Here is a 143,812-nt window from a genome sequence, read left to right as displayed (position 1 = left end):
TGGCTCTGGCCTGTGACATCCGCGTGGCAGGTAAGGGGGCTCAGGTGCGCCTGTGTGTGTGTGCGTGTGTGCGCCTGTGTGTGCGCGTGTGTGTGCACCTGTGTGCGTGCGTGCATGTGTGTGTGTTTGTGTGAGAGAGAAATTAATTACAATATTGGTTGTGTGTGTTTGTGTGTGAGTGACAAAGAGAGAGAATAATTAAATTAATTGGTTTTGTAAGTATCAGGGATGGGGTCAATTCTTTTTCAATCCACCCACTTTGGAAAATTAATTAATTCAATGAATTAATTGAAATGATGGGGATTTTTCAGAGAATTAAGTCTCAGTAAGGATATAGACCAGGGTTCTTCAACTACTTCTTCCTGGGTGGTACGATTCCATTTTTCAGAAATTGGGGGAAAAAACTGCATTCCAAATCAAACGTTTTATTATTACTTTTAATTATTGATAAAACCATGTATGACAGATGTATTTTACATCTTCAGGGCAAATGGCTTCTTAAGAACTCAGTGGCTTTTGTTACACCCTTCCTCCATATCAGGGTTCACTTGGCTTAAAAGGTTTGGAAAGGGACTGAGACGTATGATGTGATAATGGGGTTTTGCTAAATTAAAATGCAAAAACGTGACACTGCCTGTGGAGGTGTGCCTAGCACCCCAGAACACCCCATCACACCTGAGACCAAAAGCTGAACTGATCTCTTGGTGGCTGGTGAGTCAGCCAAGAAGCAGCCAGGTGATCGTTCTGGTGTGCTATTTCTTTTTTCTTTCTTTTTTTAAATTTATAGCACACAAAACAAAACATAAAGGGGGGGGGGTTAAGTGTTTTCTTCTATAATGGACAAGAATATGAAAAAAAAACATGGGGGGGGGAATTGGTAGAGTGAGATTTCAATAGAAGAGAACAGGAGATATGATAAGCGTCTAAGAAACAAAACTGCAGTTGATTCGAATTACTGAAAAATTCTCCACAAAATAAAAACTCTGGGTAATTTTTCTTGCAGTGTGTTCTGCTCTGGGGACCCTCCTCTATGTTCTAGAGCTTTCTTCTTTGAACTGTTTCCCATGAGTATAGTTTCTTGACCTCTGAACCTTGCCCCCAGCCCCCCCCCCCCCCCAATCATCAATGAAGAAAGGGAACACTGATACTTGTTATATTGGGCTATAGTTGCCCACCCCCCCCCCCCCCCCCCCCCCCACCCATCCCCCTGCCTGTTAGTAGCTAAATAATTTGGGGAAAGCTCATTGATACAGGTGTACTGCAACTCATTCATTCAGGAAAAAAATACTTTTAGCCTGCATCTTCTGAGTAAGGGGCTGTGTTTGTGCTCTGGATTGACGTGAGTGTGTGTGTGTGTGTGTGTGTGTGTGTGTGTGTGTGTGTGTGTGTGTGTTGGACGCGGCCGTGTTGGCCCTGGCTCACAGGTGAAAGTGGTATAATTAAATTGAGCCCCGTATCCAAATCCGTCCGCGAAACATTGTGTACCCGATGAATGCACCGCGTCTTATCCCTCAGTGAAATGACTCACCCGTTTGCCTGCATTATGTTTTTTTGGTGGCGAGTCAAACAGTCCTTCTGTGTTTGTGAATGAACAGATGTCTTTGTTGCTGCTCATTTCTCACCCCTCGCTGACAAGTTTCAATTCGGGAATCTGTTCGCAGTCTCTGAGCATATTCCTCGCGCCTGGTAACAGAAGTGACGCTCTCTCTCGCGCGCGCTCTCACGTGTCACCCGATGCTATTAAAAACGCGCTCCGAGGCAGCGCGCGAGCAGGCGAGCTATTTTCGCAACCTGCCACAGCTTCTGTTGCGGCGAACACGGGGAAAAACAAATCCCCTTTTTCGTCATCGATTTACGGCAGCGTTTTCGCGCTGGTGCCAGTTCAGTACTAGGACGTGCGACATTTATGATTGCGTCTGAAGAACCGGTATTATAAAAATGACTCTTTAAAAAAAAAAAAAAAAAAAAAAAAAAGCTTGTTAGTTTTACTTTACCGAAGCAAGCTGAAGAGGTTTATTCCATCATGGCAGTGTAGTATACCTTTGTTACATTTTTTTTAAAAATGCCCTCCCCCCTTGAAATGTCTCCAATCCTGAATTATCATGCTCATTGACACTTACTGTGAAGAGCAGAGGGGTTCCTCTGTGTCCTGGCTAAATTCCCAACCCAACGCTCTACTGCTGCCTAATCACTCCCCCTTTTAATGGGCTAAAATTAATTCTCTTCCTCTCCACCTCAGTTGAGGTGTGGCGAGCGTTCAGGTGCAAAATGGTTGCCAGGTGGGTGCTACACATTGTTGATGGTTGAGGAGAGTTTCCCCCCTTTCACTGTAAGGCGCTTTGAGTGTGAGAAAAGTGCGACATAAATGCAAGGCACTATCATTATTATTATTATCCATCCATCCATTGTCTATACCCGCTTATCCTGGGCAGGGTCGTGGGGGGTGCTGGAGCCTATCGCAGCATGCATTGGGCGAAAGGCAGGATTACACCCTGGACAGGCCGCCAGTCTGTCGCTGGGCACACACACAACATTAACTTCCATAACTGGAAGATTTGCAAGCGACTGACCAAATAAAAAAATAACCAACCCCGCTGCAGCAATATTTCAGAACGCCTGAAATAAATGCGTAAGATTAGTTAAAGCAATACGACTGCAGTCCAAAGATAACCTATTACATGTGCTAATTGGCTCTATTTCAGCGCGTATCATTAAGAAGTTGCTAATGATTAAAACACCGTTGCTTGTTAAGTGCAGAAAACTGTTTTGACATCAGCTTAAATTAAATGATTTTTTTTTGAATATCGAAGATTTACATTAAGCAGCCTGAACCGTGACCAAGATGGTTTGGCTGTCGACTTCTAATGGGTGTTGCCATGGTTTCCAAAGCAGTAATTGCAACAGAGGAGTTTGCTTTATTCAGGTGCGTGTAGTAATGTTAGGTCTCACTTCAGCAGTTAATGACTCATGGGAGGAGGGGGGGGGGGGCTGTTGCATTTAAAAGATGTGGATCAATAAGTGTGTTAAATTAACTCCCTGTTAGTTTTGAATAATCATCAATGACATTTGGGTTGAAAGGTAGTTGAAGTCCTATTTTGCTCCTAACCAAAAACAAATTCTGGTGGTTTTACCTTATGTTTTATTTGGCGGACACTTTTATCGAAAGTGAAGCATGATGTGTAATTCAAGTGAAAAGTTGTGTCCACCTCATGAATTCCTTTTTATTTGTTTGGCCCTGATTTTTGTAAGTAAGGTGAATGGTTAGCCTGGCAAATATGAGGGTATGTACTCGTACGATTTGGGCCTGTGCTGCTTTACTTTCATGCTCTGTGTGCAGCCTTAATGTGAAGTAAACACTCATGAATGTGACATCTGTTGAGAATTGTAAAGTTAACGTTGTTCAACATTTTAATGTTTAATGTTAAGTTTGTCTGGTATGCTTTGCATTCAGCATATTGTTGTATATTGTACGGAGTGTAGCACAGTGGGTAAGGAACTGGGCTTGTAACCGGAAGGTCGCAGGTTCGATTCCCGGGTAAGGACACTGCCGTTGTACCCTTGAGCAAGGTACTTAACCGGAATTGCTTCAGTATATATCCAGCTGTATAAATGGATACAATGTAAAATGCTATGTGAAAGTTGTGTAAGTCGCTCTGGATAAGAGCGTCTGCTAAATGCCTGTAATGTAATGTAATGTAATATTTCCAGTGTCCTAATTGATGCCTCTTCCTTCAGCTACCACTGCCAGAATGGGACTGGTTGAGACAAAACTAGCCATCATTCCTGGTGCAGGTAAGACTCAATATTTATGTCATTTTAAGAAAACGTGCTGCACTACACCAACAACACCTTCATGGGGAAAAATTGCACTCCTTAATAAAATAAAACTTAAATCGCAACTTTTGTGTGAAGTGTAATGCTAATGCTATCTATGAGTGATCACAGATGTGTTTTGGTGCCCTAAAAATGCTTGAAGGAAAACAAATGCGTCAGTATTTGCATTTAGCGCGTTAACTAGCTCACGGTGGGGCGTCGCAGCTTGGCGGCTTTGTGTCGGCGCACATGGCATCAACCGCAGCGTAATCCTTCCCAGAATTCACCTGTGTGTTTTGAATTCATTTTGTGGAATGTGTTGTTTACCAGCTTTTAAAAAAAATAAATAAATAGTGCATACATGCCCCTCAACCTGTGAGGTTTACGCGTATAAAATATGATTTCTTGCTTCTCTTTTGAGGTATATAGTGTATATCGATGGTATATGGGAAAATTATCAAGTAAAAAGGAAATAAGCCATAAAAAGTTAAGATAATAGTTCATAAATGTATTGGTTATTTATTTTGTGGCATTCTTTTTGCATTAAAAATATATATCCTGTGTTCCTAATTATCCATGGTCTGTGTATGCCATTTTATGTAACGTGCCTTTTTTAAAAAAATTTTTTTTTTTTTTTTAAACATGACTTTGCTTTGTGTTATTTTGATTTCAACATTTTCCTTATCAATATGTTCTGGCCTTTCTGTTTACCTAAATCACTCACTCTACAATGTTCCGCTCTCAAATTATCATATTCAGTTATGTTTTCATTTTTATTATCCAATTTATTAACGGACTAGCAGACATGTTCTAATGCATTCTCGGTAATAGTAGTAGTACACCGTGCAACCAACATCTGAATCATGTAATGATTTGTAAACAAACGTAACCAAAGCAGAAGTGCGGCCAGCGCATTTAAATTATTTAATTCTGATTCACAATGGACTCAGATTGTAGCTGAGTGGCTTGTCAGCAAGGTCCTCTCCAGAGCTCCAATGAGCTAACTGCTATCAACAATCAAATCAGTGCTTTGCAAAATAAGACTAAACGGACATTTAGAAGAGAGCTGTGGTCCAGGTACCGGACCATAGTTAGCGCACGCATGCACTAGAACGGTGCCTTAACAGGATGAGCCACCCAGTAGCCTCCGAGTATTTATTTTACCTGTTTAACAAAAACATGCTTTGAAGTTTGGCTGGTTACCCGTGGGTGCTTTGGTGGTCACAGTAAGGTCTGCTTCTGTTACCCAATTAGTAAATGGTAAATGGTAAATGGACTGCATTTATATAGCGCTTTTATCCAAAGCGCTTTACAATTGATGCCTCTCATTCGCCAGAGCAGTTAGGGATTAAGGGTTAGGTGTCTTGCTCAAGGACACTTCGACATGCCCAGGGCGGGGTTTGAACCGGCAACCCTCCGACTGCCGGACAATCGGTCTTACCTCCTGAGCTATGTCGCCTGGCCAATGGGAGTCAATTAGTAAATTAGTATTTTCTGGGAGTTGGTTTTAACTAGTATATTTAGTACTAGTACTTTATTATTAGTATGTGGAGTTCTGTGTTTGTTCTCTGTTTTGTGTTGAATTGATGGGTGAAGCTGTGGAGTCCACCTGAGTCTGTACTGTGAAGAGCTGACCTCAGGCCTGCTGGGTGGCGCGTTCCGTTAAGGCACCACGCTGTGGCACACGGATGAGCCCAAAAATCTCAAATCGAATCCGGGCAGTGCCCCTGCCGACTGTGGTCAGTAGCTCCATAGGGCCATGCGTGATATATAGGAATATGTGATATATAGCTCCACAGGGTGATATATAAAATAAAAAGAAGGAAAAATGTGATTTTGTCATACTACAGTGGAGTTGGGCCTTTCTCCCTCTAGGGTGTTTGGTCTCTCAGCTATTGGGGGGGGGGTTGGTAAGTAGGTCAGTACATGTCTGTCTGAGCTTTGCTGATGTGATTGTTGAGCTGCTTCCAAGTAATTATTTAATGAAATAAGATTAATGCACTGTTTACTTCGTTCTAAAAATAAAGGCATCACTTGTGCTGCCAGCGGAGGACTGTTTTTCAGGCATGGTCTTCAAGAGAGGGTGAGAGAGGGAGGGAGAGAGAGAGGGGGAGAGGGTGAGGTAGGGAGGGGGGAGAGGGAGAGAGGGAGGGTGCGGGAGGGAGCGGGAGGGAGGGAGAGTGGGAGGGGGAGAGAGGGAGAGAGAGAAAGAAAAAAGCAATGGTCAGAAAAAAACAGATTTATTAAGCTGTGCGAGACCTCCTGTTTGAGCGGGTTCACCCACCTGTGCGCAGGTATCTGCCGCACGTGGAGCGCTTTGTTTTGTATGTGCATGTTTGTGTGCACTGTGGTCCATGGCCTCGGTGATGTCATGTCAGACTTGATGACTCCCATTGGCCGGTGAGTGCAAACTTAGGTGAATGAGTCTTCAGTTTTTGTTTGAGCAAGGCCTTGAAATGCAATTCTGTTGAAAATAGGGCAAATAAAAATGGCTAACTTTCTGTTATTGACAACAGATCCTGCGTCAGTACTGGGTAGTTGTCATTATTTATCCATTCAATGGAGTATGCATCTGTCACGGTTTCGTGATTTTTTCGATGTTTTCGAGCCTTCTCAGAATTCCTGTCTTGGTCCACTGGTTCTCTTGGCTGGTCCTGTGGACCCCTCTGTATTCTGGGTTTTCCAACAGTCAGTCTCTTGCTCCATTAATATCACTGCACCCATGTTTAAATTCCCATTTCTTTTTCTTTCGGCCTTTTAAAAAAGAATGCGGTTTTGGCTCGTTATCATTTCTTTACCAAATGGTTGATTTTTAGCGTCTTTAGTGTTCTTAGTTTCTCCAATTAGGAGCCTGTTGATTCACCTCAGTCTGTAATTTGATCAGTTAAACTTTTTTTAACCCTCCATAAAAGGAGCAATATAGCACAATAAACAGAGTTTTGAATATGGGACTTCATGTTCTTCATGGCGTGCGCAGCTATTTCTGACAGACATGATATGGCTTAAGAGGGTAAATAATCCCCCCCCCCCCCCCTCAAAAAAAAAACTTGAAAAGTTTATAATTAAGAAAAATGATCGGCTTGTTAAAATTCTGAGATCGCGACCGTGGTTGACGCGCCGTGGTGCCCCAGGGGTCGAGTTCGAGACCCGCGTTTCCCGTAGATTGCACGGACGGTGACTCCTCCCTCTGACATCATTCTGTGGACGGTGACTCACTGCTCTGACATCATTCTGTCGGTTGTTCTGCTGCTCGCGCTGATTCAGGCGAAGCTCCGTTTCTCCTCCCTCTCTCTCTCTCTCTCTCTCTCTCTCTCGCGTGTAGCTCCAGAGAGCTCCCTCCTGGCGTTCCACACCGTGGTCTTCCTCACTGAAACCCTCTGAGCTCGGTGATCGCTCCCTTTTGCCTTTATCCGTCTCGGCAGGACGAACGCAGTACGCTGCAGCACACGCAGGCTGTTATGTCAGTCAGCGTACTCATAAATCATATTGGAGGCATGCGGTAAAGTATTAGGCAATCCATATATATTATTTAACTGTACAAGCATTGCATCGGGAGATGGGGAGGGGGGGAATGCGGGGGTGGAGGGGGGGGTGAGTTACGCCTTAAACTCACGACGTCTTTCCCTCGGCGCCCCTGTTCGTGACCGTTGGAGTCTGCTGGCTGATTGTGCATTCGTGTGCTGACGTTTTCAAAGCCCCTTTGGGTCTCCGTCTGACAGGGAGAGGCTGCGTGGAGCGGGGTGAAATGGAGACTTAGCGCAGCCTGTTTTTTATTTTTGTTTCTTTCTTGGCTGAATGTGGGCCAGCAGGGCCCGGGCTGCTGCCCCAGCCCTCTTAGATGCGTGCGAAAGGGCGTCCAGTGCCCACCCCACCCACCCCCCTCCCCCCAGGGCGAGACGTTATTCCTGTGCCTGCCTGGTGCGCCTGGTTGCTACGCTGGAAGGATTTCGGTTGGCAGCCCGTGACTGATGCGCACCACCAGTGTGAGGGCAGGGCGGTGGGATCTGTGAACATCCGTGCGTTCGATGGTGTGCGCTCTCCTTGTCCCCCTTGTGGCAGCTTTGATGTTGCAATCGCCCGGGCTCTTTAACCCACTGAAGAGTGTAGGTTTATTTAAAGAATGCTTTTTTTCAATGTTCTAAGTCAGTGTTCTAGAGCTCCACTGCTTTCGGTTGCCAGTAGTGATTGTGACATCATTAGCATTAGAATGTTCAGTTAAGAACATTCTCATCAAGTGTTTGTGACCTCACTGTTGTCAGACTCGTCGTTTTCAGTCATAACATCTCTCTCTCTCTCTCTCTCTCTATATATATATATATATATGTATATATATATATATATATAGGCTCGTCTCTTTCTTTTCATACCTTGGGGATCCAGTCATTCCTCTGAGCCGTGCTGCTTGAGACTGGATGATTGTATGTGCAGTTTAATGGAACCAGGCCCGGACCCGGTCCTGATGGGGGTTGTTGGGAGGTATCGGATATTATGTGGCGACATCCTTGAGTTAGGCGGGGTTGGGTTGTAGGGGGTGGGGGGGTGCTTGAGTCAAACGATTGCAGAAGATGGGTTTTGTTGGAATTTAGTTCCACATTAAAGGGCGAGCGGTCATAGAAATAAATGGATACATTTTGGGAACGAGGCCTGTTTTACACCTGCATGGGACGTTCGGGTGATGGAATCGGCCCCCATACTCCTCAAAGGTACACTAATTTTGTCTCCTCTTTATTTTTCCTGTCCACTTTGGGAGGGGCGGGAGTTAGAAAACATCCTGACACTGTATGTTTTCTTTTTTCCATAACACATCTTACCTTCTTTCCAATCTGGTATGTGAGCTCTGTGGACTTGCATTTGTAAGAAGGTAAAACACCTTAACCAATCAGTGTGTGGCGTTTACTGTATGTGTAACACGTAGATGATTTTGAAGAAAAATGAAGGTGTACACGTCATGGACCCACAACCCAACACCGTACTCATCCATTAAAGTATGTGTTTTTTTTTTTTTTTTTTTCAGAAATGCCATCGCGGCAAGGGAATTGATTTGACATTTCCAGATTAGCCGATAAATTCATGTGGTGGTATAAATAGCAGTTCCATTTCAGGATGGGGGTGAAAACAAAATGACTGCACCTCTCCCTCTCCAAAATCTCTTTTTGCCATCCCCCATCAGAAACAAATCCATGGTAACACAGTTCTTAAGGTGCTAGTACTACTCAGACTGTTCCATTCAGTTCAGTTTAATTTGTGTAGTGCTTTTTGCAGAGAACTGTCACTTTACAGAGTAGAAAAAAGAAGAAGAGTAAGAAACAGCATACAGCAAATGTCTGGCCTGAACCCCAAAAAACAGCCAGTACATGAGGTAAAAAAAAAAACTCCCTGTGGGGAGAACCCTGAGACGGTGGAAAGAAAACACTATACTATACCCTGTACTACTCAGGCCTGGTCCGGGCCTCTCTGTAATCTCGTCATCAGCTACAGCAGCGGGCCCCTGTTCTGTGGGAAGGCACTTTAACCTCAGGCTGGGTCCCAGCCCTCGCCGATCTGCTCGCTGATCCCCTTGCTGATCCGCTCACTGATCCCCTCACTGATCCCCTCACTGATCCCCTCGCTGATCCCCTTGCTGATCCGCTCACTGATCCCCTCGCTGATCCCCTCGCTGATCCCCTCGCTGATCCCCTCCCTGATCCGCTCACTGATCCCCTCGCCCTGTGATTGGTCCCCGCCACACTCTTGCAGCCTTCTGCTGACGCACCTGCCAAACATGGCGCTCTTCCTCGCTCCTGTGACTCATCCTTGGCAGGAGGGCCGGAGCGTGTGTGGACCGTGGCTGCAACCCCCCCCCCACTCCCGAGCGGGAGAGCGGGGAGCGGGGCGTTCGTTTATTCTGTGGAATTCAGTTTTTTTTTTTTTCCACAGCACGTCCCGTCTCAGCCCTAAAAGACATCTGAAACTTTCTTTAAAAAAAAATCTTTTACACAATACACAAGTCTTGCAGTTGCTGACGTTTCAAAGGGGGGAAAACAATTACAACAGTTTCCACCGGTTACCTGGGCTGAATGAGCTGTACGCCCCAATGCTGGTTCACTCATGAGATTAGATCGCAGTGAAACGTTTCACAAGAAGGGGAAACGAGAGCAGTCTTCGGCTGTCGTTCCTCCGCTTATCGAGGCACGTAGCCGAAATGTCTGACGACGTAAACGCCGGCTGGTTAAGTCATCGCGGCCAAAACGAGGTTGGCGTGAAAACCAGAAACGGATGCGGCCCTCGTCGCCCACCTCTGGTCTGGCACCTGTGCGGGAATAAATAAGAGCCTGTAATGGGGGTACCTGCGCTTCTGTTTGCGTTCAGGGTAATTTAGCGTGTGTTATGTCCTGGCTAATCGTGTGTTTTTTTTCCTCCCTCATTAAAATAGCCGATGAGCACTTTCAAGATTTCTGCTATTGTTTTAACTTAGGCTCTAAAATACTGTTAATATTACCTGGAAGTACAGATGCTTCTAGCTGTGTTCGGGCTGATCGTAATCTGCGTGGAATTTAAAAAACGTGTTTTATTGGTTTTTGTCACAAGGATACGGTGATGGTTCTGATACAGTCTCTGATAACCGAGACTCCTGTTTTCTCAGCCCCAAGAATTTGGGCCAGAGTCCCAGGAAATGGAGGGGGGGGGGGGGGGGGGGGGGAAACCCTGAAACTTGGTTTCCATTTCTCTGAACTCCAGATCAGTCGGCAAGGCTGGCATCCTCGGAGAGCACTGATACTGCAGTCTGCCTTTCGCATGAAAGATGCTCAGGTCCACTAATCCTCCCTCTGAACGAGCGATAAAAAAAGAGGTTTAACTAGAGAAACGTCCAGTGCGTCCATTTAGACTGAAGGCATTTGCCAGCTTCTGGGAAATTTTTTCTCTCTCTATTTAGTCTGTTTACACATCTGTGTGGGGGGGGTGGGGGGGGCTTTGGTGGTGGTGGTGGCTTATATGAAAATTTGGGAGGATTATGAATGTTGTAAAAGGAGAAGGCCGTGTTACTGTAACACAGGCTTGGATTTGATTGGATGAGAGTGCGGTGTCACTGTAACACAGGCTGGCTTTGATTGGATGAGAGTGCGGTGACACTGTTAAACAGGCTTGGATTTGATTGGATGAGAGTGCGGTGACACTGTTAAACAGCACAAAGGGCTCTTCTCACCTCTATCAGACCTCTCTTCAGCTTGGACTGGAACATGCAGCTCTGCCCCCCAGTATTATAATAATAATAATAATAATAGCAGTAGTAGTAGTGCTAGTACATTACATTACATTACATTACAGGCATTTGGCAGACGCTCTTATCCAGAGCGACGTACAACAAAGTGTATAACCATAACCAGGAACAAGTATGACGAAACCCCTAGAGAGAAGTACCGGTCCAAGTACAGGGAACAACCGCATAGTTCAACTTGGACCCTGGTGGTTAAACTGATTAACACTAACAACGAGAACGGCAACAACGCAATCTATGGAAAAATAAGAATAAATAAAAATACAAGTAGTCGTTAAGACTGGCGCATCAACTAAGTCACCTATTAAACAGCTGCCTAGTTACACCCCTAAGTTTAGTCATTTACAGGGGGGGAAGGGAGGGATGGGGAGAGGTGCAGCCTGAAGAGGTGGGTCTTCAGTCGTCGTTTGAAATGAGTCACAGTCTCAGCTGTTCTGACCTCCACAGGGAGGTCATTCCACCATCGTGGGGCCAGAACAGACAGGAGACGTGTTCTGGAAGTGCAGGTGCGAAGAGGGGGAGGTGCTAGGCGTCCTGAGGTAGCAGAACGGAGGGATCTGGCTGGCATGTAGGGTTTGAAAATCTTGTGAAGGTATGCTGGGGCTGATCCCTTGACTGCCTGGTATGCTAGAACCAATGTTTTGAATTTGATGCGAGCTATAACAGGCAGCCAGTGGAGGGTAGTGAGCAGGGGAGTTACGTGGGAGTGTCTGGGGAGGTTGAAGACCAGACGAGCCGCAGCATTCTGGATGAGCTGCAGGGGTCTGGTGGCAGATGCCGGTAGTCCAGCCAGAAGAGAGTTGCAGTAGTCCAGGCGGGATAGAACCATTGCTTGGACCAGGAGCTGGGTTGAGTAGGTGGTGAGAAAGGGGCGGATTCTGCGGATGTTGTATAGGAAAAATCTGCATGCCCGGGTTACTGCTGCAATGTTGTTGGAGAGGGACAGCCTGTTGTCCATCATCACTCCGAGATTCTTGGCGCAGGGTGATGATGTCACTACGGTGTCCCCTAAGGAAATGGAAAAGTCGAGGAGGGGAGAGGATAGAGCAGGAATAAAGATTAGCTCCGTCTTTCCCGGGTTGAGCTTCAGGTGGTGATTGTCCATCCAGCTCTGTATGTCCCTCAGGCAAGCGGAGATGCGGGCGGGGACCTGTGTGTCCGATGGGGAGAAGGAGAGAAAGAGTTGCGTGTCGTCGGCATAGGAATGATAGGACAAGCCATGGGCAGATATTACAGGGCCAAGGGATCTGGTGTACATGGAGAAGAGAAGGGGACCAAGGACTGAGCCCTGGGGAACTCCGGTGGTGAGGGGACGGGGTGGTGATACCTTACCCGCCCAGGCAACCTGGAAGGAGCGGTCAGAGAGGTAGGACTCAATCCAGTCAAGGACTGTGCCGCGGATCCCTGATGCTGCCAGGGAGGACAGGAGGGTAGAGTGGTCCACAGTGTCAAATGCAGCAGAGAGGTCTAGAAGAATCAGGACAGAGGAGAGGGAGGCTGCTCGTGCGGCATGGAGTGACTCACTGACCGAGAGGAGTGCAGTCTCAGTCGAGTGGCCAGGCCTGAAGCCAGACTGGTGGGGATCAAGCAGGTTGTTCTCAGAGAGGAAAGCAGAGAGCTGGTTAGATGCAGCACGTTCGAGTGTTTTGGATAGGAAAGGGAGGAGAGATACCGGGCGGTAGTTCTGAATGACTGAAGGATCTAGTGTGGGTTTCTTCAGCAGCGGGGTGATGTGGGCCTTCTTGAAGGATGAGGGGAAACATCCAGAAGATAGGGATGAGTTCACGAGGGAGGTGACAAAAGGGAGGATGTCTGGTGTGATTGTTTGAAGGAGAGATGAGGGGATAGGGTCGAGGGTGCAGGTGGTAGGGCGGTGGGTGAGCAGAAGCTGGGAGACTTCAGTGTCTGAGAGGAGAGAAAATGTGGAGAAACAGGGGGCGGAGGACGCCGAGGGGGCGGAGAACGCAGAGGACGCAGAGGGGGCGGAGGACGCAGAGGGGGCGGAGGACGCAGAGGGGGCGGAGGACGCAGAGGGGGCAAAGGAGCTGCGGATGTCTGCAATCTTTTCGTCAAAGAATGCTGCAAAGTCATCTGCAGTGAAGGAAGACTGGGGTGGAGGAGGTGGCACGCTGAGGAGAGAAGAGAAAATAGAGAAAAGTTGACGAGGGTTAGAAATGGAGTTATGAATTTTGGTTTGGTAGAATTTTGCCTTAGCGGCAGTGACAGAAGACGAGAACTCTTTCAGGAGAGACTGATAGGCTGAGAGGTCAGATGGGTCCCTGGATTTGGCCCACTTCCTCTCAGCAGCGCGGAGGGTGGCCCTGGAGGTGCGCAGGATGTCAGACATCCATGGACTGGGAGGGGATGAACGTGCTGGCCTAGGGACGAAGGGGCATAGGGAGTCGAGTGCTGAGGAGAGAGATGACGTCAGGGTGGAGGATGCAGAGTTAGTGGGGAGCTTGGAAAATGATTGAAGAGTGGGGAGGGAAGCAGTCACTCTGTGAGCAAGAGAAGAGGGTGATAGGGAGCGGAGGTTACGGCGGACAGTGACAGTGGGGATGGGAGGGGGAGAGGGAGGGTGTGGAGAGAGGGGGAGGGAGAAGGAGATGAAATGATGGTCAGACGTATGCAGGGGGGTAACCGTAAGATTGGAGCTGGAGCAGGTCCTCAGGAAGATCAGGTCTAGGAGGTTGCCTGCCTTGTGAGTTGGAGGAGAGTGTTGTAGGGAGAGGTCAAAGGAGTGAAGTAGTGGTAGGAAGGCAGCAGATTGGGAGGCTTCTAGGTGGATGTTGAAATCTCCAAGGAGGATCAGCGGGGTGCCGTCCTCAGGGAAGCAGCTGAGCAGGGTGTCTAGCTCATCCAGGAAGCTTCCCAGGGGCCCCGGGGGGCGATAAATAACAACAATATAAAGGTTAGCAGGGTAGGTGATAGAGACAGGATGGAATTCAAAAGTGGATATGGACAGGTCAGGGAGGGGGAGAACAGAGAATTTCCAGGTGGGGGAGATCAGTAGACCAGTACCACCACCACGGCCAGATCGCCGGGGGGTGTGGGAGAAGGAGTAGGAGGATGAGAGGGCAGCAGGAGTGGCAGAGTTTTCTGGTGTGATCCAGGTCTCTGTGAGGGCAAGGAACTGCAGGGATTGGAGGGAGGCATAGGCGGAAATGAAGTCTGCCTTGCGCGTAGCAGACTGGCAGTTCCATAGTCCCCCTGTGACCGTGAAGTTCTCACAGGGGGTCAGCGGGGGGTAGCAGAGGTTAGAGGGGTTCCGTTGTCGAGGGGGGCCACGTCGCTGGAAGCGACTAGTAGTAGTTGGAACAGCAACATTAGTAGTAGTAGCAGCAGCAGTAGCAGTAGTAGAAGCAGCAACATTAGTAGTAGTAGCAGTAGTAGTAGTAGCAGCAGTACCGGAGTAGCAGTCGTTGTAGTAGTAGTTGTAGCAGCATTAGTAGTAGTAGTGGTAGTAGTAGCAGCAGCAGCAGCAGCAATAGCAGTAGTAGCAGCAACAGCAGCAGTAGCAGTAGCAGCAGCATTAACAGTAGCAGTAGCAGCAGCATTAACAGTAGCAGCAGCAGCAGTAGCAGTAGTAGTAGCAGCAGCATTAGCAGCAGTAGTAGCAGTAGCAGCAGCATTAACAGTAGCAGTAGCAGCAGCAGTAGCAGCAGCATTAACAGTAGCAGTAGCAGCAGCAGCAGCATTAGTAGCAGTAGCAGCAGCAGCAGCATTAGCAGCAGTAGCAGTAGCAGCAGCATTAGCAGTAGCAGTAGCAGCAGCATTAGCAGCAGCAGCATTAGCAGCAGTAGCAGCAGCAGCAGCAGCAGCAGTAGTAGTAGTAGCAGCAGCATTAGCAGCAGTAGCAGTAGCAGTAGTAGTAGCAGCAGCATTAGCAGTAGTAGTAGTAGCAGCAGCATTAGCAGTAGCAGTAGCAGCAGCATTAGCAGCAGCAGCATTAGCAGCAGTAGCAGCAGCAGCAGCAGCAGCAGTAGCAGTAGTAGCAGCAGCATTAGCAGCAGCAGCAGCAGTAGCAGTAGTAGTAGCAGCAGCATTAGCAGTAGTAGTAGTAGCAGCAGCAGTAGCAGCATTAACAGTAGCAGCAGCAGCAGTAATGCATTCCATGTCTGTGGTGCTTTTCATGGTCTCAGAATGCTTTACATTGAAGGTGGGGTGGGGGGGGGGCTCTCATATCCAGCACTTGAAGTGTAGCATTCATCTTTGTGATGGACTGCGGCCATTTTGCAGAAGTGCATTTACCCCATGTGAGCTGCGGGGAACGTGGCACTTAAACTGGTGGATGATTAGGTGGCAGGTTGAGGGTGTGTGTGTGTTTGTAGGGGTGTGTGTGTGTGTGTGTGTGTGTGTGTGTGTGTGTGAGAGAGATTTTCTGACCGGGCACCAGGGGGTCCCTGTCCCACTGACAGAAATGGGTGGGGCGGCTCGAATGGCAGTGAGTCAGGATGCCGTGTGCTGTGGGCACCTGCTGAGTAATGGCACTGAGCAGCAGAGCTGTGTGGCTGTTCAGCACCTCTGAGTTTCAGCCGTGGGAGAAACGGCTGTCTATCAGCACATGCTCACACACACACGCCCCTGCATGGATATACACACACCCATATAAATACACATGTACATACACACACACACACGCCCCTGCATGGATATATACACACCCATATAAATACACATGTACATACACACACACGCCCCAGCATGGATATATACACACCCATATAAATACACATGTACATATACACACACACACGCCCCTGCATGGATATATACACACCCATATAAATACACATGTACATACACACACACACACACGCCCCAGCATGAACATGAACACACACTCACACATATATGCCCTAGCATGAACACACACACGCACACACAAACACGCCCACCCTCCACATAAACACACCCGTACATACACGCTCGCGCACACCTCCTGAACACACACACGTTCTCATTGCATTTGAGGCGGTTGACGTAAGGACAAGCAGGGCCAGTTCCAAGAAAAGGATGTGGTAACTCTGATTGTTTTGCGGTCGGTGGGGACGCCACTGCAGAACAGGATCGGCAGAAATCCGCTCCATTGTGACATCACACAGGGCTGCCTGGGTTTCCGCCACAGGCTGCTCTCTTTTCTGGAGAAAAGAGGATGCATGTGTAAATGGAGGGAAGTAAGGTTATGAAGGCCCATAGTACTGCAATGTTATGAATGCTCATAGCACTGTAAGGTTATGACATATCATAGTATAGTAAGGCTATGATGGCTCAATGCAGGAAGGTTATGAAGGCTCATAGTACAGTAAGGCTATGACACGTCATTCTGCTGTAAGGTTATGATGGCTCAGTGCAGTAAGGTTATGATGGTTCATTGTATAGTAAGGTTATGAAGGTTCATGGTATGGTTAGGTTATGAAGGTGCATAACGCAGTAAGGTTATGTAGGCTCATAGTACAGTAATGTTATGAAGGTGCATAGTGCAGTTAGCTTATGAATTAAGTGGGGAGGTTTGGTTAAGGATAAGCTACAGCTTTACAGCGTTGTTCAGTGTAAATGTACTTTTAGGCGGGTAAAAAAAATACCGACATGGCAGATTCTGACGGAATTAAAATCACTGCAGTAATAGGTAATAATTCCAATTATAGGACATCCTTGGGCAAAACTAATCCCATCAGAATAGGGCTGATGTCACTACACAGAGCGTAGAAAACGGATTGAAATGGGGTAAAGAGATTTAAAACAAATCCAGGCAAACAGCAGAAGATCAGAGAGAAAGGGCAAAAATGAAATCACAAGCCGCTGGGGATATTTTGGGTGAGTCAGTGTGGCTGGCGGGATTCAGTTCCTGGCCCTGGTTCTGTCTGTACTGTCAGTCCATCTCTGTCTGTACTGTCAGTCCATCTCCGTCTGTTTCCTATAAAACAGCACCTGGGTTATTTAGGTCGGGTCTGTTCTGGACCCAGTTATCCCCAATAAATAACAACGAAACGGCGAGGATTTAACCCATAAACGCTACACACAATAGCCGGAGAGAAAAAAAAAGGTCTGTAGGCATATCAATAGAACGGCAAATGACAGCGAGTGAGAGTCAGTTTCACAAACGGTGTCAATGTACACTGCCCGGCCGAAAAAAAAAGTCGCGCGCACTAATATTTCATTTTACCGCCTTGAGCTTTGATTGCGGTGCGCATTCGTCGTGGCATTGTTTTGACAACCTTCTGCGACGTCACACCGTTTATTTCCGTCCAGAATTGCATTATCTTGCATTGACAACGGGAGAGTGGAACCACTCCATAGAAGGGTAGTAGTGCGGAGTGTAAAACTGAGATCGGCCGTGTTCGTTGTCGGGTCGGCCTCTTGCCCCCCGGGGCAGGGCTCATTTGTTTAGAAATCGGATCGCGCCTCCGCCGCGCCGCGGGGAACACCCCATGCCATGCGAATGAAGCGAGGCGCTCTCTCTCACTCTCTCGCTCTCTCTCTCTCTCTCTCTCTCTCGCCCTCTCTCTCTCTCTCTCTCTCGCCCTCTCTCTCTCTCTCTCTCTCTCTCTCTCTCTCTCTCTCTCGCTCCCCCTCTATCTATCTCTCTCTCTCTCGCCCTCTCTCGCTCTCTCGCTCTCTCTCTCTCTCTCTCTCTCTCTCTCTCTCTCGCCCTCTCTCGCTCTCTCGCCCTCTCTCGCTCTCTCGCTCTCTCTCGCTCTCGCCCTCTCTCGCTCTCTCGCTCTCTCGCTCTCGCCCTCTCTCGCCCTCTCTCGCCCTCTCTCGCCCTCTCTCGCTCTCTCGCGCTCTCGCCCTCTCTCGCCCTCTCTCGCCCTCTCTCGCCCTCTCTCGCTCTCTCTCTCTCTCTCTCTCTCTCTCTCTCCCTCTCTCGCTCTCTCGCGTCAGCGCGCGGTGATCGCGGTAATTGTGTGGAGAGCGGCTCCTCATTAATTCATGCCCGAACACAAGTAGCATCAATAAGTCATTCTGCTAATGACAGGGGCCCTTTTAAAACTGAATGAGCGCTCGACTGCTGTTCCAGGGCTCTTGTTTCAATCACACACACACACACATATATATATATATATATATATATATATATATATATATACCCACTCACCGGCCACTTCATTAGGTACGCCTGTTCAACTGCTCGTTAACGCACATATCTAATCAGCCAATCACGTGGCAGCAACTCAATGCATTTAGGCATGTAGACATGGTCAAGACGATCTGCTGAAGTTCAAACCAAGCAACAGAATGGGGAAGAAAGGTGATTTAAGTGACTTTGAACGTGGCATGGTTGTTGGTGCCAGACGGGCTGGTTTGAGTATTTCAGAAACTGCTGGGATTTTCACGCACAACCATCTCTAGGGTTTACAGAGAATGGTCCGAAAAAGAGAAAATATCCAGTGAGCGGCAGTTCTCTGGGCGAAAATGCCTTGTTGATGGCAGAGGTCAGAGGAGAATGGCCAGACTGGCTCGAGCTGATAGGAAGGCAACAGTGACTCAAATAGGCACTCGTTACAACCAAGGTATGCAGAGGAGCATCTCTGAACGCACACCACGTCAAACCTTGAAGCAGATGGGCTACAGCAGCAGAAGACCACATCCTGTACTGGCAATTACCTAAAGAAGTGGCCGGTGAGTGTGTATATATATATATATATATATATATCAATCATGACTAAAAATGATCTGAAAAAAATTGATCCTGAAGATTTATAAGTGTGGTCGTTTATTTTCACGGCTTTCAACCTTTTCTGATCCAGGGGACCCCCACCCAGGGCCAAAGGCATCCAGGGGACCCCCCATCACATGTTAAAGGGGGTTGTATTTTATATATATATATATATATATATATATATATATATATATATATATATATATTCATATTTATTTTTATAGTTTTATATGTTTAAATATATTCTTCCATAAATACATGCGCTAGTCATTGCATAGTCTGGTCAGGGACCCCCTGTTGAAATCTCAGGGTTTAATTGGCCTCAGATTGTAACTGTACATATAATGACATGGGACCTTAAATCCGACTCTGTTATGTAATAAATATGGCTGCCCTTTGACCTCCCCCCCCCCCCCAGTAATCCAATAAAAATTGAGTAATCTTGACAGCAGCATGTGACATAAAGCTAAAGTGCCCATCTTAATATTGCAGCCATACATGTAGGCCTGGGGGGGGTGGGGGGAACATGAGGACACGTTACCCCCAAATTGCTTGTGAGACACGGTGGTCCAGCAGTGCGTCTCCCCCTAAGCTGAAATGTAACCTTCGCCTGTGATGGCAGCCCACTGTTGATTCCGACAGCTGTCTGCATAGTGCCTCTATATATACGGCATATATATATATATATATATATATATATAGTAACTATAGTAACCGGATATTCCGGTGGAAATATCGGAGCTGCTGAATGCCTAGCAACATTCCCCATGGCACAAGGTGTGACATTCCATCGGCCGTCTTAATGAGTAATGGTCAGGAATGGTGAAATATTTTAAATGGGTTTACCAGTAAACAACCCAGATTAACCGAATCACAGACAGACGCACTGCCTGACTGGCTCACTGGACAGTTCAGGCACTTGCCTTCCGTAATGTGCTGTGGGTTTTTTTTTTTACCCCCACTTTCTTAAGTTTTATAAATTAAGAGACTGGGGTCGAGCCTGGGAACGAAACGCAATGGACTTGGGCGGGAATGTTACTGTGTACAGTGGTTTGCGCACCGCTCTTGTTAAGTGAGGTTGCGAGTTCAAATCCCAGAATGGGGCACAGCCGCTGTACCCTTGAGTGCTGGGCGCTGTAAACATCCGGCTGTGTTCTCGCATTGTGGGTAAAAGTATACGCTGCTTAATGCATTCTGGCTGAGGGTTTGTGCTAGAGAAAATAAGTAAAGATAATTTAGACTGGTGAGATGGTCCAAGCTTCTGCTCCATTTTCCCTTTCTGCTGGAGGGACAAATGGCCTTGGAGATGTTACATTACATTACAGGCATTTGGCAGACGCTCTTATCCAGAGCGACGTACAACAAGGTGTATAACCATGACCAGGAACAAGTGTGTCGAAAAAGTAGCGTTACAAGTGCAGGGAACAACCGCATAGTTTAACTTGGACCCTGTAGGTTAATCTGATTGACACTAAGACGAACAAGAACAGCAACAACGCAGTCTATGCAAAAAATACAAGCAGTGGTTAAGACGTGAATGTAGAGGTTTGTGGGCCTACACAAACAAGCGTGAATGCAGACTGGAACGTGACCTCCTCACAGCCTGCTGCAGAGAGAGCCGTACAGACTTACTGTACGAGATACGCTGATCGCCAGTTTGCTGATTGATCTGCCGGCATATGACGTAAGCTTCTCTTTCCTGTTTTTTGTCACCTTGTGTCAAACGGGTGACACGATCTCTGGAACGGACCAAAAACGGACCACGCTTTTGCTCTTGTGATGGGTATGATGTCTGTCTGTCTGTCTGTCTGTCTGTCTCACGAGTCATTTTGGTTTCCTGTCGCTGCTTTCGCTGTAACTTGTCTTGCTACTCTGTAAAGCGTCTTTGTGACAGTTCTCTCTGAAAACCGCTATACAAATAAAATAGAATTGCATTTAATTGTAACTGCGTTTCTAAGGGAACGGCGGCTTTTTGCAGCCCTGTGCGTAGTCACTGCGTGTAGTTTTTTTGTGTGTGTCGATCTTGCGTTAGCTTTTTTTTTTTTACGCAACGCTGAGGGTCTGCAGTGTGAATGGTACTTCAGGGTTCTCGAGAAGAGCGTGTGCTTTACAGCTGAGTGTTAGTCACACGTCCCAGTCTCATTTCCAGATGTCAAACTCCTGAATATTCCCCCAGAATGCACTGTGTACCGGTGAATTAGCTCTAATGCTGTTTTTGTGAAGGTGTAAAGAGTACGTTTGGCATTAAAAATCATGTTGCATTCATAATTCTGTTTGTTTGCAGTTTAAACATAAAGAAAAGACGCAGGGGAAGTACTAGATCGTACACAGTTCAGGGAGAGGCAGAAAAACATTATTCATGACCTCGAGCTAAATAGAAAAAAAAAAAACATTCACAGTATTGCATCAAGAGGGTAAAAAAATAAATTCTGTTTGTTCACTTTCTTCTATTGGCTCTTCTTAGCAGAGATGCTTACCTGCGGTAGCTGGCGTAGCCTCAGTTACAGTAGCCTGCACAGACTCAAAGGGGGGGAATCCTTAAAAGGGCTGTGGAGCTTTTTGTGCCTCATAAACCGATGATGCAAATAGCAGGGGGGAAAAAAAAGATGTGCGGTTTTTGCAAAAAGCACCTGGGAGGAGCGGGGTGCGACTGCCGCAGCGGGGAGCCGGAGACCCCGCACGCCGCCGGAATATTTAACTGCCGTCATCTGCAGGAATTCCAGTGCCAAAAAAGGGAAGGTTTATTTATTTGAATGGGGGGTCAATACAAGGCGATGTCTGATTCGTAAAAGTTGATCGCAAAATTGCAACTTGCAATAAACGTGGATTTATTTTTTTTAAAAAGACAAACTGAAATCTGGCAGTAGTGCAGCCCTGTAATGATGCACAGTAATGCAGCCCAGTAATGCTGTACAGTCTATTTAAAAGCCATGCAGTCAGTGACCATGGTAGCTATCATAGCTACAGTACTAGTGGAAGACGCCACATGTTAGGCTTGCAAGCGAGCTGATCTTATGTGAACTGTTCGCCATTACAGTCGATAGCGAGCTGATCTTATGTGAACTCTTCACCATTACAGTCGATAGTGAGCTGATCTTATGTGAACTGTTCGCCATTACAGTCGATAGCGAGCTGATCTTATGTGAACTGTTCGCCATTACAGTCGATAGCGAGCTGATCTTATGTGAACTCTTTGCCATTACAGTCGATAGCGAGTTGATCTTATGTGAACTGTTCGCCATTACAGTCGATAGCGAGCTGATCTTATGTGAACTCTTTGCCATTACAGTCAATAGCGAGTTGATCTTATGTGAACTGTTCGCCATTACAGTCGATAGCGAGCTGATCTTATGTGAACTGTTCGCCATTACAGTCAATACTAGCATTTCTTAATGACAATGACATTGGCCTTGCTCCCTGTCATTTGCTTTCTGTTATAATTCAAGCAGGCTGTTTCATTGTTTGGAGACAAATATATTTAAAGACTCCAATAACTGTGTGTTACTTTAATGAGTAATAATTGATAACAGTAAAATTCTGTGAATTGAGCTCGTAAGTTTTTCCCAGAAACGTTAAAAATTTCCATTTGCCGGTTACTCAGCCGATCTCATCTGTGTCAGAGTGGTTCATTTTTATTATTAGTCATCATTATTCCCGCACCATTGCTTGTGCGCCAAATTGAAATGAATCTCTTGTATAATCACAAACAGGTTTCCAATTAATGTTATTGAATTTGGGCTTACCGACTTCAAATATAGAGTGGGAGTAAAATTGGTATTTTACTTTGACAACTTTTTTTTGTCTAACCCTTCAAGGAACAGGTTTTTTTGGAATGTTTTAGAAAAATTTTTATTCTAAATTGGTGTTCTAGAACTTCACAGCTTTCAATTACCAGTCATGATTGCGCAATTCAAACTGTCCAGGGTGTAGTCCTGCCTCTCGACCAGTGCATGCTGGGACAGGTTCCAGCACCTTCCATGACCCTGACCAGGGGTGTTTCTTAATACCAAGAATGCAAAGAACGGACTTGTGTTCTTGGGGAGAACGTTCTTGCTAGTCGTTCTTGGAAGACTGAACTCGCAAGCTCACAAGGACAGAGAACGCTGTTATATGTATTTGAGATCCCATGCGTACTTGACAGTCGCTGTCCTCGGTGTAGCCTATTCCAGTTTCTTTCAAAGGCTGCTTTACATTGGTTTGGGGTATAGTTTTATTTAAATTGTAAACTAGCGTCAATTGTAGGCTACTTAAAATATCAAAGTGAACAAAACGTCTCTTTTATGCTCTGTTCTCTAGCTCGTTAATACGTGTCAGTCGCTTAATTCACAGTTGCTTTCTATACCGACAAAAATCTACCTGGCACTTTCAGCAACAAGGGCAGGCTTGGATAAACCGAAGCAGCCAACCAAGCGTCAACAAGTTAGCCGAGCCATTCCGATCATTTAAAATTGCTCTGGATATCAGCTAACAACTTCAAGTCAGCGTTTGCTACAGCACACAACTCCGCTTGCCTCTGTTGATGCACCCCCTCTACAACAGAGGCTAGTACTACTGGCTACAAGCCGATACTTATTCACAGAAGCTGTATTTAAAATGAGCTAAAATGCAGCTATTTTAAGTAATATTTCGTAATTTCGTAATATTTATTAGTGAGATGAGAAAAAAAAATTGTGACCGTTCAGTTGTCTTGTCTGCCATCGCGCAATGAATGCTGGGATATTTGTGTTGTAAAGTTCATACAAGTTACCAACCGATGCATCCTCGGTAAAATGTGAGTGTCAAGAACACTTCCGGGAATTTTAACCGTTCTTGGCGAAATGCGAACTTGAGTATTGGGACAGTACTTGGGCCCGCAAAAGACGATGTTTCACAAGGACACAAGAACACAAGTACAGACAAGAACGCGTACCGAGAAACAGCCCGGGAATAAGCGGGTGTTGATAATGGATGGATGGATGGATTGTGACATCAGCATTGGAATGTTCTGTTAAGAATACATTCCAATCATGTATTAGTGATCTCACACTTTAAAGGGTTAAAGCTTGTGCTCATCTGAGACCCTGGTGTAAACTAATTCAGGACAGAAGATGGAAACTTGATGCGACCCTCACTCATAAATTATCACAGGAAGGCTGACGTGATAGCCAAAGCGCAATTTTTTGCGACTAAAAATGTTGCATATCATTAGCGGTTGTTTGTACGGTCCCAAGTGTGTACACTGCTGTTGCGTGATAAGCGGCAAGAACTGCACTTGATATTTTGTCTTGGTGGATCAGCCACAGTGCCTTCATCCTGTCTAGGCTGCGTATTTTACTGTATGGATCAACTGAGCCTATACACAGTACCAATAATCTGTGGACACTGCCAAGTCCTGATTGTTTTCATTATTTATGAAGGCATAATATAATTATAATACTCCTGCAGTTACCCCTCTTATTCAAGTGGACATTATTGTGAATAAGGGGAGCTTATTTAGGATGCCATTCTCACCGCGGTCTTTGGACCGGAAACCCAGTCACCTCTGTGGGGGAGCAGCTGAAGAGGGAAAAGGTCAAACGTCAGGTAACGTCAGCAGTCGATCCGCAGGAAGTGTTGAGAGAGCGCAGGGATGAAACGGAAGGTGAGGCGTTGTGTAAGCTGGCGGAATCGATGCCAAGCGGAGTGACAGTGCTAATGAAGGAGAAAGGCAGGCGCGCCAAGTACGAACAACTTTTGACCTTCAGTGAATGCCTACAATAGACTGCAGAAAAATGTGGACAAGGTCACTGTGACGTCACCCATTGACTCTCCATGGGCTTTGTGAAAAGCGTTTTGAAGCCCGGGAAGTGTAGTTCGTGGGCGCTGGCAATTTACTGATACCTGTAAGAAGTTTTTAAACCTCTTATTAAATCCCTCCTAAATCTACACTTTTTTTTGGCTGAATAATTTGAATTCCTCATAACTAATTGAATTTCATGCCGGTAGCCAGTTTAGTTGCCCTTCTTTGTACTTTGCTCCAGAGCCTCTGTATCTTTCTTATAAATGTGCAGTGCAGTTTATAAATTAAAGTAAAACAATAAAAGAAAATGGTAAAATAAAATTTAAATAAATTTAAGGCAAGTCTTAAATAAGAGTGAGTCGCTCTGTTCAGCTCTCAACTCTGACGGCCAGTAAATGCAAGTGAAACATGGCTTGTTTTCTTCCTCTCAGCAAAAAAAAAAAAAAGGAACATGAGTTCCCATGAGTTCACCTCCCATCATTCTGGTTGAGATGCACAAACAGGAAGTCCTGCTGATTTCACGAATTAACACACCTTCAAGCAGAGAGACGGGAACTAATTGGTGAAATGGGCAGGTAAAGTGATTGGCTGGAATAAAAAACCTACAGACACTCAGCCATCCATGGCACATGATTGGACACCACTTCATGGTTTGAAGGTTTGTGTGACTTCACTCGACACAACAGTCAGACTATATCCAATAACCCCCCCCCCCCCCCCCCCCCCCAAAAAAAAGGAGGTGGCGGGTTTCGCAGGCTTGTTTTGTTTTGCCCATTGAATCGGGCAGCAGCACAGGAAGAAGAAGTCGATGTTTTCTGTGGGGCTGAACTTGAGTCATTGTTTGAGCTGGAACAGAAGGGGCCGCACAAGCCGGAGTGTTGAGTAAGCGAACGGCGGCGGCTGAGGTCACCCGTCTGTCTTAAGCGGGGTAAAGTACAGCCGCGGTGGGGGGGGGGGGGGGGTGCACGGAGCCCAGAGCCCAGCCGCGCGCGCTGTTTGCATACTGGGGGGGGCAGCTGGGCAGTGTGGAGTGGGTGTGGGGCGTGGAGCCCAGCCGTTAAATCTGCTGGTTTAAAAAACAATAGCGGGGGACCGCTTCACCCTTCACGAAGCTACTTCACCTTCAGTTGCTTCAGAATTTCTCACTGATTTCTCTCACTGGTTCGCTTTGTAAAAAAAAAAAAAAAATTAAAAAAAAAGTCTCTCTGGTTTCTTTTTTTAACAAAGTGCCCAGACTGTCCAAGAACCGAAAAAGAAAGCATTTATGTTCCCACCACGGAAAATGTTGTGTGTCACCCGGCATTTTACCGAGCGCTCCTAAAATAAACCTGGTCCCTGAGGGACGCGGGCGTGTTCCGCTGACCCAGTTCTGGGGTCCTCACGTGTCCCGGGGAACGCATGGACCTGGCCTTGGGGGGGGGGGGGGGGGGGCAAGGCAACGGCCAAATTCTGGCCATTGTTACCTTTTTTTTTTTCTTCATCTTCCACCGGTGTATTTTTAAAGTGCTGTGTGTTTATGAGGCCAGTGGAAAATAGTGCTCTTTGTGCTGGTGGCCTCAGGAAGGTCACAAATGCTGGGAGCAGGAAGCTTTAACACAAAATTATTATTTTTTTAAATTTCGTTGTTATTGTGGAAGAGAGCTCTCGCCTTACTTCGTTAAATTTTATTTCAAAACTTTTTTTCTTCTTGACATTTTAAAAAGCGGTACTTTGTAATGGTGCTGGGTAGGAGTGTGTGGGTTCTCTGGTCCTTATATTGCCAGGTTTGGGCTGTGGGGGCGAGCGTGGAAACCCCAGAGTAATTACCCATCCCTGGTAATTAAATGGCAGTCGTTCTGTGCTGCTTAATTTTCGGCTTACTCGACCCAGGCTCAGGTTGCTTTGTGTTCCTGGAATACCCGCAAGACGCTACAGGAAAACCGCTGGAGAAGCTGTCTCAGCGAATCGCGCGTGCGAGCGTCTTCTCAGCGATCGGATTGGCTGAGGGACGAGACGATTCGGCTTCCCGGTCCCGGGACTCATTTTCATGTTTCCCGTTTTTACCGCGCACCGGGAGGGACCTGCTCGAATCTCAAACCCGCGAAAAAAAAAGACTGTTGATTTATTAATAACGCGACACCGCGAAACAACGTTTATTTGACAATGAGTTACTCAGTAGCTTTAAAAAGTCAAAGGATGTTCAGTACTAATCCAAGTTGTTCAAAGCAATAAACATCTGCGATGGTGTTACCCTTCGTTAGAGATTAATGTGAACTTGCAAGATAAGTACATGCAATAGAGTGCAGGGAATAGAGTTCAGTTGTGTTGAGAAATTAACACGTTTCATCATTTTTTGGTTAAAGCATGAAGAGAGACCAGCTGACCAACTGTCATCTTGGTCGAGCCTTTCTCAAGGGTGTGATTACTCGTTGGACGACCAGAAAACGTTAGGAAATGTAGTTCCTCCTTTTATTAAGTCATTTGACTTAACCCTTTGCAAAGTAGTTTTTAAATGTATTTTTATTTTTCCGTCAGTGTTCTAGAACTCCATTGTTTTCAGTTACCATTAGTGATTGTGACATCAGCATTAGAATGTTCTGCTAAGAACATTCTAATTGCATGTTTGTGACCTCACACCTTAAAGGGTATGTGAGCCAAGTGGCCGTTGCCCCCTGCCCCCCCCCCCCCCCCCCAATCACTCAGCCGATCATTCGGGGGGGGCGGGGGGGTTGTGGATTTAGCATCGCTAGAACCTTCAAACCACGTGATTCCATGTCACATGCACGGGCTGTTTCTGCCTGTGTTCATTCCGTAGTTCTAGTTGTCAGTATTGAACCTGCTGCCCCCTTTAAAGAACCTTGAAGGGGTTATTTTTAAATTCTGTTTCAATACTTGAATGAAGTGGTGCATCTCTTTGCTCTGATGACACGCTGTGTGGAGAGCGTAGAGAGGGTGCCGTGGCTGATGGCGGGAGCCTTTCTCTGTGCCGGAGAGCCAAACGTGTCCTCATCGCCGGAAAAAAATGAGCGGAATGCAAAAATCAGCTCGTGGCTGAAAGCGAAGTTTCATTTTTAGGCTGGGGGAAGTGCTACAGCACCCTGAGGTGTGAGTGGGGACCTGCCATCGCTGTAAAGGAATCCTTTCTTTTTTTAAAACTCCCAACAAAAAAAAAAAAGCCTGTCGACTCCTGTTTGTTCAGCACTGCACAGTTTCTTAGGGTGAGGTTTGCCTGAATTTTATTAAGGTCTTGTTCTTGGGTGGTTTTTTTTGTGGTTTTTTTTTTTTTTTTTGGTTTTGTCTCGTCCTGTTCAGTAAGAAATGGTGGTGAGGGAGGGGTGAGGGCAAAACCGAAATACTGAAAAAAAGATTGGGCTGTTTGGGAGAGGGGGGTGGGGGGTGGGGGTTTGGTGGGAAGGAGGGGGCAGACATCTCTAGGTGCTAGAGCCCATGCTGAGAACTGAGAATAACCCAGCGCCACGAAAATCTCCGGCACGTGTCCCCCTCTCCGTCTACACAGTTACCCTCGACCCGCGGGACGAGGCGATTTCACAGACCGCAGGAAGGCGAGGGGAAAAAAACAAAACGAAACGGCGATTTAATTACTCCACTATTAAATTGTGATAACCGCAGACGTCGTCGACGGCAACGGCGGCGTCAACAGAAGTGGGTCAAAGAAAAAGAGGTCAAGAGTGTAAACAAATCCAGACCCAGAGTGTGACCCAGAAATAGCCCCGGCGCTGTAGGGCCCCGTTGCCTAGCGATAGTCGGCGGTAACACAAGCTCTTAAAACACAACCTTTGGAAAAGTGGGCCAAACCTGAGCAGCATAAAGGCTATTCAAGAAGCGGGTCTCTGTCTGTAACCGTATATATATCCCCGTTCCTCGTTATAAATAGAGAGAACTGGAACAGCATTGTTGCCTGGTTCCATGCTGGGATGTTTTTTTTTTTTTCAAAAAAGCTTATTTTTAAAAGAGTTTTGTTATTGTGTTTATGTGAACCCAGTCGTCCGAGTTTGTGTTTCGACCCGTTATTTTTACATTTGCACCACTGCCATCCTGTTTCAACAGCTCATTTCTTTTAAACGAAGGTCCTGAATAAATTCCATCAGGTGTCATTTTTCTGTCTTGCTGCCTGCTGTCTCGTAGTCTATCACTTCATCCTGTCTATTCTTCTTTCTGTTCTTTCCTATTCTTCTTTCTATTATTTCTGTTTTTTTACATTACATTACATTACATTACATTACAGGCATTTAGCAGACGCTCTTATCCAGAGCGACTTACACAACTTTTTACATAGCATTTACGTAGGTTCCTGGTTTTCTGTGTTTCTCACGTTCGCGTTTACAGTTCAGTGAAACTGGAGATGATCTTGCAGATGTTGATAAACTAACTTGTGGGTTTGGTAACTCAGGCGCTGCAGTTCCTCACGGGCGACATCCTTCTCGTAAACTTATCGTGCACGCCCCCCCCCCCGCCCACCCACCCCCCCCACCCCTCCACGCTTATGGACCCGGGCAACCAGCGTTACCGTGGTGACTGACAGACTGACACATGACTGGCTGACTGATGTTTGGCCGGTGCCGACACAGACGCGGAAATGCGTCTGAAAAAAGTCTTTAAGCCTCGATCCGGCATCCAGGGACCGACGGTGCTGAAATGTGACCTGTGGTGGTGAGGCCCCTTAGCGTACAGTACGAAAACCGGTCCAGGCGCTAACGCTACCTAGCGCGCCGCGCGTGTAAACAGCACTTTCTGAGAAAGCCGGTTTAAAAATATGTCTGGGAATGGCAGGACATTCCAAGAACAGTTTTTCCAAATAGCTTGCAGCCTCCTTCTCGGGTTATGTGGTGCATGACCGAGCCCGTTTTCAGCCCCCCCCACCACCCCCCCCCCCCCCCCCGCACTTGAAGCCTGCTTTTCTGAACTTTGACATTTCTGAAATGAGGGCAATTCTGGGAATGCAACACATTCCATCGCTTCCCCTGCCGACGCCCGCTGCGCTAGTGTTGCACGTGCCTCGAGGCTGCGCTACAGCGGGCGATCATGTGGACGTGCGTTGAGCCCCGACCCCCCCCCCCCCCCCCCCCAACCTCCCACCACACCCGCGTGTCTGAGCGCGCACATGCAAAGCTTTTTACGTTGTGCAATCTGACACTGCGCCGTTTGCCAATGCATAAATAAGCTCGGTAAGCCAGACACTTTTTTTTTTTTTTTTTCTTCCCCCTTACATTTTTGATGATGCAACAATTTCTTAGAATTGATTGCAAAACCACAGCTGTATAAAGAGCCTTAACACAGTGTGTTACACAATGTTATGCAGTGGTTACTCAACGCTCTGGCACCATCACCGCTCTCAGGACTTACCGAAAGGCTTGTTTTTTTTTTTTTGTGTGGAAGGACTGTTTCGCGCCTGATTTACCATAAGAATTAGTCCCATGATGCAAAATGGGAATCGTAGCTATATATAGAGGTGTTTATTTCCCTTGCGTTTCAAATTAAGTCTTGAAATATGCCCGCAGAGGATATTGCCTGAGAGAGATTACAAATCAACTTCTTTATTTGACGTGAGCGCTGGTTCCTCCTTGGTCCCTGACTTGGAATTGCCAGGAAGGCAAAAATAGAGCAAAAGCTGACAATCCCAATCTGGCAATTTTACCTGTTTTTGTTTTGGTTGTGGGAGAAAATACTGTATTAATGCATTTAATTGTTTGAGGGAAGATTGTTAAGGGGCGACATAGCTCAGGAGGTGAGAGCGGTTGTCTGGCAGTCGGAGGGTTGCCGGTTCGATCCCCCGCCCTGGGGCGTGTCGAAGTGTCCCTGAGCAAGACACCTAACCCCTAATTGCTCCCAACGAGCTGATTGGTACCTTACATGGCAGCCTTTCACCGTTGGTGTGAGTGTGAGTGTGTGTGTGAATGGGTGAATGAGAGGCATCAGTTGTAAAGCGCTTTGGATAAAAGCGCTGTGAAAATGCAGTCCATTTACCATTTTGTCGGCGAAGTGTTGAGATCGGACGAGTTCCTCTCGCGTCTGTCCTCCCGTGACCCGTGCCGTTGCCCCATCGCGACCGCTGGGGCGGCCGCCGCTCGTCTGGGTCCGTCCGCGTGCGAACGAACGCTCCCCTGTCGCGGCCGCTTGCGTAACGGCTTGTGCAAGAGCGCAAAAAAAAAAAAAAAAAAGCGCGGTCATCCCTGCCGAAATTCATCCGAAACACCGAAAATGGCGGCTCGCTCTTATTGTCTGTTTGCGGCGAGGGTCATCCCCCCCCCCGTCCCCCAGCAGGTCAGATTATGGAACGTCCTGGTCCACGTTCTAGAACTGGCGGAGTTTTACTGCGCGGTATGCACAGCGCTGTATTAGGTCAGCACATTGGACTTTTGGGCTGTTTAAAAAATAAAATAAAAATTATTATGGGCACGGTGCTCATACGTTCCTTTTTTTTAATAAAAAACCAAGACCCACTTGATCTGGACTCTCCAAACAAATATAAATCAATAAACATGCCAAAAGAAGAAGAAGAAGAAGAAGAAAAAAAAGGCTACCAGTTATTTTCTTTGTTGAAGCGCCACCAGTGGTGGTCATGGTCGTACCCTGGCCTTTGGCTGGAGTTGAGGTAGCACACGCACACACACACACACACACTCGCACGCACGCACGCACGCACGCACGCACACGCACACACGGACACACACACACACACACACACACACACACACACACACTCACACACACACTCACACACACACACACACACACACACACACACACACGGACACACACACACTCACACACACACACACACTCACACACACACACACACACACACACACACACACACACACACAGAGATACAAACTCACACAAACACACCTGCGCATTCACATACATGCATGCACACACATACACACATATACACATGCACGTGCACGCACAGAACACCCAAATGCACACAAACTGTCACGCGCACACGTACACACACATATGGACCTGGATACACAGGCGCACACACACACAGTCACACACACACACTCTCACATACACACTCTCTCTCTCTCTCTCTCTCTCTCTCTCTCTCTCATTATTTGCAGTTTTTGCGATCATCTGTTCAGTATTTCTGGACTTCCTGATTTAATTTCAGAAAGGCAGCAGTTTTATTTTGGCGCTTTTTAGCCGGAGGAAAGTCAGCACACTCGAAACACTCAAAGGCCGTAGTTACTGCCCCGCTACCTCCCGGCCTCCAAACCTGCGCCTGATTGTTCTAAACTATTAAACATTCACGAGGGCGCGAGAGAGAAAAGCGCGTCCGCTGCTGAACTAAATGAGAATCCGTTTCAGGAAAAGCTTCGTTAAACTGCCGAAAGTGGCCCCTGACCAAGGCCCTGAAAGTGAACCGTCTTGCCCTGAATTTTCCCAGCAGATTTGCGGGACGGTCGGTTTGCTCAGCTGTGAGACGTGTCTGTAATTATGTTTCCTCACGCGTTCCTCGTCTGTCGCCCTGTCTGTGTTAACCCTGCATTTCTGGTCAACAACAGTGTCCAGCATTAGATAAGCTTCTTCTGCATCCCTGGCTATCGTCATTTTTGGTGGTAATTTTTTTTTTCAAAAAAATTCAGATGAACCCCATTTCAAAGAGGTGCTGTGAAAATGACTAGTCCTCTTTCTGTGTTGCACGTCAGGAAAAATATGTTTTTAACTTTTTTTATTTGAAAAAGAAAAAAGAGAGCGGCAATTTGAGTGAAGTTTGATTTTAAAGCGTAGCCGACTTCATCGGTCTCCACGACACTTCCCACAGACGCAAGCGGGTCGTTTGTTAGAGCCGACGGGACCTGACAGCGTTTTGGGTGTCGGGGGGGGGGGGGGGTGAAGTGTTAGGAGAAGGAGGGGGATTCGTTATGATGCATAAATAGACGCACGCGTTACCAGACGCGTGGGGGGGGGGGGGGAGATGAGATTTTCGACGGGGGGGGGGGGGGGGGGGGGCGAACGGCTCCTCCGTCGTGCCTCCGCGCCAGCGTCCCGCGCACCGCCGCCGCTGCCAGACGCTAATTCGGTCCACAGCGTCGAGGTGTTTGATGACGCTGGAGCCCACAGCGGGCAGCGAAATACGTCCGGCCGTCGCCCCGGAGTGGTCTCCACACGTCGCCGATGTAAATCTCCGCTCTGGAACGGGGGGTTTATTCACCGAATTAAACGGGACCGAGCGCTCTTTCCAGGATCACAGTGAGGGGCGATGTGAAAATCATTTTCTCTCCCCACCAGGGTCTCCGATAGGTCTTCTTTTTTTTCTTTCTCTCTCTCTCTCCGCTGGGACACGATCTTGTTTTCCGTGCGCCTACGTTTATTTCGTACATGTGATTGATGTTTGTGAGAAAAATGCAGCCTGTAAAAATAAGGAACGTAGCGAGTAAGCTGCAGGGAATTTGGGGGGGGGGGGGGGGGGGGACAAACATGTTTTCAATGTACCAAAATGCATATAAGTTAAGCATACGAAGCATTTAAGCCTTTAAATAAAACTTTCTAAATCTAGGCCTGCCATTAAGAGTATTGATGTCAAAATGAGGCCAAGGAAAGTCCCCTAAATTTGGGGCTTTATTGTGTGGACCTGTGAAGTGAATTCTGTCTGCTTACATGAGGTCAGGAGGTACGGAAGTTAATGTTCTTGAAGGGTTGAGAGTCTGTGGTCATTGTGGTTATTTCTGTGGGGGAACCCTGAAAAGTGCCAAACCCTCGGTGCTGTATAAGTATGGGGCATGCCGCCCCACCAAGCATACCTGCCATCTCAACCCAATTAGGCCAAATATTACATTTTCTGTTTTTCAGCCTTTTTTTTTTTTGTTTATCACAATCAGTTTCGTAGCGTCTTGTAATGTCGGTAGCCTAAGCAAGCGGCTAATAACGCTCTCTGTGACGTCATTGCATATTTTTTCATTTTCATATCGGTCTGCGTGAGTCATGCGCGTGATTCTGAGCGCCGGCTGCCCGCGCGGGCGTGCCGAATCAGCGCGGCTGTATTCATTCCGCATTGAATGGCGTTCAAAAACCCCGGCCGGAACCTGTGTGTGTGTGAGAGAGATAAAAGCCCATTGAGTCCCGTCTTTTTAGCTGCTTTTGGATCAGCCGTGTGTTTCCCTCTGTTGGCCATTTTTACCCTTAGATTGCATCTACCCCCCCCCCTCCTCCCTTTCAGCCCCTAGAGATTGTTTTTTAAAAAATGTTTTTTTTTTGTTTGGACGGTTGGACCGGATGTGCTATAAAACATGGGATCAGCGTGCCGGGCCGCTCCTGCACTGTTGCATTGTGGGAGATGTTTTTTAACGGTGTTCTGATGGCTCCTCTTCCTGTCTCCCCCGCCTCTCCCCTCAGGGGGTACCCAGCGTCTGCCCCGGGCCGTCGGCGTGTCCCTGGCCAAGGAGCTGATTTTCGCCGCCCGGGTGCTGGACGGGGCGGAGGCTCAGACCCTGGGCCTGGTCAGCCACGCCGTGGAGCAGAACAAGAGCGGGGACGGGGCGTACAGGCGAGCCCTGGACCTCGCCCGCGAATTCCTCCCTCAGGTGACGCCGGGGATCGGGGCGGGGGGAGCCGGGGGGGGAGGTGAACCGTTTGGCGACTCTGTGTGTGTCCGCCATTTGTCCTGAGCCTCAAACGGCCTTTATTCTCTTCACTCCTGAACAGTTCTGTTGTCCTTTGTGCTGGAGTTCGTCGTGAATTTGGCAAGCGTGTATACTGAATGAAGAGATAAAGATAAGAGTCAGCGTTAAGGACAGACTCCTATACGAGTACTGTTGGTTGAATAGCACCTCTGAGTCTGGCTTCATGTTAAGGGCTCAGAGTAAAGTTAGGGGTGTATGTGTGTGTGCTCTTTGAACCAATATGTGTGACAGCAAGTGGCATCCCATTAGGATACAGCTCATCTGTGTGGATGCAACTTACGGCCTATTAGTTATTGAACCCTGACTATGCCAAAGGTGACTGTGGCTGGCAGCCCTCAGGACAGCGCGTGATTGGCCGGCAGCCCTGCACGGCAGTACGTGATTGGCTGCATTACATTACATGAGATTTATTTGGCAGACCCTTTTGTCCAAAGCAACGTACAATGAGTGCATACTGAAGGTCATTGGAACCACTACAAAACACTGGTCCAATAAAGTACAATACTCATTATGTAACAGTTATTCATAGCCAAGAACATCCAGTCCAGTTCACACAGTAAGCATAGGCTAGGTCAGAAAGTTATGGTAAGTCAAACTAGAATGAGGCATGATGACGAGCTACAACATTAAGATAAAGATACAAGGGCAATATAAGTGCTGGATTGAGATACAAGTGTAACATGATAGTGCTAGAGGAGCAAGATAGACGGATACAGGTGATAAGAGTGATCTTAGATTGGGAGTGCCCTGCAGAGTAGTGATAGAGTTCGTCCAGGTACAGTCTGAAGAGATGCGTCTTCAGACCATGGTGGGAAATGGGCAGGGCTCGAGTGTTTCGTAAAAGAATTGCAGCCCTGCAGGGTGGCACGTGATTGGCTGCAGCCATACCGTCCGACACGTGATTGGCTGCAGCCGTACCGTCCGACACGTGATTGGCTGCAGTCCTACTGTGCGACGCGTGATTGGCTGCAGTGTTTCCCTGGGAGGGAGGGATACCGCCGCTGGGTTGGTCCTCGTCCCAGCGCACGACGGCGCCCTCGTCTGGTTGACTTGTGGCCGGGGCTTCTGGGATAGCGGGGGTGCGGTGGCTGAGGGTGCACCACCAGGGATTTTTGGGCCCAGTGAAGAGACCTCACGACGGTTGGGCTTCCTGTACAATTACAGTACAGCACAATTCTTTGAAGGTCACTGTCAGTCAGGGCCCCTTTGAATCATCCTAACCCCCCCCCCCCCCCCCCCCCCCCCCCCCCCCCCCGCCTGCCCCCCCCCCCCCCCCACTCCACCCATATGCCAGTCCTGTGCATGTCTGGCTGCTCTTTCTCAAAATAGCCACGGTCACCACAGCGAGGCTGACCTAGAAAAACAACTTGACTAAAAGAAGTCCGAAAAAAAATTTATCTGAGTTTGTTTCACGTTACTGGGTGACATCAGTGTTTTTCCCCCTATCTTTTTTGACGGTGGGGAAAAGCTTTTAGTCACACTGAAAATGGGAACAGTTGCGTGGGAAAGATTATGGAAATAAACAATAGCAGTGTGGGCTGCTGGGTACCTCAGTTGGTTAAGGCACCACACAGTGCCCCATAGCCCTTGGTCTCGGATTGAGTCCAGACTGCGCCACTGCCAACTGTGGACGGTTGCTCCCTAGGGTGGCCCAGGGTATGGGGTGGGTTCATTCGGCTCGGGGGGTCTGTGTTTCATCGCTGTCTAGCGACCCCTGCTGGTCGAAACGAGCGCTTGTGGGCTGCATGTAAAAGCAGCACATGAAAGGTCTTCCTCTGACTCCGCTCTGCGAGAGCTTGGCTGTAGTCTGCGGTGTGAAAAGAAGCAGCTGGTGACACCGTGCTTATCGGAGGGGACCCGTGAACGTCTACGCTCCCCCAAATCGGCAGAGGGGCTCGCGCACCAACCTGGCTTCAGTCGCAGATTATAAGGGGGCCGGGAAATTGACATGTTTAGTAACCCTGCATTGGGGGCCAAATTTATATACTTTTTTTTTTGTTTTGTTTTTGTTGTATTGCCATGTCTACTTTTCCACTTCCTTTATGGTTCGGCCTCTTCTAAAGACAAGGCAAAGTGCCGTACCTGTATTGCACAACTGAAGCCAGTCATCGTTTGGCGTTTCGTTCTGATACCGTATCAGTGTGTGTGATAAGTGCGTGTGAAGCCCTAAAGGATCTCAAGGCACAGCTTACACCTCTATTTGGGGTATGATAAATGCGTGTGAAGTCATGAGGATCTTAAGGCATAGCTTACACTCTTCTGTTTGGATTTGGCCTGTTGTTGCTTCATTGCATTCCTAATGCGCCTTCACTCTTTCTGCAGTACTCTTGCGTGATGCAGGCCATTGCTGAAGATTACCGGATTAGTGCGAATTGCTGGGAAACAGGGTTGTTACGGTGTATTTCCTGGTGTGTGTGTGTGTGTGTGAATAAACATCTCCTGCACTTCGGACGATGACGTGTTAACGTTTAAAAATATATATTAATTATGTCTGTTCATTTTTAAATTTTTATTTATTTTTTGCATCAGAGGTACATTGCTGTTTAAAAAGCTAGTCTTTGTCTGTGCAAAAAAAAAAAAAAGGCTACTGATTAGTGAAATACTGGAGCAGTTGTGAATTGTTAAATATTCAGAAATGATGCACCTTGAAAGAGCATCCAAAACTCTGTTATGTGCATACCTGTCAGAGTTACGCTCTGTTATGTGCGTACCTGTCGGAGTTACCTGTCAGGATGACCTGTAACGCGGTGTTCTGAGGGACTCCTGGTCGCGGTCGCCGTTGGCGTGTTCAGGTTCGGGGCACATCGTCAAAATTAATCTCGGTGTGAGGGAATCCCTGCCTCACTTCCTGTGGTGTGACCGAGCACACGGAGGTTTGTTTTAGCCCTGGGGGGGGGCTCTTGGAAGGGTTTATTTTAGCTCTGGGGGGGCCTCTCTGGAAGGGTTTGTTTTAGTCCTTGGGGGGGGCTCTTGGAAGGGTTTGTTTTAGTCCTTGGGGGGGGCTCTTGGAAGGGTTTATTTTAGCCCTGGGGGGGCCTCTCTGGAAGGGTTTGTTTTAGTCCTTGGGGGGGGGCTCTTGGAAGGGTTTGTTTTAGCCCTGGGGGGGAGACTCTCTGGAAGGGTTTGTTTTAGCCCTGGGGGGGGGGGGGGTAGGGGGCTCTCTGGAAATGTTTGTTTTAGGCCTGGGGGGGGGTAGGGGGCTTTCTGGAAGGTCCGGGTCTCTTCTCATAAACATGCATGACGTGCGCGTACAAACACCTCTCAGGTTTACTCACGCTGTTTGTTTCTTTTTTCTTTTCTTTTCTTTTTTTAAACTGACTGCAGGGGCCCATTGCAATCCGAATGGCCAAGCTCGCCATCAACCAGGGGATTGAGGTAAGTCCTTCACGTCCTCAGCAGATATCAGTACTCACTCGCCGCACATCGCTCTGGAACAGAATCCCACCGTGCACGTGTGCTTTCTGAGCCTGGGCTATTAATGGGGGCCTTACCACCATGCTGAGTTTTGATTGGAGTCGCCCCCGGCAATCAACCTTTCCGATTCAGCCAATCATCTCAGCCGGAGTGCTGAGCTTTCCCTCCCCCAGTCGAGCGATATGCTAGCGGGTTAGCGGGAGCCCGTTGGATTTTATTCACCCCCCCCCCCCCCCCCCCCCCCCCCGGAGTTGTGTGTGATGTGTGGGTCTGTGAACTAAGAACGGCTCAGTCCGGGGAACCGAAACTCCACCCCCAAAACCTCTGTCCTCCTGCGCAGTTAATTAAGGATTATTAAGAAAGACGGGGGGAGTGGATGGGGGGGGGACGGGGTGGGGGGGGGGGGCGGCTGCCAAGTGCCTCGTGTTTTTGAGGCACGGTTCCAGCATCGAGACCCGCTCTGCAGTCTGGCTATTAAATCCCGTCCTGGTCGGGCTGCTGCCAGGTGCTGCTGCCAGTAGTATTAGGAGCAAGCAGTTCGTCATTTTTAAGAAAGAGGTCCCCCCGGTAATGGGTGTTGGTGTCGTATAGTGTCTGAACAGTGCAGTGTTTCGTGGGTTTCCCCTGAGCTGGGACTTCTAGAACGTAGCCCCTGTGTGAGTCGTGTGGATTTCCTAAGTTTTTATAAACAGTTAATTTTAACACAAATTGTGTTAATAAACACAAATTATGTACTGCAATGGATTATTTTTGTATTGTATTTAAACGGTAAGATTTGATCCAGGTGCCTTTCAAAGTGAAGTACCTGACCACAAGGTAAATCTGGGGAACTTTAGCGACAATGCAGTTCGCTTCTCCCTCTTCTGATGATTATGGCTGCCGACCAGGTGAACGCAGAGTAATGGCTGTGTGTTCAGCTCACGGACTTTCACATCCCACACAAGGCTGTAACTTTCAGTGGCTTTCTCACTGTACGGACGGATCGAAACGAAAGTAAGGTAACTGATGGTAGGGCCTGTTTGAGAGCCTGTTTAACCTCACTGTTTAACTGTTTGAAGAGCCAACGGTGTCTGGGCTGAGGTGAACAGTAGTAACAACAGTGTATGTAGAAATTCCTTGCTGGGGCTTTCTGCCAGTTAAGTAAATACATAAATAATAACAATATTTAAATTATAGTTTTTTTTGAGGTAATAACACTGTTATTAACGTGTTTGTGGGGTTTTTTTTTAGTGAGCCTTTGGGTCCTTTAATTTTTTTTTTAAACTCAAACTCAAAGCCTCAAAGCTTCAAAACAAGGTTGTTTTCTTCCCCCCCCCCCCACCCCCCCCCCCCCCCCCCCCAACACACGAGTTTCAGCGTCACTGGATATTTCTAGATCTGTTAAATGCCAGGGTAACTCGCTTACTCGGGTGCGTTGCTGGCCCTTCTTCGTTGTCATGGATATGAGACTCGCCGCTCGTCGCGGTGAGAGATGTGGATTTTTAATTTTTTTATTTATTTTTCCCAGAGCCGAAGCTAGAGCTCAAACCTTCGGTTCGCAGAGCAAAGATCCAGTCCAGGACGTATCAGCGCACAGATCTTTAAAATTCTGGACGCCGCGCCCGGTTTCGTACTGGTCTCTGAACACAGTGCCAATCTCTCATTCTGGTTACCTGAAGAACAACGCTGTAGTGTGTCCCTTCAACAGCAGTTAACAGATGCTTTTAAACATAGTAAAATGACAATTGTTCCTATTTAACTGTCTATTCTTTTGTGTTTCAGGTGGATTTAGCTACAGGTTTAGCCATTGAAGAGGCCTGTTATGCCCAGGTACATCCCAGTATGTAAACAAGTGTGCACCCCATCGCTGTACATAATGTCTTGTTGTATTGGTCAAAAGTAATGGATAAGGCTCGGTTTGGCCATCCTTTACGACATAAATTATTTTATTTCATTTTTTTAAACTATTGAAAAATGTTTTTACAAAGTACAGCATTCAGGTATTATGTGTGTATTGCTTTTCTCGTCCTGTTATTCAGTCCTGTGTGTTTATGCTCATGATGCTAAGACGATGGGTGTTTTTCCAATTACTCTTAGCCCCCTTAACCCCCCCAACCCCCCAACCCCCCCTTAAAACTCATGAATCAAAGGCCATGAGCTGTTCTTGTTCCTGGATGTCAAATTAGCTCATTTTTTAAAGATTAGAATACCTGGAATCTGATGCTTTCTGTGAAATGCATTGTGTGTTCAATGAGCAACATTTCAAGCTGAGACTGGTAATGTAGTTAGCGGGGGGGTGTTAAAAAGAGAAAAAAGCTCTGCATCTTTTTCTTTTTTTTTTGATTGACGCATTACCGTTGTCTCCTAGGTGATACCAACAAAAGACAGAATCGAGGGTCTCACAGCGTTCAAGGAGAAGAGGCCTCCGCGATTCAAGGGAGAGTAGATTCATTGGCCGATCAGAAACAGCTGCTGCCTTCAAGTTTTTAATTTCACAGCTTCTCTCTGATTTCGTAACACGAAAGTAAAAAATGATTTAAACTGAATTAGGGCCCGTCACCAGGGGCAGGTTGGACTGCCGGTGAGCTGAAAAAGCCCCAGGTGGGGCAGTTGTGTGTGTGTGTGTGTTTTTGTTTGTAAAAGAAGCTGTTCGGGTCAAAATGGCGGTCGCATCCGCCATCTTTCCATGAGCGGTCCCTGGCGGGTTTTTTGGGTGGCGTGAGAACGGACAGTAAAAGCGTTCCGGGCCCAGAGAGGGTCGGATTTGGGAATGTTTAAACCCAGCTTGTCCTCGGCGTACCGTATCCGAAGAGCCCCGTTGCATGGTTTGAAAAGTTTTATTGTCTCATAAGTTTGCCGCCTTCTCCGTCTGTGATGATGCAGTTCGTTTTTTTGTCTTTGTCTGTGTAGCAGTTAATTTCCTCTTTTGTCTGCGAAGCATAAGTTGGTTTCACTTCCGGTTAATTTCTTCTTTGTGATGCATACTTATCCAGCAGTACTGTATACACTGTATGTTAGCACCACGGACCGAGCCTTTTGTTTATCGTGTCGGACCATGTCGATGTAATCGAGTATGCTTGTGTTAATCCAGGTAAAACCGGAATGAATATCCCCTCTTTAATTAGAACAGGATATTAACACTGGCACGGGGATATACTACTTCGTAGGCTTCACCATAACTGTACGTTATGACACGAAAAAAATATTTTGCTTACTAATTTCCAAAGAGAGGCACTTGGACTTTAACTGTATTTTTAGAAGATGATGTTGATTTCCAATGGGGAAAAAAATGATTATAGATCTGTAACAATAAAGTATTGTCCCATCCACCTCAGCATGTCGTGATTCAGATTCAGTGTCGTGTAGTTGCACTACAAGTGTTTGTACACACGAAAACACGAACCAAGATCAAACAACGGCTACTGTGCGCGCGAGAGAGAATGTGTTTTCAGAGGTCGACTCCCGCTCTTGTTTAGGTGTCTAATAGGAGATATCTGCTTCCAAAATCAGATCACTAGAGCAGTGTTTCTTAAAACTGTAGGCCAGGACTCAAAGTGGGACGCGGGAGTGTATGAGGTAGGTCCCGGAATGAGTCTGTAGTCCACCAAGCTTTGCTAGTACGTGCATTTGACAGTTGTACCCTGAGTGGTACTAAATTTATAATTTCAGTCTCGATATTTAGAAAGTTTGAGAACCAGTGGAGTAGAGGTCTTGAGCTTAGTAATGGGGAGTGAATGGTCACACAGTCTGCACAGTTTAAACTACGATGTTTAGGACAAACTGTCTGAAATGTGACTGCTGCCACTTCCTGTCCTACTCATTCCAGTGTTTGTGCGTACAGACTTAAAGATAAGCGACGGCGACATAAACTCTTTGTCGGCTGGGTGCCGCAAATTCTATGGGTTTTACTCAACTTAACCTGTGAGTCACGGCGGCCAAAACGGCACAAAAAAGATTAGAAACTAAATTCTGTTTAAAATTTAGCATTAGCAACCATTTACAAACACGGCTGTCGCACTGCACTCCACACAGTAGGTATTTTCCGGAGGGAATTACCAGCGCTGGACTGTTCCATCAATGAGATTGTTGTTGTGTATAATTTGTCACAGTGGCATTCATTAAGGGTGGAAAACGGTCTCGACTGAATAAGTGTGCTAAACTTCGAATACCGCGTTTTTATGCTACTCTTCCGTTTTTTTTAATTGTTTTTTTTTAAAAATACTTAATGCGATGCGTTCTGCGGGTTACCGAAACGAGGTATCCCAGATCCGTGTAGGAAAGCGAAACCACATAACGCCTGCATGCGTTTTGTTTAACGTTGATGAGACCTAACCCACTTAGCTCAGTGATTGGGGTTCCTCCGTAAGAGCGAACGAGTACCTTTGCAGTGCAGCGCTTGGCTTCCTCCTGAAGCCTCTGTTCATTAGTCTCGCTGAGTTTAATGTGAATCGCTTCATTTCAAAGTGGTTTTTGGCGCTGTGTAGCAACACTCAAAGCTCCCTTCGGTTAAACCCAGTTTATGTCAATGAGTGAAGAAGACTAATAAAAAATAAATAAAAAAACTGTCTCTGCTGATCAGCATTCTTATAATCCGGTTTCTGGTGTAAATTCTAGCGTTTCTTTTGAAGGCCTTGTGTATTATTTTGAACATTCACATTTGTTTTGAGTCTGGATTAATATGCCAATATTATTTCTTTAATATATAATCCATGCGGCTGGGATGGAAGCAGACCTGGTATACGTGCTTCTTGTGTGTGACTTTTCTTTGAGAATGACATTTATCTTGCGCATTGATGCAGTGCATTGCAGTGCTTGGCAGCCAGCGAAGAGCTGGAAATGTACAAACCTGGAAACATTGACATTCAAGCCAAATGTACTGTATTCACTTTCAGACGTTGGTCATAATGGTCTGTGGAATCACTGATGAATTAAAATGATCGGTGATTTCTCCTGGGTCTCTCTGTTTATTCCAAAAGCATTTCTCCTTTGGTTTATAATTTTTTAAAAATGTGAGATGCAATTAGCATAATGAGGGCAGTCTATTACTGTGACTGTGGTGTAGGAGATTATAACATTTCCCACGTTATCTTTCCGGATTGCACTTGATCCACGCGGAGGCGATTATTTTGGATTGCTATCCTGCAATAAAAACACCTTTTAAGTGCACTCAGTTCCGTACGTTTATTTGCATACAAATCGAGCCTGTGTCACAGCAGCAACAGAGGAATGTCACAAACTGAGTGAGTCTCGGATTGGGCTGGGGGGTTGGGAGTGTGCGTGGGGATTTCATTTTTTTTTAGCTGAGTCACACTAAGCATTGTGGGTGGGCTTAGGGAATCGGCTCGATTAAAGTTCTCGAAAAGTCGAGGAACTTTGATTTCGGATGGGTCCCGAAAAAGTTGAAACAAAGAAAACAGACCAATAGAAAGTTTTATTTATTTATTTATTTTTTTAACAGTGAACGCCTTGAGGCACTTGACCTGTGCTCTCTGTGTTTCCACATGCTAGATTCCACATGATAAACACAGCTTTTCACCACGCTGCTGCTCCAGAGGGCTCGAAAGGAAGCGGTTAAGCCATTACACATTAAAGGAACATGCCAGAGGACTTTTTTTCTTGTTTGTTTGTTTATGTTGTATTCTCAATCTTGTGTGCAGTTGGGTTAAGATGGCCCCTTGTTTTAAAATTTAAAATTTTTTAAAAAATGGGACGTTATTTTGTGTGGCTCAAGGTTGCCTATGATACAGTGTGTTTGGGGAAGTGTGTTTCTTTGGGGGGGGGGGGGTGCGGCTAGCCTAGGACTGTGCTACACATAATTAGCCAGGAAAAGCACTGCCCTGGGGCCTGGGGGTGGGGGAGAGGGGTGCCCAATGCCGTGGAATTATGGGAATGATTAACTAAGTGATGTAATACTTATCCTGTTATCTTGTAAACACAGGAAGCAGGAAATAGCTCTCCTTTTATTCACGTTCCTCTCAGGAACTTCTCAGCTCTGTTTTATTGCCTGCTGGTGTGAGTCATTAACCATTAACCATTCGCTGTGCTGCAAATCCAGCTTTCCCCAGACAGGGTGCCGCACAGCCAGCGTACCCAGGATCCAAGACAGGGTGCCCCGAATCCTGGTTACCCAAGACAGGGTGCCCCAAATTCACCTTACCCCAGACAGGATGACCCAAAGCCAGTGCTGATATGTTGCACTGCAGTGCAATTCAGTTGTATTAAGCTGTGAATTTTCCAATTTGCAATTATTATGTTATATGCTGTTTGTCTGTCTGTGTGTGGATGTGTGTGTGTTTGTGTCTGTGTGTCTGTCTTGTGCATGTCTGTCTGTCTGTCTGTCTGTGTGTGTGTGTGTGTACACTAATAAAACACTCATTTATGGGGGTTTATGTAGGTAACTGTGAGCTCTTCCTGTTGAATTGGCACATGCCCTCAGCCCACTTGGTCTCCTGATCGCTGAATTGCAGATGTTTGATGTTTGATGTTGGAGGGCATTTTCCTTTACTAGCAGCATCTCCTGCAGTTAGTCTTGTGAATTGAAACAGAAACGCAGGATTTTATGCTATTATAATGTTCATTCCGGTGTTCATCTTTTTTCTGTTGGCAGAAGGTAAACATCTGGATCCAATGTATTATTATTGAAGTTTGAGGTGTTTTTTTTCTTTCTGTTCTTCTTTGATCTGAGCCTGCTTGATCTGCATCATCTCTGACCATTGTTCTTTTCAAGTTTTCTTGTTTTCTCCACTTATGGGAGCACAGGAGCTTAATTCACCGAGAAAGAAGAAAGAATAAATGCATTTGATAAAAAGATGATGACACTGTTCAAAACCGCGGGCACAGAACTGCTGCAGCGAGCAGTCTGAGGAGCACTGACTGGCCAGTTTGTTTCCTTGTGGCTTCGAAGCCGCCTGCGAATTCTGCTCCAAAAAACTGGAAAACTGCTTACAGTGCATCGGTGCAGTAATCAATCTCTAGTTTATTACCTGAATGCTATTCTGCAGTGGCGCAGTGCAGTGGTTAAAGGACCTGTGATAGGAACCCAAAAATCACAGGCTTTCGGTTCCCGGTGGGGCCAATGTGCCCGCTGCACCCGTTCAGGAAGTGGCCTAACTTAGAAAGGACTCTTTTTAAGTTAGGCCACTACTTCCACTTGTGTAAGTAGATGCCAGATCCAACACTTTTCAGTCTGCCTGCATCTGGATAAGTGTCAGCTAGTATAATATACGGCGTACTTTTACTAATGATGATAACACATTTGAGGGTCATCTGTCGTTTTAATAACACGTTTCTGTGTCCTGTGTGGTTTCACCAGTTCAGCGCATGCTGTCTCTATTCCTTACGATTCTTAATCTTCTCATGTCTGTAAAGGTGAAGTGTGCAATTGCACTGAGAAACTTATCGATTTTTAGATGATTAAATCTGAATGCACAGTTTGCCTATAGAATAAAAAATAGCTGGTTTCCTCTGCCTGGTCAAAACTGTTTGTTCAGATTTTGGTTCTGACTCAGAGGCTTGGTGGGTGGTGAAGCATGCTAGTTTGCTTCACTAGTGAATGTCTTTCTTTTATTCTGGGGGGTGGGGGGGGGGGGGTGGTGTTCATATTTACAGTTGAAAATTCCTGCAGTTCACCCACTTTGGAGATGCAAATGTCAAAACTCCCATATCCAGTACAGGAGTCAGTACAAGTCATTTGCTCATTGATTATAAGGTTACTGACAAGGAGCCCACAGAAAAAAATTTGGGAACTCACTTTTTTTTTTTTTTTTTTGCCGTTTTCTGACATCTGTGTGTGTGTATATGTATGTGTGTGTTTGTGTGTGTATGTGTGTGTATGTGTATGCGCGCATGTGTGTGAGTGTGTGTATGCGTGTGTGTTTGTGTATATATCCTCAGTCCTAAGCCTGGCCTGTTGGCTCCTAGCCCGTAGGTACAGTAAGCCTGGCCCGTTGGCTCCTAGCCCGTATGTACAGTAAGCCTGACCTGCAGCTGCTGTTCCCGCTGTTTTCGGTGAGAACAGAGGGTCTCCTTCACCCCGGGACCGTCATTCCTGGCCCGCCAGGGTCACGTTACTGTCGCAAAGCTCACCGCTCTGGCAGTCATGTTTTTATGAACGGCCATGATCGGCAGCTCTGTCGAAACATGCACATAACCACAAACTTACAGAGAAACCTGGAATTTCACAGCAATTGAAAAGCTCAGTTCAGTAGTTCAGTGGAACCAGAGATTCATTTGGCCTGTGTTGGCTTTTTTTTGGGGGGGGGGGGGGGGGGTCATTTATTATTATTTAATTATTTTTGTAAAAATATTTTTATCATCCCAGAAATGATATCACTGGCTTATTTATTTATTTCTTTATTTATTGATTCATGGTAGAAGAATTAGATGCATAGCATAAAACAAGCGATTTGTCAAATAATTAAAATTGAAACAATTATTGTGGGGAGAGAATACTGAATTTAGAATTGTTTGAATTGTAGAACTTATTTGCAATTGGTACTGAGTTTAGACAATTGGTTCGGGGGAAACGTAAATTAATTGACAGACAAGGCACTGAACTGGACGTGGAATTATAAATCAAACTGGAACTAATCGGTCGACTTTGGACTGTCTGAACTGGAGAGTGATTATCAGAGCTATGCACAGCCATATTATTAGATATAACGACCCTTAAAAGCGGGCTTGACCCCCAGCATGCACTAGGCAACCTTGCATTGTGTACAGATTTGCTGCTGAAATTCCTTGGTGGCCTTAATTTTAAAATAGTGCAGAAGAGCATGTGGGAGAAGGGAGAGAGAGGGAGCTGGGTGTTATTTTTGGCACGAGGCAAACTCAAGTGCTAATTGCCTTGCGGGGAATGAACAATGTCATATTTCAACCAATGTTCAGCTCTTTAAGTCCTCCCCCCCCCCCCCCCCCTTCCCCCGTACAGTATGTCTCTAGTCAGATTTCATTTTTGTATTATTGAAAATGGTCTGGAAAAAAAAAAAAGGTTTAATGAGTTGAATATCACTGATTTTCACCTCATGTCAAACATTTAATTAAATTGTTAAGATTGAATGTTAACCATTTCTCATGTTAATGTTAGAACTTTTTCAAGCACTCAGTGTATATCCTGAACAAATTAGAGGATTTTACTCACAGACAGACACACACACACACACACACACACACAAACTAAAAGCATAAATTTTGCCCTGGCTGTAATAACCATTGTAATCTTGAAGTTGTACCTCAATGCAGCCACAATCAAAAACTAGAATAGCTTTGTGATTGATACCTAAAAATGCCTGTGTGCATGTGCCAATGACAACAACTACTAGACTGCTGGATTTTTGCTGCAGGTAAATCTGTCCATCATCTGGGTATGCATTTATGTATTCAGTTTTGATTACAGAGAATGGGGCAAATGATATGGGCCCGTCTTAAAAACTTTAAAACGTCACCAAACCGGTTAATTCCCTAACTACCGTAGACACTGTTTGATACATCTGGAGCCATTAAGAACAGGAAAACATTGTGTGTATGTGTCCCCCCCCCATTCCCAGCACCATCGCAGGCTAAGAAGGACACAGACTCCGATGGTGGGGATTTGCATCGCCATGACAACAAATACCCAATGACAGAGCTAAACCCCAATTACAGTACATGATTGAGAATGCCGTTGAGAGACTGAGGAAGACGAGATGAAGAGATCAGAAGAGAGTTGAGTTTTTTTATGAAAAAAGAAACAAAAAACGAATCAAATCCAACCTTTACCTTCCCAACTGTTTCCACGGCGAAACTTTGCAGTGAGAATGTCTTGACGCAGCAAAGCAATTAACAGAGTGCAGCTTTCTGCAGATGCAGATTACTTTTTTAGCACCAGACAAATGTATAAGTATTGTATCTTACTGAACCTGTGTTTAGTAGTTGTCTATGACCACGAAATGCACTTTTTGTACGTCGCTTTGGATAAAAGTGTCTGCCAAACAAATGTAATGTAATGTAAAGGACAACACAAAGCAGGGTTCACATACATGGACCTTTGATGAAGGTACATTTCTGCTGATGAGGTTTGCCAGCAGTGTGTCACAGTGCTAACACACTGACCCTTTGGGTACAATGTGACCAAGGCTAACACACTCACCCTTTGGGTACAATGGGACCAATGCTAACACACTGACCCTTTGGGTACAATGTGACCAATGCTAACACACTGACCCTTTGGGTATAATGTGACCAATGCTAACACGCTGACCCAGTCGGTACAATGGGACCAAGGCTAACAGATGCAGGATAAATGTTCTGGCCATATCTATTACCAATGTGTGCACAATAGGCAGGAGTGTAAAAGAACCGAGAACTGAGTGTGGGAACCATATACAAATGTGTTGCCCAACAGGATGAATTGGGTTAAAAAAAAGGGGAATTTGCATCTGTGTGCACGGTGTATTTACAACATAAACCTTTTCTCAGTAAAAGAGCAGCTTAGATTTTCATTAGAATTAAAATGATTCTTGCAACAACAACAAAAAAAAACATTTTTATAGAAGCCTGTGCCAAATTTGGCTTGCTTTCCTCCTTGGCCAAACACAATGGTTATAACTGGGCTAAGAACTTGAAAGAAATACTTGAGAAGACAATCATTTGTAACCACAATTTGAGTCCAGTTTCCTGGACCTTTAAAGGAGTCGTCGGCTTTTTTCAGGCTGTTTGCCCCTAACACATCGCGGCATCATGGCGCTCCCCTCTCCAGCGTCTCTGGCGGGGGCGGGGGCGGGGGCGGGGGGGGGAGAGGGGGTACGTTCGACATACGGCCCCCCGACTGTACAGACGCGGCGGGGCAGCGCAGCGCAGAGCAGAGCAGGCGCAGCTGCCCCCCGGTTCCCTCTCGTCATTTTCTCCTTTTTTTTTTTTCTTTCGTGCCTTCTCTCAGAAGATCCAGGTTGCTGACGTCAGTGAGTGTAAACAATGAGTCACCCATTACAGGCTGCAGTTCCATAGTCTCAGAGCAGCTCCAGGTACACACTTATAGCCCACAACATGTACCGGAGGGTTCTTCTGTGTTACCGCACCCTTTTTGCGTGCACACGTGTACACGAACACGTGCATGTACACATGTGCGCTTTCATATACAAGCACATACGTAGGCTACACATGTCCATACACATAGACATACACACACACACACACACACAAACATGCACAGAAGACTAGCGAGGTACATGTGTGCTTTCATATGCACGCTCCAAGGCTACACATGTCCATACACATAGACGAACACACACACATATGCCTAGAGTGGTACTTTAGTTAGGCCTATCATTGTTTTATTTAGCCTAATTCACAGACCGGTAGGCCTACTACGTACTGTAGCAATTCGCGCACACAAAAAGTGAATTAAAATTAAGCGCCCCCTGCCTGAAACAAGTAAAAATCTGGAGCCTAACTTGTTAGCCGCGGCTAAGAGCTGACCTAATTATAGCCGCTTAACAAACGGTGGTGTGGCTAGCGTGGCACTGATCCCCCGCATATTAGGTGACTATTGTGCCGAAAGTATCGGTAATTTAACGATGATCCCTTGGACGGCCTCCAGGCGACCGCCCGTAATCCACACTGGCGCGGGTCGTACATGAATGCGACCGTTCACGTGGAGCCGGACGGACACACGGGTGCGTTCCCCCCCCCCCCCCCCCCACCACCCCCACTGAACGGATCTGCGGGTTTTTTCTCCATTCTTACACAAAGACAGCAGGCTCTTTCCCACTCCGAGCGGCTCACCCGACACCGGCCACTCAAGTCTAGCTGACCTAAATTCAAAGGGTACGCGGTTCATGCCGCTGGCCTGTTTTGGTCCTTGAGCGCAGGTATCTAGGTTTTATGCCGTGTTTGTGTGTGTGTTTGTGTGTGCGCATGTCTGCGTGTGCGTGTGTCTTCCCAGTGCTGATTTTTTTTGTTTTTTAGTTCACCTGTATAAAAACTAAAAATTCCTGGGCTGGGGGAGGATGTGGATGAATGTCATGTGTTCATTAATCAGTATTAGGACGTCACCATTAGCAAGCATTGGACCATTTTTTTAGCCAAACCACTAAATTACAATTTCAATATACCTAATTCTGAGTTCTGCAATTATGTACTTCAGATTCAGATGTCCTCTAAATTCACATTAAGTCGCCCAGTCTGCCGGCCCAATGATTTATTGTACGCAAAAAATACATCACTTCAGGTAACCATGCAACCATGATCTTATGACGATGAATTTTCTTTTTCAAGTCTTAAATAATGTTTCATTTAGCTGGTGGGCGACAGTGTTGGATAATGTTTAGGGAACCCAGAATTGCAACAGAGATCACAGGCTTCACCCCCCAGGTGCTGTGGTTGTACCCTAGATTGATTCAGTGTGTGCTTATACTCGACATGATTCCATAACAGTCATAGTCGAGTTGTTTAATTCATCAGAGAGTATCTCATTATCCAGGTATTGACCCGGCCATGTTATGGCTTGGTGGGGTGGCATACCCCATACCTATAGCCTACAGCACAGAGAGTTTGACACTTCAGAGTTTCCTACAGAAATAACCACAATGATCACAGACTCTCGACCCTTAAGAACATTAACTTACTGTAGCCTACTGTACTTTCTGACCTCATGTAAACAGACAGAAACCACAAATAACTTCATATGCCCACACAGGTATCCCCCCCCCAACCGATTACATCATGACAAATACTTCAGTTCCACAATCAATAATTCTCCCCATTGGACATTTAGCTACAACAGCCAATAGCAACATCTGATCTTGGAATTAGCCAATTGCAGGACAGTTGATACCAGGTCGTTGTAAAAAGTTTGTGGTGGGCAGCTTGGTTTTGTGCGGAGGTTCACTTGCTTGCTAAGGAATAATTGCCAACAAAAATTAATAAAACAACAATAAATTATATGGTGCTTTTACAGTTGTATAATCTTTGTGGGAAACTCATTTGTATTTCATTTAGACTAAATGTATTCTCTCATTTCACATGTAAACCCCACATAAAATCGTTTCATGATTCAGACAGCGACATGACTTCAAAGTAGGCCATAAAACTACTACTAAACTAGGCTACACAGGTTCATTCAACCAGCTACATGGCCAGCTAACGTTAGCTTGCTAACTTCAGCTCGGTTCATTCAAAATGAAACTAACGTTATTGACGTAGCCTCTCGTTTTGATATCAATACTTTTAACGGTAAGTCTAGATTTAGCAAGTTTTAATTAATGGGTTATAGATAGTGCTTTGTATGCGTTTGTGTGCTTGTTGAAATGCTTTCATACAGACGAAAAGAACCAAGAAAGTTTTGGACATACCGGAAGTGAAGGTAACGAGACCAATTTGGAGTGTACGTGACGTTTACGTCAGGGCAGTTATACGTCTATGGTTGAGCTTGCAATGTGGTGTCAGAAAACAAGATAAACATAAGGAGATGAGACAAAACAGGTAAGGAGTTTGGCGAAGTTCTTGAAACACCTACAAAATGTTTTATTCTGCGTTGGCTATCGAAATATCAAAATGAGGGCCTTTGTTTTTTTTTGTAGAATTCAATCTTCGAGGAACCCATTTAAAGCTGAACGCAGACAAGTGTTCAACTACGGTTCAAATGTGCCCTGTCCTAATTTAAAACAACAGGCTGCACTCATGATATCATTCGTAAGGTAGTGCTCGTATCTGCAGTGCCCATTTCATATCAGGTTAGGTTTTCTTCAGTGCTGGACACACACAAGCTTTGTACAACAATGCTTCCTAACCCTAGCCCAGGAGACTCACTGCATGTTGGTTTTTGTTCCCGCCATAGTAGGCAGTGTTGCCAGATTTGAAAACGGTGAACCCACTCAAAGCCATTTCTCCGCACAATAACATTAAAAAAGTAGCCCAATTGGCGACACCGATATTAGGCTGAACGACCGCGGTATTGTAATACGCTGCCAGACAGTTGCTCTTAATTAGACACTAATCCTTCTTTGATAATTAGACTTTATACCCTCCGTTTGAATAGATTCAAATACAAACTGAAAGGGGAAATCGCTTGCGTCCCATTTTCTAAGAGTGTGGAAACCTGAAACCATCTGTGTAAAATGAATGGAGACAACCATACAATTATGAGCAGTAGGCCTTTGACAAAATAAAAGCATACACCGTGGGTCTCTAAGGTCGAGGTTGAGGTCACTGGTTTAGGAGACGGGTAGATGATTTGAAAGAAGAAACTATTGTCACTAGTTCACTCTGAGGTGGGGGACTAAAGAATTCAAGTCATTCTGTGTGTCTTGGAGGCAGTCCTGTGATGTCAATAGCCTAAATAAAGCTGTCACTGACTGGTGTGGAGGCAAATATCTTTTCTCCGATTCCTATTATTTTACCGCTGAAGAAAGTCAAGAAATCGTTACTGCTGCAAGAAGCTGGAATTTAAGGATTAGTCCCCCCCCCCCCCCCCCCCCCCCACTGAATATATTCCTTGGGTGACGCAAAGCCAATTGCTCGCCACCCCTACGGTGCCCGCAGTCCCACAGTCAGGACTGGCACGGGCTGGATACGCCAGTGAGCTGCTACCCAGCAGCCCGAGCCTGATAGCGTGTTCATAGAAATTCCAAGAATCTCCCCTCTCGGTTTACTAATCCGTTCTTGTTTTGTCCCTGAAAAAAACAGTGTGATGAAGATCAAAAGAACATACTGTGATACTTTCAGAAAGCTGATGCCGTGTGTGGGATGTGTTTTTTATTTCACTGGCTCGTTGGCACCCGCCAAGCAGAATCATTTTCATTTTTATTGGAGCACTGTCTCCCTCTAGTGTTGGGCAAGTTTATAGGTTGGGGAAATGTGTAAATAGAAGTCCTTCGCGGGAAAATGGGTTTTAACTTTATATTTGCTCCACGGGCGCATGCATAGTAGGTTGAATGATTATTTTTAAATGTATTTTCTTGTGGAAATACAGTTTGACCATGAACATTCAAAAGTAATGCCTTATCTGACAGTAATTGTCCTTACATAAGGATTCAGCATAGGCAATGTCAGTCCAGCATTTAGTTGATCAGAGCCAAACAAACTCTTTATGCCATTGTGAATCAATGGATATAAATAGAAGGACAAATGACTGTCAGTGAAAGGAAGCTTATGAAATCAAAATTTCCAATGGAAATCCAATACAGCATGCTATGCAATAATCATGATTCTGTCTGAACATTTATCCAAAAGTAAGTGCTGTCCCACATAGGATTCTAGCTTCCTTGTTACTGTCTTTTTTTGTACGTAGATATATAGGTATGAAAGTGCAGTGAGGGAAAGGCTTCATGTATTACATTACATTACATTCATTTGGCAGACGCTTTTATCCAAAGCGACGTACAAAAGTGCATTTTCATGATCGTAGACAACTGCTGAACACGGGTTCAGTAAGGTACAATTACTTTTTTTGTACAGCTATTTCTAGCCGAGAACAATGAACACTATCCTGGTCTAACATCTGCAAAGCCAACTAGGCAGAAGAATAAGCTAATAAGAGATGAGTCTTCAGGCCACGGCGGAAGATGGATAGTGAGGGGGAGGTTCGGAGAGGGACGGGGAGTTCGTTCCACCACTGGGGAGCTAGGCTGGAGAAGCTCTGTGATCCCTTTGGGCGGGTGGGAGGGGTTACAAGACGCCCTGCTGCCGCAGAGCGGAGTGGTCGAGCAGGCACATAGAATTGAGTCATGTCCTGCAAGTAGATGGGGGCTGTCCTGTTGGCGGCAGTGTAGGCAAGGGTCAGGGCTTTGAATCGGATCCTGGCAGCGACCGGTAGCCAGTGAAGTGATCGCAGTAGAGGAGTGACGTGGGAGAATTTGGGGAGGTTGTAGATGAATGTACCACACTAGTGCTTGACATGCAGGAGTGTTAACCTTCGTCCCCTGTGCAGTTGTTAACGGGATCAGTTTTGTCACTGGAGAGCTAGCCGCGCGGCTGCTTTATTGGGCCCCATGGCTGGTCTTGCAAAGCCCTGCGTGCGGACGCTCGCTCAGCCCCAGAGCTGGTCTCACTGAGCACTATGTTTGGAGGCCTTGCTGAGCCCCAGAGCTGGTCTCACTGAGCAGCTGGTCTCACTGAGCACTACGCTTGGACGCCTCGCTCAGCTCCAAAGCTGGTCTCACTGAGCACTACGCTTGGACGCCTCGCTCAGCCCCAGAGCTGGTCTCACTGAGCAGATGGTCTCACTGAGCTCTACGCTTGGACGGCTCGCTCAGCTCCAAAGCTGGTCTCACTGAGCACTACGCTTGGACGCCTCGCTCAGCCCCAGAGCTGGTCTCACTGAACCTCGCTCAGCCCCAGAGCTGGTCTCACTGAGCAGCTGGTCTCACTGAGCACTACGCTTGGAGGCCTCGCTCAGCCCCAGAGCTGGTCTCCCTGAGCAGCTGGTCTCAGTGAGCACTACGCTTGGATGCCTTGCTGAGCCCCAGAGCTGGTCTCACTGAGCAGCTGGTCTCACTGAGCTCTACGCTTGGAGGCCTCGCTCAGCCCCAGAGCTGGTCTCACTGAGCAGCTGGTCTCAGTGAGCACTACGCTTGGATGCCTTGCTGAGCCCCAGAGCTGGTCTCACTGAGCAGCTGGTCTCACTGAGCTCTACGCTTGGAGGCCTCGCTGAGCCCCAGAGCTGGTCTCACTGAGCAGCTGGTCTCACTGAGCACTACGCTTGGACGGCTCGCTCAGCTCCAGAGCTGGTCTCACTGAGCAGCTGGTCTCACTGAGCACTACGCTTGGACGGCTCGCTCAGCCCCAGAGCTGGTCTCACTGAGCCTCGCTCAGCCCCAGAGCTGGTCTCACTGAGCAGCTGGTCTCACTGAGCACTACTCTTGGAGGCCTCGCTCAGCCCCAGAGCTGGTCTCACTGAGCACTACGCTTGGAGGCCTCGCTCAGCCCCAGAGCTGGTCTCACTGAGCAGCTGGTCTCACTGAGCACTACGCTTGGAGGCCTCGCTCAGCCCCAGAGCTGGTCTCACTGAGCAGCTGGTCTCACTGAGCACTACGCTTGGACGGCTCGCTCAGCTCCAGAGCTGGTCTCACTGAGCAGCTGGTCTCACTGAGCTCTACTCTTGGAGGCCTCGCTGAGCCCCAGAGCTGGTCTCACTGAGCAGCTGGTCTCACTGAGCACTACGCTTGGAGGCCTTGCTCAGCTCCAGAGCTGGTCTCACTGAGCAGCTGGTCTCACTGAGCTCTACTCTTGGAGGCCTCGCTGAGCCCCAGAGCTGGTCTCACTGAGCAGCTGGTCTCACTGAGCACTACGCTTGGACGCCTCGCTCAGCCCCAGGCGCGGGCGGGAGACCGTGGCGCAGACTTCGCTCGCTCGCTCGCTCGCTCGCTCGCTATGGTCGGACCGCAGCGCAGCCACACGAGGCCGGGGGACGGGGGATAGACTGTGTACACACTTCCGATGGCTTTCCGGTGGTTTCCGCCTGGCAGCTGCTCTGCTGCGCCATAAATTAGAGCGCGGGCTAGCCGCATCGCCCCCGCCGCCGCCGCTCGGGTTTGGTTACCGCCTCGTAACCGTGCCGCTCTGGAGCGCAGAGCTCTGCTGGGGGGGGGCTGGGCCGCACCCCCACATTATTACCTGACACTCAGACAGCCTGCGGGCCGCCTCTGTTATTTAAGAGCGACAGAAGTGCGTGCAGAAGTGCGTTCGCTGCCTTCAGCCGACTCAGCAGTACACCTCTCTGGGTCTGGGTGGCTTTGAGAAACCCTGTTTTAAAAAAACGTCTGAACTTTGTGAAACCCCGTTTGCCTCTGAGATCTCTACGCTGTTCAGACCTGGTTTCAGTGTGACGGCTGAGGAAGCGATGGCGACACGCCTCTCCGTTCTCCAACTTTTCTGAAGGACTGAAAAACCGGATTGTTTTACCGGTCTCTCGGTCATATATCGTGTCTGCCACACGTTTCAGCAAATGAATGGCTACGGAAAGGAACATCAGCCTGTTTTATTAACATTTAAAGTTATCTTGTTATATTTTCTGCCGGATTAATTGAGCGAATGTGAGCTGGCCGGGAAGGCGGCGGTTGATGTTGTTCTGCGTTGATAAGCGCTGGGCCCGTCCCTGACCGAAGCGAGAAGCCGCACGCAGTGACAGTTGCAGGTTTCTTACGTTCGGAGAGAGAGGGGAAAAAAAAAACCGGTTGTGTGCAGTGTGACAGACAGCCGAAACGTCGCAGGGCCCGAAGCGGCAGGTGTTTGTGGCTCTGTAGGCCCTGGCGGGCGGCCGGGTCCTCCCAGGCTTACAGAAATAGGCTCTGGTTTAACTGGCTGGGCCCTGCTCGCACGATGTGGGGTTGGGGGGGGGGGGGGGGCGTCTGCGGTGGGGGGGGGGGGGGGGGGGGGACGAGAGGGCCGTAATCGCTCAGCTCAAGCTGCCCGCGCCCCCCCCCTGGCCGAGAGGCTCCCAGCGTCGGGTCTGCGGTGTGGCTTGCCCCCCCCCCCCCATGTCGCCCCCCCCCCCCCCCCTCCCCTCCCCTGGGAGCTGAGGCTCTTTGCACGGCTGCAGGGCTCGCTGTGGGCGTCTTGCTTCCGGCAGATGTCCCAGATAGCAGTAGGGCTGGGCTGAGGTCGATCCCACCACAAGCACTGGGGAGGTTGCGTAAAAGACGGGGGGCTCCTCTCCTCTCCTCTCCCCTCCCCTCCTGCCAGGTCTTCCGTTGGCCAGGCTGTTGGGGGTCACCTCCGGCAAACTGTGGTTCCAACATCCAGCAGTGCAGATGTTGCTGAGAACCGAGAGGTGTGTGGGGGCGAGTGGGGGGTGGGGGGGTGGGGGGTGGTTGTTAACGCCACCGCAGTTTAACCAGTGTAACGGTTAACCGGTAACGGTTCACTTGATGACAGTGACCACAAAAAATGGAGTATTCCAGAACGGCCATCTCAAGACTCAGAAAGGACTCTTGGTAACCTCATGATATTATGGGTCTTCAGAGGTGTAAAATTTAATATATTGTATATAATGTGTGTGCTTATTATGTTGTGTGCTATATGCTCACTGAGAAATTACTGAAATTAACCCCCTTTCCCCTGGCAGTCACCCTCCTCCTCCTCCTCCTCCATCTCCCTCTTCCTCTCCCTCTCCATCTCTCCTTCCTTGCTGTCCTCTTGCCTCCTCTGGCAACAGCAGGTCTGGAAGACTGTAGAAAAAATAACTACATTAACTATTTAGTTTACATTGATTGCTGTCATTTGATTTAAATTTTAGCCAAATACCCCACCCCCTTCAACATATCAAATAGGCTACATCCCACAATTACACGTGCCACATGTGTTATTCAAGTGTACTGAATAATAATAGAAATATTTTGAAGATGTATTTAGATTCTCACTGGTATGAAATGGTATCTTTCATTGAACATACCCTCTGGTGTGGAATCAAAGCTCTTTTACACTGTCCTCAGAAATATTCACTCAGGTGAGTGATTTCTTCCTCCAAGGCCTCCAAATGCCAAATCTTCCGAAGTCTCAAAGACTTTTTTTGCCATAATGTTCTCAGCACACGTACTGAAAAAGTTATGTTCTGTTCAGCCTATACACCCTTGAAATGTAATTTCATTGGCTAAAGTGCTTCTCAGTCATCATTACATGGACAAAAGTATGTGGACCCCTGAGATCTCAACATCTCATCCAAAATTACGGGCGTTAATATGGAGTTGGTCCACCCTTTGCTGCTATAACAACCCCCACTCTTCTGGGAAGGCTTCGTACTAGATGTTGGAAGCACTGCTGCAGGGATTTGCTTCCATTCAGCCAGAAGAGCATTAGTGAGGTCGGGCACTGATTGGGCGATTAGGCCTGGCTCGCAGTTGGCTTTCCAGTTGATCCCAAAGGTGTTGGATGGGGTTGACTTGCCCAAGACGCTGTGCAGATCACGAGGCAGACCTGACTGAAGTAATTATTTAAGTACTTCAACTCTTCAACTCTTCAGACGCCTGTTAAAATCCTGCAGGTCAGTGATAGTTTTAAAAAAGAAGCATCAGTTTTCACCAGTGATCAGAGCAAGGCTGTCCTTTCCCCTTTGCTTCGTAACATTTGTGAAAATTCTCAGGTATTAGTGGAAGTGTTTTAAAATTTTGCCTGTAGCTAAAGAGTTAAAGAAACCTAATGCATATTTCACCTGGGCCTGGTGCCAGGTGCACAAAGGTGAGCACAGTCATCTCTACTACAGAAACATCCTAAACTCTTAAACAGAAACGACACAAAATGAAGCCCAAAACATTAAGCCGAAGGCAGTAACTGCAGTGGGCCCTCCAATTAAAAATCCTGAGTAAAACAAGCGGGCTTCCTTAGAATCTTTAATTTAAAAACATTTTCAGTGCAGCTCAAAGCTAGCCCCCGTTGGTTTAACGCCTGGGAAAGTTGCATTCCAGAGCTGATGTAATGATTGGGTTAATGATTGGATGAATCCATTGAGTATTACGTGTCCTTTTATATGCATTTCAATGAGCCTGTTTGTACTCAGTAAACTGTTCAGTGGTGAACCTGCTCAGGACTCACATAATCTCTGGATTAACACTGAATATTTCACTGCTGAAATGTTTGGAAAATCAAACATGCAAAGAATGTTTTGTATTTAAAGCACAAATGCAGGTTTAAAAAAGTTCCTCGTTAGATTTATGTGATCAACACTAATTTAAAGTTTTAGGTTTTTTTTTCGTAATGTTTAAAACCTGAATAAAAATTCTGCCTTTATTTCAATTTGGGTTCAGTCTATGCCCCATGGCGCTTTTTTCAAACAATTGAGTAAGATATTTAAACTGTTTTTTTCTTATTTTTATGTAATTTTTCCAGTAATTTGAATCGCTGCTCTACTGGAAATTAAAAGCATCTTGAGTGATTAGGGAAAAATTAATCAAAATTAAAGGCAAAGCTTCTTCGTGGTCAGGTTGATGAAATGAAACTCTAAATATTTAAAAATAAAATAAAAAACACAACTAAAGTTAAGCCTGATTTATACTTCTGTGTTGAATCTACGTAGAGCCTACGCCGTAGCCTACGCCGTTGTGAGCATTTATACTTGTGCGCTGGTCTGTCTGCGTCGCCCTGCTATACACCGCCGAAACGCTAGCTGGAAATGCGTAGGAGGAAATGCGATGCTGCCAAGCGGACCAATCACAGTTGTCGTGGTTTGAGTCGCCGCAACGTGTAGTTACATTTCTGGGGAGGCGCACGTCAGGCTACGGTGTCGGGAACGGGCTACACTGTGCCTACGCCGCAGATTCAGCGCAGAAGTGTCAATCAGGCTTTAGATTTGATTGGAGTTCATTTTCCAAATATTCATTTAACTGTTCTGTGTGACCTTTGACAGCGCACCAGGTCTTTCTGTTTGCCTTTAAGTGGTAATGCATATTTCTGTAAGGAACTGTGCCATATCTTTGTGTATGGCACAGTTACGCCGGGCACCCACCGCACGCGTCGCGTATGCGTCGCGTAAACAGCAGGGCGAAGCAGCACGGCGCGACGCGTAGGGTGTCTCCACTGGTTCCGTTTGTGTCGCGCAAAGGCTTGCGTAAAAGCTATATATTCCTAGTAGCTCTCGCAGTCTGCAGTGGGCTTTTACATCGTGTATTTCACGTTTGTTCACGACTGTTGATTATGGGTTAAGTGAATAAAAATTTGGTGAGAGACCTTTTTCAGTTTGTTAATTTGGTAATATTTCGTTAACTCGTAAATAGCCTACGTGAGAAAGTAAACGCTTTCAAGAAGTACCATAAACTTAAATCGCAACGTAGCCTGCATAACAATCAATCTCAAACTGTATTAATTTATTTGCTTGGTTAACAAGCGTGCCAATTTCATGAAGAATACGTAATGATCATAATAATAATAAATAATCCGTAATCAACCATTGGGAATTCCCGTGTTGTCTTGCCATTCACGTCAAAACATTTATAGGATCAGATTGAGTAAAATCAGCTAATCATGAAAAAGTCAGTAACAGTTTTAATCTTGAAGGGATATGAACACCCCAACGCCATGAACACCGGAAGCTTTGAAGTACAAGTGCAATAAAGGCTTGCTTACAACTTCATTTATAAAATAGGTGCATTTTCATCGGCAAGACCACTAAATAATCTGATTTTTTTAAAGCTCTGTGGATTATCTGATTTTTATTAACAAGCCCTTTTTGAAAGCACGGCGAACGAAGACATCGGAGAAGTCAAATAGGCTGAGCAATGGTTGGTTAAAAACTATCTTCCAATACTCGAGCTAACAAACCGCTGCTCGGTGCATTCCCTTCTACGTCACTCAATAGCCTACGTCTTTCTGTGGTGTATTTTCAAATTTACCCCACCCCCTCCGCAAAATAAGACAGCGAAACTAAGTTTGCCTTTCCCCCAGGTTCCAGTTATTTATTTATTTTTACAAAACGAAAAGGCTTGTATTTTTTTTAGCTGCTTAAAAAAATATCTGGGAGGTAACTAGGGACACACCCCCAGTAATATAAGAATGAAATATAAATCAGAGCATGTATACCTAGCATTTTAGAGCATATTTCTGTGTATAAACAGGCCAACGTGACGCGCGACAAGCCGAAAAAATAGAACAGAAGCGAAAAACTACGCTTCAGTTCGCTTGTGTCGCGCGAGCTTCGCAGCCGGTACGCGACGCGTTCGCATCTGGTGGAGACGACGTCGCCCGCTGCCGTTGTAATAACAGTACTTCAACTACGCTTCAGTTACGCGCGTAATACGCGCGTAGTGCGCTCGCGGTCGATACGCGTGCGGTGGGTGCCCGGCTTTAGGCTACATGGGGAACGGTGGTAGATTTTAAGCCAATTTAATGAAATATTTTTACTCATTGCTAGCCATAGAGATGGATAGTTTTATGTGGATGTAAGACCATAAGGAAACGTGAATCATATTTAAGATTCAGGTCTGTAATTATTTTCTTGGCTCATTGCTGTCTTTGCAGTCAGTGAGCAGAACCAGCACCTTAAAAGCAGTTTCACGTTTTAGTCAGTTTTCATGAGATGTACATCATGTCAGTAATTTGAATTGTTCGTGATGCCATTATAATATTATTTAATATGCTGTGTGCGAACTTTCTTTGCAAATGTCAAATCGTGGTTTAATAGCGCCCTCTAGGGAAGAAATAAGTTCATTTACATCATTGAGCTTTGAGCATTGATTTTCACACTAGAACTAGAACTAGACTGTAGCTACTTGTAAACCACAGTAAGTGGCCTACTTTTAGCACTTTTAAATTGCAACTTGTATTTTTTTAAACAACTTGCAAAATACTACTTGTAAACTTTTGCTTTCTCCAGTCATGCATATATGATTTAAACAGGCTGGTGATTACATCACAGTTTACAGGGACGCCCCAGGGAATTATGGGCCCCCGTGAACAGATCTCACATTGGGCCCCACCACCCCAGGCCACCAGGTGGTCTTGTAACCTAAAGGTTGCAGGTTCGATTCCCGGGTAGGACACCGCCATTGTACACTTGAGCAAGGTACTTAACCTGCATTGCTTCAGTATGTATCCAGCTGTATAGATGGATGCAGTGTAACAGTTGTGCAAGTCGCTCTGGATAAGAGCGTCTGCGAAATGCTTGTAATGTAATGGAATGTACCTCATCTTGTCCTAGCAGTAGATGCATCAAACCGCATGTCACTCAAAACATACACACACACACACACACTCACACACACACACAGTTTTTACTTTGTCCTTATTTATTCAACAGAAATAAGCCAACATGCAGGAGCCTTGTGTGGAAGTAATGGATTTGACTCCAGTCCACGCCGAATAGCTTTTCACCCGGTTCATATTTACATGTTTAAATTTGCCTTTTACCTCAATAAAGGGGACTGTTTAAAACTCGGAATAAAAGCTGCAAGTTTCTTCGATGGACTAATTTCCACATATACCAAGAAGGGCGGATAAACCTCTAAACAGAGATATGGGAAAATAGAACATAAATACCAATTAACATTGTCTGTGGCGTGAATAATGATTATTCTAAAACCTGGAGGGGCTGCACTTACTGGACCACTGTAAATGTATCCAATGCTGACATAAAATAAAAGAGCCAGAGTGCATGTACCTGTGGAAGAAGGTAGAGGGCGCTACTCCACTGACTTAACCTCTACAATCAGCCACACTGGGACAGCCCATTGATCCAGCTCAGCTGGGCGTGAACTGATCTTTTCACACTGTGGTTGTAAAAGAATGAGTCGATAAAACAGGAGACAAAAAAAACCAAAACAAAACAAACACAAAAAAAACAAAAGAAGCTATATTTCCTCAACCTTAAAAGAAAAAACAAGAAACAAAATTATCTCAGCCTGTACAAGGAATACAAGTCTCGCCAGCACGGAAACCATTATCATCAGTTGTGTTTATTTTTAGTTTTGGAAGTACATCTATGAACAGGTATACATATGAAAAAGTTAACGATTATAACACACAGTAAAATGTCTACTGTGGTTATGCATTTTTGTAAACAAATGTTTTCCCCCAAGTAAAAGTACACAGAGTATTTCATGAGAGGGTAGTTAATCCATGCAGTAAGTGTACATAGAATCCAAACAGCAGGTTTTTATACGATACTGATGTAGGGAAATATGCGGATCCAGTCAGGTCTAAACAGACCTGGCATTGTCCTGCTTGCTGTATGTTCAACTTCGCATACATGAAATTTATCGAGATTAAAATACATATTCACTACATTAATCCCAGTAATCCTTTCAGCTATCTCTGTGTTTGTTATCCTATAACACTAATCTATACACAGCGCATTCCTTATAACCGACCCTAAAATGGTTTATGGCCAGTCATGTGCTGAGGCCTAGCGAGAGCATTATGCAAACCTCTGAAATGTCATCATATCAATTTACTGTTAACAATTTAACACAGCGACAAGCAAGTCCTAATTAAAACAGCCACCCCTCAGAGGAACATCAACAGGAAAGGAGACAGACTGCTCGCTAAAAGGACTATATTACATTACATTATAGGCATTTAGCGGGCGTTCTTATCCAGAGCGGCTTGTGCAACTTTTTTACATGGCAATGTAAGACGTATATGTTCCTGGCACATATTTAACTGATGCAATACTAATACACACTAGCTGTGCCTCTGGAAGGAATCACTGTAATGTGTATTATTATTATTATTATTATTATTATTATTGTTAGCATGAGTCCAAAATGAAGAGTAATATAATATGACCTTACATATGGCAACAAAGGTTAAATATTTCCCTGGAGATGTGGGACACTTATTTGTTTATTTTATCACATTTGTAAAGCACTGTTTTCCTGCTTGAGAGATTAACCACAGGTTTTTGGTTGGATGTTCCAGGTACTGCTAAATCGCCATTTTTTTTAAATGCACTTGGCGAAGTTGGTGTGTGTGTTTGGCATATATACCAAAACCTTCTCTGGCAGTAGTTTTCAAATGTATTTTAAATATTTCAGGAATCCTGAAACTTCTGATCCCCATTAATGGAGTGTTTATTGTTTATTGTGGAGAACGACCTGTGTTGCCTTTGTAATCACTGACCAATCAAGCTACTTTAGAAATCTGTTCAAGTTCAAAGGTACCCTGACTGTTGAAGACACAGTATTATCGCCATGTTCTGCTTCCAGTGGTGTCTGTACACAGTTCAGAAGTACACGTGTGAGCAGATGTTGGGTTGGATCTCTCCTGTTGCAGATTTACACATGTACAGGTGAACACAATGCCTTTGAAGTCCTACGGACAGGAAATAGCGATTCTGTGCCAGACCTGGGTCAAAACTGCATGTTTGAAATGATTTTAACTCTTTAGATGCCGCAAACATTTTGAAACCCTCCCAGCAGATTCCCGAGACTTCTCAACTAAGCCTGTAACTAAGCAACTAATGCATAAAAATATGAAATAAGAACTTCGTGTTAAATAGTGATGAAAACCGATGTCTTTTTTAAAAAAATTGTCAAAAATGTGCAGCAAGTTTTTTTTCTGATATCTGAAATATTAAAATATTATGCACTGATCCAGCCCTCCCCGCACCTCATCGCTAGGTGACACAGAGGAACCGGGTGCGGGGTAAAGCTCGCTAGCTAGTGTTCATTTTACTCTGTAGCAGGGAAGCTCCTCGACCTCAGTGAGGCGAGCGTGGAGGAGGTTGTGCACAAGTCCGGCGAAATAAAAAAAACCGCTTTCCCGGTGCTTTCCTCTCGTTTGTGTGAACCTCTGCGGGTAGGCCGCTTTAGTACAACGTTTTTTTTTCTTTCTGAATGTAGTGAACTCTGGCGGCTTTCTCTACAGTCTGACTTTGCCCGAGACAATGTCGTCGTAGAGGCACTCGGTCAGGGGAACGTAGGTTCTCTCAGACGCGTGCAGGAAGTAGAGAGGCTCCCGGACGCGCTGGGGGCAGAAGCCATCTTCGACCAGCTTCCTTTTCCGCTGTTTGAACGTCTCAGTCATGTCCAGGGCCGGCTGAGGGAGGGAGGGGGGGGAAGATGCACAAGACAAAAACGTTTCACGTGTCAGTGTTCTCTGTAAAAACCCAAGCTCGGGTTGTCTTTTCAGTCCTTTACGGCAGGGCACACTCAGACCTGGCCCTCAAGGTCAGCAGTACTGCTGGAGCGGCTTTCTCTTCTGCCTCAATAGTCCACACTTCAGTAATGGCTGGAGATCAACACTTGGTGCGACAGGTTTAAATCAGTCCCTGATTAGAGGGGAGGACTGAAAACCAGCAGTACTGCTAGATTTGAGTGTCCCTGCTTCACAGTAATCAGAGAGACAGAATGATTATTTCCCCAGCTTTGCAATTCCCACTTTACATTACATTTCAGCTATTTAGCAGACACTCCAATCAAGAGCGACTTACACAATTTATTTTTATTTTTTCCATAGCACTTACATTGCATCTGTTTATACAGCTAGATATATACTATTCAAGGCAGGTTAAGTAATGCCGGTTAAGAACAACAAGGGTACAACAGCAGTGTCCTACCTGGGAATCGAACCTGTGACCTTTAGGTTGCAAGACCAACTCCTTACCCATGGTACGACTCATAGTACACTTAAACTGCAGGCCTGGCAGAAACACACTGAGGTGTGTACGGTACAGAGGCCCGTACACCCAGCCTGTGTTGATTTTAAATTTTGCTGAGCTGTGCAGTTACTGCACTGGAAGCCTGTGTAATTGATGCAGGTATCTGTTTGGCCACAGAGGGCGCTGTTGGGCAGCAATACATGCAATTCCCTGCCTTCTCTTCCTGTACTGTTTCAGAGTCATGTGGGGTGATGGTATGCCCAGTTAAGCACCCTCATTTCACAGTCCCAGCCATAGTTAACAGATAAATGTCTCAAATATGATCTAGTAAGTTTTGGATTTTAATTTTTTTTTTTAATGAATCAGTAAAAAAAAAAACATGTCTTGTAATTCACCAATTAATTTAACTTTGCTAGTGCTGCATGAATAGCCTTGCATGTAAAATGGGTTGTCTCAAAGTTACCTGAACTCTTAGGAACCAAGGCCAGGAATAAGCTGGAAGGTTCTCCCGCAGATGGCTGTAGAGCTTCTCGCCGTCCAGCGTCTGGTCTGGCTTCAGAACGACGGCTGCCATGCCTGCCCGGCCTTCGTACCCTGGTTTAAAAAACACAAGCTGTCAATCACAAAAGTCATATTTTGCTGAACCTATGAAGAAAATGGAAAATGAAGTGTCGTGTTTCTTAATCGATGCCTAACTTCGGAGTACGAGACGCACTAAAGCGAGATACAGGAAGTGATGTAACATGCCTGGAGTTGCTGTTTCCAAATTGTTCTTGGGGACTCAGTGTGTAAACTGGCTTTTGTCTCAGCCGATCTCTTGATTAATTAAGGTTGTTGAAAACATGTTAAAAGTTCTTGCATTATTTTCTTTATCATTGATACTTTTAATATTTAATTACTATTTGATAACTAGTTTAGATTCAGGGCCCACATGTCCACGTTTCAGAAATTAGGACCTCATTGATTGTCTGTCTATAATTTAATCAACAAAAATGTTCAATCTTTCTAAAGGAATAAATTGTCATACTGCACATTACAGAAAATTAAATATTGGGAGGATCCGACTGATTACAAGTCCCTGGAGTGTGAATATGGAAAATTTATTCTCCATAGTGTCTGTTGTTTTTTGACATAATGTCACTTTAAGAGGGTATATCATCCTTCAGTAGACATAAAGTGTCTAAATAAGAATGAATAGCATGCTGAATTACAGTTCGGAGGTGGTGATTATGGTAGGAAAGTGCACCAGTGTGTAGTCTGAGGTCTTAAACGTCGTGCCAAACTGTGTCTGCGCGGATTTGCGGTTTCCCTTCAATTTAGCCGCCTTAGGCCTGGGAAACAAGGCGCTTGTTTGCTCTAAACAACCAATTACTGAAGTCAGTCCCCTAAGTGTTGCAGCACGCCCAGAAAGCAGCCCAGCAGGACTGGAGTTTGAGATGCCAAAACGCGCGACTGGTCGGCGGAGACTGAGGTGCAGGGGTGTTTGGTCACCTGGTACGCTCACTCCGTACACGTTGGCGTCCTGCAGGAAGTCCACGCCGCCCAGGATCTCCGCCACCTCGGTGGTGGCCACGTTCTCCCCCTTCCACCTGAAAACACAGAGTTTGGGCCGTTAGTGTGTCCCTTTCTGAAAAACCTCAGGCTCTTCCCTCCGTTAGGATCAGCAGTGTGTCCTTTCTGAAAAACCTCAGGCTCTTCCCTCTGTTAGGATCAGCAGTGTGTCCTTTCTGAAAAAACTCAGGCCCTTCCTTCTGATAGGATCAGCAGTGTGTCCTTTCTGAAAAACCTCAGGCTCTTCCCTCTTAGGATCAGCAGTGGGTCCTTTCTGAAAAACCTCAGGCTCTTCCCTCTGATAGGATCAGCAGTGTACCCTGGTAGGATCAGCAGTGTGTCCTTTCTGAAAAACCTCAGGCTCTTCCCTCTGATAGGATCAGCAGTGCACCCTGGTAGGATCAGCAGTGTGTCCTTTCTGAAAAATGTCAGGCTCTTCCCTCTGATAGGATCAGCAGTGTACCCTGTTAGGATCAGCACGGTGTCCTTTCTGAAAAACCTCAGGCCCTTCCTTCTGATAGGATCAGCAGTGTGTCCTTTCTGAAAAAACTCAGGCCCTTCCTTCTGATAGGATCAGCAGTGTGTCCTTTCTGAAAAACCTCAGGCTCTTCCCTCTTAGGATCAGCAGTGTACCCTGTTAGGATCAGCAGAGTGTCCTTTCTGAAAAACCTCAGGCTCTTCCCTCTGATAGGATCAGCAGTGTACCCTGTTAGGATCAGCACTGTGTCCTTTCTGAAAAATGTCAGACTCTTCCCTCTCAGGATCAGCAGTGGGTTCTTTCTGAAAAACCTCAGGCTCTTCCCTCTGATAGGATCAGCAGTGTACCCTGTTAGGATCAGCACGGTGTCCTTTCTGAAAAGCCTCAGGCTCTTCCCTCTGTTAGGATCAGCAGTGTGTCCTTTCTGAAAAACCTCAGGCTCTTCCCTCTGTTAGGATCAGCAGTGTGGCCTTTATGAAAAACCTCTGGCTCTTCCCTCTGTTTGTAAGCTAATATGACTTATCGTTTGAACCTGATGCCTAAAAGTCTTCGGCTTGCCTTTACTTTTATGAACCTTCTGCCGACTGATAGAGAGAGAGAACTTCTGATACAGATGGAGAAATTAAATCTGCGAATGATTACATTCTCCCATGGTTTGATTAGCTAATTAATTTATTACGCGTTCACTGCTGTGTGCTGTATTACTGTAAATGAGTAACCGAATGGATCGTAATAAAATAATTAAGTTGCAGAACCGGGCCCGCAGCTGTGGCAAATGAACACAGCTCAGGTAGTATAATTGGCCAATTATATACCGCATTTTACGAGATACATTAGTCACTAAAACATTTTACGATTCGAATCAGTGGGCCCTTCTGAATCTTCCCACTATGTGCTGGCCTTTAACTTTGAGTTAAAACACTTTTTCTTTTCTGGAATACAATAAAGGAGTTTTTCTTGTCACCAATGCTCGATTAAATTCATTAATCGAAGTAAGGACAGAGTAATTGGGGCAGGATCCAAAACAAACTGAATTATACTGAACAGGCTCTTTTTTTTACTGCAGCTTAATTCTTTTATTACGATCCATTTGGTTACTTACTTACAGTAATACAGCACACAGTACTGAATGTGTTATAAATTAATTTGCTAATTAAACCGTGGGAGAATGTAATAGTGAGCAGTCGCAGATTTAATTCCCCATCTGTCTCTCTCACTTGGTGAGGCAGGAGGTTCATCAAAGTACTGGCACGTGGAGGAAAACTACACAAACGGGTTCAGGCGATAAATCACATTTGTTTACAAACGCATGGAAATGGCCGCAGGTGCAGGGCAGATTGAATGGCAAGCCCATTTTAACAGGGCATCACCATTCTAGCTGTTATTTCACGTGACATGTTTAAAAACTAAAATCCTTCCAACGAAATGCGAATAGTTTTACAGCCTTTGGATTCATAGTAATGAAGCCTGTCTCACATTAACCCTGTCTCACAGGAAGCCTGTCTCACAGGAAACCTGTCTCACATGAACCCTGTCTCACATGAACCCTGTCTCACAGGAAGCCTGTCTCACATGAACCCTGTCTCACAGGAAGCCTGTCTCACAGGAAGCCTGTCTCACATGAACATTACATTTACATTACAGGCATTTAGCAGACGCTCTTATCCAGAGCGACTTACACAACTTTTTACATAGCATTTTACATTGTATCCATTTGTACAGCTGGATATATACTGAAGCAATTTCGGTTAAGTACCTTGCTCAAGGGTACAACGGCAGTGCCCTACCCGGGAATCGAACCTGCGACCTTTCGGTTACAAGCCCAGTTCCTTACCCACTGTGCTACACTCCGTCATGTGAACCCTGTCTCACAGGAAGCCTGTCTCACAGGAACCCTGTCTCACAGGAAGCCTGTCTCACATGAACCCTGTCTCACAGGAAGCCTGTCTCACATGATGCCTGTCTCACAGGAAGCCTGTCTCGCATGAACCCTGTCTCACAGGAAGCCTGTCTCACATGATGCCTGTCTCACAGGAAGCCTGTCTCACATGATGCCTGTATCATACTCATGTGTATCCACGCGTCAGGATTCTGGGACGCATCTTGTATTTCACGGCATGAAAAAACCTTTCATCGTTTTGAAAATGGAACTATATAATTGAATGAAATCAAAAATAAGCAAAATAACAGTCGTTTTTATTGGGCAACTTTTAGATATTGCACACATTCAGCATTCACCCTCTAAAAAACAAAAAAAGAAAAAAGTCTGCTTTTGTTGGTGGAGCCCTGAGAAACTCTGGGCATCTCTGCTGATTAGTCGTAAGGAAGTGACAGCCCTGCAGGAGACAATGGGAGCCATTGTGGCTCTGCGGCTCATTGTACGGCCCAGTGGCCCCTGCCAAAGACATGGAGGAAAAGGAAACCGTGTGACCCCGAGTGTTCCCAGCCGCTTGCTTTTGACCCGCTGACGCAGCCTCGCATTAAACGCTTGTCTCCTGATCTTAGTCACGGAAACCCCCCCCCCCCACCCCCTCCAGCACCAAAGCGTTATCCAGGTTCCCCTCCACGAACGGCTCTGTTCTAACTGAAGTTTGGGGGAGGGGGAGGGGGAAGGGGGAAGGGGGGAGGGGAGAGGGGAGAGGAAGGGGGGGGCTATGCACTTCGCTTGAAAGTGGAGGTCCTGCGTCACACGCCAATTTTCGTGAATGAAGCGGCGTCCCGTTGCTGGCAGAGCCTCACTCAGACCTGCTAGCCGGGATTAGTCCCGGTCGAGTCCGGGATTAGTCTTGGCTGAGTCTCTCGTCGGAGAGAGAGAGAGAGAGAGAGGAGAAAGAGCGCGGCCTTTTCAGATGCGCCGTCGCCGGGACGACGGCCAAGCGAGCTGGCGTTCCAGCCAGCGGCTCCTGCCCGCAGGGGATTCTGGGTACAGGCGAGACAGGGCATGCCAGTGCAGCGCTGTGTGTTGTCATGTGACGCCCGCCTTCTGCACACCCAGAGATGACTCGACGGTTTCTCACCGTATCTTATAGAGACGGCAGGCTGGTGGGGGAAGGTGGGGTGGGGGGGGTGGGGCTGCTCGGGGGGGGGGGCGCTGACGTACCTGAACGTGTCCCCGACCCGGTCCCGAAAGTACACAAAGTCACGGTGGTCCCGGAGCATCAGGTCCCCGCTGTTGAAGTACACGTCGCCCTCCCTGAAGACGTCCCGAAGGAGCTTCTTTTCCGAGAGCGCCCTGTTTCCGGCGTACCCCAGGAAGGGGTTCATGGCCGTCACCGGGGCAACCAGAATACCCGTCTCTCCTTCAGAAAAGTCAGAAATGCATCGTCAGGAACGCCCATGCGCAGTGATCTCGTGTGACTGCTCAAGAGCGCTGTAGACCAGCAAAGCCCTGTGACAGACTGACCCCTCCTCTCCAGGAAGCGTAGAGAAGTGTCTGACTTCTTCACGCCCCAGAAAAGCGCCAGTATGCCTCTTGTCTTACCTCTGTTAGCTTTCACGCAGCGTCCTGCGTCGTTTCGGACCGGCTCGTAAGTTACCGGGTCATACTTCAAGAATTCAAAAGGCAAACTGAGCTATAAACCAAAAAACGAAAAGAAAGAGAAATACATTTTTTAATTGTTCATGCAATCGCACAGGTGATACTCTTTCACGTTTAATGAATATACATTATTTTCATGCTCACACTTAATCTTTAAGGGCATAAATAAATTATGCATGCATGCGATTTAAGATGAGGATAATTACATACCGTGCCCTTAAAAATAATTCACATCCTTTGCTAAAGATGAACAAAGAATGAAGAGTCAATAAAAGTTTGATTTTGGTGTCCTGCGATAGAACACTCAGGGTCAGTTGAAGGACCAGTGTTGAGTTTTTTGGCCACGGCCACCACTGGAGGGTTTGGAGTCAGAAGAACGGTGATTATGTTGAAAAGGACGTCATGCCTTATGCTGAAATATGGTGCCTGTGTCTGTGAAATTATGGGTTGTTCTGCAGTCTGCTGTCTCTGGGCTCTGGCTGAGGTCTAAGGAATCCTGAACTCTCGCAGCTACCGAAGACATTTTTGGCCCAAAACCTGATTTGGCCTCTGCCAGAAAGCTCAGACCTGGCCACAGATGGATCTCTTAGCAGGACGACGATCCCAGAGCAAACCTCAAAATCTGGCCCCGTAATTACTGCTTTGCTCAAAGGCCCTCTCAGTCTCCAGACTGAACCTGATCGGAAAGTCTGTGGCTGGAACAGACGAGGGCAGTCCACACGAAGCAGAACAAAGCATCTGGTGAATCCTGGAGGATTCTGTGTGGAGGAATGGGCAAACTGTCCCCACACCAATCTGACTAAGCACTATAGAAGACCGTTGTATCAAAGTAATGGTGCATAACACAGGTGTAAAATTAATTGTAAACTGTAAATCTAAATCTAAAATCTGAAATATTTGTTCTCTGAGCAGTTGCATTATCCTATGAGAACATAACCCTCCTGTTTTTGCACATACAGTTTAGCTCATTATCTGTATTGTTTATTTCATGCAGTCTCCTTTGCTCATCTTCATCAAAGGCGGGAACATCGTTGGAAGGCACTGCATGGCATTGCTGACAGCACACACACACGCACAGCTGTTACCCTCTATGGGGCAGGACTGTGGGGTGGTTGTTAAGGGACTGGGGGCCATAACTATGTGGTGTGTGACCCCCCCCCTGTCGACAAGCTGTGCCCGCCGGCAGTGCACTTAACTGTGCATTACTGCAGGCCCCTGCCTAGCTTCATAGAGAGACGGCAGGACAGGTGTGTGAGCTGTGTGTGTGTGTGTGTGTGTGTGTGTGTGAGAGCCTAGAGACCTGCAGAGGAAACTCACATTAACCCTGTGAGGTGTGAGGTCACAAGTGTGTGATTAGAACGTCCTTAACTGTGCATTCTAATGCTGATGTCACAATCACTGCTGGTAATGGAAAGCAGCGGAGTTCTAGAACGCTGCCTCAGAAAAAACAACATTCCAAAATAACTACTCTTCAAAGGGGTTAAACCATCACAAAGCATTCCAGTGGCTTTTACACAAAACCACGTCTGAACAGGCTTTAATTAGCTTCTGCTTCTTCTGCCAACTTTTTAACTACTGAGGCTGTGATCAATTGAACTCCCATTGACTCCACTTCTGCTTCGTTACATTGTTTGTCACTGGCATTTATTTTTTCATTGCGATTTTGTTATTTTGTTAAGCTGTCTTGCCATTGTGTAATCCTCTTATATTTTACCTGACAGGCTAAACTAGTTTACCAGCTGATCCAAGATTTTCTCATCTGTGGTCTGGTAGTCCCCCCCCCCCCACCTCTAGGATTACTGTTGCTCTAAACCCCGATTTACTCATTTTCCTCCTTTTCTCATTTTAAGTCACTCTGGATAAAAGCATATCTACCAAATGCCTGCAATGTAATGTAATAGAATTTTACCAGATATCTTATTATATCAAAAAACAATGCCTTGTTCTCAGTGCCTTTCTCTAGTTTTGTATCCATGAAGGCACACACAGTACTTGCTGTACTGTATGTTGTCATCACTCCAAGGTCCTAAAACTGTATCTGTACTCTTATTCCATCCATCCATCCATCCATCTATACCCGCTTATCCTGAGCAGGGTGGGGGGGGGGGGGGGGGTGCTGGAGCGTATCCCAGCGTGCCATGGGGCGAGAGGCAGGAATACACCCTGGACAGGCCGCCAATCTATTGCACGGCACTGTGCTCTTATTGTACGCTGTGAATGCACACGCGGGCTGAGACCCAATCAAAACACAGTTCTGCCAAACGCACAGTGGTGGTGAAATGGCAGGACTCCAGCCTTATTTAGACTGGATCTGGACCATGGCTTCCATTTATAAGTATAATTTTGCAGGCATGTTTTGTCTACAGCAGCGAGTGTGGGGGGGGGGCAGGGGGGGTTTGGGGTCATGTCTGACCTTATTGAAATAACCGGCTCGTGGAGGGGGGGGCAGGGGTTTCTGACCTTGTTGAATTAACTGGCTTGGGGGGGGGGAGGGGGGGCAAGGGTAAATTTCTCACCTTGTTGAAATAACCTGCTCAGTTATTGGTGATTGGCCCTGGCTCGGCGGGTGGGGGCCGGTGGGGTGGGGTGGGGGTGGGGGTGTCTGACCTTGTTGAAGTAACCGCCGGTGCCCGATTGGCCCAGGCTCGGTGGGGGGTGGGGGGTTGGGGTGTCTGACCTTGTTGAAGTACCCGGCGCGCCCGATTGGCCCAGGCTCGGCGGGGGGGTGGGGGGGGGTGTCTGACCTTGTTGAAGTACCCGGCGCGCCCGATTGGCCCAGGCTCGGTGGGGGGTGGGGGGTGGGGGGGGGGGGGTGTCTGACCTTGTTGAAGTACCCGGCGCGCCCGATTGGCCCAGGCTCGGCGGGGGGTGTGGGGGGGGGGGGGGGGGTGTCTGACCTTGTTGAAGTACCCGGCGCGCCCGATTGGCCCAGGCTCGGTGGGGGGTGGGGGGTGGGGGGGTGTCTGACCTTGTTGAAGTACCCGGCGCGCCCGATTGGCCCCGGCTCGGCGGGGGGGTGGGGGGTTGGGGGGTGGGGGGGGGGGGTGTCTGACCTTGTTGAAGTACCCGGCGCGCCCGATTGGCCCCGGCTCGGCGGTGTAGTTGACGAATCCGACGCTGGCCTCCGTCAGGCCGTAGGACTCGCGGATCCGCACGTTCCCGAAGCGACGGCGGAACTCCCGCCACACGTCCGGCCGCAGGCCGCTGCCCGCGGCAACGCGCACGCGGTGGGCCGTCTCCTCGGCAACCTGACGGAGAGGCGGGAAAAGGGAGGCGGTGGCAACACGTGCGACTCTGTGGCGGGTTTTTAAATCAGGTTTGTCTGATTAAAAGGGGTTTCACACCCAGCCGGGACTGCAGTTAGTTAGTTAGTTTGGTAATTAGGCAGTTAGTTAGTTAGTTAGTTAGTTAGTTAGTTAGTTTGGTAATTAGGCAGTTAGTTAGGTAGTCAGTTAGTTAGTTTGGTAATTAGGCAGTTAGTTAGTTAGTTTGGTAATTAGGCAGTTAGTTAGTTAGGTAGTTAGTTCGTTAGTTAGGGTCTTTATTATCCCAATGGGTGAATTTGGTCTGCAGCATAGTGGCAACCACTTCACAACAAATATACCCACGACAACAGATAAACATTAAAATAGTCAAAATATGAAGAGCGCAAAACATTTACCCTTCCCTTTTAAATAAATAAATAACCACTGAAAAGCATAAGTTATGTTTCATATATGTTAAGAAAGCCAGAGTTCTGCAGTTTTACCCTTCAGTAGGGTATCTAACCTGCACGACTTCAGTCGATATCCAGCTGTATAACTGGACTGTATACTGAACTGGAACTCGAGCTGTGCAGGTTGCTCTGGATAATAGCACCTGATATTAAATGCATTCATTATCTTAAATGGAGTGTAGAACAATGGTTAGAGGACTCTGTGGAAGCGACTGGCCTGGGAGCTTTATCATTATTAAGTCATCGCATTGATTTTTAGTTTAGCTTCACAATGAGGCATGCCTCACCAAGGTTTAATTTCGCAGATACGGTATCTGCCTTCCTAATAACATTGTTTAATCAAAGGAACCTTTGTTGTTTGAAGAAATTCTTGCAAAGCACAAAGACACCCAGCCCAGTTAACCCCACAAACTCTAAAATACAACACACGACTCAAAGGCAGGTCTTACCTTGGGCTGGTTAACCAGATACCGGCAGAGTTCTCCGATGTATTGAAACACCGTGACGTCGTACTTCTGGCAGTCCTTCCAAAACTGGCTCGCGGAAAACTTCCTTTTCAAAACACACGTGGCTCCTGAGGTCAGAAAATACAGACGGACAGAGTTCCGTACGTGAACACTCAGGGATATGGCCGTGTAGAGTATCTGTGGGGATATATATCATGGCCATACGGATCAGGGTTTGTGGGATTTTAGAAACCTCCACTGGAGGACCTGCAGACACTAGGTGGGTCACATGGGATTAAAGACGAGGAAGGACTGGCAGTGCTGTGATGCTGACTTATTAAACTCGCTCCGTTGCCACCCCAGATGTTGTGTGGTGAGTGTTCTAATGTAGACGGGTGCTACACACTGGCAGCAGCTGAGGTGAAGAAATTAACGGCGCTATTTAAATGCAACAAATGATTCGTCCATCATCTATACCCGCTTATTCCTGGTCAGGGTCACGGGACGTGCTGGAGCCTATCCCAGCATGCAACGGGCAAGAGGGCAACATATTATCATTATAAGTAGTAGCAGCAGCAGTATCCGCATTAGCAGCAGCAGCATTAGCAGCAGTAGTATCAGCAGCAGTAGTAGCAGTAGCAGTAGTAGTATCAGTAATAGCAGCAGTAGCAGCAGCATTAGCAGTAGCATTAGCAGTAGTAGCAGCAGTATCAGCATTAGCATTAGTAGTATCAGTAATAGCAGCAGCAGCAGCATTAGCAGTAGCATTAGCAGTAGTAGCAGCAGCAGCAGTAGTAGCAGCAGTATCAGCATTAGCAATAGTAGTATCAGTAATAGCAGCAGCAGCAGCATTAGCAGTAGCAGTAGTAGCAGCAGCAGCAGTAGTAGCAGCAGTATCAGCATTAGCAGTAGTAGTATCAGTAATAGCAGCAGCATTAGCAGTAGCATTAGCAGTAGTAGCAGCAGTATCAGCATTAGCAATAGTAGTATCAGTAATAGCAGCAGCAGCATTAGCAGTAACATTAGTAGCAGTAGTAGCAGCAGTATCAGCATTAGCAGTAGTAGTATCAGTAATAGCAGCAGCAGCATTAGCAGTAACATTAGTAGCAGCAGCAGCAGTAGTAGCAGCAGTATCAGCATTAGCAGTAGTAGTATCAGTAATAGCAGCAGCAGCAGTAGCAGTAACATTAGTAGCAGTAGTAGCAGCAGCAGCAGTAGTAGCAGCAGTATCAGCATTAGCAGTAGTAGTATCAGTAATAGCAGCAGTAGTAGCAGCAGTATCAGCATTAGCAGTAGCATTAGCAGCAGCAGCAGTAGCATTAGCAGTAGTAGCAGTAGTAGCATGAGGACACCGGGGCGAAGTCGGTACCGAGGTCGATGCACCCCCCGAGGCCGAGGAGGGTGGCGGACATGTGGTAGAGCGGCATGGAGACGTAGACGCGGTCCCCGGGCGTGGCTCCGCACAGGCGCAGGAAGCACATGCACATCACCGCCTTCAGGTGGCTGATGTGCGCCGCCTTGGGGAGTCCTGCGAGGGAGGAAGCAGACAGCACGGAGCGCCTGATTCGCCGGGACCTTTCAGCACACAATAACACGGCCCGTGATTGGTCACGGTGTTTGTTTTGCGCCAATCGTTGGTCGTGTTGTTGGTTTTGCGTGTGCGGTTAAAGGTCTTGGCAAATCAGGCCCGGAGAGAACAGTTTTTAAATGTGTGGCTTCATGTTCTAATTAGTCTGAGTTGTGGATAAAGCTCAAAGTCCTCCCACTCTGCTTATTGTTTTCCTGGTTAGTCAGCATTGAAGTTCAGAATTTATTTTGGTATTCAAGCCTGACTGATTATTTCCATTTGTGCTTCTTGATCTAGTGATTCATCAGAATAAGTAACTGATGAATAGATTTATTATCAAGGCGCCACCCCTTAAGTAGGTCAAACTTAACTCACGTCCGAGTTTTAACGTGATCAGACCTCGCAGTACTGAGGTTGCCCAACGGAGTCGAGTCCTCCGTCAGTTATATTGAATCTCACCAGGGTGGACGTTTCGCAACGCATATAGCCTGTCTGCATACACTGTGAAAGATTAGCGTTTTGGAAATGATCCGCTGAAAGCAAGCCTTCTCCTTCACCGTCTGCCAGATGAATCGCGTAACATGTTCCTCATGAGATGCTTTTTAACAACAAGTCCCGATTCAAGTCTGCGGAGACGTGAAATGTGTTTTCGCTTTGGAAGTGGTCGTTCCCACGTGAACGCACCAGGAATCTGTATTGTTCTCAGAGAGGATGGAGAAACGTTTTTATTCCAGGAAGACTAACTGTCTAAACCTTTGTCCCAGATCTTCATGAGCTGGAGGCGCTAGGGGCTTCAGTCTTGTGTTTTTTTTAACCCGATGGTAGCAGGAACGCCCTGGTTTCCACCAGTACCAGTCTCTGCAGCACTGATACCAGTGCTAATACCAGTCTCTGCAGTGCCGATACCAGTCTCTGGAGCACTGATACCAGTCTCTGCAACACTGATACCAGCCCTGATACCAGTCTCTGCATCACTGATACAAGTCTCTGTGGTGCTGATACCAGCACTGATATCAGTCTCTGCAGCGCTGATACCAGCACTGATACCAGCATTGATACTGATCTCTGCAGTGCCGATACCAGCCTGTGCACCACTGATACCAGGACACACTTAACAGCGTTCAATTCAGCTTGTATTTCCATAGCTGGGGGGATTTTCCTGGCCAGGGTCCATAAGCACATAAAGGTAATGGAAAGGCCCCCGAGGGGGGGGGGGGGAGGGGGGCAGTGTTTTGACGGGGCACGGAGGCGCACTCTCTGCTACCGTGCGGTAAGACAGACCCGCTCAGACTCGCTCCCCGAGAGCGCTGATCTGAAACACATTCCATTCACACGCGCAAAAAGGAAGTGGAGCGTTATGCAGATTTAGCTCCCGAATGACCCAAACTCTGGCATCGCCGGCTGGACGGCTGGAACAGGAGCACCCTGCGAGCCACGTGGAATGACCCTTATCCGTTATGTCCGTGCCAATATTAAAATATGTTTAAGAGAAAGCTGGGCTGGCCTGTGCAGGGAACACCAGAGTTTCTGCTGCTATCCTCATGAAAATGAATGAGAGAGACGCTATGGCTGTCAATGGAGAAGCTGGTATAATTAACTGAGGTTTCTGAACCTTAAAAAAATGCAATGCATTTTTACATTATATATTCCTCTGTTAATGTCATCTTGAACATTTAAAGGGGTTTGTTTTGTATTCCCAAAACTTTCACCTGGGTGGAATACCCTACACAGATTTTGGAAAATGTTTTACTTGAGGTCTCAGATTTTCCTAAATTTTATATATATTTTTTATTATTTAACAAAAAAATTTGTATAATTTTTGGTTGATTTTGCCTCTCTTCTCCCAGTTTGGACTGCCAGTCATATATCAGCGCTCGTATAACTGACAGCACAGACAAGCGCAGGATATCAAATTGCACATCCTTTCCACGTTTGTTCGGGTGCGCACAGATATGAGTTGGAGGAAGACTCTTCATGTGTAGCTTAACAGGTGAGCTTGCAGGCACCCGCTCGACCAACAGGGTGGCGCTAGAGAACAATGAGATGTGTATCCTTACCCGGGCTACCACTTGCAGGGCTACTGGCCACGGTCTGCGCAGGCACGGTCAGGATTCGATCCCGGACCGCCGGGGGTTCATCCACGCGGTTTAAGAGCGGAGCCTTATCCGGCTGAGCCACCGACAGCCCTCTGCAAACCATTCTCTCAAAACCCGCGTTTTTGTGAGCAAAGACGGCGTACCTGTCGTGCCTGATGTGAATATAAGCAGGAAGGTGGACATGATGTCCGTTTGCGGCGGCCCCTCTGCTGGCGGGGGCGCATCGGATGCCGTCTCCATCTTGTCCAGCAGCGTGCTCACCCCCTTGTGAGGGGTGCTCGTGTCCACCACCCACAGATCGATTCCGTTGTCCTGCAGGGTGCTCAGTACCTCATCGAGGGAACTCACTAAATCTGCGGAGGGGAAAAAAACATTTTCGGCATGAGTGAGTGAGTGAGTGACTGAGTGAGTGATGAAGTCACACCATTGGTCGGCCGAGGTATGAAGTCACACCATTGGTCGGCCGGTCCAGCCATATACTAGGTTTTGACCTAGCCTTGTTTCTGATTGTAATATAATGTTCTCTCGTTTTTCGTTGAGAAAGTCAGAGATATAAAGTCTAATAGTTTCCCTACATGCACACCTGTTATCAGCAGTCCATCACAGCCAGTAGTTTTGGACTCCTTTTTACCTATTTATTTACAAGCCCTCACTGCTTCAGATTAAAGCCAAGTCCCAAGTCAAGTCCCTTAGACATCTTACCCACTTCCCTGTTAAAAAAATATACTGGGGTTTATTGGACCTTGCTTGTTACTCATTATCAATCACTCCCTTGAATCAGTTTGTGTTCCTGTCTTCTTCAAACAGTTCAGCCTCTCCTTAAAAAAAATCTTATCTCGACTCATCCTTGCCCAAGAACTATAGGCGGCGGCCTATTTCTGAATTTCCCCTTATTTCTAAGATCCTTGAAAAAGCAGTGTCTGAACAGCTTATGAATATCTTGGAGGCATGTAACATCTTTGATAAATTCCAGTCTGCTTTCCGTCAGAAGCATTGCAGTGAAACAGCAGAGTTGCTAAAGACATCTTGGTAAACGGACTGCATTTATATAGCGCTTTTATCCAAAGCGCTTTACAATTGATGCCTCTCATTCGCCAGAGCAGTTAGGGGTTAGGTGTCTTGCTCAAGGACACTTCGACACTCCCAGGGCGGGGTTTGAACCGGCAACCCTCCGACTGCCAGACAATCGGTCTTACCTCCCGAGCTATGTCGCCCCATCTTGATGCATGCTGATGCTGGTGAACGCTCTGTTGTGATGCTACTGGATCTTAGCGCTGCCTTCGACACCTTTGCCCACAACATCCTGCTTGTGAGGCTTAGGCAGCGGGTCGGTATTGCTGGGGCTGCCCGGGACTGGTTGTCCTCATACTTTTCAGATTTCAATTTTTCGGTATCTGTTTCAGTAACTAGTGTGTCATCGTTGTGCGGTGTGTCCCAAAGGCTATTCTGTTCACCTCGTATATGCTTCCCCTAGGACAATTTACAGGCATTTCTTAACACTGCTACGCAGATGATACGCAGTGGTACTTTTTCCAAACCAGAGCAGTTGAATAAATTGCATGTTTCAATGGATTGTTTGACCGCTATTAAGGACTGATTGGCTAACAATTTCTTGCAGCTCAATGCAGATAAACCCGAAGTTCTGGTTATTGGTTCTGGAAGAACAAGGCTAAGCTAAGCCTTGGTTCCCTGTCTACAGCTGTCAGGTCCAACTTCAGAAATTTAGGCATTTTTTTCGACCAGTCAATGAATTTTGGTCGGCACATTAAGATGCTGACTCGTTCTTGTTTTTTTTCCAACAGAGGAACATTGTTATATTTAGGTCGTTAGTGTCTAAGTCAGCATTGGGGGGGATAGTCCGTGCTTTTGTTTCCTCATGTCTGGACTACTGTGATGGCCCTCTTGTCTCAGTAAATCCTCTCTCAACCATCTTGAAGTGGTTAAGACTGCTGCTGCCAGGCAGTTAACGAGATCCAGTAGATGGTCCCACATCACTCCTACTTTAGCCTTGCTTCACGGGCTTCCCATCAAATTAAGGATTAATTTCGAAATTCTTGTTGTTACATATAGGGCACTGCATGGTCAGGCACCGGCCTATATTAGCGAGCTCCTTAGCCCTTATGACACCAATAGGACCCTTAGGTCTTCAGACCAGGGGTTGCTGCCAGTCCCCAGATCCAGATTAAAGACAAAGGGAGACGGGGCTTTTGCCACAGTGGCTCCCAAACTGTGGAACAGCCTCCCCACAGATTTAAGATCTGTGGGCTCTGTGGACTCCTTTACCTGGCAGCTAAAATCTCACCTGTGCAGACTGGCTTTCAGTTTCTGGTCCTGCTTGGTCTTTGTTGTGTGGTTCCTTTTTTTAATGTCCGTTTTATAATTTTTTATCTCGATCTAAAATTGATCTGTTTTACTTATACTTACATGCGAGTCTGAGAAGCACTTTGTGAGCTCGTTCTTTAAGGTAGCAACATACAATAAACCTTCACTTGTTAGCTAGCTACAGAATTGCGAAAAATATTTTTGGTCCTTTAGTCTCATCGGCTAACAATATCGGTCAGTGTTGCCAGGATACCGCATTCCACAATGATGTCACTCGCTCATTAGCGTGCTGTGGGTAAGGTAAGCGTGGGTAGTCCATACACGCATGGAAACATGTCAACCAGCGTGCGCGGACTAGCCTACGCCAAACTCGATTGCCGATAATGCGAGAATATGATTGAGACTCTGTAGCAACAAAGATACATTTCTTTACAAGTTTTGTGCAAATATCACCTTTCGTTCAGTATACCTGAGCCTACGATGAGTACTTTGGCCCCACAGCTGTCGATGCAGTGAAGAAGTGACTTGGATTTGACGTTAAAGTTGAGAAACGCGACCTGGCAGCCCAGTTTGCTGAGTCCAAACCAAACACAAATAAAATCCGGCTCGTTGCTCATCAGTAGCGCGGCGGTGTCTCCCTTTTTCGCACGACCCACCGTCCTGAATACCTGTGCCACTTTGTTGCTCCGTCTGTCCACGTATCGGTAGGTAAGAACTTGGTCCTCGAAAACAATGAACGGTTTTTCTGGGATTCTCCTCGCCTGCTCAACAAAGCAGTCGAGGTACGTGATAACCCCATTCTTCATCCTGCGTCTCGTCACCCGTCCGACTTTTCGAAGTTTGAGGTAATAAATCAAGTCATCCCAAAAGTAAGGATAAACAATCTTTTGGAAGACCGCGAGCGCAAGCAGTCCGGCAGCCACCGTTGTAAGCACCCAGGCTATCATCGTAACGCAAACGGCATGGGAGCTTCCAGCAAAGAACGAAAACTTTATTCAAAGCTGGAAGATCTTCTTTGCCCCCTACTTTTAAATGCCTGTGCGTGATAGTGCGCATGCTCGCAGACTAATGGGTTCCCTTTGCAAGCATCGCACTCACTGAGCTCGTGGGACAGTCAGCTAAAACAAACCAATAATGGAAAGTTGTGGGGCCTCCCCTTCCGAAACCTTACCGCATCGCTGTAATTAACAGGTTTCCTATTTCAATCCGTAGATCTTTCGCAATTATTTTGCAAAAGATCACACGAGTAGAAAATAACAGCAACCAAACATGCTTTGACAACAAAAACGAATGTGAATAGACGCTGCAACAGCGTCCACTATTTTCAAAACAACTGCTGGGTTCCTAAAATATGACCATTTTAAATTCACCAAAAATCGGAAATAATAATTGACTTAATAATTTTACTCTGCATTTAATTAAAACGATTGGGTCGTAAACCCGATGTTTTACGCACGTTGGAAAGAACCCATATAGTAAACCGTAATTATATTCCTTTAATGGGATATGTATGTATTGCTCTGCGGGGGCAAAAGTCATTCTAAGAGTCCTTGCATTTGTTTCACAGTCACCCGGACGTTGACTGTGTGAAAGAGATAACTTTTCTTTGAACTCTTAAGGCCGGTTCAGATTATGAAAGGTCGTCAGCCCAGGAGACAGCTTTGGAAGACATATTGTTCAGTGTGAACTACAAGAACGCACATTGCAAAGCTCGCGCCATATCCCCATTGTTTCCTTAGCCATGCGCAACAAAGCTGGCTATCACCAGAGACATACCACCTGTGATTGTTTCAAAGGCAGCAGTTGAACATTCCGTTCGTGGAGAATAAGTCCCGAATAGTGAACTAATAAAGCTAATTTTTGCTATCAACTAAAACATGTCATTGCCACCACTGCTATCCATATGCGCAAGAAATTCAACTGCAATGCCATCGTATTCGTTCATAGTGTGGTGTAATGAGGTTTATGCAAATGGCGTATACACTGAACCAAACAGATAATGAGTTATCGTTTATCATCAAACATGTGAAAACTATATAGCCTAGGCTACTTTCATTCTAAATCAATTTTTATTCTTTTTCTTAAAATAAAAAAACAAAACAAACAAAAAAAACATTTACCGAGTTTGAGAAATAGGCTTACTTCTTTTCTCAAGACAATGTATGTGTCCAAATTATTGGCACGCCTGAAGACTCTGAAATAAAAGCAATCAAAAGTAAATCTGCGACAATACTCTGCGTATCTAAATTAATCTCAGTCTTAATGAACTGTACTGTCACCTTCTACCATTTCCTCAAACGAATGCATACAAAAACAACAACATGCGTGTAAAATCCCTGTCACCCATCACCATTGAGAGAGATGGTGGGTGACCTACATAAAATCAGGTAATGGGTACAACAAAAAAAACATAAATGGTTAAACATACACGCTAACCACTGATAGGTCAGTAATTAATAATTCTAAATCTGGAACCGATGCGAACTCGCCAGGGAGACGCCACGACCATACATCCTCACGTGCACGGAGGAAGATAATGAGGAAGGCTAAGAGAAACTTGAGGATCGCAGTTTAGAAACTGCGGAGTTCAGGTCCATCTTGGGAACATAAAAGACCACCTTCCGTAATTACAGCTGTAGCTGGTTGTGTAGTATAAAGAGTAAGGAACCTGGGCTTCTAACCTAACATGGTTGCGGGTTTGACACGGTCGTTGTATCATTGACAGCAAGGTACTTTACCTGCATTGCTTCAGTATATATCCAGCTGGGAGATTTGGGAGCCTTTCTGTGTGTAATTTTCACACGTTTGCGTGGGTTTCCTCTGGGTACTCCGGTTGCCTCCTACAGTGTAATTGGGGAGCACTGTGAATGCTGTGTGCATCCTGTGATATATTGGCGGGGCCTGTCCAGGCTGTATTCCTGCCTCGATCCCAATGCACTCTGGGATAAGCTATATATTGACGATGGATGGATGGATGTATCCTGCTGTATAAATGCGGTATAAATGGATACTATGTAAAATCAATGCAAACAGTTGTGTAAGTCACCTTGGATAAGTGTGCTCAGTGGCAGTAATGTAATGTAATGTAATGCAATGCAATAGGCTCTTTGGAAGGATTGCCTAAAGAAAGCCTTCACTGAGTGAAACTAACACAATCAAGCCCCTGTGCCTCTGCGCTCTGGGGCAATGTCTGGAGCAGGGGGCTATGAGGCCGAAACTGAACTTTTCGGCTGTGTACGCCGTCTGCATGGTTGGCGTCCAAAGAACGATGCACACAAGGAAAAGCACATCGTGGCTACTCTGAAGAGTAGGATTTTTTTTTTGGAATGTTTTTTTCTCAAGCTTCTAGAACTCCGTTGCTTTCGGTCGCCAGCAGCAATTGTGACATCAACGTTAGAATGTTCAGTTAAGGACATTCTAATCACTTCTTTGTCATCTTAGCACCTTAGCACCAAAGGGTAAAATATAGTGGTGGATCATTTTATGCTTTGAGACTGGACTGTTCTGTTGCCCATGCTCTAGGGCAGTGGTGTCAAACTCGTTGCCATGGAGGGCCGTGTGTATGCAGGTTTTCATTCCAGCCTCAGATCTTGATTATATAATTAGTTAAATTATTTGCTGAATTAGGGATGCAGGTTTGTGCACAATGGTGACCCGACGTCTATGGTGACCCGCATTGTCTAAATAAAAATGTTCTTATATTCTGTGCTTCAATGCAGTTAAACGCATATGGCTGAATGAGTAATTGGACTCAATTAAGGCAGCATTAATTGGTTGGAATGAAAACCTGCATACACACGGCCCTCCATGGCAACGAGTTTGACACCACTGCTCTAGGGTCTGTCTCGTTAAGATCAGTTGCACAGATAATTCCAAAAAAGTTCCAGGACATTTAAACCAAAAATCTGGTAGTCTTTGCCAGCAGGCTGAGGCTTGGTTGTAGCTGGAACCACCAAAACTGTGCCCTCAAGCGTACCTCAAAATCTGCTGAAATGGCAGGGGAAGCTGCACCAAGTAATAATCTCAGGAATAAAGCAATTTATTCCTTTGAGTCTTTACGATACTAAAATCATTTCTACATGGGAAAATTACAATAAATCACAGTAATGGTGTCAGTTGTTTTCTACAGCAATTAACAGTGGACACCATTCATTTGTGCATGCTTACTAACAAGACATAGGCAAGAAATTAAAATGAAATGAATCGATTTGTTGAAATCAGTGGTTCTCAAACTCCTCAATCTTATCCAGAAAGGACCAGTCTGGGTGTCGGCTTTTGTTTCAACCAGGCAGTAACACATCAGATTCTACTAATCAAGGTGCTTAGCAAAGACTCTAGTGGTTGATTAGTACAATCCGGTGTGTTACTGCTTGCATATAGAATAGAACATCTTGGCTTTTTTTTTTTTTTTTTTTACTTTTACACCATCTTTGATTGAAGTCTTCATTCTGGCGCGCTGCTGAAACCACGGATCCTCCTCCTCCACAGACCGCGTAAACATTTTACGTCTGGTCTTTCGCAACCAAAAACCGAAGAGCAGCCGTAATAATTACCGTTTAATTTTCCCAGTGAAAGAACACACAGCACGTGCCAAACACAATGGTTAGTCGGAAAAAAACTGGGATTTTTGCCATAGCTAATTGTGCACAGACGGTGCTGGGTGAAACACAGGAGTTTTGTCTGAGTATAAAAACAGCACCTAAAATCTCTGTGGGTGAGTTACTGACCATAAAGGGAGCTGTATTGCTCAGTATAGTTGCCAATCTAACCGATTATTATTTATCCTTTATTTACCCTGGAAGTCTCATTGGGGGGAAAAAATATTTTTCTCCCAAAAGAGCCCTGGAAACGACAGCAGGAGTACATAAACAAGGATATAGTTAAAAATAAATACATAAATAAATAAATAAAAACAATGCAACAGCACAGCAAAGCGTAGAAATACGCACAAGTAGTTCATTTGTCAACACCATAATCTGGAGCGGAGTTGACTAACCCCTATTCCGCACTGCTCTCTATAACCAAGAAAATCAGGAACTCTATCCCCACCCCCCCATGCTTTCTGCTGAAAAGCAGAATTTGAACCAGGTCTCGTCTGTAATGGAACATATATCCAATTTCATACACATGGTGACTTTTACAAATGCCTTTTTCCCCCCATTTTTTTTCCTTTTTTTTTTTTTTTTTTGGATGTCTTGACTCTTTGAGATCACAGTATTTAACGTCTACTCTCCCTTGCATGGCCAGCAGAGGGGGACGTTTTCCTAAAAAAAAAAAGAAAAAGGAAATGGCTAGCTGACAGCTTATTTCAGTAATGTTATTGTGTAATATTTATATAAAAGATTTGTTTTGAATCAAGGTGTTTCAAATTCACATCTGAAGTTTAAGTTGACAATTTTTTAAAAATAAAATAAAATTAAAACTTCTAAAGTCTCTTGCCTAGAAAGTTATAAACTCAAATATTAGGAATTGAGAGGCTTTTTGCGATGTAATTGGGAGCAAAATTAAGAAGTAGAAGAAACCATAAGATTATCAGGAGGAAACACAGAATAATTCAAATTTGAGACTTTCTAGTGCGCACACACAGTTATAACTGTATTTTGTGGGTTTATATGAGGTCAAAGGGTCTAAGTTACTGTTTCACAGGACTGAGAGTCTGATCATCATGGGTTTTTTTTTTTTTTTTGGTAAAAAACAAAACCAAACCCTGCAAAGTTTCAAACAGTATTGTTTGGGTTTGATGCATGACCCGACAATCCAAAGTGTGAGTAATTAGGCCAGTGAAAACATTTTTGTTTACATATATGTGTATTTCTTTAAGTGTATTTATTTTATTCATCTCTGGTACGGTTATCTTTGAGTCCTAACCCTGCAAGCAAAAGCAAATCTGTCCAATGGCTGTAATCTAATTTAGCCAGGTGTGTTTTTATTCAGCCATCTATTATTCCTTTGCTGCTCCCTAGTGGCCTCGTGTGCAAATTCCAGGTTTGCAGATCATTCAAACCAGTGGTTCTCAAACTCGGTCCTCTGGGCCCCTGTGTATGCTGGTTGTTTGTTCCAATCACAATTGCAATCACAGAATTTTAACAAGCTTTAATTTTTCTTGATTATGTGCTTTCATGCTTTTTTAGAGCAGGGGTCCCCAATCTTATCCAGAAAGGGCCAGTCTGGGTGTCTGCGTTTGTTTCAACCAAGCAGTAACACACCGGATTCTACTAATCAACCACTAGAGTCTTTGCTAAGCACCTTGATTAGTAGAATTCGATGTGTTACTGCCTGGTTGAAACAATTGCCGACACCCAGACTGGCCCTTTCTGGATAAGATTGGGGAGTTTGAGAACCACTGATTTCAACAAATCGATTCATTACATTTAGACACTTAAGCAAGGCTGTCTTATCGAGAGAAGCTTTCACAGATTGTAGTTTAATGCGCAATCCATTTATACGTTTACTGAACTAATCCCTGGTCAGACGCCTGTCCCCACGGATGGGGGAAGTAGTTGTTGAGGATAATGGGAGGCGAGGGAGCAGGTTTGCTGATGGAGGCAGCAGCTGTTCTGGCTGTTCTGTGCTGGAGCCCAGCTCATAAAGGCCTTGTTTCACAACAAAGGAGGGATGTGCAATTATTCACTGGGCTCGTGGGTTTCCATCATTTTTAATAACCATTTTCTCTGGTTCTCTGGAGACCACTGGAGTTGCTGTAAAACAGCAGATTGTTTTGTTCTTTCTGCCTTGTGCTGGAATCCTCTTTTGGAAGCGCCTGTACTCAGGTCTTTTGTGACTGTTTATGGAGGCTGATTTGTCCGTACTGTAGTTTAGTTGCGTGTGTGTGTGTGTGTGTGTCTGTGTGCGTGCATGTGTGTGAATTTGTGATTGTGTTCCCGTAGTCCCCTACTACATTAGAAACTCAGAGATGCAAACCTAAGCGGGTTGTTTGTTGAAAGTAAAGTTAAATGACACAAATTTAGTGTGTGGGTTTAGCTGTTTAGCCGTTTAGCCAAAGTTCAGGACGAATGCTGATTGAGCCTCATCCCAGCCACTGAGTCGCAGGCGGACACTCTTAGTTCCCCTGGCTGACCAGAAGATGTCGCTGTTGCGGAATGAGATACGGACGTTCCATTGCCAAAATACATCCATCTTAAGGCAATGTTGCAGCCAGTTATGCGCTGCCCCCGAGAATGCCGCTTTTGTTAGCATTTTAAAGGCATACGTGTCACCTCTCTTAACAGATTAAATAAAAACCTTGAGTATGACACAAACACAAAGAGAACCTGTCCTTGGACACGCTGATATTGAACGTGCACGTCTCCAACAAACAAGCTGAGCGCGTGCCAAAACATTGAGACTGAAGAACAGTCGCAGTGTCTGTCAAAAAAGGACACGCTGTAAGTAAACAAGCAAGCAGGAAGCAGAACAAGAGATTGAAAGGAAAATAAAATATATTATAATTATGTGAACTGTATACACACGTGTGTATTTTCTGACCTGTGCGTATTTCAAAAAACAAAAAACAAAACATTCAAATCGATGCAGACGTAGTACTACAAGCTTCGCGTGACACTCTGTGCCAGCAATTTAAATTCATCACTGCCGAGTCAAATCTTGTTTGTTGTGAAGTACCCAGATAACCTGATGATGATATTTCTTCATGAGACGTTGCGTGTAAGTGTCGTTTGTGACACACAACGATGAGCTGATGCTCTGTGACCTGAAGATAACCGCTGAAATGATTAAACAGCGCGTTCGAATGACATGGGTACATAGAAAGGTCCGTTTATAACGTTGGTCAAATGTGTGGTTTTTATGGTCCATTATCGATAAAATGTGCCAAAACCTCACTGAAATGGAGGCACAGTCTACTGACTGTAAACCGTCGGACAAAAACAAGAAATATCTTTCACATTTTACGTGGAAGGAAATGTCAAGTGACATCGACTCATTCCACAGATGAGAACATCTCGGGATTGAGCAACGGCAAAGGCAGTGGCAGCTAGAAACACTACACTGCGCTGCCTGGAGTATTTCACAGAACCCAATAGCATGTAGCGTGCTAGCAGCAGTTATATTTTTAGTCGGAGACGGAGCGTTGTAAAATCCCCCCCCCCCCCCCCCCCCCGTAAGATGTGAAATGTGGGGCTGTTGATTGGAGAAAAAACGTCTAACGGGAGACATTACATTTCATCACATTTATGTAGCAAAAGCTTTTATCCGAAGCGACGTACAGAAGTGCATATCATCATATCAAAAGTGCATGTCAGGGTGATTGGAACAACTACAAAAACACAGGTTCGATAAGGTACAATACTCATTTCGTGCCGCAATTCATAGCCAAGAACACAGTTCAGTTCAGGCAGTGAACATTATTCTGACCTACGAATGACATATTTTACCCATGCCCTGTTCAGAATAAGGCTTGTGGCAGTTGTGAAGTGAACTGAACTGAACTGGCTAAGGCCTGCTGGTAGGGTCTTGACACGGCATCCGGGCTCAGTTCATTTTCAGGACACAGAAGGTGAAATCAGTGGCACTAGGGAATGAACTACGCTCTACCTGGCATGCAGTTTTTAAAAAAAATCAATAGTTCTTGGCTCTGCTGTGACGTCCCACACAAATAGCAGCCATGCAAAAGCTAAGCTCGTTGAACCCTTGTGTTCTTGATGACAAAGCACTTTTTCTTTTTTTTTTTTGGCAATTCCTTCCAGAATCATAAGAACAAGAGAATGGAGGCAAAAAAAAGAAGAAAAAAAACGAGAACACAGAAACCTGTTCTGCGGACGACTCTGGCGACAGAACCCTTCGCGCTTTGTGAATGGAGACAGTTGGTCTGCAGCTAATGGGATGGGTCAGAACGATTGTTGTGCCAGGAACACAACGAACCCGGGACACTCAACCGGGTCGCACCACACAATGAATCCTTGTTCCACCGGCACCGTTCACACGGTATGGTACCGCTCTCCAGAGGCCTGGGTCTTTTCGGTTAAACAGGTGGGAAGATTTCACCCCCACGTTGTACCGAAATTTTCCTGCAGTGGTTCCAGTCACAACGCAACCAACCCGCAGCCAGGGCGACCCAAAATGGGGAACTAAAACCAATTTTCTAATGGCTACGGAAACAGACCGGGGTCATCTCTGACAAACGTTGCTTTCTAAACAATTGCAGCACAGTGCAGTGACCTCCAGTGAGCTTTCGCCTTGTAACCAGGGACGTTTTTAGAGTCACTTGAAAAAACGTATGAATGCTGCAAATATTACAAAATAGACACACGACTCTAATGAACAGTGTGAATCGTGGAGAAGTTGGTGGGCAACCTGAACTGGGTCAGAATAATTATTTTATTAAAAATATACCTTAAAAAAAAAACATTACCAGTAAAATCCCTGCAGATTACTGATCATGGTTGATCAAAGTACATTTGCTACATTGTTAGATTACACTGCATTTCCTTTACAATTTACATTCAATTCAAAATTTTAAAAGTGTCCATGGTTTAAATTGTCCCGTTTTCCTACCAAATGTCGTTTTCTTTTTCAACTCTGATGTTTACTGCATGTGTTCAAAGGCCACCGCACTTTGTGGTTTCAGTTGGGCCAGTAGGGGGCACTATTCCTTCTGGATCAAGTAAGTGGCAAAATACAATACCCCCATGAACAAGGGTGAAAAAACTGCAGAAAAAAAAAATCTTTAGGATAACACGTGCTTTGAATCTGGGGACATAATGGACACCTTTTAACAGAGTTCAAAGAGCAGAGGGGCCAAGGGCACTTCCTGGGACCCATTCCAATTGCTTATTTCATCCGTCCTCGTTTCCTTTCCTTGCGTCCTTTCCTAGTACGGAAGGCCCAGCGGGTCAAAAATACGTGAAACTGACGTCTGGAATCGTGCGTTGTCAATGCGTTTTGAACAGGCAAACAAAACATTGCCAACATGACAGCGCATGATTCCAGATGTCAGTTTCGCGTATTTTTGACCCATTTGGCCTTCCGTACTAGGAAAGGACGCAAGGAAACGAAGCAAGGATGGATGAAATAAGCGATTGGAATGAGCCCCTGGTCAGGTTCCCAGCCCCCGCCCCCCCGACTTTCCAATTCCCTCCCCTCCCACCCTGGCTTCTCGTCACAGCGCCATCTGCTGGTTCACACCCTCTTGCACTTAAAGTCTCCCATTTGGGCAGACGCTGCCTAATCTGCTTGCTTCCTGTGATTAGCCTAAGTTCACCTGTGTGTCGAAAAGCCTGCATATTATTTGTGGTTCTGTCGTTGTTTTAATCTGATGAAGATCAAGGCAGCCAAAACGTCGTGTTTTAAACAATAAAAAGATTATTTGGTATATATTGCCTAAGAGTGAGCGTGAATTCTGTCTACAAGTTCCCAGCGTGTAACCATCTTGTCTTCCCCCAGTTTTATAGATTGTAAATAAAGCACAAATAAAGTACTGAAAATTAGTCTGTCAGGTGTTGTAATGTCTGTGGCAGGTCAGGCTTTTCTTGAGAAGTAAGAATATATGCATGTAGATCTTTAACTGTATAACAGAGGAACAGACAAATATTAAATGTTACACATTGTTACTCAATAGCCTATATTTTGTTTTTCCCACAATGCTTATTATGCCAATTATATAAAATAAATCCTTGTTACTACACAGTAAATTGGTCAGTGTTAAATCAACTCTTACAGAGTGAATATGGTCCCAACTTGACTCATATGTACTGTTAGAGTTGAATGAACACAGGGCATTTTTCTGTGTACGTTTTATGAGTTCATAAACGCGAAGTCTGACTCCATAAAGATCAGACGAACTTGGATGAAGCGAGTTGACCTCCGTCGCGTAGTGACGCTGACAGTAACTGAAGAATTGAACAACAGCTACTTGTAAACATTGATTTATTTGACCTGCTATATCCTCTTTTTAAGATGAGTCTTAAATAAAGTTGAAATGAAATGAAAATGAAAATGAAAATGAAAATGATTTTTTGCGGGGAGAGCTTAACAGTTTGTCTTCCAGGCCGAAACGGCTCTGCCAAACCTTTCTCCACCAACATCCAAGGAATGTACCGCCGCCCTCCGCAGAGTTTGTGAGAAGGGAGTGGCTGCTTAGCCTCGCGGACACTCCCACTTACAGATTACGTTAGTTGTACAACAACAACCACGTGACTACTCCGTTCGCGAGTTTCATAAATTAGCACCGAAGATGGTTTGGCCTCAGTTGGATTTGATCTCATAATCTGGGATAAGAAAGGAGCGGTTTTTCAGCGGTGGAAATTTAACGTTTTTCCATTTTTTTGCACTCTCGTTTCTGTGCATTAGTCGCGGTATTGTTTTACAAGTTGAACAACCGTGATGCTTATATCGCTAGGATGGCTGACAGCACTTGTGGCTGGTGTTTTTGCCGTCCACATCGGACAGAAGTTGTGTTTTCCGTACTTTTGGAAAGACTTTTTCCATTTGACAAAAGTCGTCAGACGCGGTGTGCAGATGGAGATGTATAAATTGACCTCCAAAGTGTTCACGGTGTTGGACAAGTTCGTGCAACAGGCTGCACAAACGCCTAACAAAACGTTTATTATTTACGAGGGAATCGGTTATACGTACAGAGATATTGATGAACGGAGCAACAAAGTGGCACAGGTTTTTGAGAAACTGGGAACGGTGAAGAAAGGAGACACTGTCGCCCTTTTGATGAACAATGAACCAGATTTTGTATGCGTTTGGTTCGGCTTGAACAAGCTGGGGTGCTCCGTCGCTTTTCTCAACACAAACATCAAATGCAGGTCCCTGTTACACTGTTTCAGCTGCTGTGGAGCCAAAATTCTCGTTGTTGGTAAAGGTAAATGTTTACGTTTTCATACTGCATTGGTAGGCGACTGCATTGTTTTTCAGATTAGCCCCTCCGTTGCCTTCACGGTAGCCTACGCAACTGACATGACAGCGTGCTAAAAACACATGTTTCTGGGGATGTTTACAATGTAATTTCTGGATTGGCTTTTCATATTTTGACAACCGTAGTCTGAATTTTGTCAATCTTAAACCTTATAGGGGTTATATTCATTTCAGCGGTGGGACTTGTTTCACGACCACATTTCTTTTTCGTCGAAATGTGGTTGTTTTCGTAATGGTCTCCGAATGAGAATCACATGAACTGTAGCAGCGCGCGCTGAACGACATTGTGAAATAGGATGATTTACGGCGCTCGACGGGTTATTATAGCGTCTCTATGAAAATGTCAACACGCGCGCTTCTTGCAGGTGGTGCACGGACTTCAGATTGCTCGCTAATCTGGGCTGGGAGTGTGTGTGAACTCAATGGGCATGCTATATTTTCCTATTTCCTGTGTAATCTTAAATTAATGCAGTTGCTAGTAGTATTCTTTGCTGATCTTGCGGTTTTGGTAATGTAGCTGTATTTGTGTGTTTTTTGTTTTGTTTTCAAGATTGGATCAATTATTACGTTTTCACGTGAGTTAACAAAAGGTCTGTGTCAGTAAAGCGCAATGTCGATTATATTCGAGTTGAATGACTATTTCCTAGCTTTTTTCTAGATACTTGCGTTCCTCTGGGAAGTTGATACAGTACGGGTTTTCTTCAGCTTCTTTTTTCCCCCCTCAGCTTCTTCTGTTGTTTGTTTGGTTGTGATGACTTCCAGCTGCATGTGACATTTAAGTTGGGGCCAGTACATGAATTTTACGGTCAGTATCATTTTCGGAATCCAATTGACCGTTTTTTTTCCCTGTGAGCTACCCGATAGCACGTACCGTAGGCCACATGCAACGCTAGACAGACGTAAAACTGATCGGCATGACCAATTGCCATTTTTTAACTTCCAATTTTATTTGTTACGTTGCAACATTAATACTGGAAAGATATACTAGCCATCTCCAACCTATTTATAGTCACAGATGGTTTGTGTAAGCATATAAAGATGTTTCCCTCAACTAACCTGACGAGACCTTTTCTTGGATACGAACTTTAATTTTAAACAGCTGGCCCTATAAGAGTGCGTCTCGGCGCATATCCTTAATCCCTCTCCACTTTAAAGAGTTGTTAACTCATCACGGGTGCTTGGGAAAGAGCGCTCCTAATGACTGCAGTAAAAGCTTTCAACGAGATATTTAAGGCGCGTGGACTGCTCATTCTAAAAGGGGTTTTAATGAAGTATGTGAATGACAACTTCGAGGTGGCATTTTTCCGGATTTTCCAGTTTAAGTTGCAACTGCCGTGTAGTATAATGGACTTGTAACCTGAAGGTCACAGAGTAAATTCCCTGCTAAGACACTGCCGTTGTACCCTTGAGCAAGGTACTTATCCCGCATTGGTTCAGTACATATCCAGCTGTATAAATGGAAGCAATGTAAATTCTGTGTAAAAATGTTGTGCGAGTCGCTCTGGATAAGAGCATCTGCTAAATGCCTGTAATGCAGTGGTGTCAAACTCGTTGCCATGGAGGGCCGTGTGTATGCAGGTTTTCATTCCAACCAATTAATGCTGCCTTAATTGAGTCCAATTACTCATTCAGCCATATGCGTTTAACTGCACTGAAGCACAGAATATAAGAAAATTTTTATTTAGACAATGCGGGTCACCATAGACGTCGGGTCACCATTGTGCACAAACCTGCATCCCTAATTCAGCAAATAATTTAACTAATTATATAATCAAGACCTGAGGCTGGAATGAAAACCTGCATACACACGGCCCTCCATGGCAACGAGTTTGACACCACTGCTGTAATGTAAAGGGCGCAAAATGTTTTTTTGTAGTAAGTCAATGGTCCTTCAAATTGAAGATGACCGAGATTGAATTCTAGCTTAAACCGCAGGAGCGGTCTTCAGCTGTCAGTCCTGAACTTGTTGAGAAATGTAGCCAAAATATCGATTAATAAATTAACGCTCTAATTTAATAATTAAGAGCAAAGTTCGGGATGGAATTCAGGAAGGGATACAGGCCTCTTTGCCCACTGTTGTGCAAGGGGCTGGGGGCACAAATATTTCCTAAATTGGCTGTGACAGCCCCCCTGGTCTGTTTATCTGGTACACACACGTACCTGGTGGGCAGAGTGGAAGGTCATTACTATTATTTGGTGTGATGGTGTAACTTATGGGTGGATAGGGAGGGTTCACCCCCCCCCCCCCGGAAATATTACCAAACAGGTCAGATGCCCCCCCACCCCCAATAATATAGCATGATGATGAGAAATAATAAGTGTTTCCTCGCCCTGAGTCCAGGCGATCGCTCCAGCCCTGTCCCTCGCTCCGTGGTCATGGACTGCTTCAGCCCTGTTCCTCCCCTGCCCATGCCCTGACGCACCCTGGAGCTCCAGATCCGTCACCCGGCTCCTCTAAACCGCGATATAACTGAACTACTCCATTTGGTCTTCTGTTATTCCTGTTAGCAGTCACATCAGCTCTAACCTGCATAACCCGTTTTATTTGCTGTGATCAATTCCTTGTAGCATTTCTGCTACGTTCCATTTTCCCGCTACTTTACACCTAGCCTCGCGAGCCGGTCTCTGTTTTCACTTCACCGATGCCTTGACGTTCTAGGCGTAAACGAAGGAGGCAACCTTCCCGGGATAGCTGTGTTTTCCCAACCAATCAGAGTGCAGAGGGGCGGCGCTCCAAGTGTGGTGACGATTTTGGCCAGGTGTGATCTGAAACGTGCACCGGAAAAAAAACATTACCGGAGGCAAACTTTTCCACAGACCTGCATCAGTTCACCACTATTTGGGGAAAATGGCTAACGTTAACGTCAGAGCACCTACCACACCCTCAAAGTTTATCACCGAGATATGCAGAGTCTGCGGTTCAAGGTTCAATAATAAAAGAAAGAAACAAATTAATTTATTTAATTCCTTTTTGGTTCAACAATTCCACTTGCTCCTCCATTATTGATTGTAACGGGCAAACAATCAAAACCATTCTGGCCATTTTTCTGGGTATTTATTTGATAGCAGACTGCATACGGTAGGCCACGCTTGAAAAATTAAACTTTTGCCAAATCCTGTAGGCAAGCACGCGAGTACATCGCTGTTCGATAACAGCGTATCCAAACACGTGCGCTGAAGGTCCTTCAACGAAGTCACGCCATGTATTTGGCAAGTCTGTGATATAACAGAATTAAAATCTTCTTCGAATTTGTCCATAATTTTGTTTTTTGCAGATAATTTGGGTTAGCTCGATAGCTTTGTCCGTTTCACTGGTGTGTTTCAGTCGGGACTTAGATTGCAGCACATACGGAACAGAGGGAATGTGTGGGGGGGTGGGGGGGGGGTTTTCTTCCTCAAGTTTTTGCTGACCACCGTTTGAGGGTTTTCTCCCCACTGGGAATTATTTTTTTTTTGCTTGCTATTTGGGGGTTCAGGCCTGGTGTTTGCTCCGTGTGCTCATTTTGTGCTCTGTCTCTTGCCTTGCTGCTCTGTAAAGTGTCTTTGTGACAGTTCTCTGTAAAAAGCGCTATACAAATGAAATTGAATTGAATTGAATAATTTGATATAATAAAAATGGGGGTTTCATGTTGTGATTGGGTTTTACTGACCAGTAGTCTCAAGTATTTCCCCTTTGGAATCGACCAGAAATGATCATTTCCCAGCAGCTGTTCTTTTAAAAGTCTTTCTGAGGGGAATGGCCCTCAACCTTGCACCCCCCCCCCCCACTCTGTGTGGTGCACTTCTCGAAATCTATGGATTTAAAACTAAACTAAACTCAGATATGTTACGCCCTTGATTGGGAGCACCTAGACATTAGGAGGCTCCCATCCCCAGTCTGCGCTCTCTCTCTCTCTCTCTCTCTCTGTGTCTCCCTGCAGACATATTTTGGTTTTCGTTTAGGCCGAACTCCTGTAGAGCCGCAGTCTCTGCTGGTATGTTATTTCCTCTTAATCATTCAACCATCAATTCAGGCCTTGGCAAGAAGGTGTGCAGACTCTTTAGCCAATCAGTGACTTAAATGAAGTGCTTAAGGCAAGAAACCCATTAAAACACCAGCACACAAAGTGACCCTCCAGGATTGGGCTGGGTTTTTAACGAGACTGAGGGCTCATCCGGGATCATCTAATGACATTTATTTTCTTCTTCTTTTTGTTTGAGGAACTGTATTTTTTGAAATCCCTAAATGAGTCAAACTGTGTGCCTCACATTTTATAATGCCAGTGGAAGCGTAAGTGCCGACTGAGGTAAATCTTTGTACTTTGTGTGCTTTGAAACCATGCGGTCAAACCTTTGATGAGGAACAAGGTAGTTAACATGGAATGGAACATTCATGCCTCAGCATTAAATCGGCCTTATTAATCTGGTTAGTTCAGATGGGCAACACACCAACATCAGAGTTTGCACTGACCTAGCTTGCAGCTTAAAGGAAAAAAGAAAAATGACAACAAGCTTACCAGAAAAAATAAAAAAACAAAGCTTTCTGTTTGAAGTGTCACATATGCATAGCTGTGCTCATATTTTCTTTGCTTGTGCTTGGAGGACGACAACAAGTAGCAGTGTCAAATCTCAGATTTCTGTCCGATTCTGAATAGAGGTCTGTTCTGTTTCTCTGGGACTGTTCCGTCTAATACTGTGTGTCGAAATTCAGAAATAAGCCACGCAATGAAATGTCATAACTCCAAAGCTACTGTGAAGTTTCCAAAATATGTGAGAGGACAGCATTCTGAGTTCCTTTGGAAAATTCTTTACCGCATTCTTTACTTTGATGCTGTAATTGTTACTAAGTTTGTACTCTGTTATCTGGCCTATGATTAAATTAGGCCTATAGAAATGAATGAGGTCATATAGAATAATAACAATAATAATAATAATAATAATTATTATTATTAATAACTAATATTATTATTTTTATTATTGTGGTTCTTAGAATTATTTTGTGGCGCCCCCTACTGGTTGAACGACTCTGCTTGCCGCAGTAACGTGGCTCGGTCCAAGGACCAGGGAAGGCCCCGAGGTTGCTTGGCTCTCCCTCCGGTTTTACTCCGCACGTTTCTTTCCGCAGACCTGTTGGACACGCTGGAGGAGATTCTGCCCAGCCTGCAGGAGGACGGCATCCAGGTGTGGGCCGTGAAGCCCGAGAGCTCGCAGCCCGGCGTGCACACGCTGCTGGACAAGCTGGAGCACGCCCCCGCACTTCCTGTTCCTGCCGACCGCCGGGCCGCCACGTCCCTCAAGACCCCCACCCTCTACATCTTCACTTCGGGGACCACAGGTGCGTCCGTCGGTCCTCCAGTCACCTTCAGTCACCTTCAGTCACCTTCAGTCACTTTGAATTAAGTTGCTTTCTGTGTCGTAGCTTCATTCTGAATGCACATTCCCACACTCACACATTCCCACCACGCTGTAACTGCTTTCCATTGTCGGAGACAAACGGCCACAAATAGAGTTCAGTCACTGCTCAAAAGGATACAGTAATAGCCACAGATCAAAGGGGTGTCACCGGCAGTAGGCCGTTTGGGTGTCCTAGGGAAGTCTGGTGCAATGTATATTCCTTCCTGGGAACGTTTACGCATGGCAATAACCACAACCACTCAACAGTATACTTTAAACCCTCACTTGCGGCTGTCTCGTTGAGGTTCGTACGGAACGCTTGTTGTGGCACCGTGGCGAGTCTCCCTTCACGCATCGAAATAAAACCTTTTCAATTGGAACGTGGTCTTCAGTGTGTTACTTCACCTTTTCCGAACTTGGTTCCACAAGGGAGAAGATTCCAAACACACGCAAATCCACCAGTGTGTACGCACATCTCCTTCCAAACAAATCCATCAGTGGGTACTTGCATCACCTTCCTCACAAATCCATCAGTGGGTAGGTCCATCACCTTCCACACAAATCCAACAGTGTGTACGCACATCACCTTCCACACAAATCCATCAGTGTGTACGCACATCACCTTCCACACAAATCCATCAGTGTGTACGTACATTTCCTTCCACACATATCCATCAGTGTGTACGTACATCACCTTCCACACAAATCCATCAGTGTGTACGTACATCACCTTCCACATAAATCCACCAGTGTGTACTCCCATCTCCTTCCACACATATCCATCAGTGTGCACGTGCATCACCTTCCTCACAAATCCATCAGTGGGTAGGTCCATCACCTTCCACACAAATCCACATGCATCTTTACCTTTCATAGGGTTTTTATATGGCTTTATAGGGTTCTCTCAAACATGTCAATGTTAACCATCCTCCAGAGCTGGGCTAAGGAAGTCCCCAGGCTAAGGAAGTTTGCAGGATGAGGAAGTCCCCAGGCTAAGATAGTCACCTGGCTAAGGAAGTCCCCAGGCTAAGAAAGTCGCTAGGCTAAGGAAGTCTCTAGGCTAAGGAAGTTTGCAGCATGAGGAAGTCCCCAGGCTAAGGAAGTTTGCAGGATGAGGAAGTCCCCAGGCTAAGATAGTCCCCAGGCTAAGGAAGTCCCCAGGCTAAGGTCGCAGCTGTCAGGCCAGTGGGGATGCTGGTGTGAAGGCTAGCTCAGGGCTAGGGCTTTCTTTAGCTGGGAGTTAGCCGGGCTTCGCTACATTGCACGGAAGCGCAATCGCCAGTAGCAGCTGCAGAGCAACTGCTTTCATTTAGTGATGTGTGACTCTGGAAACTGGTCCCTGCAGAGTTTCTGATTGGTTCCTTCTTTTCTTTTACAAAAGCAGTGCGGCTATTGAAAGGTGTACGCCTTGCTAGTGCATTACATTACATTACAGGCATTTAGCAGACGCTCTTATCCAGAGCGACTTACACAACTTTTCATTGTATCCATTTATACAGCTGGATATATACTGAAGCAATGCAGGTTAAGTACCTTGCTCAAGGGTACAACGGCAGTGTCCTTACCCGGGATTCGAACCTGCGACCTTTCGGTTACAAGCGCAGTTCCTTACCCACTGTGCCACACGTCCTAGTGCAGAAGCAAGTAAACGGGCCTGTGTACCATAGGGGTGCCACATATACGCACACAGTATGATTGTGTGCGGAAGACTTACGGCTGATTGGCTGCAGCGTGTGTTGAAGCTTCTCTGCGTGGAATTCAGTGATATCTCTCTCCTCCAGATGACTTGCCAGACAGCAGCGAAGGTTGATAAGTGTCTGACCAATAGGGTTGTTGTCAGGCTCTGAAATGGACCAATCAGCAAGAGGCCCAGCCCATTGACTCTCCATGGGCTTGGTGATAAGGGTTTTGAAGCCTGGGAAGTGTAGTTTGTGGGCGCTGCCATGTTGTACAAATTGGAGACTGCGCAGTAGGGGCGTGAACTCAGATCTTCTTGTCAAGACCAAGACCTTGTTGCAGGTCCTTATTTTTGTTGATTTATTTCTTTATATTTAAATTTTTTTTTTAAATGAAAAATGAAACATCTGACAAATTGGGAACACACATTTAACAATAAAAACAGCAATGGTGTTAAATGTAGTCCACTAATCATAACTACATACTTCAAAACTGTTTTTTGTGGGATTTACAAAAGAAAATGGCAGGTTACTGTGTGTGCACTTTAGCCCGCTAATAAGCATACTTGATGTAGGAATAACAAAGACATGCCAAATGTCCTTGTACCTGACCCAAACAAAATCCGTCTTTCCCCGCATGTTTTTAAAAGCTGCATTATCTTTCTCACGTGAATCAGTATCTCCGGTCTGTCTTGATGGAGGGTGGCACTGTGGTGCAGCGAGTAATGACGTCGCCTCACAGTAGTGAAATGCTCATTTTGATCTCCGGGCCGAAGACTTTTTGTCGAGGTGTTTGCATGTCCTCCTCGCGTCCGGGTGGGTTTCCTCCGGGTACTCCGGTTTCCTCCCACAGTCCAAAGACATGCAGGTTAGGCTAACTGGAGAGTCTATGAGTGTGTAGGTGTGAGTGAATGATGTGTGTGCCCTGCAATGGCTTGGTGACCTGTCCAGGGTGTATTCCTGCCTCTTGCCCAATGCATGCTGGGATAGGCTCCTGGTTAGGAAATGTCCTGCATTGTCTGCATACGGTTCTTCTAGTGGTCTAGTGCCCGCACTCTCTAAAACATGCCTGGATACAGGCCATGCCCACATACACATTAGCAGCCTTGTCTATACCGTTTTCTGTGAATTCTGTGGTATTCCCATTGCAGTAATTTATCCTAGGTTAGGGCCTGTATTCATGAAGCATGTCACAATAGGAGTGCTGAATTCTATGGTTTTTTCAGTTATGGTCACTGATCCTAGATTGGTCCCTGTATTCATGAAACATGTCACAGTAGGAGCGCTGAATTCTATGGTTTTTCAGTTACAGTCACTGGTCCTAGATTGGTCCCTGTATTCATGAAACGTCACCATAGGAGTGCTGAATTCTATGGTTTTTTCAGTTATGGTCACTGATCCTAGATTGGTCCCTGTGTTCATGAAGCATGTCACAGTAGTAGGAGTGCTGCTCTCAGATCAGTCTTTTAGCTCGTAAGTGGATAAGATTAGAGTATAGCCAGCGAAAACCTGATCCTAGATCAGCTCTCCTACTCTGTGATGCTTTATGAATACAGGGCCTGTTCATTATCTAGTTAAAACGCACCAATACTGGTATCGCAAGGTTGCCATTGGTGTTACTGAAGTCCATTTACTGGGGCAAAGGTGTTGTTTTCTTTGTTCTCTAGGTTAAATTCCAAAGTGGAGTAACGGCATGCGTGCTCCGTTATCAGAAAGTACACCGTGAGGCCGATAAACTCCGGACAGCACCGCCTCTTCAAACATGTCTGACGATTCAAGCGTATGAATTGCTGAGGTGCAGAGATAATTTCCTTTACGATGGGGCGAGACTGTGGATACTGCTGCAGGTTCAACAGTGCGGTATAGATTTATTGTTTGTATGTATAGGGATATGGGAATTGTGAGGTTGTCACCCAGGGACGGACCTAGCATGGTGCACTGTTTGATGACCGTGGAACCTATGACACAGACTCCAGGTGTTCAGTTCAGTGTAGGCGTGTTGCTACATTGCTTCACGAGTCTGTTTTTCCACGAAGCACGTCAGAAGGACCATACACAAACTTACGGTCTAAAAAAATATCAAGTTTATGCTCTCTGCAGTTAGTATTGCTGCATGTTAGCTATAAAAAATATTTTTATTTTTCAGTTCTGCAGATTATCTTGTTTTTTTTTTTTTACAGCATAGGCCTGTGTGTTTTGTGAGTCAGTTCCCAGAAACACTGGTGCGTTTGGCTTTGAGTTTTCCTTTGGCTGTAGACTACCCTGATCAGGGTCCAGGCCTGTACAGTTTGAACCACCCGTGTTCCAACACTAATGTTTCTGCCATCTATTAACTGTGCATCCATTTCTCACACCTTATTACGTCAATATTTACAATACACATATATGCCAAGATCTGATTAATGGCACTGTGTATGAATGAGTCCTATGGTCTTGTTTTTTTAACTCTGTGAAGAGTAGGTTTTTTTTTTGTCTTTGACACAAGTCAATGTTCTAGAACAGGGGTGGCCAACTCCGGTCCTGGGGAGCCGCAGGGTCTGCGGGTTTTTGTTTTGACCTTAAATACAACAACCACTTACACAAAATAAACCAGGTGAGGTGAGTTAACTATGTAATCAACTGCTTTAATTGATCAATTAAGTGCCGAGTAAAAACAAAAGCCAGCAGACCCTGCGGCTCTCCAGGACCTGGGTTGGCCACCCCTGTTCTAGAACTTCACTGCTTTCAGTCACCAGCAGTGATTGTGACATCAGCATTAGAATGTTCGGTTCAGAATTCAGTTCATAGTATTTGTGATGTCACACCTTTGGGAGTGGTCACCGCGGGGACCACATAACTGGCCGTGTTGTCCCTCAGGGAGGGAGGGGTTCTGTTAACAGGAGTAGCCCTGCTGCCAGGCGCTGTGTGTATCTCCACCCCTAAATGGTGTCTGTGATGTCACTAACGTGTCACTTCCTCCCTCTCTGCCCCAGGGCTCCCCAAGGCAGCGGTGATCACGCACCTGCAGTCGCTGAAGGGCGCTGCCGGGTTCTGGGCTTACGGCGGCACCTCGGAGGACGTGGTGTACATCCCCCTCCCCCTCTACCACAGCGCCGCCTCCCTCATCGGCATCGGGGGCACCATCGAGCTGGGTAATGTAGTCATTTCAGCACTTTGATCATTAGAGGTATCGGAGGTACCATCAAGCTGGGTAATGTAGTCATTTCAGCACTTTGATCACAATGTTCATTACGGGCATCAGAGGCACAGTGGAGCTGGGTAATGTAGTCATTTCCGCACTTAGATCATTAGAGGTATCGGAGGTACCATCAAGCTGGGTAATGTAGTCATTTCAGCACTTTGATCACAATGTTCATTACGGGCATCAGAGGCACAGTGGAGCTGGGTAATGTAGTCATTTCCGCACTTAGATCATTAGAGGTATCGGAGGTACCATCAAGCTGGGTAATGTAGTCATTTCAGCGCTTAGATCATTAGAGGTATCGGAGGTACCATCAAGCTGGGTAATGTAGTCATTTCAGCACTTAGATCATAATGTTCATCGCAGTCAATCACCTGGCAAATGCTCTTATCTGGACCAATGAACAGGAGCATAGAACATCCAAAAGTGCGGCACCACCAAGAAGGCACAGAAAGTCCATTTATACTCAATAAGGAAAATGTTAACCTAACGAACAACGGTTTGTGTTGTAACAAAGGAAGATACGACTAGACGCAGCTATACCTGTAACATTATCCCAAAGAAAGCCCAGAGAAAGAAAGAGAAAAGAGAAAGGATCTCTAAAAGGGGTCAGGGAGCCATTCATTACCAGTAAAGGGTGTAACGAAGTGAATGGGGCTGGGAGGCCTGGAGTGGGTGTATTAATTACACATCCATTTGTAATGTGCCACGACACACCCCTGGGGTTGGGCAGAAGAGTCGGACACAGGGAGTTGTGGAAAAAATCTGGCTTCCACCAGCGTTTATTGGCTAGTCAGCGAGAGAGTTTACTAGTGAGGTTGTTGGTCTCCTGGGGAAAAAAAAAAAATAATTTTGGAGGCAGATTCTCAGAAATGGGGGTATGTTAGCTGAGCTGGAATTCGGTGAATGGTGGAAGTGGGAACATCGACAAAACAATATCAGTAACGTTGCGAGGACATTTTGTGTTTGCTGGGACACTCCCAGTTAATGGCCTGGGATCGATGTTTATGACGGGAACGCTGGTCTATAGTCCGCTTTCCGCTCTTGCCAAAATCGCCGAAGTTTCATCGCCAGAGGCACGTAACCTTTGGGAGTCCACCTCTCATTGCGGATGGAGTCGTGCTCTTCATCATTTCAGCAGTTTGTGATTCAACAGCTTGTGTGCATGAGAAGGATTTTAAAAAGCACTAGCGAAGCGCAGGGCGCATGAAAATAGTGATTAATTCTGACGTCGGGTAAATTGGCTTTGAAATTGGCCTTTTGTTCTTTTTTTGTTATTTCGCATTGAGATAAGTCTGATAATAGAAAAATCCATAATAAGGTCCCTCCCGCTTGTCATAAATTCTGGTTTTCAATGGCTGTTCCCGCCTCCCCCCACACCTGCCTGTAATTCAGTCACTTCTGAACAAAAGACTCAGCTGATTATCTGCTCAGAATAGCCTAATTATTTTCACTCAGTCATGGTCTTCAAAGCAGACAACACACTCGAGTCTCGAACGGGCAGCTCATTAATTAAGGATCTCGTGCCCCCTCAGCTAGACCTGACAATTTGTTTTGAAATTAAAGCCTCTATTTTCCACATTGTACGTGGTATGCTTTTCTTGTCAAGTACAATACATTAAGCTTGCATTAAATGGATTGTCTCTGGAAAGGTATGATTTTTAAAATAAACAACAATTAATTGGAACAATTACGGTAATGAGATGTTTTTGTATCACTTGTCTAACGTTTATTTAAAAAAAGAACTGCTTTGAATAGCACTGAAATAGCTTGTTTATACTCCCAGCACATCACAAACCTCCATTGTCATTTTAGTACAGACAGGTGTGTGCTCTCCTCTGCAGAAACTGACTTTACCCATTACATCTTATCACGCCTTTGTATAAAAGGCAGGCTAGCACAGACATGAGTCTGAGGAGGACACGTGCAGCTGAACAGACAAACCCATTGCTGACTGAAACTCTCCCATCCCTGGGTGAATGTAGATCAGAGGTGGGCGAGGAGAGCCGTACCCATTTCTGGTTTTCATACAAACTTCTGGCTTTAATTACTTAATTATTCCTAAAATGTACGTCATCCGACATTTTAGCTCTTGATAAGCACACGAATGACAGCCCCGAAGACTGTTCTTGTTTCCCCATGTGAAACATTTTAATGCGATCTAGTCTCTGAGTGAGCCAGTGTTGGTGTGTACAGTACTGCCAGTTGGCTCACTTAGCCTGGGTAATTGGTGGAAACAGAAACCTGCACACACACACAGCACCGGCCCTCCAGGCCCAGAATCGCACCCCATCCTTGACCCAGGGGTGTGCTGCCCAGAGGGGATGCCAGTCACAGTTGGCACTGGCGCATGCCCGGATTTAATGCCAGTCTGTGGGGCCCATTCATGCCCTAGAACACGGCTACTGTTCCCCGCTCTGAATAAGACTGACTGCCAAATGATTCTTACGTAACCGTGGCTTAACCGGATGAGCCACCCAGCAGTAGGTTTTCAGTAAACTTTATTTAGTTGACACTTCAAAGTCTTCTCCCGTTACCTACGGTCCTCGTAACCTTTCATTTCTGATGACGCAGTCTCTACTCTACTAGGCCATGTGTGCCTCTTTATCCTTTTTTTTTCCTAATAATTAACTTGTTGGGTTGCGTAAAAAAGTTTTATTGACCCTGAGTGTTTGTACACCGGTGCGTTTACACATGGCTTGCTTTGGCAACATGCTGAACGCTCCGGTTCGAATCAGTACTGTGCCTTTATTTGTTTGCTTGTACCTCGGACGAACTTGGGGCCGCATTACCTAATGACCCCCTCGCTGAGGCCCTGTTAATGTGGGTGGGCTCAAGCGGGCCTTTGCGTGGAATTCCGCGCGCAGCTTGGCCCGCCGTGCACAATTCCGGAATCTTCCGCACGGACACGGGGGGGGGGGGGGGGTGGGGGGGGGGGGGGGGGAAGGGGGTCTTTGTGGTGCGTCTCGAGCATTCATCGGCGAGCTCGCTCTCTTTGCACGGAGAGCTCGCTCGACCCGGCAACCCCGAGGACGGAGGAAAAAAAAAAACGTCATCCCCTAGGGGGGGTGTCGATTTGGCGAGCCTCGGAACATTCGGAAAACGAGCGTTGGACTCGGCGTTCCGTTCCGCTCCGTTCCGTGTCGTGACGCTTCCTTCCCGGTCCCGCAGGTGCCACCTGCGTGCTGAAGAAGAAGTTCTCGGCCTCGCAGTTCTGGGTCGACTGCAAGAAGTACGACGTGACCATTTTCCAGTACATCGGAGAGCTCTGCCGCTACCTCTGCAACCAGCCCCAGGTACGCTACGGCCCGGCCCAGCCTGCACCCCCCCCGCAGGGTTACAAACCTGTGTGACAACCTGCAATTGAAACAGTCCACCCTCCAGGTGCTCGGTCCAAAAAGGCGTTCCTAAAATTCTTCAGTGCATTTTAGTCGAAGAAAACACGGGTGATGTTGCTGTTTGGGGCAACCCTTCCAGTTTTTTCTAGAACACAGTGAATAAGAAAGCTTTCATGGTGCATACTGCACCTTTTGGCTCTGAGTGGTTGGTTTCGGTAGATAATTTAGGTAATTTATACAAGAAGAAAAAAATGACTGACGAGTGCTTAGAATGACCCTATACCCTATCACTGGAAAATTAATTGTCAGTCAACAGCAGTCATTTAATAATTAAATGATCATTAGATTATTTACAAAATGGATAAATGTGCAGCTGAGAATTTCTGTGTCATTCATTCATTCATTCAAATGGAGCATTTAACAGTCCTTCTAGAGCTGGGTGATATGGCCAAAACATAACAGAACACAATGATGAGAACAAGCCGTTCAGCCGAACAATGCTCACCATTTTTCTGACTAAACGCTGTCTGCTGCTCTGATTACCTACAGACTGGATGGTAGTAGAGACAGAGTTTCTGCCTCTACTGTGTGACCAGGCAGGCTATTCCACACAGTGACTACCCTCTGCGTGAAAAAATATTTCCTGATGTCTGTGTGGAATTTGCCTTTGTGTCGATTTCCATTTCTGTCCCCTCGTTCTACTGACGGAACTCTACACGAAGAATCACTTAATCCTTTTTTGTAAATTTAAAAAGCCGCGTAGTATACTGTTACTTCACGAAGTATACTGGTGTAAAAAAAAAAAAAAAAATTTTTTAAATGGCATACCACCCAGCCCTGACCTCATCCAGTGGACTCAGAGATGTGTGTTGATCCAAGCTGGCATCCTAAGGGAGGGCCTTTAATCTCCTGACGGGGGCTTATCTGAGCACAGTGTGCCCGCGTGCAGATAGCCTTCCAAGGCTCTTCAGGCCCGGACAGCCTCTGAAGTGGCGGAATTGTGAAAACATTCCGCTGAATTGTGTCTAATTTCCATGGCCGGGACACAAGAGGAGCTTTTGTTGGAGTGTCCCAGGTTCCCACTGTCGGCCAACCAAACCCCCCCCCCCCCCCCCCCCCCCCCCCCCGCCCCACACACACACACGCACACACACACCGAATCGGAGCAGAACCATTCCCTGGCCCATGCTGGACCAGTGCACAGCCTCAAAGCTGTCTTTGTCCCCCCCCCCCACCAGCACCCTGCTGACCGCTCAGAAGTGCAAGTAAGAATCAAATTAGGGACATTCTGGAAAGTACATCCTGCCAATGGGAAGCACCAACAGGAAGTGTTACTGTTGTATTTTGGATAGTGGCTGAAGGTATTTGTATCAGAACTAGGATGATATTATTATTATTATTATTTTCCCTTTCAGAAATGAGGGGAAGTCTTTAAAATGTATTATCAAGGCTTTTTAACAGTTTTTTTAATGGGACACATACAAACTTTTCTTCTTTCATGTATTGCAGTGTATTCAGTTTCTGTAAAGGATTATTACTATTATTATTATGGAAATACTTGAGATGACCGCCAGGATGATATGATTCAATAAATAAAAATGTATAGCTGTTACCATTTTGAGGTACAGCGTAGCTAATCACGAGTAACAAATTCTGATTGCTCCTGCGAAAGACAGGATAATGCATAACCGCAGTTTCCTAAGTTCTGCGGTGACTCGCCGTCAAGCCCTGATGATTGCAGTATCGCGGAGAGCAACCCCGCCCCCCTCCTTCCCCGTGGTCTGATGTTTCCGTGGCCTGACGTGCCTGCTGTTCTGCCCGCGCTAACAGTGGAGCAGTGTTAGTTGCCGCAGTGAATACAGATGATGTGAAAAGAATGGGAGTACAGTGAAACGGTCGTCAGGCGCGCATTGTGTGCCGCGCGTAGCCCGTGGACTGACTGTGGCTGCCTTTGTACGCCCCCGCGCTTCTCCAACGTCCCGCGCATTATCAGTCTGGCGCGTTCGCTTTTCAAGCCAAACAAGAAAAACCCGGTTTAGTTCGCCCGTCCGAGATTCCGCGTGTGCGATTCTCCGCGCGTGCGCGAGTGTCTGTTGCTTGCGTCCGTTTTTTAAATAGTAACGGTTGAACACGCCCTACTCAAACAAGTGGAAAAACTGCTCAAGAAATACATTTTCCATTTCAGCTTAAAATGTAATTCTGAACTGGAGGTGTTTGATTGTTATATATTCTTGGTGTATTACTAATATTTCCTTATATTCTGTTGTCATGCTGACACCATGAAGGTGTGGTCCCAAGTCCAACATGATTGTGGTTGGGTCTGTCTAATTTACTTCTAACTACACATTGATGTTGAATATTTCCAGCCTGTTTAGTTCTCTCATGTGAAATCTGCAGACCGATCATCGCATTTCCTGTTATGTGTGGAAAGCGAATATCACCAGACCAAATTTGATTAAAGATTTGCATTTGAGATTACTTTAGGATGAACTGTTTTGGGATTTCATGAAGACTTGTGCTCTTAATTGTTGAATTGGGCCAGTCGCTTATTTGAATTGACGTTTTGATAAAGTCACAGGCTGCAGACTTCTCCTGCACCCTTGGTGAGGACGTTTCACCGTGCTGTCATACAGGGAGTTCACCAGCAATCTGTACAGCTGTGTACATAATTAAGACACACAAGTGAAGTGGAAGAAAAGCCAGCCTACAGATTGGGCCTCAGTGGACAGAGAGTTGTGCCCTCCAAATTTTCAGTGAGTTTCACAGCCCCTGCAGGTTACTACCCATGATGCTCTGTTTTTTATGTATATTTTTTTCGGTTGGGGGGGGGGCGATGGTGTCCCAGGTGGAAGGCGAGAAGGAGCACAAGGTGCACATGGGCGTGGGGAACGGGCTCCGGCAGGACGTCTGGCGGGAGTTCCACCGGCGTTTCGGCGAGATCCGCATGTGCGAGCTGTACGGCTCCACCGAGGGGAACCTCTGCTTCATGAACCACGTGGGCAAGATCGGCTCCGTCGGCCGCTCCAACTTCTTCTACAAGGTGAGTCCCGCCAGGGCGAGGTCCTTCCCCAATCCCGTCCGACCCCCGGATTGGCCGGTTCCCCAATCCCCTTAGACCCCCGGATTGGCTGGTTCCCCAATCCCCTTAGACCCCCGGATTGGCCGTTCCCCAATCCCCTTAGACCCCCGGATTGGTCGTTCCCCAATCCCCCTAGACCCCCGGATTGGTCGTTCCCCAATCCCCCTAGACCCCCGGATTGGTCGTTCCCCAATCCCATCAGACCTCAGGATTGGCTGGTTCCCCAATCCCATCAAACCTCAGGATTGGCTGGTTTCCGAATCCCGTCAAACCCCAGGATTGGCTGTTTGCCCAGTCCCATCAGACCCCAGGATTGCCTGCCCCCCCCACAGCCTTCATGAGCCTCGTTCTTACAGAGGGTGCGTGGGGTTGGCCATCGCAAGACCCAAAAAAGAAATGCTGGCTTGATTTTCTGCTAAATGTTTTGCAATCATTTCAGACGATCTTCCACACACCTCAGCATTTCTCTGTAGTTCAGGCTTGATTGCAAACATTTATGCTGAGATGCTTAAACAATGTTTGAGAAGGAGAGACAAAGTGAGTTCATACATAAAGTGGGCATTAACAATATCAGCAATCTCAAGTGTTTCATTGGGAAAAATGTAATTATAATAATTCTGGAAAGACTGATTTTATTTTGTTGAGTAGACCACTTGGAAAGGAAAACCATAGATTGTGTATGATGACAATCACACTTTATCAGGACATTCTGTTGGTAACAATGAATGTAATCAAAATGTTGTGCTGGTAATTCTTATTGGCTGCGGCTTATGTTGTGCTAGTCATTCTTATTGGTTGTGTCTTATTGGTTGTGTCTTATGCTGGTAATTCTTATTGGCTGTGGCTTATGTAGTGCTGGTAATTCTTATTGGCTGTGGCTTATATTTTTACCTGTCATGGACTCCCAGAATGTGGATGTACAGGTTCTCCTCTGATTGTTAGTGTTTGCTGCCCAATTCAGTGATCCTTCAGTTGCTCATGTAGTACTACACAAACTATGACACCCAACTAAGGGTAAAAATGGTACCTGTCGAACTCGTCCAGCCAGAAATGTAACTCTTGACTTACGAGACGTATGATTTTTTGGCAGAGTTGGCTACGTTAGTCGTTAGCTAATCTGGGTGACTGCGTGCGGGTTTAGGGTTTTGTCCTTAATTAATTTGTCCTGTAAAGGAACAACAGGGCAGGAACTGGTTGTTTCTGTTTGTATGGCACGCGGTGCGTTTTGTGTCAGAAGGAGCGGGTCAGTCTGCTCCAGACAAGCTTGCCCAATGAAACGTGCTCCTGATTGTGAAAGCTTCGCTAGTGCAGACGATGAGGGACAGAAGCTGCAGAGACTCTGCTCTATGCACTTTGACAGAAAGTAAAAATACTGCCAGTGCAGCTACAGAACACACACACACACACACACACACACACACACACACACATACACACACATACATACATACACACATGCACACACATATACACACACACACACATACACACTCGCACGCACACACATACACACACGCTCACACACGCATACATGCATACACACACACACTCCCACACTCATACACACACACACACACATACACACACGCACACACACACATACGTACATACACACACGCACACACATACACACACACACATACATACACGCACGCACATGCATGCACACACATACACATATGCACACACACACACTCACACACACACACCCACACTCATATACACACACTAACATGCACATGATACTGTAAACTCAACCCCCTCAACACTTTTTTTTTTTTTTTTTTTTTCTCACTGTCTCTGACTGACGGTACTCTCGAGGATAGAGGTGTGACTCCGCCCCCTCTCACAGTCCACCACGGCAGCTCTTATCCTGTGCACTTCTTCAATAGAATAAGCAGCGGAAAAAACAGCGGATAAACCTCTTAACTCCGCCAAAATTAGCTCTGACCGCCCGCACTGGAGTCCCCTGGCCTCCAGAGGAGGTTTAAAATAGAAACTCTTTATTTAAAAATAAACAAGGTTACACAAAATATTTTGATGGGCCTGGGTTAATGGGCTTTCCCAGTTTAAACCCCAGAAGGTTGGCGCGGGGGGCGGGGGGCAGGGGGCTGGGCTGTCAGGGCAACAGTTGTGCATGAATCGGACTACAGGGACATGTAACTCGGGACTACAAATCCCAGATGGCCTGCTGCCTTTGCACACCTGAGCAAGGTACGGAAGCTGAATTGCTTCAGTAAATATCCAGCTATAAACCAAGCGGCCAAAACCGGGATGCGTTTTTGAAGCTCACTTCTTTCTCTTGTTGAGAGACGTTGCTCACTAGCGCCAGTGTGGTTGGCTCCAGTATAGCTGTTTCAGCCGCCCGTTTTAATGTAAGTCAGTGGCAACAATATGGTCAAAAAACAATACCGGGAATATGTCTATAAGTCCATAATAAGTCTATTGCTCGACTGCACTGGTCACACCTCAGATATTAACACAACACATTGTATTGTTTACATGCCTAAAAGCAAATGTTCATTTATGAATGCTGAACTTTCATTTTCAATTTTTGTCATTTTTATAGTTCAGGCATTTTGCTGTGGTGCGCCCAGTGCAGTCGAGGAATAGACTTATTTTGCATGTCACACATTTTGCCAAACCACTGCTTTGCTGGGCATAGTGCTGGGAGCATTTTACTCAAAAAGGGTTGGATGAGTTTTATAAACTGAGTTGCATGACTTCGTTTCCATGAAGATGGCACCTTGGTAAAAAATTTGGCAGGTTGTGTTGACCGGTTCACAAGCCTTTTATATAAATATGCAAAGACTTTCAGACTTGTGTGCTCTGATTCAAAGGCCTAAATTGTGAAGGAAACTGTATCCTGCTCACTTCATTCCTCGATTGATCACCACAAATTTATCAAACGAGTCCTCCTGAATGCATGCGGTTAAAGCGAAGGTGTGCTTCGTTCTCATTGGACAAGATTTCTCACTTTTATTGGCTAGCTGGGTGGAGGAAAATGCATGTGGTGACGGCAAAATTGAAACCTTGTATGAAACCTTGTATGCAAACATGCCGTACCCAAACAGCAACTTTATTTTCCAGGCTTGTGTGGGCTGTGCCCCCAGACTGTAGTCATATCAACATGGACTCAAATTCCTCCTGTTTCTACTCACACAGACTCAACTCAACGCTCGTAAGTTAGGAATGAACCACTCTGAGGTGTGAAAGGGGAGCTGCCTCCGCAGAGCGCTTTAAAACCCCTCAACACACTCCTCAGAGTGGATTATTCCACTTACACCATGGTCATTTGGGATAGATTTAAATACAAGGCACGGGGCGTTAATATTTTGGGGCAATTCGCCCTCAAAATATACTGACTGCTTATAGAGTTGTTTACTGGGCTTGCTAGGGTCTCAGCATGTTGCTATGGTTACACGGGTTGGTGAGCTAGCCAGGCAGCGTATGAATTTAAGATGGAAATCCGTCCCTGGTTTTCTTTACTGCCAGATAAATAACTAAGCAATTGGTGCTACTGATTGGTCCATCTGTCTTTACAGCAGTATATTCGGCTGTATACATTGATACTAAGTAAAAATGTAAAAAGTTGTGTAAGTCACTCTGGATAAGAGCGTCTACTAGATGCCTGTAATGTAATGTAATTCACACCTGACTCCCAGGTAAAGGGAGGGGGTGGCGGTGGAAAACCAGCTGTTTCTCAGCCCTGGATGACTGTGATTTGAGTAACAGGGGCATAAGGAAATCCAGCTCCTCCAACTGTCAGCTTGGCCCCGCCCCTTCCCCCTGCCACTCAAACCCCGCCTCCTCATCCTCTCCGCCTCCAGCATTGTTAACATGTCACTGGCGTCTGGGATCAGTTCCACTTCTTTCCCTAAGTGCTGCTGTCACTCCCATTCTGAGCGAAGCTGGATCGGCGGCCACTTCTCTGACCAATAACAGCCCTGTCTCTGATTTTCCTTTTCTCGCTGTGGTTTGGGGGAGAGCAGTGGCCTCCACACCCCCGTCTCTGGCTGTGGTTCGGCAGGGAGCAGTGGCCTCCACTAGACCGTTACTTGTGTAGGAGTAGAAAATCCCATAATACATCAGTTTAGACATAAATAAATAAGAAATAATCTGAGGGGTGTGAAGTTTGTGGAAGCACTGCAGCTGAACAGCTTTAGATTCCAGAACTTGTGGGTGTTGGAAAGGGGAAAAAAATGAAGTATGTTATCCAAGTCCCCTGAGTTAGTGGGTGTGGTTTCCTGCATGTCATCCACATTAGCATCGTCTGTGCTCTTAATTTAAGATGTCTCCCTATCTGTGGTGACTTTGTGAAGGTCTTGGATTTTAAAATATATTATTCGGATGCCTTTTTACTTTTCACCAGAAGTGTTGGTCATGGATTAATTTCCTTAATAGAACTCTTAAATTTAATCTGTAATAACAGTAGTGCATTTTAGGAACCTCTAAATGTAATTTCTGTAATTTTATTTCTCAATGTAATTTATGCTAATTGTTTATTTAATTTCCTGCATGCTGGCTACTTCAAGTTCCCCCCTGGAAAAAGTAATGTTATTCCCTCCTCTCCTCTTAAGTTTTCTAGGAAGATGTACGTCTGACACTTGTGGAAGCGGCTGCTTCTCAGGTTGAGATTAGTTTCCAGTCTGTTGGGAGATTTATGAAGGCTCCAGAAGTGACCGGCTTGCGCAGCCCCCAGAGCTGAGAGAAACAGGCCGCTTGTTCTTTGTGAGTTTCTGGGCAGCGGCAGCAGCGGTGTGTTTGTGCAAGCGTACCATGAGCCCCAGAGTACCGCCAGGCCAGCGAAGAGCTCGCCTTTCTCAGGAGAAGCCCTGAAATCGACCAGATTTCTCCTCTCCTCTCTGTGGTCTGACAGTTCAGAGCTTCTATCAGCTTCTGCTTCTTCGCGGACGCGACGGCCGTCCGTAAAGAGAAGCGACAGACGTGTGACGTACAGGGAATACGATGAGAAACGCTGGCTGCTCGAGCCTTTGCTGTGGCCTGGATACTCCACCCCTGTCCCCATTATTATGAGCTGCGTGATAGTCATATGGTGAAAAAAATATATAATCTGGCCTATCATGTTTTAAACATGCACTGCGTCTGTGTAAACTTCCCTGCTTTTGGAATGCTGGGATTCTCCCAAAAGGAACCATTCTCTCCTGGAAATGAAGACCATGGGTGCAGCGCTGTATTTGCTCCCCAGTGCAACAGTGTATCCCACAAAACAGTACCCACTAAACGATGCACCAGTTAAGTCAAAGGGATTGGCATTAGCTGGTATCGAACGCATGCTGACCTCGCCACGCTACGCTTTGTGGCCCCAGGATGCTCTCTGTCTCTGGCCACTCTAATCCAGAGCGAGATTAGCGAGATTAGCAGGATTTAGGGTGGGCTTCCCGCTGAACAGAGGCCATCGGACGCAGAAGGGTCCTCTCTGGAGGGGCAGATTTATGTCACTTTTCCCCCTAAGACCGTTTGATTTGTCCGCCGCGATTAGCTTAGCAGCCGTTGCTGGGCACAGGGTTAGGCTCTTGTTGTGCGACACACGCAGTCTGCTTCAGCCTGTGTTTGAGAGGGATTAGTGTGGCCAGAGAGAGCATCCTGGGGCTAGGAACTATAGCCTGGAGCTGTTAGCTGAGAATGTTTCCATCCTGTTCACGTGATTAAGCTTCCCATCCCCATGAGAAACAGACCAACATGTTTTTTCCTCTTCATTTTCCTGGGTATTTTACTTCATTTGCATTTTTTAAAAATTTAAATCAGATCTTTCTAATTCAACAGTTTAAATAAGTTCTTAGATGCCAATGTTAGTACTCCTTTCCTGTTCCTTTTGTTGAATTTAATATTTGTAATGCAGTTTATTTTTGCAGAATATTCCGTTGTGATATTGCACTGTGTTATGATATGAATGCTGTACACTTCTGCAACATGAGTATATTTGTCACGCTAGTACAGCAAATTGTAATGGAAGAGAGACCCCAGCTGGCCCTTCCCTGAAATGGCAATCAGGACATCACCACTGTGCCATTAGTCATTTCCTCTCTTGCCCTCTAGTGGGGTACTTGGGAAATGCAGTTCTTGGTCCTGTGAGGGAGAGTGAGGTTTCATCACTAAAAATGGCCGAAGCTGTCATCACTTGTCAGTGCCACACCAATTTGAACAACCAAAAGTGGTTTTCATGGGAACGATAAATGTTTTGAATGATGAAAGTGAATGATTTACAGCACGGAGTCTGTCCCAGTCATTATTGGGTTAATTCATTTTCAAATACCTTTCATGTTCTTGTTTTAAAACAGTTTGAATAGAAAATTTAGTTTAAACCTTTAGAGCACTGAACTTCTTCATTAAACACAGTGTTTCCATATTGTGTGCCAGGTCTGTGTAAAGGTTGTGTATTTAAATGGTAACTGCAGGGAAATGTGTCTGTGGCGCTGTACTCTCAGAGAAGGGCCCGCAGTGATTTAATTTCACACTGCCCGTGTGAGACACGCCTCAGGGTGTGGAGTATTGCGCAGTGTGAAGACACATAATGACAGCGTGTGTTTAACGGTGTCACTGAACGGTGTCCTGTCTTCTCTCTTTCTCTCTCTCTTTTGTTCCCAAAGCTCATCTTTAAGTATGAGCTGGTGAAATATGACATGGTGAAGGACGAGCCCCTCCTCAACGAACAGGGCTTCTGTCAAAGTGTGAAGAAAGGTAAAAAATTTTTTTTTTTTTAAATAATTTCTTAAAAAAGAAAAGTAATTTTGCTGTCTTGCTTTATACCCCATTCTCCCATGTTGCTGTTATGGTGTGTGCATGTGTCTTTTCTCTTATCAAATGGTTCTAAACAGCAGGAGACTGTTCAGATGGTTTAAACGGTTTGCCAGGGCATTGTGGGGATTTGTATGCAGATTTTTTGCATGCCTAGTTGCGTTCATCAGCGCTCGTTGCTACAACTTCCGCTATCGATTCAGCAGAGCATTGAGGGGCGTGAGCTCTCCTAGGCATGTCGTGTTCACATCGCAATATGTCACAGAACGTCATGACACATCACAGCACGTCATGTTACATGTCAGCCGCTGCCTCGTATCACGCTGCAGTCTGCAGCTCAGGCTCCCACAGAGTCAGAGGAAGACACTATGTGTTCTTTCCAATTGCTTATTTTACCTCCTCGCATCCTTTCCTCACTCCCTATGGAGGTTGCAAGGAATGAATGCGAGGATGGAGGAATCAAGGAAACATTTATTAAGCAAATGGAACATCCTTGTTTAGTCAAGCGTCAGTTTGAAGCCGCGTCAATTACAGACGTGGCAGAGGCTGTGGAGAGGCTGTCCTCGATCGATTTCCGGGTCAGCCGAGGACCAAGGAGACGATACAAGTCTCGAGTAAAACAATTGATTGGAATGAGCCCTGTGTGCAGCTCAACAGCTGGACTGTGAGCACCCAGTCGACCAGTAGGGGTCAGTGGTGAGCATTGAGGCCTGCTGGAACCTTCCCTTCCATGAGCAGCACTGGCGCACAAACGTGTGTCGCCCTGCCAGGCTGCCGGCCACAGTCAGCACTGGCACAGTCCGGATGCCAAACCAGGAACAGTGCATTAGCAGGATGCGCCTCCCAGCTGCCCCTGTTGCATTGTGGGTCACCTGTGCGTCTCCCCCCCAGGTGAGACGGGCCTGCTCCTGTCCAAGGTGAACGCCAGCGCACCCTTCTTCGGCTACGCGGGCAGCAAACAGCTGACGGAGAAGAAGCTCATGAGAGACGTGTTCGCCAAGGGAGACCTGTACGTGAACACCGGCGACCTGATGATGCAGGACAGGGAGGACTTCATCTACTTCAGGGACAGAGTCGGCGACACGTTCAGGTACGCGTCGCGATCTTAACATCGTGCTCTGGCAATGCTGCAGGCCTACATCCTCTCCTGTGAGCTTTCCCACAGCTACGGTCACACTTCAGAGATATGAGCCCTTTGGGAAAGGGGGCTGTTCATACATCCGCTTCAGTTTGAATCATTCATTGGAATGGTTAGTTGTTTTTTTGTTTTGTTTTTCTAGCTGCAAATCCTTTGTTAAATGAATAACCAATCAAGCAGCCTGAAAAGTTTGAATGAATAACCAATCAAGCAGCCTGAAAAGGGATCTCATTTGAAAATTCTTTTTTTTTTTTTTTCGGCTTTTCCGGAAAATGGATCATAATAATAACCTATCAGTAGTTGACGACTGTTAGCAAAAAAAAAAAGCCAAAAATGGGTCTTTCTATTGTCCAGGAAAATTATAAACATTACAAACTGTTGAAACGCTATAAAGAATAGATATGTGTTGATTGCACAGAAACTGAAAGCTGTTGAAAAGTCCCGGAAAGAATGGACGACCCTGGTCATGAAAGCACCAGCTAGGGAACACTGAACTGTTACTGACGTGCTTAATTAATATGGTAAATGGACTGCATTTATATAGCGCTTTTATCCAAAGCGCTTTACAATTGATGCCTCTCATTCGCCAGAGCAGTTAGAGGTTAGGGGTTAGGTGTCTTGCTCAAGGACACTTCGACATGCCCAGGGCGGGGTTTGAACCGGCAACCCTCCGACTGCCAGACAATCGGTCTTACCTCCTGAGCTATATCGCCCCTATAATAAATTATCTTTCCTTTAATAAATACGGACATCAACATGCTTTTATATTTCGTGGTTCCCGTGGAAACTTGCATCTGATTTAAGTGGAACCTAAAACAGTTATAAATAGAGGTGCATTTCCCTTTTAATCAATAGAAAGCGTGACTCATTTCCGTTTGAGTGCTCACTTTTTTGCCTCAGCGATAAAAACAAAATTTATGTATTGTATAATGAGAAGCTTTAAAAGGCATAATTGCTTATGGTCCATAACCTTTTCTGTTGACTGGTCAGTCCATAGCTCTGAGGCTCGTATCTCTAATGTTTTTTTTCTGTAATTAACTTAAGTGTTTAATTCAGGGGGTCTGGAGCTCTAGTTCTGAAGAGACACAGGTTCAGTTGTTTTTTGTTTTCACCTGAAAGTCAGCAATCAGTTTAGACCCAAGAAACCAGGTTGAGGTGAGGCACCTGTGTAATCAATGCTCGATGAATGATAAAATGATTGGTTAAGTGCTGAATAAATTATTAAATGATTGGTTAACTGCTTAGTAAATGATTAAATGATTTGTTAACTGCTGAGTAAATGATTGGTTAAATGTTGGGTAAATGATTAAATGATAGGTTAAGTGCTGGGTAAATGAATAAATTAAAAGTGTTAAATTAAAAGTGAATTTCCTGTGTAAATGCATAGTGTTTAAAAAAGTAAGGATTAGGCTGTCTGCTAAGGAAAACCCATTTTTAAAAAATAATTTGTGTGACTGGGTATCCTTGTGTGTGTAGCAGTAAAAGAGCACGTGTGTGCGGTCAACCTACCCTGTATAAATGAAGGTTAATAATAAATTCAGTTTTAAACTTGACTGTCGTGACGTGCCTGTTTCAGGTGGAAGGGGGAAAATGTGGCAACGACGGAAGTGGCAGAAATTCTGGGGCTCGTGGACTTCATTCAGGAGGTCAACGTTTACGGGGTGGAGGTCCCAGGTAAGTGCGCACGCTTCTGTTCTTCACTCCTCTCTTTTTCCAAACTCAAAATGGCTGGCTTTGTGTCCGTCAAACAGTCGTCATGGATACACATAGCTCGCGCACATCGGGCCCTGCTTCAGTTATGTTTTTATCCAATGGACAGTCAGTGTGACAAGTGCGACTGTGTTTGCAGGGAGCGAGGGCAGAGCCGGGATGGCCGCCATCATCATCAGGCCCAGCTGTGAGTTCGACGGGAAGAAGCTGTTCGACCACGTGGTCCGCCACTTACCTGGCTACGCTCGCCCACTGTTCATCCGGATTCAGGTAAGTTGCGGAAACAGCCCGTTTTTAATGAGTCCATTTCCACATAAACACAGGAAGGGTGCATTTACTTTATTGCTTTATCTCAGATGTATTTCCAATGCATTCATTCTGACAGGCACTTTTAAAGAGTTACAAGGGTTCTGCGCATTAAAGGGTTCTGTGCATTAAAGGGTTCTGTGCATTAAAGGGTTCTAAGCATTAAAGTGTTCTGTGCATTAAAGGGTTCTAAGCATTAAAGGGTTCTGTGCATTGAAGGGCTCTGAGCATTAAAGGGTTCTGTGCATTAAAGGGTTCTGAGCATTATAGGGTTCTGAGCATTAAAGGGTTCTAAGCATTAAAGTGTTCTGTGCATTAAAGGGTTCTAAGCATTAAAGTGTTCTGTGCATTAAAGGGTTCTAAGCATTAAAGTGTTCTGTGCATTAAAGGGTTCTAAGCATTAAAGGGTTCTGTGCATTAGGCATATTAACTGACTACATCATGCACTGTCTGGTCCACGCTGAACGGTGCCATTGCCGACCAAGGCATTGTCAACATGAGTAACAGGAGTGCGCACTGACCATGTGTTTCTCTTGAAGAAATATATTTATTATTTTTTTACGTTCTAGGAATTCATGGAAACGACCGGAACCTTGAAGCATCAGAAATTTCGGCTGGTGGAGAGCGGATTCGACCCGTCGGCCATATCCGACCCGCTCTACTTCCTGGACGGCGGAGAGCAGCGCTACGTCCCGCTGGACGACGGCCTGTACGGGAACATCGTGTCCGGGCTGCTCAAGCTGTGAGGGGCGCGAGCGGAGGGGCGGCTGCGCCTGGGACAGGGGATCGGGTCGCTCCGTTACAAAGGAGGTGCTCCAGATCGCCTTCAGCTCATTTGCAGTGTCACTGTATGCGTTTGGAGGTTTTTTTTGGGGGGGTGGGGGGGTTAACAATGGAAATACTGCTCATAATCAGCCCCTCTCTTTGAATAATGAAGGAGCCCCTCATTGTGAGAGTTTGGGACAGGCGGCGCAGCTGAATAATGAATGAGAGAGAGAGAGATTGTGGACGGGGGCGCAGTGACACGCGTCAGCCTCAATCAAACGTCGGGAGATCGAATGGCTGAGTCGGGGCGGGGGGGGAGACTGCAGCCATCCACGCGTGACAGCTGTGCTCGTTCTGATCAGACATCAGCGTCCTTGAACTCTCCAGGGCGCCCAAATGTGCAGCGCTTCCTGCTGGGCATCGAACCGACAACCTCCAGAGCTCTACCTCCTCAGCCAGCGTGGCACCCGGTGTTCCACGGGACCCCCCCTCAGTGAAAGGCATCATACTGCCACGTCCCATGTGAAAAAAAAATTGTACAGAATACTCGAAGTATAATGAACATTTTTAAATATGATTATTTTATATAATTGTGCTTCGAGTGTGCTGAGTGTACTACTTTTTTCACCTGGGATGTAAATATGTGGAGTGTAACTATAAGCTCACATAATGATTAATATATTTCACAGCGCTGTTTTTTTTTTTTATTAAAAAAATGTATGCGTTGCAATATGTAAACGTGGCAATAATCTGAATTTCTACAGCGTTGCAGTAGCTTGACGCTCTGCCTTAAGGCAGCATATTCCATTTATGAAAGGGATCTGGTTGTGGAAAAACTTCAGTTGGCTCCTACTTTGGCCGATATCAGCCAAATGTACAGCGTAAAAAAAAAATAAAATAAAATAAAAATGAAAGTAAAAATTATACACATGGTGGAACAGTTCGAAGGCCTCGGAAAATCCCCTGGTCACTGTGATTGTGCTGTCATTTCCAGCGTGGTTTACTGTGAATCGTGATTTAAAGTGAAATGTTTACTCTGTGAGCTAATGGCAGAAGACTGAGAGGAACGTGTGTAGGGCTTCTCCACTGAAGAATCAGCAGATGTGCTTTCTACCCTTTCAAAGGTTTCCTCAACATCATTGAAGCTTGTTGCTGCCAGCCTCTAATATGGATCAATTTGTGTGTTTAATGGTTTACACTGTGTAAAGTGCTACTTTTTCCTCTGGCAATTTGTACGTTCCTTTAACATTTATGATGTAATACGTCATTTAGAATGTGTGATGTTGAAATTGATTGTACATTAGTAATGCAGTAATGTATTTTAATTATTTCTGTGAAGGAGTGTACTTTGATTTAACTTGACCAATCGAATGAAAATACAGTCGTTTAGCTTGAACAAAATACTTTTTTTATTTTAATGTTACAAAAAATAAATACATCTGGTGCTCAAGGTGGAGCTGAACATAACACATATGCACTTATTTTCACACCACAGACAACAGCTAAGCTCTCACAGAGTGGAGTCGGAGGAAGACCTTTCAGACGTGCCTTTGGCGTAAAACGGGTGCCCAGTTGACCAGCGGAGGTCGCTAGAGAGCAATGAAGCACAGACCCCTAATTGACTGAACCCTCCCGTACCCTGGGTGGCAATTACATAGATGATAACTGATGATATCGCGCACGCACATATGTGCACACACGCACATGCACGCACATATATGCATGTATGTGCGCGCACAGGCATATACGCACACACATGCATGCACACATACACTCACACACACGTACGCGTGCACACACACACGCAAGCACACGCACATACAAAACACAAACTGGGAAAAGAAAGGGAATTAAGCATGAAGCAAATTGGGAACACACACGTGATGTAGGTGTAGCGTATAGCATTATGGAATATTCTGGAAAATCGTGTATAGGCCTACTACAACAGCACAGATCATTGTTAGCATTCTTGCGGACTACCATTTTAAACCTGAAGTAATGTTCACTGAAAATCAGTAATGCAGCTAATGTTTTTTTTTTTTTTTTTTAAATAATTTTTTAATTTATTTGCAGTGCTTGTGGTTGCGTGTAGTGATACCTGTATGAATGTCAGAAATGTGATTTTTTTTATGGTTGTCAAAATGGTGATTTCAAATTTCAGAGCCGGTAAATTTTGTGTGAGTGACCCAAAGGATCGGATTCTTTTGTAGCATGGTACAGTTCTTGCAGATATTTGTATTAAATACTATTCTTGGCGCCATTTTGTGAAACAGATCCATTTTATAAAATTTTTCAAAAAGTGTCAAAACTCTTCCAGCTATTACACTGATCAACTCAGGGTTCCCTGCCATGCACAGAAAGTATCTCAGCAGTCTTGTATATAATCATGTAAGAAGCAATACATTGTATATTTTTGCCATTCTTTAAACCTTAACAGTGCAGTTAAGAATTATATTTTTAAACTTTCTGCTCTGTGAATATCTTTCTGCTTCTGTGAATATGGAGTATCATAAAAAAAATGTTAATGTAATAAAAAATAGAAATGATTTTTCTGAATTCACTTCAAATGTTTCATTGCCAGGACCTCGGATGCCTTTGAAATTCCACCCAGTTTGAATTTGTTTTACATTCCTAATCCCCCCTGAGGGGGTTCTATGAATATGGTCGCGACAATCTTTCTAATTACACTAAGAATTTACCTGTGCAAAAGTAGGAACAGGTCAATAAGGACGGACAGCGGCAATGCGTCTATTAACGAATACAGTAACTAATCAAAAAGGCAATAATATAATGATATCCATAATTGTAATTGATCGCAAATTCTGTAGTTTACCTGTGACATTGGAAGAACACGCTGCGCTCACATGATTGAATGCGCCAGGTGGGTCGTGCTCGAATAGAATTCCAGTCTGGTTTGCAAAGGCTGGGGCATTCGTAGAGGCCAAACCTTTCCGTAATCCTCTTACATTAAATTCAATTTTATTTGTACGTGGCTTTATATAGAGGGAATTCTCACTAAGCAGCTTTACAGAGCACGGACCTACACTTGACCAAGTGCTCGCCTAGGTCAACATCTGAGGTGGAAAATCCCATTTTCAGGAAGTAAAACGTCCTCCTCTTTTGTTCCTGTCACCTGGATTTGCTAATTAGCACAATTCTTCAGCAAGCGGGAGGCAGAACTAATTACTTCAACCAGCTGGCTGAGTTCATGGGTGGAAAATATGAGACAATATGACTAAATAAATAAACAAAGAGTTGCTCACGACAAGAAGGGTTTGAATCCTGGCCTGGGCCTTTCTGTGTGGAGTTTGAATATTCTCACCGTGTCCGCGTGGGTTTCCTTCCACAGTCCAAAGAAATTTAGTCTTTACTGTTTTGCCTAGTTTTAGGCAAAATTATTTCAAGATATTCGCACTTTCGGGAGAAATTTTGTATTTGAAATTGATTGCGAAATTGACCCATCTACGTCGCTCCATAATTTATGAGTGACTATTTCTTTCTTCTTTGTTTTACAGTAGGGTGAAGGTTGAGAGGTCGGCGCGGCACGGAGCGAGCAGACTCCCCGCCCACTCCGGCTCTCAACAGTCATCATGGCGGATGTTCCACACAGCAACAACAATCACGTCCCGGTCCTTTTCTCGTTTTCTGTGTTTTCACGACCGTCCTCTGTGCCGCTAGGTTCGGGGCACGAAGTGCTTATCCAGAAGTTTCTGTCAATATACGGATACCAGATCGACATCCACCGCAAGTTCGTGATCCAGCTCTTCTCGGACGAGTGGGGTCAATATATTGATTTGCCCAAGGGATTTGTCATAACTGAGAAATGCAAGCTACGATTGGTACCTCTGCAAGTAGATGTAAGATTGCTTCCTTTTAAGTTAACTATCAGTTGTAATGCTAGCTGCAATAGCTACCTTGCAACATAACTGCAAGGATCAATTAGCCTACTTGTGCTGAATGAATGTGAATTTCCCTAGCAAGGTACCTAGCCAGAATGAATTTCGCATGTGAGGTGACTAGACCAACTTAACTTACTTTAACATCTGTAGCGGCGTGGTAGTTTGCGAACGTTGTCTTTATTAATATGCTGGCTATTCACCTGGCTTCGACATCGTGTCTAAATTGGCACCTTGTTTTCTCATAAAACTGTAGCTAGGCTATATATACCTAAAACAGTGTTATTAAGCGATTTGTGTTTTGCCTGTGGATACGCCACGCAGCCGTCTGGTCAGGAAGTGTGCTATAACCGGTCAATTGAAGATAGAACACATGTTGGAATTGAGATGATGCACGTAGCCTATATTACATCAAGTAATAGTTCATTGATTTTCATATCCCTATAATTTTAGAATTATAGCTGCATTGAAAAACGGTTTGTCGTTAATTCAGTATTTAACAATAAGTTATAAGTGGCAGAATGTTACTTTCTGTGGACTTACTGCGCAATTTGTCATGTTCAGTTTAACGTTTACAATAGCCCGCGTGCTTGTATTTTGTAGTTGTGAGACTACAAAATACTTGGTGTACCATTTGGTTGTTACACTTCAGCTCTATCCACTGCCGAGTTCTTATGTAGTATTTAATTATTTTGAAAATGAATGATATTTTAGCCTATAATCCTGACATTTAAAACTGCATTCGTATAAACTGCTTAATGTAAAACGGCCAATGTTTATTCACGATGAATGCTCTTGCGAGTGCGCGCAATAGATCAGTGCCTGAAGATGGAATTGTCATTGTGGGTAAAACATTTTATATGCGGTTAAACGGCACAATATTTATTAAATGGGTGTAGTTGCGAAGTGAAGGAACACGTTCATTTGTATTTCGACCTGACAACCGCGAACGCGTGGACGCATTAGTCGTTGCAGAATGTGCAGTAGCCTATTAGTGATCTAACAAATTGGGACAGTTATAATCCCGAGAGGGTGGGGTATTTTCTGATTTGCTGGTACATCGGTCTGAATGGAAACACAGGAACGGGAAGGCGGAGTTAGTACAGTAATTATGTGTGCACTAGTGGACTACATGCAAGGCTGCTTCGCAATTCAGAGGGAAGTCGACCGTGATGCCGCTTGTCGTTGTTGGGGAAAGACGGTAAATGAGCCCGCGTGGATGGTCCGACTCCACAGGGGCATTTGAGCGATGAGCCGCTGTTCCTCTGCCAAGGCGGCCTTTTCCCATCAATCAATTGCAGGACATTCTGTCCTTACTTCCAGTGAGCTGTCAGCAGTGTCCCTTTAGACCATGCTTAAGTGCCGTTATCTGCAGTGGAGTGGGCTTGTGCCAGGTTGGCCCCTGACACTGCTGCTGACTGCGGTGACGGTTTGACTTCCAGCCGCACGGCAGTGCTTCTCTTGTGCACCGGTCGAATCTTACTGACGTGCAGCAAGTTCAAGGGCAGTACCCACATTTTGCAATTCTGCGTTCCACCAATGGAGTCTTACTTGCGTTGTCCGGTTCACTTGTTCCTCCAGGGAAGTTTTGTTTGTACTTTCTGGCTCACTAAAATAGTTGATAGTACAACTGAAATTGTTCCACGTTTAAACTGTAAATGCGCCGATATGCATAGACAGCAGATTCAAATACACTTCCTTCTCTGTAGGTATTGGGTGAAAAAATTCATATTAGTAAACAGAGCCAAGAATATTGATGAAAATAATGCTATGAAAAATAATCTATGAAAATGTTTAAAAAAGTTTTAATGATCCCAAATTGGCTGCTGCCAATGCATTTTAACACAACTAACCTTTGTCAGGGTATAATACAAACTTTTAAAAAATGCCCGATACTATATTATATATATGACTGCAAAATTGACTTCACAGTCACTATACCTAATTCCAGATGTGCTTAACAGCCATCCAGCTGCTCAGGTGAGAACAGTAGGTAAGTGTTTTATGCGGCAGTAGAGAACGACGTCTGTCCTTTTGCAGATGACGACTCTGGGCAACCTGTCTGCCTCCACCACGGTCTTCTTCTGCTGTGACATGCAGGAAAGGTTCCGTCCTGCCATCAAGTACTTTGGTGACATCATCAGTGTGGGCCAGAGACTGGTGAGAATTTTTTTTTGCTTGTTTTTTATTTACATGGATGGTAATGGTAAATGGACTGCATTTATATAGCGCTTTTATCCAAAGCGCTTTACAATTGATGCCTCTCATTCGCCAGAGCAGTTAGGGGTTAGGTGTCTTGCTCAAGGACACTTCGACACGCCCAGGGTGGGGTTTGAACCGGCAACCCTCCGACTGCCGGACAATCGGTCTTACCTCCTGAGCTATGTCGCCCTACATACATGTTAATTTCATTACAAAAAAATATTTTCTTTTGCTAGATGTTTTTAAAATCTACTGGTATCTAAAGAGTTAACGTGTTTAAATATACATACATGGTCTGGTTTATACTACTGTTAGGCTGTTATTTATACAAGCTGTATACAAAGCTTTTGTTCAGTGAAAAATTACGCTTGGGATTGACCTGTGTTCAATCAGCGTTTGTCCTCAAATTTTTCGTAAATGCAAACAGTACACGTTAGAGGACAGGGGCTCACTGCCGCTGTCAATCACTGCACCTGCTGTGGCCATGAAGCTCCGCCCCCATTCGTCTGCCCCTCAGCCAGCCGATCGTCTGTCGCCTCAGTCTTCCTGTCAGTTAAACCGTTGCCCTCCACCATTTCCTGACGGTTGCCTCCAATGTGAAAGCTTTTGTTGAACATATTTGTTTAAAAAAAAAAATCTTTATTCTTTATTGAACCTGGGCTTGTAAGGACTCTTGGATGTGTGGACACCCCGTTGATGGACAGGCACCTCTAAAATGAGGCTGAGTCACCAAGTAGTTTTCTGAAATTTTGGGTAATTCTCCGCCTGGCATTCAGACGCTCGGCTCAGCATGAGAACGTGTGCGGTGTTTTACGGTTCTCTCTCTCCCTCTCTCCTGTGACGGCAGCTTCAGGGGGCTCGCATTTTGGGGATCCCGGTGATTGTGTCGGAGCAGTACCCCAAGGGCCTGGGGAGCACGGTGCAGGAGATGGACCTGACGGGGGCCAAGCTGGTGATCCCCAAAACCAAGTTCTCCATGGTGCTCCCCGAGGTGGAGGTCGCCCTCGCGGAGATCCCGGGACTGCGGAGCGTCGTCCTGTTCGGGGTGGAGGTAAGAGGAACCGCTCCTCTTTAGGGGGGGGGGAATAGGAGGAACTGCTCCTGTTCAGGATGGAGGTAGGAGCAATCGCTCCTGTTTGGGGTGGAGGTAGGAGGAACCGCTCCTCTTTGGGGTGGGGGGGGGGGAATAGGAGGAACTGCTCCTGTTCAGGATGGAGGTAGGAGCAATCGCTCCTGTTTGGGGTGGAGGTGAGAGGAACCGCTCCTCTTTGGGGTGGGGGGGTGGGGGGGGGAATAGGAGGAACTGCTCCTGTTCAGGATGGAGGTTGGAGGAAGCGCTCCTGTTTGGGGTGGAGGTGAGAGGAACCATTCCTGTTTGAGGTGGAGGTAGGAGGAACTTCTCCTGTTTGGGATACAGGTAGGAGGAACCGCTCTTATTCGGGGTGGATGTGCAGTGGGTGGAACTGCTTCTGTTTAGGGTGGAGGTAAAGGAACCACCAGCATAGATTGACCTGTGAAACTAATGTTGACTCTGCTGCAGAGTGTAGTCTTAGGCCATATGCAGTCTCAGTATGGACCTTACTCTACTCCTTAGAGCGAATGTGTACAAATACAACTGGAAACCAGACTAAAGACTGGATAAAGCAGTAAATTTTATTCATTAAAGTGCAGTGGTATATTCAGTTTCTGGCTGCTTCCCAGTGTGTAAGTTTGATTGACACCACTCAGGCCCGCCCCCCTCCACGCTCACACGTACAGCATGTCGCTGATTGGCTCAGGTTTGGGAATTCGTCTTGTTGACGGCTCCAGTGCTCCCCCATTGACATCTAACTACACCCTTAGACTGACCACTCAGGTCCTCACAACCCTGGTTTCTCTGACTCCTCATCTCGGTTTAAGGCCTAAGACCGCATTCAGTAGTTGGTTCTCATTACCAGCACAGAGAACTGGCTAGAAGTTAAAAAAAAAAAAAAAAAGGATTTTTACTGCCATCTGGTGGCAAAACAAGTTGTTTAGTTCAAGTGAAACAGGAGGGGGTGGCACGGTGGTGTTGTGGGTGCTCCAGCCTGTCTTGGGTGTATTCCTGCCTCTCACCCAATGCATGCTGGGATAGGCTCCAGAAACTCCCACGTTCCTGCCTAGGGATAAGTGGGTATAGCGGGATAAGCACAAAGGAGCAAAATGTCTAATACTTCATAAACATCAGAAACTATAGATAAATATATATATAAATGATGACTGGGTTCATTAAAAGATGAAGTTCTGTCTGGGATAACTCTCTGTCTCTGGTCGTTGGCTTGTAGACTCATGTCTGCATCCAGCAGACGGCCCTGGATCTGATTGGCCGGGGCCTGGAGGTTCACATCGTTGCCGACGCCTCGTCGTCACGCAGCATGATGGACAGGATGTTTGCCCTGGAGGTAAACCCGTAGCCCCTGGCTGCTTTACCACGTCACGTCTATGTGTTTCACATTTCGCATGTTATCCATTTACACACGGTGGTTATTTTATGGATCTTTGAGCAAAAAAGATTATTCAGTGTCAAGTAATGTGTCATTAAGACTTGACATTACAGGCATTTAGCAGACTCTTTTATCCAGGGCGACTTACACAACAATCTACATAGCATTTACACTGCATCCATTTATACAGCTGGATATATACTGAAGCAATGCGGGTTAAGTACCTTGCTGAAGGGTACAATGGCAGTGTCCAACTTGGGAATCAAACCTGTGACCTTTAGGTTTCAAGCCCAGTTCCTTACCCATGATACTGTACTACACTTTAGACCAAGATGACCAGATTGAGAAAATTCCACACGGGGTTTGTGTCGTGTTTGAGTCAGGAAACCCCAGGTTGCCCCTGGGAAACAGTTGCTAGGAGACAGACAGGCCTGAACTTGACCCCGGGGGATGCACAGAGCAGGAAGGAAAGCTTAATTATTTCAGGAACACAATGCACCTGGTGGATTAAATAGTTAAGGCAGTGGTGTCAAACTCGTGCCATGGAGGGCCGTGTGTATGCAGGTTTTCATTCCAGCCTCAGATCTTGATTATATAATTAGTTAAATTATTTGCTGAATTAGGGATGCAGGTTTGTGCACAATGGTGACCCGACGTCTATGGTGACCCGCATTGTCTAAATAAAAATTTTCTTATATTCTGTGCTTCAATGCAGTTAAACGCATATGGCTGAATGAGTAATTGGACTCAATTAAGGCAGCATTAATTGGTTGGAATGAAAACCTGCATACACACGGCCCTCCATGGCACGAGTTTGACACCACTGAGTTAAGGAGTTTGAGTTGGCGCACAGTCCTGAATCGGATGGGCGCATCCAGCCCTCCGTTTTAACGGGCTTTTCTTCCAGCGACTGGCCCGAACCGGAATAACCGTCACCACCAGCGAGGCGGTGCTCCTCCAGCTGGTGGCCGACAAGGACCACCCGAAATTCAAGGAGATCCAGAACATCATTAAAGCCAGCGCTCCGGAATCCGGCCTGCTGTCCAAGGTGTGAGCGCCGCCCCGCGCGGCAGGCTCGACCCCGTAGGGGAAGGGTGGGGCGAGGGGGGGTACTGCAGGGAGCGCCGCCTAATTGTGTCCCCGAGATTTTAGATCATGAAAAAGAAGGTTCCCGCCTGGCCAACGTTCAGTAGTTCCGGTCTCGGAAATGGCAGATTTCGCCCCAGCCCCGACACCATTGCCTCCACCTCCACCACTGCATATATTTGCCCCACCCCCCCCTTGATTTCTTCTATTATTGCATGTTTGTCACACTCAATGGTTTCATATCTTTAGAAAAAATAATATCAAACAAAGGGAACCAGAGTAAACAGAAAACGCATTTGTTAAATAATTTCATTTATTTAATGAAACAAGTTATCAAACACCCATATCACCTATGTGAAAAAGTAATTGCTCCCTTAAACTTAACTGGTTGCGCGAACTTTAGCAATAATAACTGCACCCAAACGCTTCCTATAATTTGATATCAGTCTTTTGCACTGCTGTGGAGGAATTTTAGCCCACTCTTCTTTGCAGAACTGCTTTAATTCAGACAAATTGGTTGATTTTTGAGCATGGACTGTTTGTTTCAGGTCCAGCCACAGCATCTCCATTGGGTTCAAGTCAGGACTTTGACTAGGCCACACCAAAACCTTAATTTTGTTTCTTTTCAGCCATTTAGATGTGGACTTGCTGTTCTGTTCTGGATCATTGTCTCGCTACATAAACCAATTATGCTTGAGCTTCAGCTCACTGACAGATGACCAGATATTCTCCTTAAGAATGTTCTGGCACAGAGCAGAATTAATGGTTCCTTCAATAATGTCATTCAGGTTCCGAGGCAGCAAAGCATCTCTGCACCATTTCTGACTGCTGGTGTGGTGTTCTCACTGTGAAATGCTGTATGTTTACACTGGACATAATGGGAACCGTGTCTTCCAGAAAGTTCCACTTTTGCCTCATCCATGCATAGAACATTATCCCGAAAGGCTTTGGGATCGTCCAGGTGCTTTTTTGCAAATGTGAGAGGAGCACTGATGTTTCTCTTGGTTAGCAGTGGTTTCCGCATTGCTACTCTTCCATGAATCTCATTTTTTCCCAGTCTCTTATTGTGGAGTCATGAGCACTGAGCTTAGTTGAGGCTGGGGAGGCCTGCAGTTCTTTAGAGGTTCATCTGGAATCTTTTATAACTTTCTGGATGAGTTGTTGCTGCGCCCTTGTATAAATTTTGGCAGGCCAGCTACCTCTGGGAAGATTCACCACTGTTCCAAGTGTTTTCCATTTGGAGATAATGGCTCTCACTGGTTTGGTGGAGGCCTAGAGCTTTACAAATAGCTTTGTAACCCTTTACAGACCGATATTTTGAAAACTTTTTTTCTCTCATCTCTTCTGGAATTTAATTGTATCGTGGCATAGTGTGCTTGTAGAAACTCTGTGGTGACTACTTCACTCTGATGGTAAGGTTGTATATGGCAGGTTTAGATTCAACAGGTCAGGCTGTAATCAAGCCTGGCTGTGTTCAATCAGCTGAATCTAATTATCAATTAAATTGTTAATTGGTTGATTGAGCAACTGATAATTTGATTGATAATTAGATTCAGCTGATTGAGCACAGCCTCACCTGTTAAATCTAAACCTCAGTCATATACAACCTTACCATCAGAGTGAAGTAGTCACCACAGAGTTTCTACAAACACACTATGCCACAACAAAATTAAATTCCAGAAGAGATGAGGAAAAAAAAGTTGTCAAAATATCAGTCTGGAAAAGGGTTACAAAGCAATTTCTAAAGCTATTGGATTCCACTGAACCACAGTGAGAGCCATTGTCTCCAATGAAGAGCAATTGGAACAGTGGTGAATCTTCCCAGGAGTGGCTGGCCGACACAAATTTCTCCAGGGGCGCAGTGACAACTCATCCAGGAAGTCACAAAAGATTCCAGAAGAAATGTTGTTCTGTTTAGTCTCAGTTAAGGTCAGTGTTCATGACTCCACAATAAGAAAGAAACTTATTTAAAAAAATGGGATTCACAGGAGAGTAGTAAGGCGGAAACCACTGCTAACCAAGAGAAACATCAACGCTCGTCTCACATTTGCAAAAATGCAACCTGGATGATCCTCAAGCCTTTTGGTTAATGTTCTGTGGACAGATTCAAAAAGTAAAACTTTTCGGATGACGCAGGTCCCATTATGCCTGGCGTAAGGCAAATACAGCATCTCACAGTGAGAACATCATGCTAACAGTCAAACATGGTGGTGGTGTGATGGTGCTGAGATGCTTTGCTGTCTCGGTACCTGGACGACTTGCCATTATTGAATGAGCCATGAATTCTGCTTTGTATCAGAAAATTCTTAAGGAGAATGTCTGGTCATCTGTCCGTGAGCTGAAGCTCAAGCATAATTGGGTTATGCAGCGAGACATTCATCCAAAACACAACAGCAAGTCCACATCTGAATGGCTGAAAAGAAGCTGAATTAAAGTTTTGGAGTGGCCTAGTCAAAGTCCTGACTTGAACCCAATAGAGATGCTGTGGCTGGACCTGAAATTGAGCAGTTCATTCTCAAAAACCTTCCAGTTTGCCTGAATTGAAGCAGTTCTGCAAAGAAGAGTGGGCTAAAATTCCTCCACAGAAATGCGAAAGACTGATATCAAATTATAGGAATCATTTGGGTGCAGTTATGATTGCTAAAGTTGGTGCAACCAGTTATTAAGTTTAAGGGAGCAATTGCTTTTTCACATGGGTGAAATGGGTATTTGTTAACTTTTTTCATTGAATAAATGAAAATTTCCCAAATGTGTTTTCTGTTTACTCTGGTTCCTTTTGTCGAATATTACATTTTGTCTAAAGATATGAAACCATTCAGTGTGACATACGCAATAATAGAGGAAATCAGGAAATAAGAAATCAGGAAGAAATCGGGGGGGGGGGGGGAGGAATGTCACGCCACTGCAGTGGTGGAGGTGGATGTGATGGTGTTGGGGGTGGGGCAAAAACTGCCATTTCCAAGGCTGGAACCGCTGAACAGTGGCCAGATACTTTTCCACGGCACCGTGTCTGTAGGTTGGTGTTGAGTCGCGCGTTGACTTGGTGTTGACCTTCTTCTTTGGCACCCGTTTTCAATAAATGTAAAATGTTTAGAATAATAAATATCAGACAGCAGTGTTGTATTAAATGAATGCAGAGGTTAATTTGCTGTGTACACACACACACACACACACGTTGTGTAGAAGCACACTGTATCTGCGTACCCATCTCAAAATCAAGGCGCTCTCCTGAGAAGGTGGTTTGTTTTCTTTGTATGTTTACCTGCTAAGAAGGGAAAATAATTTCTGGGACATCCACATACACGTGCACACAGTACCTGCACAAACCTGCACGTTCTTCATCTTGAATATTCTATCTAACATTCTTGCACTGTATTTCAACCCAATTTAGTTCTGGTCCAAGCATATAGCACTAAATGCATACTGAGGTATTTTACGATTTACTGATTGTTTTCATTGTGTTTCTTAGCTCGCACTCTTGCTACCCATATCCTGGTCCTGTATAGCAGCATGATGTGTTATGTTGAATGAGAAATACAGGTCCTGCTTAACTCCTGTAAAGCTGTGTTTAGGTTTACACTCCCCTGACCCCTCATTTTGGGGATTGAATACTCTGACCCCGGTTTGATCGAATTTGTTGATTTCCACTTGGATTATCTCCAGTTCTGGATGGTTGCTGTACCTTCTGGTTTTTGGTGTAGTTCAGCACTTCAGTACGTATTTTTAATCACTGATTAGCTAAAGACTCTTATTGTAAGTCACTGATGTTGGATGTCAGGTGTCCACATACTTTTGGCCATGTAGTGCGTATTAGCTTCTGGGTATCAGAAGGAAAGGCTAAGAAATAAACTATCAAATTTCATTTCTACACGCTCTGTCCTTAATTCAAGCTGGCCTAGGACAAATGCTTATTCTTTAGATAAGATTTAGATAAAATTTGACCGTACTCCTGCAGATCCCTAAGTTTCCAGCGAAATATGTTATCAGCCAAATCATACAGTCATGACAGAATTCTGTTCTTAATATCGGTTTATTATATTTCTGGATGGTCAGTAATCTGCAGGAATTGTTCTGATCTCCAAAGTGGATTATGGGCTGTACTTCAAATAACTGACAAATGAGTCATTCTTTTGGGTACTTGCATGTCATTACAAGCTTTAAAGTTACTGAAATCAGCATAAAATGTACAAAAAGTAGGTTTACTTTGGTTTCTCAAATCTAAGGATCGAACACACCACAGTTAGATTGGAGAGGAGCCTGAGAATCTGATTGTAGAAATACACAGAGTACAGTTTGCCACTGGTCTCATTCACACTGTTCAAGAGCACAGTCTGATGTGGTAGAAAGGTCATTTTTTCTTTCTGAAGAATTAATAAAGGTGCCTATTTAATAACTGTTCACACTGATTGTAAAGCAGCTGTTGAAGGTACTCTCTGTTGTGAAGTTTTAGACGTGTGCACTTTAAACTCTGTTACGTAAATAAAACTACACACATTTGTTTTGTATCTGCTGGCTTAAATAAATGTTTGTACGTACTGCACAAGTCCTTCTGTTTGTTTGGTTTTTTCCACAGGATACAAATTAATTTAAAATCTGAACTGAATGAAATGGCCTTCATATCATAGTACTGATTTTCTTCGGCAATTTATGTATGATTTAACTGTTAAAAATGTATTTCGATTTCATTGTCTTTTGATAATATGGATAAGTATTCAACTTTATTGACTAGGATTAGGCAGCAGCACCTTGCAGCTTTGAAATGATTCATTCAGCCAGGCATGATGAGACTGGTGCACTGAACTTAATATTTTTACAAAAATATGACCACACAACCCTCCGTTGTATTTCCAAAAATTCACCTCCATTTGCATATTTTCCCCTGAAAAGAACTGATAGCAGTTCATATGCTGAGATGTATGATCAATGCACTCTGATCGTAATGAATTAAACCGCTCAAAAGGATCAGACTTGGTTTCAGTTATTCACATCCACGAGACGTGATGCAAGGCATCTTTTAAGCCAAGAAAAAAAAAAGCGGTCCAACATAAAAGAGATCAAGTCGGGATACACAATTCGATGCGGCTTGAGAGAAACGTAAGATTGTCAAACGGCCAATTCGAACATTATTCTTGGAAGCAACCGACGGACGTAACTGTTACTGTCTCGGTCCAGTAGTGCCTTTCGTTCCGTCTTTTTACGAAGCGCGCTACAGCTCGGTGCCTCGCTGTTTATTTCAGAATTAAATAAATCTGAATCAAACTGCACATTTAGCGAATGTAATGATTGTTTGTGCCTGTAAACCTTGGAAGGCGCACTTGAAATGAAGCTCTGCTTAGCCTTGAACTGATTCCCCAGGCAACAGCCACTTAATATTGCAGACACGCTTCAGAGGCTCTGCAAACCTTGTAGGCTTTATTAATAAACACGGCGTATAAAAGGTGTGTAATTTATTCTAGCTTTAATCCTTTTATATCTGAGCGTGTGAAGTCAAAATAATGGCTTAAGTCAAAAGTTAATATAAACTGTTAATAAAACATGCAGAAAGGTAGTCTGGCAAGTGTAACCGTTTCCGTGCAATGGCATTCAGGCCTAATTTGGAAATAATTATTTGAAATACTTTTAACCCCTTAGACGCTGGTGAAGTTCCAGCAGATTGCCATCATCCACCGTACAGAATGCTGCTGGCACAGTACTGCTGGGTATTAGCATGTGGGCTATGCTGGCATGATATTACACTGAGGCACTTTGCAGGTGCTCTCACCAAGAGCTAATTTTACAGCTAACATTAAAAAAAATGAAGAAGAAAAAAAAAGAGTTTAGACAGCTGGATACTTCCTGAAGCAATTCAGGTCAAGTACCTTCCTCGAGGGTGTCCCGCCTGGAAATCGAACGTGCGAGCTGTGATTCGCAGACGCAATAGTGCCCCGCCGGCCGATATGCAGGTACGACTGCTTGCGCATAATTAAGCACGCACTCTCCACCAGAGTATGCAGTGTCAGCCGCCGCTTTTTGGAGCCGTTTTTTTTTTTACCGAACATTTCAAGGTAAGTTCAACAGAGAAACTTACGTGTGTATAGCCCGGTCGACGCACGTGTGTCGTCGGTGTGCTGGAAGACTCATCTCTGAGCGACGCTGGAGCCACCACGAGGCTGCCCTGCTGACATGGTCCGGTTTCGATACTAGACTGTCGCGGGCCCATCCACGCACAACAACATTACCATGGTCACCAAACTCCTGACGCTTTGTTAATATTGAACTTTAACCTCATATTTAAACCGTTCATCAGTTTTTAACGGCAAAGCGCGCTTCAGTGAGATTCAATTTGGGCCCCATGCATCTCGCAAAGACAATTTTCATCATGTCCTGGGGAGGGCAGTAGTGCACCACTCTCCGGCTACAATCGGTTACAATGCACATACAGCGAAGCACCTTTTTTTGGCTTATTAAACCAGCAGGGCATGGCGTGTTTAAGAAAAAACTGGCTCTATACTTTTTTATTCTTGGCAGTCTTATGAAATGTACAGAAACATTTTCTTAGTCATCATTACAGTCGTGCGCAAATATGACCAAAAGTTTTAAGAAGCTGTCACGGAGGATTTAAAGTAATATTTCCTATGGAATGCAGCCAACGTCTCCCGCCGCTGTGATTTAAGTGAAACGCTCCCTCTCTCGTTTTCATCGTGATTAATAATGAAATTAATGCAAGTGCTTCCTCTGACCCGAGATGATCCTGGTGTGTCGTAAGGCCTGTTGGTGGCTTTCATCAAATCAGTTTTTTTTCTCTCCAGTAGCCTTAAAAAACAGCCATGTCAAAGAACCACAAAACACAAACACAAACACAGTGGGCGACAAAGCTCAGGAGGTAAGACCGATTGTCTGGCAGTCGGAGGGTTGCCGGTTCAAACCCCGCCCTGGGCGTGTTGAAGTGTCCTTGAGCAAGACACCCTAACCCTAACCCCTAACTGCTCTGGCAAATGAGAGGCATCAATTGTAAAGCGCTTTGGATAAAAGCGCTATATAAATGCAGTCCATTTACCATTTACCATTTACCAGTGGGTAGAGCTTTGACGGGAGGCCACAGAGTCGCTACTTTGACTATACTACTACTTCCTGACGGTTCCCTATACAAATGGTATAAGCCTGGGTAGAGATCTTGGTGGGGCTGGGGAATTCATCTGCTAAAAGCAAGCTTAATAAACTGTATCAGCAGTTTTCCATGCAGTTATCATTAAGTATGTCTCATCTAATTGTGCAGCAGACATTCATTTTTTTTGCTGGAAGCTTCAGTAAGCATTTGAAAATAATTTAATGGGAAAGATGTTTGGACACGCACCGCACACTAACCTTAAATAGTAATGAAATATACTTCAAGCTTCCAGCTAAACCTTCCCTGGGTTTTTTCATTTATTTAAAAGGTGCCTTCTATGTAAGAAATCTACTGGCTCGCTGTACAGTATAGCCATCTAAAAAAAGGGCTAAGGGTTTATCTACTGTCTGCTTTCACAGTGGACCTTCTGTACAATCCAGGTTGGGTTATCATCATCACTGTGAAACCATTACTGACACACCTTTACGCCTGTGATATAAATGAACTGCAATACAACAGGGTTCGGCGTGTTCCGTTTAAATTAAGGAACAGAAGTCAGGATGATTCCAAGGGCCCTGACTGACAAGGGACCTCAAATGAGGGGTTGGGACCCAATGTGAGGTGTTTTCATGGGGCCCAAAATCCATGACACCACCTTATCTATATTAATGACAACCAGGAAACACTTTATTCAAATGAACCCTGATGTGCAAAGGGTAATAAAAAATAAAAAAAAACAATATAATAAAATGAATGTGCATGCTATGGGGTCAGGCAAAATGACGCACTTGCTACACTGTATGCAATAGTGTAAATTAGAGTTTAAGCAATGACATGATGCAAGTTCTTAAACAAAGATAACGAATGCAATACATTTTCCGACGTACTTCCAATACACAGCTCTCAGATGTGATTTGTGTCGCGGCGCTGATACGCGCCTGCTTTAAACTATTCACTGAGATATCTGATCAGGCAGCGCGGTAGGCTACAGCTGATACGATTAACGGGTTCGCAGTGGAGTCGTATTACAGCAATCAATGCTCGCGAGTTTTAGATTTACCGATTAACTGGCAGGCCGTGTCATCCAGTGCGCGGTGTTCTGCGGCGTTTTAGTAATCTCCTTATTTTGGCGTAATCCACTTTTTTGGCGTTTGAGCTTCTTTTTGGAGATCAGAAACGCAGATGAGAGCGCAAGGGGGATTTGCCTTTTTGTGTGCATCTCTGAAGAAGACTTAACAGTTGTAAAACTTTTTTTTGTAAACCCCGCTTGAAGTATCCTACACAGAACACTACACAGTGTTGTTTTAGTTTTTGGTTACCTTACATATACACACGGTTCAAGTGCAGAAAACCAGTGCGGTGCTAGACCTTCTGCATCGGTCTGAAGACGCCTGACGTGGGCCCAAGGCCTAGGCCCAGGCCCGGAAACTAGGGAAGTTTCCTCCAGTAGGGGTGAGTCCACGATATTCCCCGGCTGGTTTGCTGCTGCCCTGCCCTGCCCTGTCCTGTCCTGTCCTGTCCTGTCCTGTCCTGTCCTGTCCTGTCCTGTCCTGCCCTGCCCTGATGTTTGGCCGTTCAAACGTTATATACATTTCTTCGTTACTTGGTCGATGACCACGGTGGTTTAGATTGGAGAATTGTCTGGAGCCGTTTCAATAGAGTATACTGCAACCCGTGGCGTTCGTTTGCTATAAAAATAAAATAAAAAGAAAACTCGTTCTGTTGAGAGCTGTTGTCAGTGTTCCCTTGCACATATGCACTGCGTATCTGGACGGCTGGTGCTGCATCTCAAACGTTTATTATTTCAGTCCCACTTCACTTTATTCAGTAGGCTATGTCTCCTGAAAGCTGTGACTTGTTTACACTGCACCAAGTTGAATGTAAATTTTATTTTTATTATTATTATTATTATTATTATTATTAATAATACTTTTATTATTTAATTTAATTTATTTATTATTACTTTCACTTCACTCTCGAATATATGGAAAGAACCGGTAGTGTTTGCATAACAGTTTATTAATTTTATGTAGCCCAAAGGTTGCATGTTGCAGGTGAGTAGCTGTGGACGGCTGTGAAATCACAATTTTCCACAGGACTTCAGTTTTGGTGGACTTTCCCACTAATCATCACTATACAGAAATAGCAGGAACTGCTATTTTAAAGTTGGAAGCATTCTCCCCGTCATCTTTCACCGCGTCTCGTGGTGAGGGAAAACCAACCATGCGCGCGGAAAGTCTAGGCACGCTGACTGTCACGGACTTGAGGACCGGAGTGTCCCCCGGGCGGCTGGCCGGTAAATCTGCGAAGCTCCCTGTCCTCTGTGTGTAGCCTCCAGGTGTCTTTTTATTGCCGTCCCGGCGGGTAAAAACGCGAAGCGAGGAATCCGGGTTGCGGTGCTAACCGATCTCTCTCCCAGAGCAAATGGCACGCGCGTACAGGATAGCCCATGTCAACAGGTCTTTAGAGAGAGAGAGAGAGAGAGAGAGAGAGAGAGAGAGTGTGTGTGTGTGTAGGGCATCTACCTCGCCTCTGTGCGTCTGTCAGGTATCGTAAAAACAATCGCTACCTCCCTTAAAGCTCTACCTCCGTCCATCTGGGTGAAGCGTGTACATTTTTTACCCACAGCGGTACAGTCCATTCTCTTCTTTCTCCAGCTCACTGACACGCACACGATGTTGGGATACTAGTAGATTTTAAAGAAAGAAAGAAAGAAAAAGAGTTTGAAGTTGTGTACATGTGGGTATTGCATCATGCAGGAAGGAGAACTGAAGAGGTTTGTAACTTCTGGGGAAAATGATGAAAGCTGTTTGTTTGTTTAGCAGACTTATACAGATGGCAGTGAAAATGAGAGGTAAATAAAACATTAGTCATACATTTGCATACTGCAAATATTGATGTTGTCTGTACATGTTTGCATCAAAACAATATTGCTCATCTTTGTCTGAGGAATTAGTGTCTGACTAATGTGCAATTTGCTTGGAGCAAAACACACGAAATCCTTCCATATGTGAGCTTCTGTGTCTCTTTATTTACCTCTGTTCACGCACAAGGCTTTTTTTCTTGCATGCTGTGAAACTGAAGTTATCATTGACTTGGGCCTAAAAATGAGTGTCATTTATGTTGTATGCGGTTGTAGTCGGTCCACGTTTGTAAAACAATACAAAGGTGTTTAAAAAAAATGATGTAGGAAAGGGAAGCTATTTGAACAGTTACAGTTCTAGACGTCAAGTGCTTTGACAGAAGTCATGCCACTAGAATGTTATCTGGGTGACATCACCAGCAAAACGTCCATTGGAGGATTTTCAGAATTTAAAGGGCCATGTACAGGACATATTTTTGAATATATTCATGGAAGATCAGTTCCAGCTACACTATGAAGGGACCTTAGCTGAAAGGAGACAAAGTGTGTGGCGAGGGCTCTTGCTGTCATTAGTAGAGTATCTCTGTTGTATTAGATTATCTTTGTTTGTGTGTTGGGCCAAGATTCTGGAGTGTTGCTGTTTAATCAGTGGAAGGCCAAACAGAACCAGGACCCCCCCCCCCCCCCCTCAATGTTTTGCACATCGATTTATCAGATGCAAGTGGGTTTAATCTGTCAATTTAAAGGCTGACGTCCTACATTGAGTCAGTTGCTGTTAAATTCTAGTTGTGTTTGTTTTGGCAAAGGTAAATGGAAGCTTTGTCATGAATGATATTACTTCCCTTATGTGAATTAATGTTTTATCATTAGGGCTAAAGGGAGCACCCCTGTCAGCATTACTTTCCATGAACATGAGTTTTCCATGGGCGATGTGCAGCGTTCACACCCTTTAACAAAAACACTGATATGAAAAGCATATAATCTGCAAGCTGAGTTCCTGACTCCACCTTCTTTCTGTGTGTGTGTGTGTGTGTGTGCGCGCGCGTGCTCGGAAACATTTTTATTAATAACCCTGTCAGTCCTTAGACGTTATCTGCAGTTGTGTTTCATCTGACGCCTCGCTAGAAATCCTCAATGGAAAGTACAGGTAGTGGCCAAAAAGGTTGGAGACACCAATAAGAATATGAGTAGCTGCTGAACCACTGTAGCATGGCCACTCAAACACTGTGAGCATAGCTACTGAACTAGCGTTAGTATAGCCACTGAACATTGTGGGCACAACTATTGAACATTGAACCACCGTTAGCATAGCCAGTGAACCATTGTGAGCATAACCACTGAACCACTGTGGGCATAGCTACTGAACTAGCATTAGCATTAGTAGCCACTGAACCATCGTGAGCTCAGCTAAGGAACCACTTAACATAGTCAGGGCCTTCAGAATCGGCCTAACTCAAGCCCCCCCCCCCGCCCCCCGCCTTCAACAACCCTGCTCTCAGGTGAATATTCAGGCTGGACTCTTGGAGCCCCTTCCCCACAGTCCAGCGCGCGTTCCATCAGACCCCTGCGCTGCAAACGTGTGAAAATGTGCGGCTGACAGACTGCCGTTCTTCCCCCCGGAGCGGCCATTTCCACCAGAGAAACGAAAACATTAAAAACACCGTGCCTGTGCTAATCTACTGCTCATGTCCTGGCCACGGAAATAAAACGTCTTCGCTCTGACACCGAGTGCCTTTTCCATTTTCAGGCTGATGTTGGAATTATGGCGCATTCCACACACTGTGTCTTTTTACATAATGGCAACTGTTACTAATTTAGTTATTCCAGTGGTAACCAGCCCTGTACCTAGAGATCTACCATACTGTAGGGTTTTATTTTGAATCCTAATTTGCCTCACTTGACTCTACTAAGTAGCTGCTCAGCGCGATCCGTGGCTGTTGAATGAGGTGTGTTTTGGTAGGGTTGGAACGAAAACCTGCTGGATGGTGGATGTCCAGGAAAAGTGTTGGTTGCCACGGTTTTAGCCTCATTCAGGTTCGTTTTACACGTGTTTTGCACGCTGCTGTCATACGTGTGCGTGTGCATGTGCACATGTGCGTTTGCGTGTATAAAGTGACTTTCTTGATGGTGGCTTTTTCTGGAAGTGTTGAGTTATCTGTTAAAAGAGTTAAGAATAGATTACAACATCTTGCCTTCTTGCGTGTAAGTGAAATAACGGAAGTCAGAAGTGTTATTTATTTAATTATTTTTGGTGAAGATAGGTGTGAATGTAATAGGTGCTAATGACAGCACTGCTTTTCTCCTGGGTTTTGGATGAAAAGTCAGCAGCTGGTCTTCCTGCTACAAGCACGGGTGTGTAAACCTGTGCTTTTCTCTCTGGCTGCTTTAATGCAAATTGGGATGAAAATTCTGTTGTAGACAAAAATAAAATGGTGCTTTTCATGACATCTATCTGCATGACGCCTTAAAGAGTATACTTTGAGGGTTTGGCGCTAATTTTTATTTGATGTGCAGTATTACATTTTGTGTGCATAATAGTTATTACGATGTGCAAGGAAAATAAATAATACATTTGGAGAAAATAATAAAATTTCCTTTGTGTGTGTGTGTGTGTGTGTGTGTGGGGTTCTGTGTGTGCCTTATGTGGCGGATTTTAGAATAGGGCATCCAAATTCCTCTGAACATGATAATATTAATGGCAAGTTAGATTCTTAACTGTCCTCTTCTGGGGAAATCTGCCTTTGGTGTCACCATAGTTACCGCAAAAACAAACGGGTCACATGACACAGGCCACAGATACCGCAGTGCAAACTAGATTTAGGCTTCACTATAGGCTTCACGCTCCGTGGTTGTTTGTAAATTCAGGTTTAAACTGTAAGAAGTGAATCCTTTCAGGGGACGGGGCAGAGCTACAGTTTAAAAGCAACGTTGTCCATATTTTCATGTTACTTTTGGAGAGTTTGGTGGTTTTAGCTGTTTTTATCACCCCATCCCCACACTGTCCCAGCCATTTACTGTACTGTACAAGTATGTGGAAAATGGCAATAAAAAATTGCTCACAGTAAAAAAAAAATGACAAAAACGGGGGGGGGGGGGGGGTGGACTAACTTACGCGTTCATGCACAAAGGCACTGGGAGGTTGAGTTGAATAGAGGGCGTAGTCGTAAAACAGTGATGCTTCCCTGGGGATGAACCTCGGCCCAGTGTGTTCGAAGTGTAGCAACAGCATTGTTTAATTTTTCCAGAGGACAAAATGTAAAATCTTTTTAATCGCGTTGCGACAGTTTGTCGCTCTCAGAGCGAATCTTAGATGCCAACAGCAAGGGCTATTGCTTTGTTTAGACATAGTTTTTATTTTATTTTATTTTTTTAAAGCCAACTATCAATGCATTCGGTTCTGAATGTTTTTCCAAGAGGGATAAATAGTGTGTCAAGATAATGGATCTGTGGTATTTGTTTAGCTGTTTTCTTGGCCTGTTTTGAAACGCTGAGCTTATATCTAAATGTTGGAGCCAGGCACCAGCTGTGTTATTTAAGATCCCCGTACTAATGGAGAGTTTAGTGATATAAAGAGAAGAGCATGCACGTCGAAAGAGGACAGACCGACCTTATCTTAGACCCCGGTCTCCTGCGCTGTCTCGCAGCTGAAACTGTGCCAGTGGAGTATTGTTTAAACAGGTAGACATGTGCGTTATGTCTCAATTCTACATTCTGTTCAGTAATGCTCTCAAAAGAGCCGTCTCTGTTTTTATACCGGACTACAATGACGAATCATTGTGTGGAGTCTAAGCCTACAGGAGGCAAAGAATGTTGAGGGATCTAGCTGTCGTGAGTGGAGTATCTTGTTGTCGGCTGTCTTTTATTAGATGCAAGGCCAAGATGTTGTTGTGGACTCTTGCCGTCAAACTCATTGGCCAACCAAATCTTGTAAACATTTCTTCAGCGATATGGACCAATCAGCAAAGAGGTCAGGAACTTCAGCAATATGGACACATACTTTTCTCATCACGGGCCACTGAAAACGTAACACGTCTGACACAAAAAAAAATCACCTGTCTGGGCTGTCGGACAGAGCATCCAGGTAAAGAGTTGATCCTTTGTTTTGACCCACAGACCATAATCAAATCCTGACAGGGCAACTGCTCTGGTTGACTGTTCAAGACATTAGTGTGCGGTTCTCCAGTGCAGTGACTGTGCAGGTCAGTGGTGATGGGAGGGAGGGAGGGAGGGGGTAGAAATGGGGGGGAGGATATGATTCAGTGGAGGCGCATACCTGTACGTATTTTCCCCAAATGACTGAGGTTTGGCTGGGAAGCCCACATTAGGAGAGAACTACAGCAGGAGTTAAAATAACGATGGGGAACAAGAACCCGCTCAAACAGTCAGGAAGGTAAAGGTGGAGAATGAGTCGTACATGCATAATGCATAATACACACATTCTGCATATTCTCAGCCATAATCCCACAGCTCCTCGTTGGGGGTAGGGGCAGGGGATCTCAGCTATTGGTCACCTTGCCCCCCCCCCCCCGTCGTCTCCTCCAATCCCCAATCACTTCCTGCTTCCTACTCCCCTGTGCTCATGGCATGTCATTGGCTCCTGGAGGACACGTGGCTTTTTGCTGCCACTCTTCCCAGGGAGAGCGTTTGGTTGTCCAGCTAAGCGCACGCTTGGAAAACCGGTCCCTTCTTCTGCACACATTCAGAGCTCATTGGTACATCCAGCTGTGCACTGCTTGTGACCAAGCGTGTGATTGGCTGAGCAGTCTGGGGGGGCGGAGCAGGCTGGGGGGGC

At 45.5% G+C, this 143,812-nt stretch overlaps 4 protein-coding genes across 4 annotated transcripts in view; 3 read left to right on the top strand and 1 right to left on the bottom strand.

Moving 5' to 3' along the window:
• Window positions 1–42,461, top strand: part of auh (AU RNA binding protein/enoyl-CoA hydratase) — a 46,592-nt gene extending 4,131 nt beyond the window's left edge. The window contains exons 5-10 of the mRNA XM_035391748.1: window positions 1–30; window positions 3,736–3,792; window positions 33,832–34,019; window positions 37,443–37,493; window positions 39,294–39,341; window positions 39,880–42,461. The exon at window positions 1–30 is cut by the window's left edge and continues 63 nt beyond it. Of these exons, the coding sequence (XP_035247639.1) occupies window positions 1–30; window positions 3,736–3,792; window positions 33,832–34,019; window positions 37,443–37,493; window positions 39,294–39,341; window positions 39,880–39,957 (452 nt within the window). The 3' untranslated portion in view covers window positions 39,958–42,461. The remainder of the gene's footprint in view (window positions 31–3,735; window positions 3,793–33,831; window positions 34,020–37,442; window positions 37,494–39,293; window positions 39,342–39,879) is intronic.
• Window positions 42,462–61,822: 19,361 nt separating this feature from the next.
• LOC118212301 (long-chain fatty acid transport protein 6) lies at window positions 61,823–81,287 on the bottom strand. Its single transcript, XM_035390031.1, has 10 exons — window positions 80,692–81,287; window positions 78,044–78,253; window positions 75,607–75,765; window positions 74,241–74,365; window positions 73,130–73,324; window positions 70,020–70,110; window positions 69,639–69,837; window positions 66,001–66,098; window positions 64,973–65,103; window positions 61,823–63,947 (listed from the first exon to the last, which is right to left on the bottom strand). The coding sequence occupies exons 1-10, from the start codon at window positions 81,167–81,169 to the stop codon at window positions 63,771–63,773; spliced, it is 1,863 nt and encodes a 620-aa protein (XP_035245922.1). The 5' UTR covers window positions 81,170–81,287; the 3' UTR covers window positions 61,823–63,770.
• Window positions 81,288–91,371: 10,084 nt separating this feature from the next.
• slc27a6 (solute carrier family 27 member 6) lies at window positions 91,372–121,971 on the top strand. The gene is made up of 10 exons (XM_035391325.1): window positions 91,372–92,046; window positions 97,204–97,413; window positions 102,121–102,279; window positions 105,501–105,625; window positions 108,513–108,707; window positions 115,358–115,448; window positions 116,397–116,595; window positions 118,220–118,317; window positions 118,493–118,623; window positions 119,229–121,971. Exons 1-10 carry the CDS (start codon window positions 91,560–91,562, stop codon window positions 119,403–119,405), a joined length of 1,872 nt encoding a protein of 623 aa, XP_035247216.1. The 5' UTR covers window positions 91,372–91,559; the 3' UTR covers window positions 119,406–121,971.
• Window positions 121,972–122,737: 766 nt separating this feature from the next.
• Window positions 122,738–129,234, top strand: isoc1 (isochorismatase domain containing 1). Its single transcript, XM_035390093.1, has 6 exons — window positions 122,738–122,755; window positions 122,940–123,281; window positions 125,361–125,480; window positions 126,370–126,573; window positions 127,826–127,942; window positions 128,892–129,234. Exons 2-6 carry the CDS (start codon window positions 123,015–123,017, stop codon window positions 129,036–129,038), a joined length of 855 nt encoding a protein of 284 aa, XP_035245984.1. The 5' UTR covers window positions 122,738–122,755; window positions 122,940–123,014; the 3' UTR covers window positions 129,039–129,234.
• The last annotated feature ends 14,578 nt before the right edge of the window (window positions 129,235–143,812 follow it).

The sequence above is a fragment of the Anguilla anguilla genome, chromosome 14 (genome assembly GCF_013347855.1).
Source record: "Anguilla anguilla isolate fAngAng1 chromosome 14, fAngAng1.pri, whole genome shotgun sequence".
Taxonomy (NCBI): domain Eukaryota; kingdom Metazoa; phylum Chordata; class Actinopteri; order Anguilliformes; family Anguillidae; genus Anguilla; species Anguilla anguilla.
This window is presented reverse-complemented; position numbering and strand designations above follow the sequence as displayed.

Coding starts and splice junctions, on each gene's coding strand:
- LOC118212301 (XM_035390031.1), bottom strand. CDS start 81,169: ATGATAGCCTGGGTGCTTACAACGGTGGCTGCCGGACTGCTTGCGCTC. Junction 74,366..75,606: donor CGGGGGGTGCATCGACCTCG/GTACCGACTTCG, acceptor TTCTGACCTCAG/GAGCCACGTGTGTTTTGAAA. Junction 69,838..70,019: donor CTGCGTGAAAGCTAACAGAG/GTAAGACAAGAG, acceptor ACTTTTCTGAAG/GAGAGACGGGTATTCTGGTT.
- slc27a6 (XM_035391325.1), top strand. CDS start 91,560: ATGCTTATATCGCTAGGATGGCTGACAGCACTTGTGGCTGGTGTTTTT. Junction 97,414..102,120: donor CTTCACTTCGGGGACCACAG/GTGCGTCCGTCG, acceptor TCTCTGCCCCAG/GGCTCCCCAAGGCAGCGGTG. Junction 118,318..118,492: donor TTACGGGGTGGAGGTCCCAG/GTAAGTGCGCAC, acceptor CTGTGTTTGCAG/GGAGCGAGGGCAGAGCCGGG.
- isoc1 (XM_035390093.1), top strand. CDS start 123,015: ATGGCGGATGTTCCACACAGCAACAACAATCACGTCCCGGTCCTTTTC. Junction 125,481..126,369: donor TCAGTGTGGGCCAGAGACTG/GTGAGAATTTTT, acceptor CTGTGACGGCAG/CTTCAGGGGGCTCGCATTTT. Junction 126,574..127,825: donor TCGTCCTGTTCGGGGTGGAG/GTAAGAGGAACC, acceptor GTTGGCTTGTAG/ACTCATGTCTGCATCCAGCA.